This window comes from Oxyura jamaicensis, chromosome 1, assembly GCF_011077185.1.
Source record: "Oxyura jamaicensis isolate SHBP4307 breed ruddy duck chromosome 1, BPBGC_Ojam_1.0, whole genome shotgun sequence".
NCBI classification, from domain to species: domain Eukaryota; kingdom Metazoa; phylum Chordata; class Aves; order Anseriformes; family Anatidae; genus Oxyura; species Oxyura jamaicensis.
The window spans coordinates 172476980-172621158 of NC_048893.1; the positions used below are offsets into that span (position 1 = coordinate 172476980).

Here is a 144179-nt window from a genome sequence, read left to right on the forward strand (position 1 = left end):
CAGGGGAGATAATTTGTGTTAAACATGTGTTTATAAAAACAGCAGTTATGAATGCATTTGAGTAACTATTTAAAAAGCAAGCTTTTCTAGCAGAATATTTTTGTTTGTTTTTTGTTGTTGTTGTTGTTTGTTTGTTTTTTGCTTTTGTTTTCTACAAACTGTAACTTAATATGGAAGAACTGAATCTCCCAAGGAAAATGAGTTGAAGACATAAAAATATCTCTCTGACACTAAGTAGAGAAGGAAGTATTTCCTCTGAGCTAATTCAGGGTCACATTACCCTGACCAGCTCCTGCTGCTGTGTAGGAATGCATTCCATTAACTGGCGGTACCAAGTCCAGAGCAGAACCTTTCTTAATCACCAACTAGTCTAGGCCCTAAGATCTTTTACAGGAGCCACAGCCCATCTCAGCTTAAAGTCAGGTAGAAAAAGATGAGTCATTCGATGAAAGTCTGTTAAAAAGAAAGTGTAGGCTTATAAATATGTCTATCCTTTGACTTTTGTCTCTTCCACTTTAAATCAAGACTCTTTTTCTATGTAAATTTGGAGTCAAAGGCAAGATGCATTTCAGATGTGATAAAGCCAGCAGCAGCCCAGGCTCAAGAAGTTTCTCAGGTGAAGAAACCAAATCTGCTTATACAAAGAAAAAAAAGTCTTATCCTGCAGTGTCAGAGTAATATGTTCTTCAAGTCCTGACCATTATGCATTCCATTTATACCACTTCTTTAATCAAAGCTGAACCTGGTGAATTGCAAATAAGAACAAAAACATTAAATGTGAAAGGCCAACTCGCTCATCTATATTTTTTGTCAAAATGACAGTTTTAAAATTACAAAGGTAAAATACTTCACTAAATAGGGTTATAAATGTATAATTCATCATGGCAGAACATTTTTATGCGTTTTAAAACCACTCTTTTATTTTAAGAGGTGAGGATGCAAAATGGTAGGCTCATTCTTCATCTTTTCATTTTGCAGTTTATTTTTCACACAGCAAAGATGCAGCATGGTTAGAAAAGCTCTTGAAATGCCATTTGTACCCTTCTTTTTCTAAGTTGTTGTTTACTGGAGAGTATATTTCAAAGGTGAAGGTATGTTACCACCCTGTTTAGTGTATGTACATACATACCACAAGCCCTCTACTAAATAAAATCCTCATCACTTCACAGAGGTCATATATTGTTAAAATGGGGACACTCTGTTCCCTGTCCCCACACCGCCTAGTTCACTAATGAGGTACCATATATCTGAAGGAAGAGAATCAGATTTCTATTCCCCCTATTTATAAGAATTCCCGAGTAATCGGTCTGCAGCATAGTGTCAGGTGTACAGTTCCCCAGTGGCTATGGATTTGTTATCCTGCTGAACACAGATCACTGGGAAAACTTAGAGCAAAAAGTAAGCATTATAGCTGAAGAAATAAGGCATGTACTTTACTAGAAACTCCTATTGCTTCACTGTAATTTGCCTGAAATCCTCGTTCTTCATTGCAAGTGTGAATTCACATACTGAGATTGCAACAAAGGATTAAGATAAAACTCCTGGCACGGACTCGGGGAAGAATAACATCTTTGCAAGGTCATATAGAGAAGAAGATCACTGCATCCAGGTAGTCTGCTGCATATTATGTTTTTGAGAGGCTGGCAAGAATAGAGCTTGAGGCAGGATGAGGAACTGTCACAGAGAGAATGAAAGAAGAAAGGAAGATGTGATCTGACTCTTGTTACATCCTAGGGAGATCGTCTCCAAATTCCATGCTGATTGAGGGTCAACCCCCTCTACAAATTCCATGCTGATTGAGGGTCAAGCCCCCCCCCCAAAAAAAAATGACTCAAAATAATATACCTCAGGTCTAACATTAACCCCAGTGCCCTATGGGTCTTAGGTCAGAGCATTTCACTGATGTGATTACAAACATCTGTCAAAGAAGTAATATCTTCCTCCTATTAAGTTCCATGGGTGTGAGATCACGGCCACCATGCAGACCCATGGAAAAAAAAAAAAGAAAGAAAAAAAAAAAAAAAAAAAAAAAGCTAACCAACTGCTGCATTTTGATTTCAAGAGTTTACAGTTGCATATTCAGGCCCCAGAGAGGGAGGGGGGTGGAGACCACACTCTCAGGGGTCTAGAATTCAAGAAAAAATTCAAGTTACAGAAGACTAAATTTTTGTGCAACAGAAGCAAGACAATCTGTATTGCTTCTTTGAACCCTCTGAGCAAAGAAGATACAATGGCCATGTCTTTGAGGACCCTGCTTCTGTTCCTGATTCACCCAGTAGCTTGCTGGTGATGATGTGCTTTGTCTCAGTTTCCCCTTAGTCAGGATGTGATTACAGGAGAGGTTTCCGTTTCACTGGCAAAGAAACCTTAGGCTGGACAGTCTAAGGTGGGTAGGATTTTCACTGCAAGCAGCACGAGTTTTCAAAGTAAATGGGTTGACATCGCATGTTTTATTATGAAAGGAAAACAAAAATATTTTTTGTGTGTTTTCTGATGCTTTTTACCTACCTCTAGTAAAAAAAGCAAAACAAGCTGCAACGAAGGAGTTGCATAAACCCATAATTTGGCAGCCAATTAGTCTTTGATTTAGACAGTTGCTTTTTGAATATATTTTTTAATGTGATTCCTTGCAGCTGAGAAATTTACATTTTAAAAAGTGCTTAATGCCAAGGCAGTAAAGGAATCCCACATTTGTCAAAGAAGTAAACTGAGATGAAATCCAGTCCTTGTTAACATCCTAATCTGGGTCTGCTTTAATAGCAAATGAAGGAGAAGAGGAAAGGAATTTGTCCTCTGGGGATAGGGAGCTTGTGGAGACAAGCAGGGGAGCCAGACTCACTATTGCCTTTTTGCCCCAGCTAGGGCGGGGCATACACAAGGGGCACACAGCAGACAGAAATACCTTCCAAATATCCTCTAGGGCAACTGTGCAAATTTGTAACAAAAGATGGAGATTGGATGATCTAGAGCAGAACAACAAGGAGGACAGTGCAACTGTGACCTTCTGCTAGGGACCCTGTCCAGAGAGGCTGCAGATACAAGTGCAACACTTGAGCTGACACTTTACAAAATACCAACTTGGGCATCTTGTTTGCAGTCTGACTACAATCAGCTCTTCGGGCTGTGTATAGATCTGATGGCAAGAACAAACTGCAGCTTCTTTCATAAATGCAGATGCTGGAGTTTGCTTAATTTCAAACACAGTCATGTCAGAACCATGCTGCTTTGTACTGAATACAAAAAGAGAGAAACAATACACCCGTTCACTGTAATGAGACCAGTTGCAGGAAGAAACATCAGCCTTGCTGAACCACAGCAGAAATGCCAAGCATGTTGAACTCTTCTAGAAATGACAGTTTTTAAGCAACTGAGGCTATCCTGTGTCAAGAAAAATCATGGCAGTATTCATATGGGCATACAATTCACTTAACAATGGAATTTGGAGTCAGCTGATTTATAGTGGAGTTGGATTAGGCATTGATATCCCTTGAAGAGCTCACAAGGTACATTTCTACTTTCTTTTTGAGATTCTGAACTGTTTTAGAGGCCTGATACTAGAACACTCCCACAGCTTGTTCTTGCTCAAGGCCAAAGATGTGGTTCCTGGTAACTAGGGCACAAAGAAACAAGAGAGCAGCTGGCCTTCTTTTCCATGCCTGAACATTTGGGGCAGGAGAAAAAAAAAAAAAAAAAAAAAAAAAAAAAGGCTTACAAAACTAACATGAAATATCTTATAATTAGTTTGTCATCTTCTGCTCTTTCACAGTACCTCCATGAGACCAAGAGGGAGATTTGTGGACCTTACAAGTGGGGTTACTGGGAGTCCAGGCTTAAATGAGATCCTAATGGGGTGTGAGTGATATTTTGCAGGCTGATGTGTGAACACTAACCAATTTCTGCTCTGTTACAGCAAGTTCAGCAAAAGCCACCATGATGGTTGGGGCTGGGGCACTTGCCCCGTGAGGAGACCCCAAGGGAGTGGAGTTTGTTCAGCCTGGAAATGACAGAACCAGGCTGTTTGCAGCAGTGCATGACATCAGAGCAAGAATATCTGAGTAGGTATGAGGAAAATAATTTTCACCATTGCAAGTACATTAAGCAGTGGAGCAGGTTGCCCACTGCATGTTTTCAAAACCCACACAGATGAAGCCCTGAGCAATGTAGTCTGAGCCCACAGTTGTCCATGCTTTGAGCAGTATCTTGTTCCAAAGAACCTGGGAGGCTGATGCCAATGTGAACAACTTTATGACTCCGTAGCCATCCACCAAACTGCAGAAGGATTTGCTCTTGTGGGTAGCAGAGGACAGCACGAGAGAAATACTCATAAATCTGGAGTACAGCTATCATCTTGGGATTTTTTTCAGATTCATTCACAGAGGTATTCACCTCGCCTAGCAGTGAGACCCTCAAAGTTAGACTGCCAGTTCTGTGTGCCCCCTCCATAGTCAAGGAGAAGAATGGGAAATTCATCTTGTGTTAAAACAGGGTCTAAGACAGGAGAAGGAATAAGCACTATCACTTGGAAGTGATTTCTCTTGTTTAGAGAAAAGATGCTTAGAAGAATAGCTTGAGCATGTACTTTTTACACAGCTAAAGCTGAAAGAAATGACTTCTATCTTAAATCTAGGGGAGATGCTGGCTAATCTCATGCTTGCTTTAATCAGGGTACTGAACTGGCTTTGACAGGAAATGCAGGAGCTCAGAGCTGCTCTGAGACAGGGACAGTGTTTGCTGGAAGTTTAAAAAGCACAACATGTGAGGGCATGGCTCCTGCTATGATCCCCTCCAGCAACGGTGTGCAGAGCAATGCCCTGGTTAAGCCCCCAGAATTAGGCTTGAGAATGTGTCTGTGTGACAAGCAAAGGGAGAGCTAGAGAATGCAATTTCAGTGAATTGGCTGGGTTGGGATTTGCAGGATTAGCACAGCAGGTATAACTAATTGCGTTTATCCTACCCAGGCAGCAGGCATCAGTGTAATGTGCCTGGAGTTGTTGTGCACTGTGCATTTCTCATCCAGTTTTCCCCAATCCATCCTACACACACATCCCTAAGGGAGTATATCGGCTCTAGGTGCAATACACTGGTCTAATCTCTGCTGTCCTTCTGCCAGACTATTCGGCTCAGTGGAGTCTCCTGTATCTTTTTGAGCTTCCAAAGGTATAGGAGGGAATGAATTATGTCTGTTCTGTTCTGTTCAAGCGTATAGATCAATTTCTTCTGAGTTCTTTTGCTGGCCACTTAGGACACATCCAAAAGAGAGCTGCTGGGTATTCTCGAGGAGCAGAACATGGGCTGAAGAAATGAAACTTTTGTTCCAATGCTCCTGTTCCCAAAGATACCTACATACATTTTTACATCAAACTTCTGTCACTGCCTAAAGATCTTCTGGGTGTACACAGATAAACCTTCAGTTCTGACAGCACAGATGAGCTGCATTTCATGCCCATGTCCAATTAACATTCAGAAACCCACTCTAACTCCCCTTCAGCTTCATGTTTTTCACCTAACACACCTACACAATCAGGGCCTTTCTCAAACACTGTGGTTTTCATGGTTTTCTTTGAAAAGGCAACCAGAAGGGGAGGTTTCTGTCTCTGTCTTTGTGCAGTGACAACAGCAGGCCTACATCACAGAGGGGACCTGCATTCAATCCCCACCGTTGTCTGAGGGGGTTTCAAGACGACAGCTATCTCCCAAAAGAGGCTCCAGGTGAAAAAAAAAAAAAAAGAAAAAAAGAAAAAAAAAAAGAAAAAAAAAAAAGAGGCTTTTATGCTCAGATGTTTATATTCCTCAAACTATTACTGAAGGTTTTGCACTGCATAGGAAATAGTTAACTTTGTAGATGCTGGGAACAGAAAGAAAGTGAGATCAAGAAGCAGCATGATGGGGTAGCCTTGCATGCACCCCCTTGGAAGCAATAAAGAGCACCAGAACCCACATCCCTTAAGGGATGCACTCTTGTTTCTGCTCTAACCACAAAAATGTCTCTTCTGTGCACCATCAGCAGAACAAATAAGGGAGAGCTCCCACAATCAGGCACCCCACAGTCTGGTGTTTACAGTACATCCTAGGAGCTGTGAGACATGGATTGCAATCTCTCCAGGGAAAGGTGGGAGCTGAGAGAAGGCTGTTGCTTCTTGGGTGACTGCACTGGCCTGTTACATAAGAGAATGGCACAGTTTCAACAACATATCAGATTAAAGAAAGAGTCAGACACTGTACGCTACTTTAGGAGAAAAAGGTAAAAATACACTAAGTGTAAAATATGAAGTTCTCAGTTCCCAGTGGATGGAGGCATCTGATGCCGTAGCAGGGCATCAGAGTGATAGGGAGAGAAGATTGATTCCTGGCCTCAGATTGTCTCTGTTGTCTGGTTCACAGAGCACTTCTTGCAGAGATAAAAGCCCAGGTCCTGGGAGCAACATCACCACCAAACCCTTTGAAAGCTAATTTACCAGACAAAGCAACACATGAACTGTAGCCACGCTGCTGCTGTTTTGGAGCTAGCTCAGGTCTCTCTAGCTGGAACTGTACCTGTACCATGTAGATGTACTCTCCCAAGCAGCTCAACTTTGGATCTGATATTTAGGATTCTCAAGATAGCTAGGATGAAAACTGTTGCTCCATGAAAAAAAAACAGCTTTCATTTATTTCAGGGTTAGTCACATCTACTTCCTTGATTTCTTGCACTAGAGAGAACACAAAAATCCAAAAATGAAACCAGTATTGAGGTGATGACATTTTTGCATGCTTTCTTACTCCTCTCTGTAAATGTATCAAAAATGGCAAACAGCAACCTAAAAAATGATGGGTTTGAGATAGACTGAAAGTATCATAGAAGTGTAAAGTATCCCTGTCATATATTTCTAAACTGAGACATTTCTCTATTTTGCCTTTCATGTATTTGCATATCTTAGAATTTTTGTTTGATTACCACTGAAACTCTGACTGGAAATTGCTTTTAGAATTGTTCTCTTACTCATTTCTGTTTTGACTTCCTTTTTATTAATGGCTTTAATAGGTTCTTACTTTCTAGTATATTTCTGCTTGTAATTTGAAAAGATGAAACAAAGATTTTAAGTAACAGTCCTCTTTTATTCTGCTCATAATTTTTATTTTTTATTATTTTGTACATATAGAAGACTTGAGAAAAATAATGGACAATAGTTTTGCAAGAAACAAGAGAACATTAAACCACTGTTTTCTTTTCCATAGATAGCCCAAATCTGCCACCTACTGATATAAAGCAGAATTTAGTGGAACCAGCTGTTTCGATTTTCCTGTGGCAAAATCGTGCTTATTTTCCAGCTATGCAAAACCAGTGCCATCTAGTGGCTATTTCCAAGACTACGTTAAAAAAAAAAAAAAAAAAAAAAAAAAAAAAAAGGTCTTTCAAATATTTAACAAAATATCTATTGCTGCTGGCTGCACAACAAGCTACTTAGCCATTTTGGAATGGATTCAAGAGGTTTAGTGTCCTGTGCCTCCATACAAATCTTTGCAGCTGTCCTTTGAGGTGACATATAAACCTGGATGTTCAGTTGTTTATTTTAACAGCGTCAATAAACAAAAACACAGACACTTTTCAAATTGCTTTTGGGTCAAATGCACCCTTTACTCTTGCTTATTTTGTACCATTAATTTGTTCCTACTTTTACCAGTTCCCTACTGGAGCATCTAAACTTTCAGGGATTTTGAAAAGCTAAAAATGAAATAAAATAAAATGATTTTTCTTAAAGCTTGCTTTAAAGGAAGAGAAAGCTAACTTTTTTTTACAAAAGCAAATATATTTTGTGAAGTCAAATTATCTTATGCTTTGTAGTATCCCACAATAATAAAAAATATGATATATAATGTACCTACTGTTTTGCCTAATTTCATATTTCTTCCACTCTTTGATGAGTACTGTTTTCAAACCACAAATCCATCCTGTCAAGCTCTTTCTTTTTTTTTTCTTTTTTTTTTTCCTTTTTTTTTTCTTTTTTTTTCTTTTTTTTTCTTTTTTTTTTCTTTTTTTTTCTTTTTTTTTACGGAGAAGGCCCAAAGTTTCACATTCATTGTTAAAAATGGGAAAAACAGCACGATTGACAAGGACTAGATACCTAAAAACTTGAAGAATCAGATAGATAATCACTGGGATTTTCAGATACTCACCTTTAAAGTTGCTTTTAACGTTTAGGCCAACTAGCTTAAGGGCAAACAAATTCAGATTCACGTCTGATGATACAGGCCTTTTAAATGCACTTTGGAAATGCTTCCTCATGGAATTAAACTTGAAGACAGCTTTCTATACATCCATTGACTTAGAGTTATATGAAGAGTTCACATTATTTTCTGTAGTACTCCTATAAGAAAGAGAAGCTCTTTGCTCTCATTGCCCACAAAAGGATTGTGTGAACTCCATTTAAAATTTGAGACAATAGAGAGCCCTTCTTCACTGGGTTCAACTTCCTTAGCCTTAGACTTGCAAAAAGCCAGATGCCCACAGCTGATCCTGTCACTTCAGGGTTCTTCTTATAGTTAATGAAACTGGTGCTTTTGAGGCATTTTTTTCTTAGAATTTAGATACTATTTTTGTCCTTTAAGGTGAAGTGAATAGAGCCACAAAAGTGGCTAACCCTCATTAAAAACAAAGAGAAGCTAGAGGAAATACCTCAGAGGTAAACATATCTAGACAATCACAACTCATCAGGTAAGCTCTCCCTTTCTGGATACAGTCAGGCACTGTCTTCACTGTTGCCAGGAAGTAACAATTCTAATCTTGCTCTCATGAAGTTTTCAGCATGGGACTAGAGTGACTAGAGTAGTTTCACAACTCTTTCAATGTTGTACTTGGGGGACTGATGTGATGAGGTTCCTGGGAATGACTCTTTTGAGATAACCACTTCAGTTAGATGCTAGAAAGAAAAGCTGGAGTCTTAAATATCAACCTCAAATTGATTTTGGAATCAGCTTATCTGGATACAGGAAGTATAAAACATAATAGCTCCCTCAGTAGGAATCATCCAACACGCTGACAGTCCCTAGGACCTCATTGAGAAAGACAAAGAAACCTGATTTTTTTTTTTTCACCTTACCATTAAAGATTACTTTCATGGAACATAAAGCAAAAGTGCATCTTTAATCCGATCATCAAAAAGAAAGACATTACAAACTCACAGGGCTTGACAGAAATGTAATTTAAACAACCGTGACACCTAAATAACGCAGGGGTGGTAGATAAGAGGCAAGAGTTTATATGGCCTGCTGCCTCCACTCCCATGGAAAGCTCAACACTTTTTGCAGAATCCGAGCTGCAAAGGAATTAGTTTGCTCTGCCTCAATGCAGTAAAAGAAACCTTCCAAAGGTAACCTTGGTAGAAAACAATTCTGTACTGATCTCACACCAAAGAGCAGGCAGCCTACCACAACTGCAGTATATGGACTGAGGACTCTTCACCCTTCTTACCAGTCTTATTCCAGGAAATACTTTCACGCTGACTGACAGACACATGTTTGAAATTTGTCATGCATTTGCTGACATTGGTAACAGAGGAGAAAAAGAATCATTTAAAATGTGGTCTCCAAAAGGCACAGCACATTGGCAAAACTGTTCGTGGTGAACTAGTGGAACTTACTGGGGTAGAAATAAAAGAGGCAAACTTCACTAGAAGCTCATAGATTGAGAAGGAGGAATGTGTGTGTGTATAATAGAAAGTAATGCCAAAAATTTGAAGATAAAAAACATTAGTGATCCTGTACACTTCAAGTTCTCACACAGCCTTCCACCTGAAAATCATAGCCCAGTACCCATTCAACTTGGACACATTGAGTGAGTTGTGGTTCTGTCCAGTATCAGTTGCTGGATCCGTGGCCTAGAAGAGAGGTCTGAGAAGTTGATCCAGGTCTTCCAAAATGCTTGCTTCCTTCAGTAAACAGAGCAGTAACACACACCCTTTTGAGAGAAACATTCTGATAGCCAAGGCAATTCCTGCCCTTCTTCAGAGACCCTCTCAGACCGATTCATTTTTAAAACCAATGTGTTGACAGAAGCAGGTCACTGCACCGTATAGGAGGGAAATCACCCTCAGACTGGGGGATCTTAAACCCCTGCATCCTTTGAGATCTAGGCACTGTGATCTGCCTGGCAGTGAGAGCTGAGCACAAGGGATTCGCTTCCTTAAGCTGCACCACTGGGCAAAAATGCAAGTCTTAGGACCAGAAGGAGAAGAAAAAATGAAGAGCCTGTGTCTCATCTGAAACAGGGCATAACCTGAGTAAAGCAGTGTTTTTCATCCCTCAGTACTTTCTTTTTTACCAGCAACCACCACCATCCTGTTTGATGCTCAACCTCAGAGCTTCTACTGCAGTTTTTCTGCATTTTCTAGTAGAAACTGTCACACACTCATCTTTGCTCTCCCCCCATGACTGGGATACAATTCCCATAAACTTTAGTTCATCTTCAAGATTTCCTCAAGCTAATCTCATTGGTCTTCATACTTCCGTCTTGAATTTATCCAGCTTTGTTCTAATTTTTAGATAGAAAAATGTTTTTGGGAGGGTTGTGTTTGTATTCTATGCAGTACATGTGAATCCAAGTCCCTGAACAGAGCTTCCAGACATAGTGTTAAATAGGAATATTCAGCTGGGGAGCATTTGATGAATCAGTAGATATAAAATTGTCATTCTGGACATTATGGAAAGATGAGAATCATCCATATCTGTTGAATACTCTGAAATGAAAAGAAAGTTGCTACATAGCTAAAGATGCATAAAGTCTTCTTCCAAAAATGTCTGTCATCATGTCTCTTGTCTTCAAAATAGTTTTGTGTGAGATAGGGAGATGCAGCAATGGACTCCACAAAATTCTGCTCAGGGCAAGCATACAAAATAAAAAAGGTGAAGCATTACAAAGGCAAGCAACTCAGACTAAAGACAAATCGTTCCTGTGGTGAGTAGCTCCTTGCAGAATCAAAATTCATTTGGAAGCATCTTAGCATTGAGTTTTCAGGGCCCTGTACTGACAAATGAGACTACCACCAGCAGACCCAGGGCAGGAGTTTTATAAATGTTCACTGTTCCCTCTGTTTATTGAAGCTTTGCTCATGCATCTAAATGACAGAACTAGAACTTGCTTGCCATTTTAGGACATTGCTGCCTGCATTTCAAAAAGTACTTCTACAGTGACCTTGATCAATCAGTTTGCCACTACTCAGTGCTTTTATCTAATGATAAGTATTGCAGAGAAAATCTAATGGTACTGAATCAGTGACAAAATTCCCACTGCCTTGCAGTGACAGGATTTTTTTGCATGCCTCTGCTAAAATCACCAAGGAAAGTGCTACTGGAAAACAAAGGGTACTATGACTAGTTCAGTACTACCCAATCTGTTGTTTTTTCTCTGCATCAATATGTTGCACTAGTGTTTGCTACTTTCAACATATCAATAGTTACTGGAAAATCCTCCTTTTCCCGTTTTCTTAGCTGAAAACTATATTAGCATAGAAAGGAATACTTAAATAATACATGTACAAAATGTACTACATAGTTACAAATTGCAGTTGTGTGCTTCGAAATAAATTGTGCATGTCAAAGATTTCTAACTGTACTTTTTTTTTTTTTTTTTTTGGTGTAATAAGTTAGGTGTTGTACAATTCATCACTTTCCATGATTCACTGAGCTTATATAATATATCATTTTGCATAACACTGCTTATTTGAATACCAGTTCCACCCCCACAACAAAACCTGCAAATTTCAAAAACATTTGTTGTCACGCTCATTTTATATCAAATTCATCTGATGTAAGTAGAACTGTATGAAGGCTATGGCAGCCTAACAGAAACATTTATGAGAACTAGTGATCACAAAATAACAGCTAAAAGTGTGTTGAATTTTAATTTTGCTGAATCTTACAGTTCATGAAGATATACAGCTGAACTTCCTTCAAAATTTTTAATTCTAGCCATCTTCTTCACCAAGAGAAAAGTATGAAATTTATTTATTTTGCTTCACTTTGTAGGAAAAAAAAAAAAAAAAAAAAAAAAGTCTTAGTAGTAGAGAATCTATGATAAGTCTATGCTTAAAAGTAGAGAATACTGTGATAAGTCACGTCCAACTGAAAGCCCAGATAGACTATCGCTCTCAAAAAGCTATATTGAATTTGATAGTTGAGCGCGTATCTCTGTCCAACACTGATTTCCAGCCTTCAGGTACACCGGGCCATTTGAAGTTGTCCTAGAGAGCTCTACTTCTAAGTATCTTTTTCATCCTACCGATCCAGTGGGGGGAAAAAAAAAAAAAAAAAACGTGGACAGAAGTGGAAAAGTCCCCTGTAGAATTTGGACAATCCTGTCCAATTCAGGGCATCGCTAGGGGTGTCCTATCTGACCTGACATAGGTCCTATAGGTTCCTAGGAAATACACAATATGTGCTAAGGCATACAAATGTGTCGAAGTTTGAGCAACTCCATGGATGGTGACCAGCAAAAATTTACACAATACCAAATTTAGGCTGAGGAAGAAAAGATCTAAATTGTAGACTTAATCCCCTCTGTGAATCTAGCCCTATGCTTTCACACCACAAGAACTGTAACCTTCTTCCTGCTCTGCCTATTAAGATCCCTAATTATATTAAAGCCTATCATCACTTATTCATGAAAGCACCTCTTTAGCACATACAAAGTGACTGATCCCCAAGGTTAGAGTTCCAATGACAGAGAGGAACGTGAGTGTTTTCACAGAAGCACTTTTAAAATGAGTTTTCTTTTGCAACTTTTTTAGCAAGCAAGGTCAGTTCTATTGGTTTTGTTCAGCTGGAACTCTTTAACACTAGAAAATTAGATTGTGTTATCTATATGCTTTGCCACCTGATCTCCAACCTGGGTACACTACCTAGCTCCAGTGATTTTCTTTAATGAGGTAGAAATGTATATAACAGTTTTAAATATGAAGGCTAACATTTTCCTCCATCTATAACTATGTAAATCACTACATAGCTGTCTCTGAATTAGAGAAGTAATAACATCTTATAGAGACCCTGTTAAAACTCACTGAAATCATCTATACAGATGGATAAGATTTTATAGAAAATATAATACAGATACATTAATTAGTTACAAACCACCACTACCATCACCCAACAAGATATGTAACATGGGCTAAGGTGTGTGCTGTGAAATGATATAATTGTTTTGTTTGCATAGATAAGTGAAACACTCAAATAGTTAATAAGATCAAAAGTAACACAAAAAGTTCTCAGCTGTTATTATTTTTCAAGATGGAGGAGAAGTACTGTATATAGTTCACTTTTTAAGACAAGCAGTACCATATCCACCCTTTAGCATTTTGGGGAATGATTTGTTTTCTCCCCTCCTTTCTCCCCACCCTTTCATTCATCAACAGTGGTGGAGCTTATCAAATCCTTTCTTTTTAGCACACATCTGTAATGCCTCAACTGATAGCTGTTCATTCAGGTTTTGGCACAACCAGACACTGCATTGGCTGGGACTACTTATACTTTCCAAAAGAAACACACCACTAGAGGATGCAGTTTTGATACACCTATTTCTACCTACCAGTTTTGAGTGTTGATATGTAAACATCCCAAGCTCCCACACATGCACACATAAAAAAAAAAAAAAAAAAAAAAAAAAAAAAGTTACCCCTCTGTTAGGTAAATTTAATAAAAAATTTAATAAAATTAAAAATAAAATTAAAAATTTTAATAAAAAAATTACCCCTCTGAAGTCAATTTTATCTGAATAGCAAAATATTAGAAAGAAAATATTTACATTCATATTTAATAAACACTGATTCATAAAGGCATTCAGAATTTTTAAGTAGGTGTTACGACCTATTTCACCATACCCTCAGTAATTACAGTTCCTGCTTTACCCTTGAGAATATTCCTGATTTGAGAATACTCACACAATGGTTTCTAGGGAAAAAAAAAAAAAAAAAAAAAAAGGCAGATGACCTATGGTTTAGACCTCCCTACTACTCCACATCCCATCTGTGCACTCTCTCACCTAAGGCCATAAAAAAGGAGATGCAGCTTCTTCTTCATAAAGGCCTTTGCCTTATTTCTGTTATTAGATGATAAATTCACAGTTTTTTTCTAATCTCATGCCTTGGCCCCTTTCCCTATTACAAAAGTTGCATAAGTTTTATTCATTACCACACCACCCTACACAATTTAGACAGCTGTTCTTCCTCTACTTTTCCCCTTTTTTCCCATTTCAGGTTATTTTTTTCCTGTGTTTACCTCCTTTAGCCTTTCCCTAACCAGACTGGAGAACTGTAAGGGCACTTAATTTCACAGCTGCCTCCAAAAGAAGAGCTATTTAAATGAATATAACATGCCTATCCATGCGACAAACATTCACACAAGCACAAATACACATCAAGCATGCAAATGCCCTCAAAATGCATGCAAATAATTTATACATTGACTCAAATTTACCTGCACAGTTTTCACAGCCATTCAGCCAGCTCCAGGCTGTGAAGAAATCTGCATGCTTGGAAGGAGGGACATGCTCCTCACACACCCACCAATTCAATGGGATCATGAGCGTCTGGGAGCAGGCTGTTTCTGAGGATGAGATTCAAAAAGGAAAAGGAGACAATCTGCATGGCAGATGCCTGTCTCTTCTCTCCATGCCACCTAACAGAGACAGAATATTCAATGGATAAGAGTCTTGAATTTGAATCCCCTTGATTTCTACATTAACCTGGCAACGTAATCCACTTCTCTGGTCTACTAATATGTATATGTACATATGCATATATATATATATACAATTTGGGGGGAGTCCTCTCTTCAGGAAAACAAGAAAGAAAAAATCATGTCACACACCTATTAAAAAAGTGCAGATTTTTATCTCCAATTTATCTAATAGCCTCATCAGCCAGTCACATAACTGGGATGTGAAAAACACTCCAGAAAATAAAAATAAAAAAAATCATTCCAAGAAAAGACATTTCTGTTCAGTTTTTAAGGCACAAAATTTCATGGGACAGGAAAATCACTTCTCACAAAGATATGTTAAAACTGCCCTTTGTGGAGTGAAGAAAAATCCCAGAGGTCAAGTAGAAGAGAATATGCCTCTAGGTTCAAGAAAAAGCACAAACTTAATGGAGATCTATTGGAGGACACCAGAGTCTGTTTCAGAGAGAAAAAGGGTACAAAGAAAGAGCAATCTTTATAATGAGAAACCTCTGTTCATTCTCCAAGTGTCAGGGACTTTGTCACTGACATGCTATTTCTCTTCCCTCTGCTTATTCAGGCCAGCTCCATTGTGCTGCTGTTCACAGTTTTAATAGCTATCTGCTTTGGACATCATTAAAAGTGCTGTGGCTTGAGGCAGTAATAAGTCTGCGATCTGTTTATTAATGACAGCAATCCATAAACAAATATGTTACCTTTTGCTCAGAGCCTTGCTGTGGCTTAAAAGTGCATCCGAGAACCATTTCTGCTTTAAGTTTCTGATTGTACTGAGTCCCATTAAGGCACAGGGAAATATAACTTGCACATCGTGGTGGCTCTTCAGTGGTTAATGGGTCCCCCACTGTTCAAGAAAAGTCTCTCTGTAAGTGCCCTCTTCACTGTAAAACTTACAAATCTCCAAAGCTACTGATGCAGCCAGCTGAAGTAACAGGCTCCTGAAAACTGACAGATTTAAAGGAAGAAATATTGTGCAGTTTGCTAGAGGCAAGTTATTTTAATATAATGCAGCAATGACAGCTCTCTACATTTAATCATCAGGCTCCTGATTTTCTCCTCAGCACTTGAATTTCACATGATTTAGGGATTTGGGGAGATACTATTTTACATTCTCCCTCCCAGCTACTGAGACTTCCTGCCAGGTTCAAGTTGGGAGCCATGTTTGTAAATTTTCCAGTTATTTTAAACTGAAACCTAAATAATTGCATGCATGACATGCATGCATGAGACTCAAAGAGGAGCTGATACATGCTTTCCATGGAGATTTGGCTGCTCTGGTATTTTCAGAGTGGCTGAGACACAACAATTGCACATCCTTGCCTGTCCAATGCCTCATTTTAATTCTTTATATCTTTTTGGGATGCCTCTCAAATACAAATGCATCTTTTTGTGTAATTAATCATGCTGTGAGCAAAGGAACATAGGAGTCCAGGGCTCCTGTCTTTGAGTTTCCCAAAATGTATGTCCCGAATCACTGGACTTCAACATGATTTATTATGTTAAGCATAATACAAGAGTACCAGGGCTCACCTACCAGTGTATGTATGTTTGCAGATCTGTTAAGGTGGATGATCAGAGAGAAAATAGAATGTCTGAAGAAAAATACATTGTAAAAGACAGTATAGCTTTCTCCTGTTGACTTAAGAACAATTTTATTTATTTATTTGTTTGTTTGAGGTTACCCTACTTCACTGCATTCTTTGTTGTTCTGTCTCAGGCTCCAACTAGTCCAGAAGAATAAACCTAGAGTCATCTACAGAGCCTTACTAAGACAGAATAAAATAGTATGATATTTAAAAATCTGATGTGAATACATCTCAGAGCTGCAAATTCATGACAATGTCTTTGAGGCAGATCAATCAGCAAACCACAGAAGCCAGTACAGTGGTTAGTCTTCTTCTCTTCTGCGGACTACAGTGTCTGTGGATCATTTCTCAGTATGTGCAGAAGGAAGAAACTCTGCTACATGAGATTTCCTGGAACTCTGTCCCCGTTTTCTTACCTTTCTGGAAATGGAAGCTGCAACTCCACTAAGTTTTTGAAGGTACACACAGCAGGAAGCTCTAAAAACCACTGAGTTTTTAATCCACTCAATTCTCAGTTAAGTCATGAAAACATATGGCAGGACTTACAGTCTGTATTTTATCCCAGGCTTAGTCAAGAAGTAAATTGTCCAGCATTTATTAAGATGTAAACCCATTGCAATCATCTAATATAACATGATCACTTATGTTTTCTTGATCAATCATGCTTAAAGACAAGGGCATCTTATTTCCTTTAGGTTGATTATATCAATTCTTAGCTATTTAGCACTTCCAGACAAGAAATGAAGCTTGCTGTTCTCAGTAAATCGAACCTCCAGACTCCCACGTGCATTTGCTACCTGTCTGTGGTTACAAAGGAGGCAGCCGCTTATTCCAATATCATTTCAGAACCCAGTTTAACCACTTATTGCACTTTTCCTTACAAGAAGCATCACAAAATATTTATTAATTCTTTCCCTCACCTCTCTCATTAAAAAATAATAAATAAAATAAAATACTGATCATTCCTGGTGCCTTCCTTCTATATGCAATGCTGAAAGAGAAAAACAATGACTAATAAACCCTGAATGTTGCAGAAGTGTTATCTATAGAGCCAATCTTTACAGGTCTGCAGTACAGACCGGTTAATTCAAGCCTGTCACCCTAGGCCCTTTCAATATGAAAACTTTAATTACAATAAAAGATTCTTCTAACTCATTTTTACTATCAACTGTAAGATGAGATGCAGTCTGTATTTCTCTCCTTTGTCTTTAAAGGCCACAGAGCTGACTAGCTGCACTACCAACATGTACACAGTACAAGTCTACACTTGGATAGACAAAACCAAACTGGGTGATCAGAATGGCCAGGGTCAAATGTGAGCTTTAAATGGAAGCATAATCCTGGAAGCATAATTAATTCACTGGCTGGGGGACAGGCAACTAAGGAGAGGTACAACTCAAATGGATATAAGGGCATGTCATTACCAGTGAGGATGTGGAGCAGAGGATATAATGACAGACACAGCATGACTGGGAGAAATGAATGTGAGGTAATAAGAAAATTCAAATTTGAAGCTAAAAATTCACCCTTGTCCAAAAATTTAGAAGATGGGATGATTTCTTTCTCTAGGAATAAATAATAATCAAAAGTCAATAGAAGAATACAATATAATAACAATATGAATAGAAGACTTTTCTTCTTTATCTTTTATCAAGAAGCATGACTTCACTGTGTGGATGACAGAGCGCTTGAATAGGTTGCCCAAAGATGTTGTGGAGTCTCCCTCCTTGGAAATCTTCAAAATCTACCTGGACGTGGTCCTGGACAACCTGCTCTAGGTGCTCCTGCTTGAGCTGAAGGGTTGGACCAGATAATCTCCAGAGGTCCCTTCCAACCATAACCATTCTGTAGTTCTGTGATTTTTATTTTAATGAATTCTTGCAGGTTTTGAAGCTTGACTTTTGAATTATTATTCTTAATTTTTGAAGCTGATAATAGCAACATCTTTAATAGCAAACTTTATTCAGTTTAAATAAAACAATATGTTATTGGCAATTGCTGAGAAACAGGAAGGAAAATTAAAGCTTAAGGCAAAGTTAAAAAAAAATCCACAAGCTGAGACAGAAGATATGCAAAACATGACTTGCTTGTTAATGAGTTCAGATTGCAAAATGTCAGTGAAAGAGGCCAAAACTCTCTCTGCTCCTAGCCATCTATATTCCATCATATAACAGAGAAAGCTGTCCACATCTGAGCATGGGGTTCAGCATATTTGACATATAATCATGTAAGCTTGTATCTTCAGTTCCAGCTCAATAAAATATTCTTTTGCATTGGTGCCCTAAAATGGTGAAAGTACACAGATTACCATTTCCAGTCACTACAGTGTTTTTTAGTACATTTCAGGCACGTATAACTGTTGCCAAATCAATTTTAAGAACTAGAATAGGAGGGAGACTGTCTCTCAAATCTTGCTGTTCTGAAACCTGCAACAAGGAAAATATTTGTTCTTTCAGTCCTGCACTCTGTCTTCTTAAAACCAAGTTGCCCTACTACTCTTTTCCCTGTTCCTGAATGAGAATAATGGCAATAAAATCTGAATACAATAGGTTAACATCTTAGGTTAACTTTCAAATTAATACCCAGTAGAACAACAGCCCCCAGAAAGCTTTAATATTGTGAAAAAGAGGAAAAAATAAAATATATATATATAAAAAATAATAATCTAAATAACCAAACACCATCAATTTTCATGTCAATATTTTTCTTTCATTCATTACCTAATCTGATTCCTTTCCAGCCAAATAAACTGACACAGAAAGGGTCCATTCACTTATGTTACAGAAGGTCAATATTGCACATGGGACTCACCTCATCTGATATTAGCTATATAAAAGTCAGGCAACTGGTCTCAGATAGCTTCCTAAATTTCATCAGCTGAGGATCTGGAAAATTCATTTAATCTGTCTTCAACATTTATGCACCACGCTCTTGAAGTATCTCTGTTCTCCAGAGAAAGAGCATAAGTGATTAGCTAAAATTACACTAATCATAAGGTGGCTAATGTTACCTGAGATTAATCTCTCTGTACTTCACACAATTTGCCCAATACCTCTCAAATTACCTCATACCCATTCTCTCCCTTCAAACATAATGCAGCTTTGGACATTTTCAAAGCATGTCAGGGTTATGCAGTTGGTTTTACTTTACTAACAAATAAGAAATTAGATGACCTGAACTTCACCAGAAGTCTCTAGCCATATGTGTGCATGATCTTTCATTCATATTCTTTAATCATCTTGTTTGTGACAGTTATAGAGAGGATTGCCCCTCTTCTCTGTCATATCTAGTGACGGATGCTGGTTGGAACTGCAGTGCAAGTGTCAGCTGATGAGAGTGGGACAGTCTTTACTGATGACAAATGACAAGGTAAATCCCAAACCAATGATACTTCCTCAGAATGTTTGCTGGTACTTTCCATGCAGTTGGAAAAATTAGCCCTGTAGCTTTCTCTGTTCATACCACACACACACAGATTGCTAGCCGGCTGTTCTGTTTGTAGACCCCAAGATCTTGATTTAGTCACCTGAACATAGGAGCTGGTGTCATCTGGCATGCCTTAGCATATACACAGTATCCAGATGGATCTGGCAGGTTGACCCAGGACTTGTAGGAGACCCTGTGTCATCAATACAGGCAGCTGGATGACACGCAGAATATGTAATAACAAATCTAATACTATACACCTACATTTAGGCAATTGAATGTGCCTAAATTGAATGTTCCTAAAAATCCATCAAGTGTTGGATTATCTCACTTAAATGTAGATATCTAAATGTGACTTAGATGTCTAAGCTTCCATTGGAATCATACACCTGATTAGTTCATATTACTGAGGCAACAGAGATATGATTAACTTAGTCTTGTCTTAGAGTTCATAAACTGTGCTGCAGATAACAATATGAGCCAATGCTGATACTTTATTCAATAGGTTGGCTTTAGGAACTTCACCAGAGACTTGATTTTCATTAAATATGGTGGTAATCTAATTTATTTGAAGAAATTAGTATATTTCTTGAAACTGTCATCATACATCAAATAAAATTGAGTTTGACAGCTTTTTTTTTTTTTTTTTTTTTTTTTTTTAGCATTCCTAGCAGAAATGAAAAACAGTTATGGGAAGCTTTTTGTGCTGGCGTCATTTGTAGATAGTGTTGAAGCTTTTCTATATATTTTGATGTGTCTAATGTATATGATTCAGAGCACTGTTTTGGGAAGTCTTCACCAGTACATCATTACTGTGAAAAAATATGAGGAAACTATTTTTAATCCAAAAGATGCTTTGTAAACATATCCTTACCCCCAAATTACAGGCACTCATATTGAAATATGCAGTGACAAAATATAGTACTATACTTTAGTATTTTTATTCAGACTATGATAGTACTAGTAGTTTTTTCTTAGTTAAACTTTAAGTAGAATGAATGCTTTGGACAGTCTCTCATGGGCAATTTTCTTGAAGTGACTGAGGACAGCATAAAGAACAATGGGCAGGATTACTGTTACAGAAGGGAAAGAGGAAAAAGAGTAGAAAATTTACCTATAGGAAGAAGGTCAAGAAATGTTGATGTGGTACCAGTATTAAAAAGGAAAGAGGAAAAATTACAAGGGATAACTCTGATCTGTAATGGTGCAGATTCTAAAGTGATGTGGTGCTCATCTTTTTTTTTGCAAAATCTACTTTGACCTGAAACAGTGATTCAGTTTGCATTAAATTTTGATCTTTCAAAATTATTACCCTGAAGCAATTGCTGGAAGAGTAACACAGTTGCGAAGTAAAACAACAACAACAGTAAAACTTTCAAGACAATCTGATATATCTTAACAGGCTGGCCTGGGATGTGTGAGACAGAGATTCAGATTTTCACTCTGCCTACTTGAGGGCAGTTTTCACTGCAAACCACCCCAAACTGGAGGGGAGTTTAAGGAAAGGTTGGATGTGGTACTTAAGGATGTGATTTAGAATGTGATAGTGGTAGTAGGGGGATGGTTGGACCAGATGATCTTGGAGGTCTTTTCCAACCTTAATGAATCTATGATTCTATGATCTATGATTCTATGTTGGAAAAGATCTCTAAGATCATCTAGTCCAACACTTAACCTAGTACTGAAGTCCATAATTAAAACATGCTACTAAGTTCTACATCTACACGTTTCTTGAAGACCTCCAGGGATGGTGACTCAACCACTTCCCTGGGCAGCCTATTTTAATGTAGTGCAACCCTTTCAGAAAAAAAATAAATAAATATAGTCTCCTAATATCCCAACTAAACCTCCTCCCCTGGTGCAACTTGAGGCCATTTCCTCTAGCACTTGGTGCTTGGGATAAAAGCCAGATCCTCGCCATGTTACAACTTCCTTTAAGGTAATTGTAAAGTACAGTAGGTCTCCCTGAGCTTCCTTTTCTCCAAGCTAAAAAAAACCAGCTTCCTCAGCTGCTCCTCATAAGACTTGTTTTCTAGACCCTTCACTATCTTTGCTGCATTTATTTGGACACATTCCAGGGCCTTAATGTCCTTCTTGTAGTGAGGGGCCCAAAAGTGAACACAGTATTCAAGGTACTCACCAGAGCTGAGTACAGGGGAACAATCACTTCCCCCAGTCCTGCTGGCCACACTATTTCTGATACCAGCCAGGATGCTGTTGGCCTTCTTGGCCACTTGAGCACACTGCTGGCTCATGTTCAGATGGCTATCAACCTATACCCTCAGACAGGTTTCCAGCCAATCTTCCCACAGCTGGTAGTGCTGCATGGGGTTGTTGTGCCCCAAGTGCAGGACCTGCACAGCAAGGACTTAACCTTGCTGAACCTCATACAGTTGGCCTCAGCCCATCAGTCCAGCCCATCCAGATCCATCTGCAGAGACTTCCTACACTTGAGCAGATCGACACATGTACCTAACTTGGTGTTATCTGCCAGTTTAGTGAGGGTGCACTTGATCCTCTCATCCAGATTATTGATAAAGATATTGAAGAGAACTGGCCCCAGTACCAAGCCCTGGGGGGATACCACTAGTGACTGGCCTCCAGCTGGATTTAATTCCATTCACCATGACTCTTTGGGCCCAGTCACCCAACCAGTTTTTATCCAAACAAAGCATACACCTGTCCAAGTCTCAAGCAGTCAGCTTCTTCAGGAGAATACTGTGGGGAATGGTGTCAAAAGCCTTACTGAAGTCAAGGTGTATCACATCCACAGCCTTTCCCTCGTCCACTGAGCCTGTCACTTTGTTGTAGAAGGAGATCAGGTTCGTCAAGCAGGACCTGCCTTATATAAACCTGTGCTGACTGGGCCTGATCACTGGGTTGTTCTGTAAGTGCTGAATGATGGCACTCAAGATAATCTGCTGAGCTTCTTCAGCACCTAGGTCAGACCTGTAGTTTCCCAGGTCTTCCTTCCAGCCCTTCTTGTAGATGGGTGTCACATTTGCTAGCTGCCAGTCATGTGGGACCTCCCTTAATAGTCAGGAGTGCTGATAAATTATGGAAAGCAGTTTGCCAAGCATTTTCCCAGCTCCCTCAGTGACCTCAGGTGAATCCCAGATTTACACAAGTCTATGGGGCAAGATAAATAGAGTAGGAGGTTGATAACCATTTCCTTGTGGATTATAATGGCTTCATTTTGCTCCTTGTCCCTATATACCATGCTTAGAGGGATGAGTACCTGGAGAACAACTGGCCTTGTTGCTAAAGACTGAGGCAAAGAAGGCATTAAGTACCTCAGCCTTTTCCTTATCTTTTGTCACTGTGTTCCCCTTGACATCCAATAAAGGATGGAGATTCTCCTTCAGCCTCCTTTTCTATGTATTTATAAAAACATTTTTGTTGTCTTTAACAGTAATAGCCAGACTGAACTCCAGTTGGGCTTTGGCCCTTCTAGTTTTATCCCTCACAACATCTTTGTAATCTTCCTGAGTGGCCCGCCCCTTCTTCCAAAGGTCATAAACCCTCTTTTTCTTTCTGAGCTCTAGACACAGTTCTCAGTTCATTCAGGCCAGTCTTATTCTGCACTGGCTCATCTTTCATTATGTGGGAACGACTTGCTCCTGTGCCTTTAGAATTTTTCTCTTGAAAAGTGTCCAGTCTTTCTGGATTCCTTTGCCCTTCAGAACTGCCTCCAAATGGACTCCGCCAACCAGTCTCCTCAAGAGGCCAAAGTCTGCCCTCTGGAAGTCCAGGGGGACAGTTTTGCTAACCCTCCTCCTTGATTTTTCCAAGAAACAACAACTTTATTAATTTGTGATTGTTGTGCCTGAGATGGCCTCCAACCTCCACACTGAAGGCAATGGAGTCAGTATTCAGTAAATTCCAGAGAACTGGCATCTCACCCTGTTGTAGAAGGTGGAATTCAGTTGCCCCTACCCTCAAAAGGTATTTTTCCATTTCTGAAATCATATTTATTGTAAGAGCGTTTGTTAGGGTGTTTTGTGCATGTAAAATTTCCCTCTCAACCTTTGGAAGGCCTGAAATGCTTAGGAGGTCCAAAGCTCTGCAGTCTGTATAGATAACAGCAGTACAGCTGTAATAGTTGCAGTAAGTTGAGCATAAAGAGGTGATTTTTCAAGTGTTTTGAGTACAACTAGGATTGGCTCTTACCCTAAAGACAGTGCAATCCACTCTCACCAACTTTAGGATGTTGGACTAGAGACGTCCTGAGGTCACTCCCAAGCTAAATTATCCTGTGATCTGTGCTTTTATGACATGGGCAAATTATGAGCTCTTGGTCTTAGACCAAAGTTAACACCACACTTTGAAAAATCCTGTCTTTGACACCTCTCCCTTTTTGGGTTCATTTATATCAGTGGAATTAATAAATTTTTTCTACTTGTCAATACAGGGAGCAAACACTAAGAACTACTAAACCTTCAGAAAGTCAAGCTATGTATTTAAAATTTTCTTTCAAGCCCATGACTAACTGCATTCGTGTTCACTGTACTGCAGTTCAATATTCAACCAGCAGACTACCTCACCAAATGAACAATTGTAAGAGCTAATAACACATTTGAAACTTCCACACGCTTCCAAGAGAAAGTTATTTAGCACAGTTGTCACTGTAATTTTGATGCATTAGGAAAAGTCATTGTTCAGTGGAGCTCAGACTGTTGCCTTCACCTATGGAGAAAGATGGGCTCCTGCCAATTTCTGTCTGCTGCCTGTTGAATGATACAGAAAGACTGGCTGACTCACATTTTTTTCTTTTTTTTTTTTTAACCTTGCATTTTCTTCTTTATTTAGCTAAATGCTTTCTTTAATTGTTCCTTTTATTTGAAAATAAAGATAAAAAGGAGACTATCAAAGGCTCTCTACATGGCTAACTTTGTAAGAATGCACTGGGGCACATTCGTGGATTGCTTTAAATAAATTAATATATTCAGGCTGTGCATTCAACTCAACTAGGCATAGATTAATGCTATTTTATTCATACACTGTAGTGTCTCCCTGGAATTCTGAAACATTATTTAAATGTATATTGCTAAGTAGATGAGGTTTGTACATTTTCAGCTAAAGCTGTGCAATACACATTAATTATACAATTACTGTCTTGGGTCTGAATTTATATAGGCAATCAATTTACTTAGCTCTTTCTACCCCATTATTGACCAATACAACACAGATGTACATTACATGTGCATGTAAAATATTGTAGATACATTACCAACAGAGCCTACAGCATTTCTTATTTTGCTTGCACAATGTTTTTTGATATTAAAAGTTATTATTTTATTCAATTTGAAAGTTTTTGTTTAAAAGTTTATCATCTATCTTAGCACCAAATATTCCAGAAAATCTGGAGAGGAAAAAAAATAAAATAAAATAAAATCTCAGAACAAAAATAGGGAAAAACATGTATTTTTGTAGTCTAGGACAGCTCTAGTCTTCTAACAAGAGTCACTAGGATGTTATTTCATTCCTAGTTTTTATCCAAGATAATGGAGATTTATCTAGCTATTCTTCTCAACCCATAACCCTTTCAATGTGCACAGTTCCACAGCTACAACAAAAATACACAGAGACCCCAGTAACAGCCAGTGCTCCTCAATGCATTACAAAACCCGACTCTGCTCTATGATTTGACAAAGTGGCATTGGCTTCATTTCTTACTCCTTCTTTGTGTTGCATGAACATGCTGGGACATGTTTTCCTTCAAGTAAACCTACACACAATTCTTGTCTTTTATTCCAAACAAAAATCTGATCACCTTAATCCCAAGACCCTTAACCTTCTCTTATTCACTTCTACCCATCAACAAACAGCTCCTGCGACGTCACCTCAAGTATGCTGTGCAGTTCTGGGCACCACAGTACAAAAAGGACATTAAACTGTTGGAGAGTGTCCAGAGGAGGGCTATGAAGATGGTGAAGGGCCTAGAAGGGAAGATGTATGAGGAGCAGCTGAGGTCACTTGGCCTGTTCAGCCTAGAAAAGAGGAGGCTGAAGGGAGACCTCATCAAGGTCTACAGTTTCCTCACGAGGGGGAGTGGAGGGGCAGGTGTCGATCTGTTCTCTTTAGTGACCAGTGATAGGACCTGTGGGAATGGTGTTGCACATTGAACAGGCTCCCCTGGAAAAGTGGTCATGGCATCAAGCCTTTTGGAGTTTAAGAAGTATTTGGATTATGCACTTAGCCACATTTTTGGGTAGACCTGTGTGGTGCCAGGAGTTGGACTTGATGATCCTTATGGATCCCTTCCAACTTGGGATATTCTGTGATTCTATGAAACACTTTTATTTATTTATTTTTTAAGTCATATTAAATGATTAAATAGCAGGTTTCATTTCTTCCTAACAGAGCAATCACTGAACTCATTGGCATCCTATGATTGCCCTATGTTTACAGCTGAGATATGTTAGGTAATCTAAGAACACCACAAGATTAAGCTCTGGCTAGAAGCAAAAGGAGGGGATAAGGAAAATCCATCACTCTATCAGGTCTTGAATACTTCCATGTGAGTGTCTTCATTTGCTAATGTCAAATGCTGAGATGCCTTTGTAGTTTAGGCTCTTAGTCAGAAAGCACCTGAGAAGGTATTTAGAGAAAAGCAGTTCTCTTAAAGTGAGACACCTTGACTCAATCAACACCTTACTGTAGACATAAAGATACTTTTTGAATTCAGGTCTAGCTCTATGTGTGAATTTAACTCAAAAATCCACAAGATCTGGACCTTACATCTCCACCAATATTTGGCATTTCTGTACCTGGTTGAGGAAATATCTAAAAGGTAAAAAGCCACAGATATCAGGAAGAGGATGATCTGCACATAAGGGGCATTTTGGTTTGTTTCAGAGTAATCTAGTAATATATTGTAAGGACACGGAAAATAGTTTTTCAACACTCAGAAATCTTCTTTGCTTTATACTATCTAACTGTCAAACATAGGATGAAAGTTACCAGTGTTACAGAAAATATCTGAGATTCTGTGGCAACATCTAGAAATGAAAATTAAGTGTAGTTACATTCTCCCTGCACACCTACATGAAAACTATATCCAAGTGAACATATTTGTAAGAAATTAAAGCTGAGCTCTGTCTTTGTGCAAGATAAAATATCACAAATTTGTGTCCCATCATATGATAAAATTGTCCCAATAGAAAGAAACATTCTGGAATCTGCAATTTACTTCAGATCTCTTTCTCTCTCTTTCTTTTTTTTTTCTTTCAAATAAAAGGATCCAAACACCATGCAAGGTAAGCTCTATGGAGGAGCGGGGACATAGAAGGAGAACATGCAACACAGTGATCTAAAACTATAGCTACTCAGATGATTCTCTCCTGGGACTACAAAGGAAGCTTAAAGATCAGATGGATATGTCAACACAGCTGAGAGCTAGGTAGGGTTCAATTCACCCTAAGTCTAGGAAATTTTTAGTTCCTCACACATTGGCAATATATAACAGTTTAGAGGCCCCAGGGTATCACAGACAGTAACAAAGAGCTGGCAGACATGGGAAGAATGCAAGACATCTATGCAAGACACCTATACCCTGCTGGAGTGGCAGCTAGAAACCAGTTAAAGTACATAAGCTGTCTGAATTAGCTTTACAAGCCTTTACACAGTCAAATACACAGGCATTTGACACCGTTCCACACAGCATTCTCCTCAGGAAACTGGCTGCTCATGGCTTGGACTGGCATACACTTCGTTGGGTTAAGAGCTGGCTGGATGGCCGGGCCCAGAGAGTTGTGGTGAATGGAGTCAAATCCAGTTGGAGGCCGGTCACTAGTGGAGTCCCCCAGGGCTCGGTCCTGGGGCCAGTCCTCTTTAACATCTTCATCGATGATCTGGATGAGGGGATCGAGTGCACCCTCAGCAAGTTTGCAGACGACACCAAGTTAGGCGCGTGTGTCGATCTGCTCGAGGGTAGGAAGGCTCTGCAGGAGGATCTGGGCAGGCTGGACCGATGGGCCGAGGCCAACAGTATGAAGTTCAACATGGCCAAGTGCCGGGTCCTGCACCTGGGGCACAACAACCCCAAACAGCGCTACAGGCCGGGAGATGAGTGGTTAGAAAGCTGCCAGGCAGAGAAGGACCTGGGAGTATTGGTTGACAGTTGGCTGAATATGAGCCAGCAGTGTGCTCAGGTGGCCAAGAAGGCCAGCAGCATCCTGGCTCGTATAAGAAACAGCGTGGCCAGCAGGTCCAGGGAAGTGATTGTCCCCCTGTACTTGGCTCTGGTGAGGACGCACCTCGAGTACTGCGTTCAGTTTTGGGCCCCTTGCTACAAGAAGGACATTAAGGTGCTCGAGTGAGTCCAGAGAAGGGCAACGAAGCTGGTGAAGGGTCTGGAGAACAAGTCTTACGAGGAGTGGCTGAGGGAGCTGGGACTGTTTAGCCTGGAGAAGAGGAGGCTCAGGGGTGACCTTATTGCACTCTACGGGTACCTCAAGGGAGGCTGTATCGAGGTGGGGGTTGGTCTGTTCTCCCACGTGCCTGGTGACAAGACAAGGGGGAATGGACTAAAGTTGTGCCAGGGAAGGTTTAGGTTGGATATTAGGAAAAACCTCTTTACTGAATGGGTCACTAAACCTCTTTACTGAATGGGTGAATAGGCTGCCCAGGGAAGTGGTTGAGTCACCATCCATGGAGGTCTTGAAAATACATTTAGATGTAGAGCTTAGGGATATGGTTTAGTGGAAGATTTGTTAGCGTTAGGTCAGAGGTTGGACTTGGTGATCTTGGAGGTCTCTTCCAACCTAGACTATTCTGTGATTCTTCTGTGAAGTAAATCAACCTATGTGTTTTTTTTACATAGTTGTATACACACATGACAGGAATGTAAACTGTTCAATGTTAATAGATCTATAGCAAAATTCTAAAGTCAAATGTATGATCATTATAGTCAAGGGGTTTTGTAATCCTAGAGATGACCATTTCTCACTGATGCCACTTGGGCCAATCACAGACTGGGAGTGCTGCATGCCTACAGTCCTATGATCTACAGCCTTCTACAATTCACAGTCCACAGTTCTTCTCCTTTCCCAGTTTGGCACTCTCTCCTTTTCAAAGGCATAGACATATCAACAGGGATCAGTAGGCCTCTGGAAAACCTGTTAGAAAAGAGATGGGAAGACAGCTCATTTTAAAAGGGTGTGGTGAATTGGTGGAGTAGTATTTTTGAACAAATACTGCTACATTAAATTCATTCCTAGGAGAAAAAAAAAAAAAAAAAAAAAAAAAAGATCTAGAGATCAGGTGTTTTAGGACTAAGGTACTGTCTGCTTTTGCATCCTCATAAAAATTCTGAAAGAGGCCTGGATTCCAGACACGACAGCAGAAGAAGTGTTCTCAGAGAGACAGAGTCCTAGCACTGGCTTTGGATTTTAACTGAGCAAAGGACCCTAGGGGTAGGGGTACTGAGAGGCTGATAAAACCTTTTCAATGAACTTTTTAGAGTTCAATAATGAATTAAGGTGCTGACAGAGATAGCACCTTCCCCCCCCTAAGAGGGAAGGTGGAAAAAAATGCAACTAGAATTCTTTTTTTTTTTTTTTTTTAATGATATCTGAAAACTTCTAGTGTGAAATGCTAGTATGGTTTGCTTTATATTAAGATTACAATCAGGGTCTGAATACCTGATAATCATTAAAAACACAGAAAGTCTCTGCTAGACAGGAGCTTTGCCTCCTACTCAGCACATGGCATAATGAGGCCCTTTCTCACAGAACCACACTTCCTAAAACTAGATTACTTATAAAATCCAGTGCTGCCTCAGGTAAGGAAGTTTTTAAAGGTTTTGAAGTGGCAGAATTAGCCAAGCTATTTGGTAGTGTTTTTCCTCCTAGGAGACTTCTCTTCTCAGCTGTTACTTCAGCCTGGCAGCTCAGATGAAAGAACAGCCTAGGACAGAACAGATGAGGGACTCTGCAGGAAGGGGTAAAAAGATCATTTTCACACTATTCACAAGAATTGGATCCCTCCACTGCATGTGGAGCTAAAATTAGCCTTCTGTACAGGCATTCGACTTTTCAAACATTTCTAACATCTCAGAGTAGAATCACACTTTATGGAACTGCAAGAACCACCCTTACTGAAATTCTACTCAAGTTGCTAAAGAAAGGAGAAGTATGTAAGGGTGTTAACTTTTCCTCAGCTCCCCCTCCCCCCCTCTTTTTTTTCCTTTTTTTCTTTTTTTCCCTCCTTGAAGAAGTTCCGTCACAGTGAAGTAAAGCTTTGATTTTTCCCTCCCTCCCTGTTTCTCATTGTCCTGACTCACTGTCTCTCCACACATGTGAGATACCAAAAAAAGACGAAGACATGTTGGAGTAAGTTGTGATCAAACAACTGCATTTCAGATCTTGGCAAAGATGAACTGAATAACCCATTCAAAAAGGCATTTGCCCAGTCTTTGAAGAGCCTTAATGAGAAGTTCTACTAATCAACAGTTAACGAACATTATCATAAATATTTTTGACAAAATGTTCAGCATGAAAGTTCATCTGTTCTAGCAGCATAAGCAAAATCAGATTAAAACCTTAATTAAAATATGAAGAAGAGGCTTGTCATGATCTTCAACACAGTGGAAGATTCCTTTTTTGAAAATCAAGCTCTCTCTTGCTGTCATATTATACTATGTTGTTAATGAGCCCTTTCATTTCTCCATGCATAGCAATATATTTAATCTTAGCTGCATATTTTAAATGATTGATGTTCCCCTAATTACATTTTATGATATATTGTGCTGTGCCACCTCTAATGAGTGGCAAACATGGTATTACCTCACTAGTACTCAACCACAGAAATCAATAACTGACATTTATTCAATGAACTGCAAATTGTGATTCACTAGCTTCTCTTTGTGTTGAGTAAATTCAAACTGTAATTAATTTTCATGCATATCACAAATAGCAAATGTGTTCGTATGGGCTAACTTTAAAAGTGATTTGCTTCTTCTCTGTCTAATTACAACACAGCAAAACCTCTCAAGTCATCATTCAAAGGGCTGAGAAGAATCAATGGCTTGACAGAAACCATCTCCTTAGAAGGGCAGAGCACAACCACAGTTTACACTTTTGGGACTACTTCAAAGCCATTTCTTAATACATGAGGTTGTTTCTGTCTTATTGAATGAAGGTGGTAATACTCACAAGCAATCTCACCTACATATATTTGCTCATGCATGACAATGAGAACAAAACTCCTCTTATAAACTTTCCTGCCAGGTGTGTTTAAAAATATATCCTACTAAAAGAAATAACTGCCTTTTTCAAAAGATGGACTTTGTCGGATATCCAGAAATTGTAACAAGAGAACTGACTTATTATTGCTACTCAAAAGTGATGGTTTTGCTTGTAAGCCACATCAAAATTGACAAAACCACCATTAGTTGTTCCTTTCAAAACTTCTACTTGTCGCTTTAGCTAGCTTGTGATTTCTTTATTTTTTACTGAAAATTTCCACTCAAATCAGAGGACAGTACTGAGGATTCACAAATCAAACAAGTATTGGAGTTACAGCCCTCCAAAATTGATAGCAAAATTTTCTGAGTTGTTTTGGGATTGGTACAGTTCTTTGCACTATTACAGAGCACCATTTCAGGGATGGTTGTAGAGGTCAACATTGAAACTTGCAGTCCAATCCACTGAATTAAAAATGTCTAGGGCTGGTCTCAGGCACTAAGGCCAGGTAGTCTGAAAGGGCCTGTATCCACACAGCTTTGGTCTCCAAAAATATAATGCAACGTGTCTCTTAGAAGTGACCTCTGGCCTATGGTAACACCCAAACAGTCCCTAGGAATAACATGAGAGGATGCTGCTGGTCCTGGGCCAAAACTGTACCAGGGACCACTCTGATAATACAGACGGTCACGTGCCAAGCCCAAGAAAATGCCACAGCACCACCTAATTTACCAGTAAATAGGTATCCAATATTTCTCTTCTGCAGCCTAGTACAAATTTTGACTTTTTCTCTAAACAGGTCCCCTTTAAGGCATTCATTTTAAATCTCTCAGGTCAACATTCTGCAACAGAAATTATTTTCTAAAACACCCTTGGCAGGGTTCTGCATATATTACTTACATTGAATTTACTGATATGATTAACACAGAGTGAAAAAAGTGTAAGGGAATATGGTACATTAGTTTACATTTAGTTTTAAATCATAACCAAACTTTTGGCTTCTGGGATTACTGCCAGCTCTATCCAGGTGTCCCAGAAGATGACTACAGCAGATGATATCTGCTGAGAGGCAATATGCCCAATTTAAACATTTTATTCGCACCCTGACTGCAGGTGCTTAGTTAAGGAGTGTTCTAAACTTGTACCTAAGTTGCCTGTGTATTCAGCAGAGACAGACAGGTATCTTTGAAGACCTCCAGAGAGCCTGCCTGGCCGATTTAGGTGTCCACAATCACACAGATGAGAACTTTCTCTCTCTGAAGCTTCTCAGAGACAGCTGCCTCTCTTCCAGAACTGATCTTTACGGCAGTCAAAACAGATCTGAAAATTCAGTAACTCAGTCAGAGAGTCTATTTTCCCCAAAAGAAACACTATATATGTACCTGCAATGGTTGTCCAGATTGACTCTTCACCACTATGTTATCTACAAAGCAAGAGTAAAGACAATGAAAAGTACAGTGAGTAAAGAGAAGAGCTTTTTTTCTAAATAACAGAGGGAAGAAAAAAAAAAAAAAAAAAAGTTTATGCAAGTATTATTTTAATATTTATTTTAATGATCACTTGTAACAAGTAATAAGAATCTGACAATTTATTTTCTAGTTAAAAAGACAGCCCTCTTTTCTTTAATGAATTGAAAACTGCTCAGGCACATACTTGCAGGTAGACCTGTGTTTTCTTTCTCAGTTCATTTAGCACAGAGTTATTTTTACCTTTGAGAAGTACAGTCTTGGTTTCTTTTGCTATCCTTTGGAGAAAAAAAAAAAAAAAAAGGGCAGATAGAGACTAGAGAAGTGTCGAATTAATCATATAATCATAGAATATCCCAAGTTGGAAGGGACCCATAAGGATCATCAAGTCCAACTCTTGGCAACACACAGGTCTACCCAAAATTTAGACCATGTGACTAAGTAGTCCAATCTCTTCTCAAATTCAGACAGGCTCGGTGAAGTGACTACTTCACTGGAGAGCCTGTTCCAGTGTGCAGCCACCTTCTCAGTGAAGAACCTCCTCCTGAAGTCAAGCCTAAACTTCCCCTGCCTCAGCTTAACCCCGTTCCTGCAAGTTCTATCACTGGTGTTTATGGAGAATAGGTCACCCGCCTCTCCACTCCCCCTCACGAGGAAGTTGTAGACTGTGATGAGGTCCCCCTTCAGCCTCCTCTTCTCCAGGCTGAACAGGCCCAGTGACCTCAACCACTCCTCATATGTCTTCCCCTCCAGGTACTTCACCATCTTCATCACCCTCCTCTGGACACTCTCCAACAGTTTAATGTCCTTTTTGTACTGTGTTGCCCAGAACTGCACACAGTACTCGAGGTGAGGCCGCACCAGCGCAGAGTAGAGCAGGACAATCACTTCCCTCAACAGACTAGCAATGCCGTGCTTGATGCACGCCAGGATACGGTTGGCCATCCTGGCTGCCAGGGCACACTGCTGGCTCATATTTAACTTGCTGTCAACCACTACCCCCAGATCCCTCTCTGTGGGGCTGCTCTCTAGCATCTCGTCACCCAGTCCGTACGTATAGCCAGGGTTGCCCCATCCCAGGTGCAGGACCCAGCACTTGCTTTTGTTAAACTTCATGTGGTTGGTGACCACCCAGCTCTCCAACCTGTCCAGATCTCTCTGCAAGGCTTTTCCACCCTCATCCAAGTTTGGTGTCATCAGCAAATTTGCTCAAGACACCTTCTAGTCCTACATCCAAATCATTTATAAAAACATTGAAGAGAACTGGCCCTAAAATGGAGCCTTGAGGGACCCCACTAGTGACCATCCACCAGCCTGATGTGGCCCCATTTACCACAACCCTTTGAGCCCTGCCCTTCAGCCAATTGCTCACCCATCATATGATGATTTTGTCTAGTTGTATGCTGGACATTTTGTCCAGTAGGATCCTATGGGAAACTGTGTCAGAAGCCTTGCTGAAGTCCAAAAAAATTCACATCAGCTGGTTTCCCTTGGTCAACTAGCCGGGTGATCTTCTCATAAAAGGAAATCAAATTTGTTAGGCAGGACCTACCCTTCATGAACCCACGTTGACTGGGACCAATGACTGCATTGTCCCTGAGGTACACTTCAATAACTTCAAGAATTATTATCATGATTTTAAACTAGTTTAAGTTTTCCTTCAGTCTTACCTCCATTTTATTTCTATTATAAGTGTCTGAAAAACAAAGATGCTTTAGGATTGGGTTGAGAGTAAACGTATCAGAAACCAATTCTAGATCTGAGAAAAAAACAGAAGAGCGATCTCAGACATATTTTCAGACAGTCATTGGAATTTCAGCCAATTTTTCAAACAGTGCACACACACACACACACACACACACACACACACACAAAAAGTTTGACCTCATTTTCAACACACTAATTAAGCCACAGTAAAGTTCCTTGCTAGCCTCCTAAAGCCTGATTGAGCTCTGATAGGAGAGAGGTCATAAATAAAGGTATTCCCAAAGATTCTTTGGGACTGTGAAGGTATGGAATTAATTTAACCTACAGTGGATGAATGTAGGTCTCCATAAGCCTTGAATGATTAATCTATAGACGAGCCTGTTAATGGGTCTGTTATCCCACTGAGGTTAATGAGCCCTTGAGCATCTGTTGAAGGCACAGTCACTTAGCAATTAGTGTCTTGTATTCAAACCAGCTGACAGGCTAGGCAGCAGTTGATACCCAGTTTTCATTGTACTGTTCTCATAGTATCTAACATGCCCACTCTAAGCCCTCCTGCACTGGTTAGTTAACTGTTAAGAACAGATTTCTCCACTATTATATGAGCTCAATGATATGGCCTTTATGGAGTGGATTTGATCCAGAAAATTTTCTTTCAGGTTTTTATGGTTCCTATGCATGGTCAACAAATATCTGAAATAAACTTTTCATCTGCAGAGATCAGTTTAGTTCAGCCATAAAGGTCAAACAGGATAGTTGGCCTATCGGTATAATAATAGGAAGTGGAAAAATTTTTCTATTCCATGACGACAAAGCTGAGAAATACAAAGTTATGAACACCAGAACATTATTCCTTCCCAGCATACTTTTCTCATAGGATGTGTTGGCTCTTAGAGAATAGAGTACATATGGGAAATGCAGGATTTTAAATTGCCTTTGTGCCTTTGAAGGAAGTTGTACCTGAAACACCATGCATTTGCAATGAAAGTGTGAGGGAGGAAAGAAAAGAGAAGTAAAGAAAAACTATTATTCCCCTTTAATGAATAAAGAAAATGAGGCACAGAAGGAGGTAACCACATCATCCATTTTCAGCTACTTCAGTTGCATGCTCTGAATTGCCCCTTGGAGGATCCTACTTCTTGTCATTGGATGTACGTGGAAATTCCCAGCCTTACTTATTACCTTACGTCTCTGAATTGTAGCTAAGATAAATTACTACAGCAGCCTAAAGTAAATGTTATGTATATACTTCAAACAAGCCAAGGGTTCTGTTCCAGAGTGACAGCTGCTTCCCCTGGGATGACTCTAGTGGCTCTTAATCCTAGTTATTCACCCAACATTCTCTCAGTGAATGAATGTCTCAGCTGGGACTTTGCAACTGCAAATGAGGCAGCAACTAACCTGTCATACTTTACACAGTGGCTTGTGCAGGTAAACTGACTTACCTTAATAAACTAGGCTGTCACCTGTGACAATCAAATGCTATTTAAGATTAATATTGTGGTAGAACACACATAATAACCAAGCCACATTTTCCTTGCCCTGGTCTCAGCTGTACATGTATATACAGTTGGAAGAAGACAAAAAGCACTAAAAAATTAGTCCATTTAACAGCAAACTACTTTTCACAGTGACTGTGGAAAGCTATGTTCAGTGGGGGATGTGGACCAAACTTCTGACTCCAGACTAAGATTTATACATGTATGTATTTTCCCTGAAAAGTAGACTTCAAACTGTCTTGGCCTTTGGGGAAGTTTTGATTAGTAGCTGAATCTCAGAACTTCTGAAATTGTATATCTCCCTACCAAGCACATCTGAAACTAAGAGCTATCTTTTGAATCTATGGTTTAAATTCAAGAATCATCTCAATTTTCAAAAGAGTAAGTGTAAAGTGCCTGCTTCAAGGAAGTACACATAATGTAACTAAAAGCTGAAAAAGAATATAATTTAGAAAAATTTGCAGTCAAAATGTAGTTGCCTCCCAGAGTGCTTTGAGCTATCCTAGTAGTGTATAAAGAGCATCCTAACTCATCCACTAAAATAACTTCCTGGTCTCAGATCGTTGATCATTTATATTATACTTCGGATATTTTTCTCCTTTTTTGTTGTTGTGAAGTGCTTGAATTATGTCTTTCTGCTGTGAAAAGCAATTCCTTATAAAATGATACAGGAGAGAGTGTGCATTTTTAAACAGAAAATATTTGCTCTAATCCTTCATATTTAAACTGTATAAATCATTGGGATCCCCATGCCTGTTCTCAAATTATCTTCACCTGGGTCAGCAGCCCTAATAACAGCAGTTTTTCGCACAGTACCCAATTTTAATTAATCTTCTTTAACTAAAGTCACTATTAAATAGCTCTCAAATTTTACTTTTCATAGGAAATTGAATTAACATTATCTGAAATCACTGAAGGTTTATTCCTTCAGTGTTTTTTGAGAGATTGGACTTCCCCTTCATTCAGCTACACCTTCCTTCAACTGCCTCTCCTCACCCACATTCAGGAGGTGTCTTTTGAGGATTTAATATCACCATAATGGTAAATTCCAAGACCAATGACGTTTCATCTTTTTCCTTTATTTGTACATATTACTCTTTCAAGAGTCCATTACTTGATAAGATTATTTTTAGGCTGAACTACAGTGTTAATCATAATTCCTAAAAATAAGACCTGTGTCATCATGCACAAAACTCCTACTGGTCAATGTGGTGGGTAGACCCCAACCAACAGCCAGGCACCCACACAGCTGCTCATTCACTTCCCTATCCCCAGTGAAACAGAGGAGAGAATAGGATATGCAAAAGCAAGAAGAATTGTAGGTCAAGATAGAGACAGCTTAATAGATGAAAGAAAGAAGAAAAAGAAAACAAGCAAAGACAATCACTCGCCACCTTCTCACAAGCAGACCAATGTCTAGCCAGTCTCCGAGCAATGGCCACCTTGAAAGCAAATCCCACTTGCATTTCTTACCATACCTCCAGTTTTTTTTACAGTGTACATTATAGTGTACAGAAGATCACTCTGGCCAATTCAGGTCAGCTATTCCAGCTGCATCCCCTCCCAGCATCTTGCCCATTCATGGTTTACTTACTCTGGGGGCAAAGGGAAAAAAATAAAATAAAATAAATAATTAAAAAAAAATCACAGAATCACAGAATAGTCTAGGTTGGAAGAGACCTCCAAGATCACCAAGTCCAACCTCTGACCTAACACTAACAAATCTTCCACTAAACCATAACCCTAAGCTCTACATCTAAATGTATTTTCAAGACCTCCATGGATGGTGACTCAACCACTTCCCTGGGCAGCCTATTCCAGTGACTAACAACCCACTCAGTAAAGAAGTTCTTCCTAATATCCAACCTAAAACTCCCCTGGCGCAACTTTAGTCCATTCCCCCTCGTCCTGTCACCAGGCACGTGGGAGAACAGACCAACCCCCACCTCGATACAGCCTCCCTTGAGGTACCCGTAGAGTGCAATAAGGTCACCCCTGAGCCTCCTCTTCTCCAGGCTAAACAGTCCCAGCTCCCTCAGCCACTCCTCGTAAGACTTGTTCTCCAGACCCTTCACCAGCTTCGTTGCCCTTCTCTGGACTCACTCGAGCACCTTAATGTCCTTCTTGTAGCAAGGGGCCCAAAACTGAACGCAGTACTCGAGGTGCGTCCTCACCAGAGCCAAGTACAGGGGGACAATCACTTCCCTGGACCTGCTGGCCACGCTGTTTCTTATACGAGCCAGGATGCTGCTGGCCTTCTTGGCCACCTGAGCACACTGCTGGCTCATATTCAGCCAACTGTCAACCAATACTCCCAGGTCCTTCTCTGCCTGGCAGCTTTCTAACCACTCATCTCCCGGCCTGTAGCGCTGTTTGGGGTTGTTGTGCCCCAGGTGCAGGACCCGGCACTTGGCCATGTTGAACTTCATACTGTTGGCCTCGGCCCATCGGTCCAGCCTGCCCAGATCCTCCTGCAGAGCCTTTCTACCCTCGAGCAGATCGACACACGCGCCTAACTTGGTGTCGTCTGCAAACTTGCTGAGGGTGCACTCAATCCCCTCATCCAGATCATCGATGAAGATGTTAAAGAGGACTGGCCCCAGGACCGAGCCCTGGGGGACTCCACTAGTGACCAGCCTCCAACTGGATTTGACTCCATTCACCACAACTCTCTGGGCCCGGCCATCCAGCCAGCTCTTAACCCAACGAAGTGTATGCCAGTCCAAGCCATGAGCAGCCAGTTTCCTGAGGAGAATGCTGTGTGGAACAGTGTCAAATGCCTTACTGAAGTCAAGGTAGACCACGTCCACAGCCTTTCCCTCATCCACTAAGCATGTCACCTTGTCATAGAAAGAGATCAGGTTTGTCAAGCAGGACCTGCCCTTCATAAACCCATGCTGACTAGGCCTGATCGCCTGCTTGCCCTGCAACTGCTGCGTGATGACACCCAAGATAATCTGCTCCATGAGCTTCCCTGGCACTGATGTTAAACTAACAGGCCTATAGTTCCCCAGGTCTACCCTCCGGCCCTTCTTGTAGATGGGCGTCACTTTTGCTAGCCGCCAGTCAAGTGGGACCTCCCCCGATAGCCAGGACTGCCAATAAATGATGGAAAGCGGCTTGGCCAGCTCCTCCACCACTTCTCTCAGTACCCTCGGGTGGATCCCATCCAGCCCCACTGACTTGCGAAAAAGAAAAAGAAAAAGCTTTGACACTGTGCCATCCTTATTCATCAATAGACAAAACATCAGTGTGTTATCAACACTGTCTTAGTCACAAATCCAAAACACAGGACCATACAGGCTGCTGGGAAGAATGTTAACTCCATCCCAGCCAGAATGAGTACAATTGTTAAAGGAAATATTGAAAAGGAAAGGTTTTATCTATATGTATATAGAGATACCTGTGTATAAGTATGTGTTTGTAATAGTCACCTAAATAAACTGCATTCTTCATCCCTTTGGTACAGATATTTTTATGATTTTCTTAGAGTCCTAATACAGGAGCTTTTACAGAGTCATAGAGAGATTGGAAGGGACCCCTCAAGATCATCTAGTCCAACCCACCCACTCAAGCAGGGTCACCTAGAGCACATTGCATAGGATTGTGTATGGGCAGGTTTTGAATATCTCCAGAGGAGAATCTTCAACCTCTCTAGACAATGTGTTCCAGTGCTCTGAAATGCATTCTTACAGTAAAATTTTGCCTCATATTCAGATGGAACTTCCTGTGTTTCAGTTTGTGCCCATTGCCTTATTATCCTGTTGCTGATCACCACTGAAATGATTCTGGCCCCATCCTCTTGGTGCCATCCTTTAAGACATTTGTATACATTGATAAGATCCCCTCTCAGTCTTCTCCAGGCTAAACAGGCCCAGCTCTCTCAGCTTTCCTCACAAGAGAGATGCTCCTGTCCGCTAATCATCTCCATAGCCCTCTGCTAGACTGTCTCCAGTGGCTACAGGTCTCTCTGGTATTGGGGAGCCCAGAACTGGACCCAGGACTCCAGGTGTGGCCTCACACAGAGTGATGAACAGAGTGTGAGGATCACCTCCCTTGACCTGATGGTCAATGCCGCCAAGAATACCACTGACCTTCTTGGCCACAAGGGCACATTTTTGGCTCATGGTTAACCTCTTGTCCACCAGGACTCCCAAGTCCTTCTCCTCAGAGCTGCGTTCCAACAGTTCAGCCCCCAACCCATACTGGTGTATGGAGTTATTCCTCCCTCAGTGCAACCACTTGTCCCAGTTTTGTATCAACAGCATACCTGTTGAGGCTGCACTCTGTCCTTTCATTCACATCACTGATAAGTTGAGCAAGACTGGACCCAATATTGATCTCTAGGGGACACTGCTAGCTACAGACCTGCATTCAGACTGCACATCTGATCAGAACCCTCTGAGCTCTACCAGTCAGCAAGTTCTGGTTCTATTTATACAAAACCACAGAACTCACCTAGCCATGTGGGCTTAAAAGTCTGACTGTACTGTTTCAGATACAGGACTGAGGCCAGTTTTATATTATTCTTAAAATGAAAAAAAAAAAAAAAAAAAAATAGACCGTCTGATTTATTGGGCATCTATTGGTATTTCTTAAGAAACAGAATCAACACAGAGTATGTTTAACAGTTGATTTACACTTAGGTCTTTTTATTTATATATATAATCATTTCAGAATAAAGATACACCTTATATTCATTTATTTTTTAATTACTAGGAGCATTAATTACATGCCTTTCCACTTAGAAATTACAGGATAACTTTTAAAAGGCGATTTGTCTATAGATTGATGGCTTTTGCCGTAATTTAAAGTAACATTTGATTTTGCTGGAATTTTACTTATACATCTCAGTTGGCAATGCTTTCTCATAAACATGGACAAAAGTACCCAGTACATTTTTATGATACTCTGTGATATCTTTTCATCACTCTTTCAGAATGATGTTCATATTTCAGAGGCAGTTAGGGTGATTTCAGAGGTGAAGGGTGATTTAATCCTCTGTCCTTTCCTGACAAGCTAGTTCCTGGCTTGTTGGTGTGCCCATGATTTAGAAACCTTTCATATAAACCTAGCAGTCTTTCAGTTTTAGGAATATTCACTTGATAAAAACATTAATTCAGCTTTGGCTGCTGCTAGGGATGAAAATTAGACTTTCCAAACTGAGGTATGTGCTGATAAATTGGTACTGTAGAATATGTAATTATATAACCATTTTTGTAATGCAGGGAAAGTGTTTTGCTTGTTTTCAACTGTTGGGCTTAAGAACTGTGATAGCTCTCTGCATCCGTGTGTTTTTTCCTCTACAGAGTATATAGCACCAGGAAGGGCAGTGATATTGGAAGTCTTTTAAATTAATGAAATATTTCTCTAGAATGCAACAATCTGATATGTTTTACTAAATTTAAAATAATATGTTCCCATAGTAATGGCTGTTTTTAAGCAATTTTATGCTTGGATCAGCAGTATCACAGTCACTGTTAGAAGACCTTAGGTGTGCTTACTCTACGACACAGCACTTTATTATATCTACAAATAAGTATACCAATATTTATTTGTGCTAATTTTGTGGGAAATAAGACCATATCCTAAAATTATGCTTGGACAATACAAACACCTCTATGAAGTGAGCTGTAATAAATACATACCTGTGTAAAACATATGATTCAACACTCAGCAGTTCAATTGTTCATATAATTTATTTTTATTTTTTAACAGTGCATGCATATGAGTGGCCCTTTGCAATACCCACAGACATACATAGGCCAAATATTTCAGGAGAACTTGATGATTTTAATGCCTGTGTTTTTGCTGCTCAGCTTCCAGATTCCTTAATAAAGCAATGCTCAGCACTTGTTCACTTTCAGGACTCTCTCTGGTGTATGACTCTGCATCATCCATGTAGCCCTGACTATATGTACAGGCAGTGAGACAAGAGGGTAAAGAGAAGATGCATGGAAAGGAATCTGGTGTTCTTGGTCAATGGCAAGTTGAACACAAGCCAGCAGTTTGCCCTGGGGTTTGCCCTGGCCTCCAAAAGGGCCAACTGTACCCTGGGGTGCATCAGGCACAGCACTGCCAGCCAGGCAAGGGAAAGGATTGTCCTGCTCTGCTCTGCACTGTGTGGCCTCATGTGGAATATTGTGTGCAGTTTTGGGTGCCACAATATAAGTAGTACTTAAAATTATTAAAAAGTGTCCAAAGGAGGGCTACAAAGATGGTGAAGTGTCTAGAGGGCAAGATGTATGAGAAGCAGATGAGGTCCCATGATTTGTTCAGTCCAGAGCAGAGCAGGCTGAGGGGAGGCCTCATGGTGGCCTGCAGCTCCCTAACAAGGGGAGTGGAGGGGCAGGAGCTGAGCTCTGCTCTCTGGGGACAGCAACAGGACTCGAGGGAATGGCATGGAGCTTGGACAGGGGAGGGTCAGGCTCGGTGTTAGGAAATGGTTCTTCACTCAGAGGGTGGTCGGGCACCGGGAGAGGCTCCCCAGGGAAGTGGTCATGACACCAAGATTGACAGAGTTCAAGCAGCATTTGGACACACTCTCAATATGGTTTGTTTTTTGGGTGGTCCATGGTGGAGGCAGAAGTTGGACTTGATGATGCAACTCAGAATATTCAGTGATTCTAATATATTTTCTGCTGTGTCAAACTGAGCATACAAAAATGAAGCACTTAGAAACAAGTCACTGTGGGATGTGACAGTGTTCAACATAGGACTGAACCACCTCCATGGCTTCATGCTTGTGTAACATCACTGAGATATTTCACTGATGAGTCAGGGATGCTAGGAACTAAGGGGTCAGACACCCCTGTTTTTCAGTCTACTCCTATCTTTCTTCAGCCAGGGGCTTTGCAAAGCCGACCAAGGTTTGTTTCAGCTCTTTGCCTTCATTTATGTCTTGCACTTCAAAACTGAGATGTTAGTTTTATACTTTCCAGCCTGGTTTTCCATGGTCTCTGAAGGTGGCTTCTTTAGCCTTTTCCAATGATATCAGACTCACAGTCATTAAATTCACTGTCTCCTCTCCCACTGTCCTTCACACTCAATTGATTCAAAGCTGAATGGGCACTAAAAACAAAAGGAGACCATTAAGGTTTTCTTTTCCAGGCACCACAAGAATACAAAGTACAGTATTTCCAAATGTTAATTTGGAGAAATAAGCATATTTACCTTAAATTGGAAGCAAACTTTTCCACCAGCTGAAGAGATGAAGGATGGAAAAAGAAATAACTTGACATCGTTAGATGAGAAAAATATCATTTCTTATTCTTTTATATAGATTTAAATATCAGTGTGGCATAAACAAGTATATCAGATTTTTTTTTTAAAAAAAAAGGCTACAGTACAAGAAATAAAGAAAAGTTCAGTAGTAAATGTAAACATGGCACAAATATATGCATAATACTCAGCTGCAGTATAACCTGCATATATACAGGATGAACAAATCCATTTCTCATTTTACAAGTACAGAAACTGAAACACAGAACAATCAGTCATTCAGATACTCAGATGGGGCCAGGGGAGTGGGAATCATGACCCAGAGTCGATCAAGAAGGATCAGTCCTTTATGAGCCACTGTCTTCTACTCCTGACATACCCAGAGCAGAATGTACCAGTCAGGTGTTCAAAGCAAAGAGGGAACAAATGACCAACCCTTCTCTTTGCCCTCTGCTTTACTGATCTGTGAGAATCTCTTGGGTAAAACTTGGAAGATTAAAAAATATTAATTAGTACTGCCAGTTAAGGATGCATGTGGAAGAGGTTTGCAGAGATATCAAAGAGGAGAAGTTAAAGGCTATGTTATGAAGTCCTTTCTTTTCCTTCCCCTTAGAAAGCAATATAAAGTCAAATATATATATATATATATATATAAAGATAAATAAAAGGATTGTATTAAAAGCTAGTGGCTCTCTCAGAGGTTGTGCAGCCACCACGCACCCAAATGACATGTTGCAGTCCTGCTTCTGAGGTCACCACTCAATTTTGGCAAAGTGGCAAAATATAAGGCCCACAGAAGCAGCACAAAAACTGCAGACAAGCTTTCAGCCTACCCTGATTTCAAAGAGAGCTCTCCTTTGGTTTGAACTGAAATACAAACAACCTATAACCAATGGGACTGAAGAGACCAGTCAAAGCCAGAAAGTGGCAGAAAATTTGCTTTATGAAGTGAGGCTAAAAGGAGTTTTTCAGCCCCTCCATATTTGTCTGCCTAGTTGTGAGTCAGTCTGATTTTATGCACTAGTGCTCTTACTGGGAAGCAGTTGCTCTGCTCCACTTGCCGGTCTCTGGTCCTAGCAACAGTGGCAAAATTATCTTTGAACAAATCCTTTTTATAGGAATCATGAATATTTCTTTATCCTATAAGCTCTGTACAGAAAATCTCCCATCTGTGAATGATTTGATTTTCCAATATGTCTTTTTTACTCGACAGAGGCAGGAAGGTTCTTTCTAGCCCACCAGGGATGACAACTACTGTAGCATTTCAAGATATGCTTTTGACAATGATGTTTTAGCAATTAGAGGCCAACAGTGCATGACTTATCTCTTGGTCTTACTTTTTCATAAACTAAAGGCATCAAGCCTGAGGTAACAATGTTTGCTGTTAACAGTTCTGGTAATTTCTTTGATTCTGTCCAGGATCACGTGTGCTCTGAGCATCATGCAAGAACCCCAAAAGGGCTGTAGGTGCATGGTCATCCTGTCATTTTCTTGCATGTGCTGTGACCCACCATCTCAGAACAGAGCAGCGTATGCTAATGAAGGACATTCAGAGTTAAAGAAATACATTTTCTGAGGCAAGATCAATGTTGTACCCATGAAATGACAGGCAGGCTAGCACAGACACTGTAAATGTGTCCCCTGGGGCATCTGACATTGGCTTGATGTGGTTCACACACCCTACAGCTTGCTAGGCCTGCTTTATGCTCCAGAGTGGAACTCCCCATCACAGTCCTGGACAAGACAGATCTGCTGCCTCTCCCCATGGGGTCATCGGGGAGCTTCCCTGCCAGTTGTTGTCCATCTTGCGGGAGGGGTGTTGGTTCAGCTGGGCAGAAACAAGGCATGCACACACACACAAATAAAAATAAAAATTAAAAATAAAACAAAAAATATATAAAATATAAATACAAATACAAATATAAATACAAATACAAATACAAATACAAATATAAATATAAACAACCACACGAGATGCGATGGGAGCAGGGGACAGGGCGATGGATGCCCCCTCAGACCGACCCCTCTCCAGCCCCCGCGGCAGCCTGCCCTCCCTCCTCTTCAGACGAAGCAGCTCCTGGAGCTGTTTCTATTTCCCGGCTTGAACTACAGAGGGAGCCCGGGGCTCTGCTTTTGGAGGGAGAGGAGGCGACGTGAGGTGGGTACCGAGGAGGGCGTCCAGGAGCGGCCGTGAGCTCTGCTCAGCCCCCGGGGATGCGAGAGAGGCTTCACTGGTGCCAAAACCGGGGCACCTGCAGGAACCAGCGGCCAAAAGCCCGGCCCAGGTGGGACTTAACCCTCGGGAACTCAAGCTGCCTTCTTCTCCTCTCCGTTGAAAATCAATAAATAATAGTAATAATGATAATAAGGCGGAGGCGGAGGCGACATGGCTCCCTAGACACACCCTGCGAGACTCCCTGTGCAGACCCTGTGAGAGGCAGGAGGGAGTTGTGATTTATTGTTGATCTGCTGCAGATTAAGTTGCCTCCTCAAGTCTTCTCCAGATCTCATTTTACATGTTTCATAATTGCTACGTCTAATCGTGAAGCCATCATTAGCATACCTTGCGAACAAATGAAACCACAGGGAGGCTGCTTCAGACTCCCCAAATGTGATGCAGTGAGTGGTGAGGACGTTTGTTTTAATGGGAGCATAAACTTTTACAAGACCTTGAAAACTTCTTCTATTTCTCTCTTTTGTTTTCCCTATGAGGTAAACAATTTCTGTTTGATTTCATCCCTGTTGCAGACTCCTGTAAAGCCTGAAAACAATCTGCATTTCTCAACTGTCTGCATATTTTGTAGATTTTATGGCAGTGTGTTATCATGTGCAATAGCTTCAAGATTTAAACACGAGAAAATTGAACCATTGAGAAGGCACTGATATATTTGAGAAATAAATCTGAAGGGTAGATTTTTGTGGGGTTTTGTTTTAATTTTATAATTGCTCCTTGAAACAGAACCCAAGTTAATAATCTAATCCAAAAGCATACAAATGAGATATGTCTTAATGTCATGTTATCTCATATTTTTATTAAACTCTTGGATATTACATTCTTTTGTGATTAGGACCAGAGGGTTCTGACTGCTGAAATGAAAGATATCAGTAAAAATACTCATCTCTTAATAAAATATATTACAAGAACATAATTCAGGATCACACAGAGCTAAACATGCCACACAGTCAGTACCCTAGTGGCAGGTTAAAATATAGTTGAGATTACTGAAGTGCAGCAGAGTAGAAACAAATCATCTTTATCAATTCAAAGCCATATTTTCCTTAGCCTTGTGGAAATTAAAGAAGAATCAGAATTAATTGATTTCTGGACTAGATGCAGAAGACTATTTATTGAATTACATCACCTTCCTCTTATCTTTAATCTTTTAAGCCGTTTTTACCCAAAGCACCTTCTCAGACACATGTTAAACCAATAGCACTATAAGACTGCAACAAGACAATATTTGTTATTCAAATGATTTATAACCAAATACTTTTCTTATTAGCAAAGGCTAATACTGGATCCATCAGTCTGGACACAAGTAAATTAGCCATTAACTTCCTGACACCTAGCATAAAACAACCAGTTAGGTCTGGCCATCTAAGTAATTAAAGTTCTCTTTGTGGACACCATGGGGATTATAAGGTGGGCTGAAACTACTCAAGTATCTCAGTTGACTAATTTATATTAAATGCCTGTTATTTAGAGTACTGAAGCTAGGGAAAATTAACTCCCCATCATTATAGCATAATTACAGTAGTAGCCAGTTCCACGGATGTAGGTACATGTCTACCTCCCACTGGTTTAAGTGGGAAGCTAGAAAGTTCCTACAAGCTCCTACATAACACTTTTCATCTTTCAGTTGTAAAATATTTTACAAAGCATGGACTTTATTTACATATGGAGAAACTGAGGTACAAAGAGAAATGAAATCTTCAGAATCCTGGGAAAGTGAATAGGAATTGATTGCTTTCCCTTCCAGGACAGCAACTGAAGGGTATCCAGGGGAACTGTCATGTCAGAGGTCCAAAACAGACTGAGGGGGATGCTGCCAGGGTGCAGCAAGGGCTGCTGCAAAGGTGAAGGGGAGGTGGAAGTGGAGGGTTGCAGTGAGGTAGGCAGGGGCAGTGTTCTCGTTGTCAAAGGCACAGTCCCTCGACACCCAAGCAAGGCCAACAGAGGAGATCTAGGGACCAAGGCAGAACCAAGTACCCAGTGACCACCAGATAGGTTTGCATTTTGAGGTCCAAGATAAATCTGGAAATCCAAGGCAGCAAGCCAGGATCAGGGAAGAAGTTCTGGTCTTGCACTGTTAAACACAGCACTCCCACCTTCAGTGCACAAAGTCCTGGCAGTTTGAATTGGTGCAACCTGAGTCAATTCATTTGGGAAGATGAGTTGCTTACTCATCTTAATACTATAATTTTCCCTAGACCCCTGCCATCAGCTAATCTCGGCAACATGCTGCTGAACCAGTTTGACTGGGCAGAGCCATGACATTGTATGGCCAGGTGTATGTTCTTTGCACACCTTAGAGGTGGTTGTGTCCTGACTCATGGACCATTATATTCGTCTTCTCTTAAAGAGAAATACATCAACAATCTGCAATTGGGCTTTAATCTTTGTGTTTGCAGGATTTCATCTACTGTACATGAATAACTATAGTAATAAAGAGGTAACCATAAGTTTATTGGTAAGTATAGTACTCAGGTACTTGAATACTTAATATGGATCATTTCTGCCCATATGACAACAGCTCCACTGAAATAATATTGAGTGTGTTTCTGTTTTTTGTTTGGTTTGATTTAGTTTACAGGTTTTGTTTTGTTTTGTTTTGTTTTTGTTTTTTGGTGTTGAAGACTGTTCTGCATGCCTCGGGTGATGGCAATTGCACAAACAAATTGCAAGGCCAATATATCTAGAAAAAGAAAGTATGTGTATCTTTTTTTTTTTTTAACCTAAATAAACCAAGTCTTTTTATAATTATGTTCCAATAATACTATCTGTCCATGTAAATACATGTAAGCTGATCATGGGTGTAGCCTGTCTTTTTGCATTTATTTTATATATATATATATATTAGTGTGTGTTTTCTGCCCTTTTCCATTCCCTTCCAAATCCATTCATCGGTTACAACTATATCTGCGAGTCAACAGACATTACATTCTTACAACAAATAGCGTCTAGAAGGACAACTTGAAAGCAGGGTAAAGGCTGCAGTACGGGCATATACACTATTGCACACTAGAGAATAGACCTGGGAGAGCACCATTATGAATGTTCCAGCTGCTGGAGAAGCTTCAGTTGGTGCTCACTCATTAAATGCCAGAGAATACAACTTCATGGAACAAATCCTTAGGAAAACAAGCTTCATTTTCTCTGTTGCTCATGAATTGTCCTTCGTTGTTTTAAGCCACCAGACAATAATCAAAAGTTTGCCTTTGCAGCTTGCTAAATCAAACATCAGTTAGTGTAATCAGCTGAACATCAATGGCTGTAGCAGAGTCATAATCCAGTTGGCTCATCCATCAATGTTCACAGGGTTTTGGTGCCGGTATACAGGGCCATAAGGCAATGGGAGAGAAGAAGGACTTTGTCTTCCTTACTGCTGATTGCCCCATTGCTTCTCTGGTGGCTCTACATTGCCATGAATTTTTGTCATCTAGCAAGTGTAATCAGGGTGTGGTTTAGGTTTTGGTGGTTTTTTTTTTGGTTGGTTGGTTGGTTGGTTGTTGTTTTTTTTGTTTGTTTGGTTGGTTGGTTGGTTTTTTTGTCATTTGTTTTTTCATAGCTTGCCTGATCAAAGGAAATTCTGTGTTAGTAAATAGACATGGAGATTGTAGAGATTGTTTGTAAATGGAGATTCTGCTTCACTTCTTCCCCACTCACACTAATTTGAAAAAAGGTCAAAGCTGTCTCCCTCAAGAGAGACATAATTAACAGAAATCTAACATATTTAAGTGTTTTATGTATTGTTTATTTCTGAAATCAGAAGAAGAGCTGTTAAAAGATACTAAGGTGCTCTCATCCATTTTGCTGCCAAGGCAAGTTTATTTCCACCATATATTTGCTAGTACAGTGGTACTCAAATGACAGTGCTTGGAGCTGCTTCTGTCACAACCAGGAAGCATCAGTCAGTCTTTCAACAATGACACCTTCTGCTCCTTATAGCCCAGAACAAGGCTCTTTCAGGTTTCCCAATGGCTATTTTAACCAAGTAAAATCAAAATAAGTATTTGTCTGCAACACGCGCAGCTGCTTCTTGTCTTTTTCTGGTGTTTTTTTTTGTTTGTTTGTTTTGTTTGAATGATTTTTATTTTCTGGTGGTTGTTTTTTTCTTCTGTTTTGATTTGTTTTGATGGTTTGGATGGTTGTTTGGTTGATTTGGTTTGTGGATTTGTTTGTTTATTTTTGGGGGGCGAAGAGGTTGGTTTGGGTTTCTTTGAGGTTATAGCTCCAGCCATGATCAAAACTGGGGATTAACATACATTCTGCAAGACCAAAATTCAGAATGGCCCCAAAAGAGTACACCAAAAAGTATGCAGGCCTTAGAGAGAAACAAAATGTTAATAAAATCCTACACCTGGAAAGCAAGCATATCGAACATGGAACAACAAACTACTTAAGTGCTATCCCAGAGTTCCTTTTGTATGTAGAAATGGCAGTATGAATGTTTAAGAATAATACCTAGAGAACACACATTTAATAAATGAACATATTAATCTAGTCATGCTCATACTCATAGTGTTGGTTACCTATGTGTCTTTGAATACTTGCTGGTTTACTTAGAAAATGTTTCTGAGTTCTGAACTTCACATTATTCTTGTTTCTCATTATCAGTTAATTGCCATCATTAATCATTGTTTTCTTGATTAAAAAGTAGCAGTCAGTTCAATACCATGTGATACGGATGACTAATCACAACTCAGGAGTAATAAAGAGTTGAAATAAATGTTCATGAACAAGTTGTCATCTGTAATTTGTCCTCATAAACTAGTTGGCAAATACTTATGTGCAATGAATACTTCCATACAAATTAAGATGAGCTTGAAAATGATTCATATACAGGGAAAAATGGTTGAACTCATCTCCTATTTTGTTTGCAATAAATAATTTGGACAAATACAGTTATCCGAAGGGGGGGAGCAGAAGACCTTTATGTAAATTGGGTATCTACAATGCAAATGAGTTGAAAATCATCGTTACTATTGCTTTCTGCTCTCAAAATTTTAAAGTGCCAGGTGCTGATGTGATTTCACTCAGAATACTGTTCCATAATCCTAAAATCATCCCCTCTTCAGAAAGTTTTATCGGAATTTTCATTTCCTTAATTATTTAATTTCTCCTTATACAACTCTATCTTTCTCTCATAATAGGGTGGTAGATGCAGACCATACTGTTTGTTGTTTCTACATTCTTGATTCCATCAACCTTAAACACATTTTGAGTAGCATTGTCATCTATATGAAACCATCATCCATGACAATTTAGGTCACCCAAAGATACCTGGGATACTCAGATAGGGAAGACAGAAGTAACACAGAACCTGAAGAGAACTCATTGCCTTTTGGAGATCTTCTTTGTTACAAATCTCAGGCAGCCTCACCTGCATGCAGAAGCTGTACTTATAAACCTAGAATTTGGTGTTTTAATCTAGAGATGAAACTAACCAAATTAAATGACATGAAACTCATCCAGAGACTGTTTTCTCCATGCCATAGCCATTATTCACATGCAAAATACATAAATAAATAAATAAATTATTCAATCTTTGCACTCTATTATCAATATCAGCCAAGTATTCTCAAGATTATTTGTTGCACCTAAATTAGTCATCTAAGTGCATCAACTACATGACTTTTTATTTTGCCTTGAACTAATCACTCTGTTCCATTTTGTCTTTTTCTTGCCTGTACTCTCATTTTTCCCTCTATCCACATTCCCTCTGACCACATTTCCTTTCCCATGCTGGCATCACAAGGAACTGTGGAAAGAGACTCTTTATGTAGTCTTAGAAAACTAATGAAGCTATTAAATAGGAGTACTGATAACAGTGAACCAGATGATGCATGGTGTACATCTCTGAATTAGAAAAGAAATCTCGTGAAAGCTTTTCCAATATAATATTCTACAGTGAACAAAATAAAATGATTTTGTTGTATAGAACCATGGAAGGTTCCATAGCAAGTCAAGGACCCACCTCAGTATTATGATTTTGTAATAGGAAGTGATTTAATCCCATCTGACTTGGATGTCTCATTTGTACTTATATTTTAATCTTCAGGTGAAGTAGGTTTTTTTTCTTTTTTTTTTTTTCTTTTTTCTTTTTTTTTTTTCCCATGGGAAGTTTCTATATTCCCCAGAGAAAGTGCCAGTTAAGACCTCTGGAGGGATAGCCTGCTTTCTTCCATGTAGGCAATTCATTTGGCTGGATTGGTTCTGCCCCTTGAAACCTTCAGAGATGCTTACTTCTGTCCCTGGAATACACACAAGTCTATGGAAATATACTGCACCACAACTGAAATAATCACCTAAAAAATGTGTGTTGAATTAGTGCATAAATCATGCAATTTCTGTCCCACCTTTCAGCTGTGTCTCACAGAGCTTATTTGTATTTAGAGTGGGCTGTTACTATCCAGAGAGCAATGGACTGATTTCTCTGAATACATTGGTTTCATTATTTTCACCATTGATACATTTACCATCACAAAAGTCAAAAAGTTATGTGATATGCAGCTTTGACTTGTTCTTCTCTATAGCATTTGCATTTTCACAAATATAATTTTGCTATTATGAGAGGAAAATTTATGCACATGAATGTGGGCACAAGTGAGAGTGTGTGAGCATATCTGTGTAATTTGTCTAGTTACAAACACCCTGTGCAAAGCTACCCACAGCACCAGATATTACAAATACAATCCAAAGCATAAATCAAGAGATACAAATAGATAGACACTATCTTGCCCACTTTGAATAGGTGCTATAGATGATCTTTTTGTCAGCCTACAAATTACTCAAGTATCCCTAAGGGGATGAGATATATCATCTTTTACTATTAGCTATTATTGTTACATGCCTGAAGTGATGGAGTAGTGTGCTTCTATTTCAATTACAAGGTTTCTTTACTGGATATGGATTGAGCTGATTTTACCCTATAAGAACAAATGCTGTTATTACATTTAATGATTAAAATCCTTTTTGCACTCAGCTAAAATATAAATCAGTAGTTTGGAAGAACAGGCTTCAAGCTAAACGAAATTGCTTTGGGAGACCAAATAACTCAGGGAATTACAAATGGGCTATTCAGGTTTTCACCTCTATAGCAGGTCACTAATTGGATCTAGACCAGGTTCATAGTAGTGACCTGAATTTGGAACCAAAATTATTATGTTTGCTGTGCAGCCTTCAGTGCCTCGTGTCTCCATCCAATTCCTAGAAAGTATCTGTACAGAGATGGACATGACATGAAATGAGTCACGCAGCCATGTTAGTTACTGTAGTAGGAGATGTGTCACATTTATGTGTCTATTTCACTCCACTAAATAGGGAAAGTATCTATATTACTAGCCCATAGTTAAACAATTTATTTTCAGATAATTGAAATTAGGGAAAGGTACAGAGCAGTTTGGTTGATGAGGGAAATTTTGTTACAGTTATATGAAGAAACTGGCTAAACATACTTTTCTTGGATTTCTAGAGATCACAATTCAGAAACTCTTCACAATATGGAGAAAATGACTGTATGTACAAAACCAGTAATACTGATGTTCTCCTTGTCTCCACAGAAAAATAAATAAATAAATAAATAGATAAATCTGATTCAAAGCCTTTGGATACTACTAGAATGATAATATTATCAGACAACCTTTGGTTTTCATTTTACTTTTAGGCTACATTAAAAAAAAAAAAAAAAAAAAAAAAAAAAAGAAATTGATTTGGGGTAGAGATGAGGGCAAAACATGCCCCTTCAATATTAGAAACACATTTACAGCAGGAGGCAGGTTAGTCCATAATACTAGAAGCTTATTACTTCTTTATCTCTGTTTTATCAGAAGATATAGCCTATTTTCCTCCTTCAACTCAATACAAACTCATGAGTCAGGAAGAGCCCTGCAGGACTATTTTATCCCAGGGGATTGCCAGGATTTCATATCATATCTCTTCAAGCTCCTTTTGATTATAATTGCTTTGTGATTTCATGCAAAATTTCAGCTCTAATTCGGTATTGTTCATCATATGAACTTTCATTGGATCTAACCAAATGTATTGTTGTTTGTTTGTTGTTGTTGGGGCTTTTGCTTTTTAACTATCAAATATCAACAGCTTTCCTTGGAGGTCTGCATCTTGGATACATGTACATTTCATACTGTGGCAAAAAGGTTCACTGGGTAATCTGAGCTCACAGGGTGAGAAGGGGGCAAATATCATCTGAGAGATACTTAAGTGGGAAACATTTGGTCAATGGCTTGTTTCCTCTCCACAGTTTAAGTCTGCTACTTTTTCCTGCCAGATGGTGTGTGAGATTTATTTCTGAGCTTCTAGACAGAGATGAGGCGTTTGAGCTGCTTTGAGGCTGCATCTCTTCTCCAACACTCCTAAACGAGGATTTCAGAAGTCTCTGTTGTAAATTTTGAAGTGGAAGTTTTTCAGAATTCAGTTTGCTCCATGCTCACAGAGCATTTTTTTAATCGTCATCCCAACCAAAATAACTTACATTCACAAACACATAAAAAGTACACTGCACAGTGTAAACAAGCACAAGTGCACAATTTCCATGCACATACCCAAAACTCAGTAGCTAGATTGCAGACAGACATTAACTTCTGAGTGAAGAGGTCCAGCTATAGACAGCATCCTGTTCCAAATAAATACAGCAGTACTGTGCAGCTCTATACAAACATGCCAAACTTTCCTCAGGACTTCTGACAGCAGGGAGCCAATTACTTTGAAAAGAATGGGTTCTGTCTCATGACTGAAGCAACACAAATGCATCTCCCTTGATCCCAACATCAAGGTAGAGCTTTGCATTTCCGATATTTTAATTCAATACAAAGCAGCATTTTCAATGTTATTTATTTATTTATGGTGGGTGGCAGCTTGTTGGGTTTTTCTGCAGTCAGATGTAGCAGCAGCAGGGCTAAAAGAGGCATATAAATAATAGATGGTTTCTCTCACTTAAAGAGGGATCTGTCAATTCTTGCCCTCCTTTTAATTTGGGAAGGGGATATCATTTAAGAGATGACAGATTCTTTCCCATCAAATTAGAAAAGGATGAGGCCTCCAAAAGAACAATGGCTGATGCCACAGCATGACTATCTGACAGGCTTGAAAAGTGACTATAAAGTTGCCAACACAACAAGCCTTTTATCTTTGATGATAGTATTTGAAGCTTGTGATTTTCATCCAAGGAATAGGAGGTATATGATGTCCTCCCACTACTTCTTTTCATACTGTTTTAATTACCATTATTTAAAATATATAAATATTCACCAAATAGACATCCCTTTTTAAAGAAAAAAAAAGGAAAAAAAAAAAAAGAAAAAAAAAAGAAAAAAAAAAAGCCTTTAAGTGAGTAACAGGAATATCTTCACTATGTTACTGAACTTGGCTTTATTCCTTACATAAAACTACATAGCTCTTTTTAAATTTATTTGCCTTTATGTTCATTTTATGGGTAAATAGGTAGCCTTACACCAATTAAATTTGTTTGGAAGCTTAGGTGCAAGCACATGTAATTACTGGGAAGACTATTTTCATGTTTCCAATACACTTCAGTTTTTGCTATGTAAGATGGCAACCATGGGGGTTTTTCTAAGCAGACTGTAGCCTTCAGCTCTCCAGGGGTTACACTCCAGACCCAATTAAAACCTGCATTTGGGTGTTACAGTAGCTGGAATCCTGACTCATCAGCTGGAGAATTTAGAGGTTAATTCAAATTCTTCCATTCTTTCTGCATGAGAAACAGACCCATGTTGGAACACTGTACACGTGTGCATCAGTCTGAGGCAGTTTCTATTTGTTCCAGGAAGAGGTCCCTCACAGGAAGCATTGGTAGGGAAAGGCTGATGAGCCACTCTCCAGTCAGATGCATCAGGTGCTTAAATTCCTTCCAAGTAAAGCAAGAGGTAATTTGGTTCCTGCACTGCAGCCAGCTGTGACAGACAAAGCTAAAGGGAGGGATGGATACATTTGAAACATTGCCCCTTGCTTAGACTAGAGCACTTATCTCAGACACTGCTGTGAGCATGCAATTCAGAGCCTGAAACTTGATCCTGGTTTAAGCATTTGGATTTCCCTTGAGGAGAAGGCTGACAAGGCAGCACAACATCTCTTTTGCACATCCCATTCAGCAAGTGGTAAAGCAGAGTTCAGCATCTTCCTCAAACAAATGTGGTTTGAATATATGCCTCCCCGAAGTACCAGAGGGTGCATGAACTGCCATCTGTAGGCTCAAGGGTAGAAAGATGCCTCCACATCTGTTCAAACTGAGTTATTGTGCAGCCAGGCATGCAGAACTTATGGCACCCAAAAGAAGATCAGCAAAAGAGCCTGAACCTGTACCTGAGAATAGGGACAACAGTATGTATGGCCTTAGTTACAGGACACAGCATGTGCATCCTGCACATCAGCACTGGAGGGAAAAAAATCACACAAGGACAAACAAATAAGCTTTTCTGCTCCCTGCTGAGGCTCCTGATGTCTAAGCTGGAGATATACCATATCTCACCCTCTTCTGACTCTGTAAATGCTTCACCTCTGCCTTAAACAGGAAGGATGTAGGGGATCTTCTTAAGGATAAGTCCTTGACTTGTAGCAAGGATATCCTTCTCAGAGGTACAATCCTCTGCCTTAATCTGAACAATGAAAACATTAATTTAAATCCTTGGCCTTCCATTTCATGACCATGTGCTCCACACAGTATGTACGCTATAAATGACCATTAACCCCACAAGTTCTTAACTGAAATCAATGTCATTAAAAAAACGAACTTAGACCAAACATGCTTTGTAATTAGATCTTAGGACAGATTGTGTATATGCTTTCTCAAGTGGTCTACACCAATAGGAAGCCTTGTTGCTCTCAGAAAAAGCAGGTTTATCTCATGCTCCACATTTCTGCCCATTAGCACTCAGCTATATGGTTATCATCTTGCTGATCCAGCTACCGTACAGCCACATAGATGCTTGTGCTTGCCTAGGGATGTCATGGGACCATGTGCTCAGGATTGGAGTGGGTAGGAGTAGGAACAGACTTCCTCTCATGTCACTCAGATTAGTTTAAATTGCCCATGGCCAGTCATTTACTGTAAGACACCAATTGTAACTGCCAGACCTCCAATGTAAGAGGTAAACCCCTAGAGAGTTTTCTACAAAGTATCAGTGACACTCTGGGGACATATGCAGGAACTTTTCAATCAACCTCAAGCAGCTTAGAAGCGGTTTTCTCTGACTGCTCTCCTGTATTTAGGCTTCCTACATGATATTTTAAGTGCCTGGAGCTGTTGTCTTGAATTTGATCCCTCTGTGGAGTAAGAAGAGCTAGATGGGATTATTAGCACACATGGCAGTATGCTGTACTATGTGGTAGCAAGAAAAATATATAAAATCTTCCTTCTCCAGTATTAAAAATAACAATTCTCAGGATTAGCTATGGTTTTGGTTAATGACATAAGAAGAGTGTCACTGAGTTAGACCAAAGGTGCATCTAATCTAGTTTTTGTTTTTGAAAACAGCCAATAGCAGAGGCTTTGCAAAAGGCATTAGAAAGAGAGAAGTGCATCAACAGCAAACCTTTCCTGATCCCTGCTATCAGCAGTTTAGGGTCTTCTTCAGCCACGGGTTATACCAGATCCTCGCATTTAATAGGTTTTTCTATTAGAGCCTGAGTAATCTGTAATAGATAATTTTCCCATGAGCCTGCCCCCCACCCAAATCTTACTTAAATCTGGGCTCTCAGAGTATCCAGCAACAATGAGTTCCACAATTTATTGATGTGAAAAGTACTTAATGTGCTTGCTATAAGTTCTCCAGACAACTTCACTGGATACTCCTCCACCTGTGTTATACTAAGTAATTATTGTTTATTCACTTTTTCCATTGTTTATGTTTTACTACATCCCTTTTGCCAGCCAGACTGAAGTATCTCGTTCTACAAAACAGACTGGACAGACCTTTTGTTACCGCTGTCACTCCTGTGAATGTTTTCTACTCTCAACCTTTTTTGCCAAGGGCTGATCATAGTCATTATGCATGAGGAAGGAGCACCATAAACTGTCTATAAGTGAAGCCTCACAATCAAGAGTCCTACCTATCAAAACACAAACTCAGGCTTTCTTTTCTTTTCTTTTCTTTTCTTTTCTTTTCTTTTCTTTTCTTTTCTTTTCTTTTCTTTTCTTTTCTTTTTTCTTTTCTTTTTTCTTTTCTTTTCTTTTTTCTTTTCTTTTTTCTTTTCTTTTCTCTTCTCTTCTCTTCTCTTCTCTTCTCTTCTCTTCTCTTCTCTTCTCTTTTCTCTTTCTCAACCCATGGCTCTTGGATACAAATGTTATAAATGCCAGAGAATTTCCCTCTTCATTTCTCTCCCAAGGCCCTGACTGTCTACTTGTAGAATTTAGGGGGACCCTCCTTCGGAGTGAAACATCTTGTTTGCTCTTAAACAGCCTGATGAAGACCTCAGGAATGCTATGGGTCAGGGTACATCAAGTTCAGTGCTCCTGGACTGCCTTAGGTAGATGAAAGTATCTCCAGCTCCTTATTTTAAATACTTGGAGTATGAGGCTACAGTGAGACAAGAAGAGCCTGAAGGCCAGCACAGAGGGCATCAGCCCTGAGCAATATGAGTCCAGGACACTCATGCTGGATTTGACTGCAAGCAGTCCTGCGTATAGATGTTGTTGTGGCCTTGGTTCAGTAGAAAGAGCACTCCAGGAGTGCTAACTGTTTCTTTTTGTCTGTGAAGCAGCATAGATGTTAATCTCCTGAAATAAAAGACTGAATCCAAGCCTAACAATTCTGAAATTAGTGCTCCAATGTCAAGGTTATTTCTACCACTTTGAGGGCTATATTTTGTCTGAAACCCATCCTGTTGGACAGCTGGCTTAGATCATGTCTGCCAGATCAGACACAGGATGCAACTTCATTCAAAATCCTAGATAGACTGAGGAATAAGATGGGCATGTGGAGCCTTTTGGCATCTGTGTTATCAGAATTTAAAGCACTGAGGAACACAGGAAAGCCTGCAGCTCCTTAGAGAGCTAAACAAACCAAGAAGGAGATTGAGGGGTGGTTGAAGATCTCTATCAAAAGTTCAGTGTTAATAGTCTAAGTGGACTTTTAGGTGTCTTACTGCTATTTATGTCTTAGAAACCGTAGAAGTCATTTTTAATTTATGTTTGTACTTACATAAAGGGGAGGGAAGCATGTATGTGTATACTAAGTTACTATGCATGTTGAACTTTGAAATATTGAATAAATATTCTGTATTTGTGTGCATGTGATGTATATACATACATAAATATATATGTGTATGCATACAGATATATTAATGTGGTATGTGTGCATACATATGTGAACATACATGTACATGAATAGAATATATTTGCTTGTTCTCACTTGGGTATCTAAGGATTTCCTGAAATAAAATGAAGTGCCAGAATCCCACTAAGTTGCCTGTATCCCTTCTTTTGACTTTGAAAACTCAAGGCTCTGCTAGCAAATGTGTTCAAAAATCCCTCTATATTACATTCCCAGCACCTCCAGTCACATCTCTCTGAAATTATCAGTAACCTTTTAACTTTTTGTTCTTTAATTTTCTCTTCTATTTGCTAAATTTTTATTGATTTTTTTTTCTACAGATTATTTAGTAAGATATTAGTACTCCTCATTTCTTATCTAGATTATTCTTCATATTCTTCCCCAGAACACTTGCATTCATGGCCCTGATTTCCACACAGCAGTGGCAGTTTGGGTGTAAACACTGAAAGAACAATCAGAGAGAGAAAAAGATTGCACAAATGAGAGGAGATATCTACATCATCTGAGCTGGGGATCTCACTCCAGTTGTCTAAGTTATGGACTTCATCTCCTCAAGCCCTGGAATCAGTGGAAAGCAGTAAATCCCTGCCTGAGGGAATTTGGGACATTTGCTCTCGAAAAGCCTACCTATTTTCTATTCAGATATACCTGATTATCAGAGCCAACAACAGAGCCCTTAGACACCTATGGTGGGATGCCTAAAGCAGAGTTTGAACCCCCTAGACTGACATTTTTTAGCTGTCTTGATGACAGTAATTTTTATTCTGAACTGAAAATCCTAGACTGAAAACAGGTTTAATTAAAACAGTGCAAGCTTGTGTGTAAACCAGCCCTTAGGCACCTTCACAGAGTCATTTAAATCAGAAGCGTATAAGACATGTTACGGTCCTGAATGCATCTGCCTGTCAGAGTGAGCCCACCCATGCAGGATATATTGTAACATTTTTATTCAGCCTAGTTTTAAAAGCCCAAATCATTCCGCCATTTATTCCATCTTGCACAATACACTCAGAGCAAATGCCCTGACTACTTAGGGTCATTTAAAAACCCTACAACACTTTACACAAAAATTGCTACCAGCAGTGTCCTGTTCAATTTACAAATGAGATAATTGCAACACTATCTAAATTCTCTTTACAGTTTCATCTGGGTGCAGTGCTTTCTTTATTACTGGTGCTAACATTTTGTAATAACAGTTGGAATTTAGGTTCTGCTGTTCATCACAGAAATCTAAATATTTTGCATAGGAAAGTAGGTAGCATCTCTCCTTTGTTGAGTGGAGCACTGCTGCCATGTCAGCACTGAATGAGAAATATCAACACAGCAGTACAGTTAGGATGGAGTGTGTTATACCTGGACTCCAAGACTCAGCCTAGACCATTTGTGATGGACATTATGAAGCAGCAGCCATGATAGCATAGAGCCATGAATAAGCTAAACCATCCATGCAGGAATACTAGTAACATGGAACAAGTGGGAGAGATGTTTCCTTTAAATTCTTCTCTCAGGGAAACACAGACCCAACAGCTGACTGCCTCCCAGGAGATCTGCCAGAGGCTGGAGCCATCTGACCTGTGGATTTAGAGTCCTCTGCAGCTCCCTGAGCTCTCTCGTCTTTCTCCAGGTCATTGCTACTTAAACACAGAGGGGGAATAAGGAAAAAAAAAAAATGCACAGAAACCAAAAAAGGTAGAAATGCCATAAAATACCTAATCAGGCACAAGTTCCACAGGATGGAAAGGCTTTGTGCTCAGACACTGGTGTAAGCTGAGGCAACTTATGCCATCAGTCTGCTTGGATTTCTATACATCCCCTTTTCTGGTACAGAACCTAACCCCAAATATTTTACTAGTGGGCATACCAAACTGGAACATACCATATTACTTATCTCACAAAAGCACAACAAGATTCAACTATTTTCCATTTGTAAAAGCAAACTGGGAAAAGCACTGGGGAAAAAAAAAAAAAAAAAAAAAAAAAAAAAAAAGTGCTGTTACCATTAGAAAAGATTGCACTGAGGAAAGACGGATGTGAGAAGAGCTGTTTCCAGCAATTGTGTAGTGCCTCTGCCATTTATACTCTTCTCTGTCTTCCTCTCTTTCAAGAGGCAGGTGCCCAAATAGATTTGCTCATGCATTCAGATTCCACATTTCTTTTCAAAATGCTCATCATCTGGCACACACTCACACACACACACACACAAGGGGGAGGAAGGGGGGGGAGAAGGAGAGGGAGAGAAGAAGAGAAAGAGGGAGAAAGGAGAGAAACTGCACCTAGATTTGCACTCACAAAAGGGTTTTCTTTGATAGATAGAGAGGGGATGCTGGAGGGGTGTATTTTTTGAAAAGATAGGATATACTTCACAGTAGGGTTCACAATAAAAATGGAGGCAGCAAAGTCAGAAAGGGAAGAGGAGGCTGTCATGTTGGTGCATCCTACTGCACTGAACTGACACAGAAGCTGTCTCCCTTGCAAGCACTCAGAGAGGAAATCATTCTTGAAAATAATGTCTCTGAGCCATGATTTAAGACAGCATGTAAGAACGCATATGTTAGAGTGCAGTCACTCCAGATTTTGCTGTATTTGCATTTTAGCATATTGTGACCTATATTAAATGGTTTCCGTGCACTGACCACAAAACAAGCAGGCTCAAATGACACAGCTCCACATGCAGAGAGCTCAGCTTTGTTGCAAGTGTAGAGCAAAATCATACAGCTTTGCTATTTGCCATTTTAGAGCAGTGGTATACACCTGCCATGGTACAGACACTCCTGGATGTTATTAGCTGTTGGCTGCAGAAACATGAAGGGGATTGGAGCTCTGTGCTCATTGCTAAAGTCCCAGTCTCAGCTAACTGCCATCCCAAAAATGATACAGTGCCTCATAATGCCATGTAGCATATCAGATGCCAGTGCCCTGCTTAAGTGTCTCAGCACCCTTTCTCCAGCATACCTGAGCCTATATGGTCCTACATGTACTATAGTCACACATACAAAGTGCTGCTCAGGAGGCAATAAACCTCTGTACCTAAGTTGGCTTTCATAGACCCAGCTCAGAAATGTCTGGGCAAACAAACTAGTAAACCCTTCAAATGATAGCAGAGAGCACATAGCAGTAACAACAACCTCCAGATACTGCTATACACATTTTTTTCCATAGAAGGACTGTGAAGACCTGAATCGTAAATCCCTGTTTTACAGAAAAGGAACTGAGAGGGCCAAAGCTAATTGATTTTCCTGCACTGTAGCATGGATATACAAAAAATGAAATATAGTTCTTATTATGTTTTTATAATTAAAAAAAAAAGGATGTGGACATGAAGATATACAGAATAAACTGCATATTTATCTTAAAGGCACACACAAGCACATGGGTTGAAAATAAGCTTGTATAAAAGAAATGACTGTGTAAATTTAGAAAATGTCAGGTCTAAAATTCCTCCTGTGACCTTCTAGCACTCTTCTTAGGATACAGTCTTCCATTGCAACAGAAAATGCTGGATTTTTCTCAGATGTTAATAAATATTATAACTAGGGGTAAATGTAGATATAAATACCAGATACGTGCAATGGGACAGAAATGATATTACAAGAATAAGCTTAATAATAATGCTTGCTATTTCTAAATGCTGACCTTTCAGTCTTTTTGTTCTTTAAATGTGTGTGTTAAATATAAAAAGGACCACTTTCTGTATTACATGGATGTACTTGACACTCTTCTAAGATAAGTATTTTTGGGGATAGATTGGAAATACGAGGTCACTAGCAGCTATGTGATACAAAGAAAATCATTCAGCTGTGTTATTTATCTAAGTATAGATCCAAAATTGCCTAAATGTGGTCTGTGGGAGACTTTGGGTCACTTTCATTATCCAAATGGTCCATCTGACATGCTCTCATCACTCAGGATACCGTATGCCAGGACATGCTTTGAGCACTTGGATCAGATGCTATCAAGCCCTCATGTTCAGTTTGCTTCTGCAAGGTAAAAACAAACACCAGCATGTCAATTTGGACTAAGCTGTGGTATTTCCATTTACCACATTGAAGCCAGACAGCCATCATAATTAGCATCCTCATGAAGTTTGCACAGCATTTGGCTTCCTCCTGCCTGTATGCCTCTGAGCAAATGGAAGGGCATTTGGTGTGACCAAAGCAGACGGGAAGCAGCTGGGAGAGGTGACTGCATTAACACCTTAACACATAGGCTCAAAGCTGCCTTTCTCCATCCCACCAGCTCAGTTTACATGATGACACTGGACCAGATATAGGATGTTTGTGTGAATACTACAGCCTTAACCACCTCCTCTCCTCTCTGCAGTATCCGGTCTCATGCACTACCATGCTCTGGACATTGTCTGCAACATCAGACATTTGCATTTACAAGTTTGCTATTTTTTTATTTTTTTACTTTTATCTTCAAAAAAGATTGGTTAGAAATCATTGTAATACTGGGGAAATTCCCTCCTTTCTGATGATGTTTTTCATTAGCCTTCTTAGATGAGTAGCTGAGATCTGGCATCTTAGTGTTGTCCTCCAGACAAGGAAAATGAGAAAAGTATTAATAAACCCCCCATATAAACAAAGCATCTTGAGACAGACTCTTCTGCTTCAATGGGCTAGTCTTTGCTATTTTTCATAGCAAACAATTGTTCTCCTTGTCCACCAAGGAAAGAATAAAAAGAAAGGATTTTCATTTGCAGAAAAGTTGGTTTAATTTAGCTGTTTAATAATGCAATAAAACTGAAAGACTAGTTCCACATCAGAGTTTGCTGCATGAGGTGGTTGTAAAATCTAGGGTTTAAAACCTAAATCTAGGGTTTAAAACAGCTGAGCAATTAAGGGTTTATAAAGCTGAGTAGACATTGCTCCTTCACCAAAGGTTTAGGTACACCTCATTCTGCCTTACTGCAGTGAATGGTAATTAGCAATCTCTTGAGAACCTTTCTAGCCAAATATATCTATCATTTTATCATTTTCCTATCTGTGATCTTTGTCTGCTTAGCTGAATTTGTCATGAAATTTCTACTCTGACACCACCCACCCCTTGTTCCATAGTACATTTTAGAACAGAACCCAACACAGTTCAAAGTCACCACTAAAATAAAGCAACTATCTCCTACACAACGTCAATGTGAGGAGAAGAAATTCCTAATGAATGCCTCCAAACCCTCCAGGGATGTAAGAAACAACAACATTAGCCCACTTTCCTTGCAAACCCACATAAAACATAGAGGCTATGGCTCTGCAGGGAAGTAGAATGGATAGATCTGTCTAACAAGGACAGGCAGACAGTAGAAGGTAGAAGTAGGGAACAAGATATGCTAGCGGCAATGCAATTCGTGAGAAGTCTGTGCTGTCAAGAGCTTGAAGAACAACATATGGGGACAGCTTCTCCATGATGCTCTGAGAACTGGAGGGTTAATCAGAAGATTCAATGCAGCTGGTCAGCTAATCACTGAGTATTGCATGCACGGGAGTTTGGGACAGCTTTTCTGATTACAAAAGCCACTGTTAATTTTCAGCAGATAATTTTACAGTAGCTTCCCAAATACCACATGGAACAAATCCAGCAAAACCATACCAAAATATTTTGTCACATAGAAAGCCTCCATCTCATATTTTTTCCTGCCACAACCTGCAATTCCTGGATGCAGAAGCAACTGCAGTCAACAGTCTGTAGATATATTTTACCTTATTTAGCACAACATACTCAAGGATGAACACCTTTGCTAGGTCCTTGACCTTGAACAGCAAAGAAAATGTAATGTTGGAATATTTTACTATTTACATAGAAAATTACTGGCTAAGATGAGAATAACATTCAGACTGTATGCCTTCTGTCATCAGCAGTAACAGGAGAAGCTGGATAATCCTGCAACATATCTTCAAGGTGAACAAAGGATTTTAAATCTAACGGTTGTGTATTATTGCTTATATAAACCACAGGAGTAAATAAAGCAGACCTCTTTCCCTTCTTATCTGAAAAGCCAAACTATTTGCCAATACAACTATCCTACCACTTATACATATACCTAATGCAGAAGAATTCAATAAGAAGTTAAGACTGGAGGCAGTCTGGGATGCAGTGACCACACCTGCTTGAGTTTGTGATCTTGAGAAATATGGGCCTGGCAAAGAGAAAAGTCAGGACCCTGAACTTCCAAAGACTGAACTTCCAGCTGTTTGAAGACCTAGTGGATGAGATCCCCTGCAACACTGTCCTTAGGGACAGAGGACCTGAGCAGAGCTGGCAGCTGTTTAAGGATGTTTTCCTTAGAGCACAAGAACTCTCCATCCCATGTGAGAAAGCAGGCAGGGACGGCAGGTAACTGGGATGGCTGAGCAAGGAGCTACTGGTCAGATTGAGGCACAAGAAGGAAATGCACAGGCAGAGGAAGCAGGGACACATGGCAAGAGCACGGGGATGCTGTCTGGGTGTGCAGGGATGGGGGCAGGAAAGCCAAGGCACAGATGGAACTGAGCTTGGAAAGGGATGCAAAAATAAGAAGGAGGGATTATTTAGGTACATTGACCAGAAAAGAAAGGCCGAGGAAGGTGTGTCCCATCTGATAAATGAGAGCTGGTAACAACAGACATAGAGAAGGCTGAGGTACTCAGCAACTTCTTGGCCTCAGTCTTCACTGCCAGTCAGCTTTCCCACATCTCTAGAGTCCCTGAATCTCTGAGCGAGATTTGGCTGGGGGAGCAAAATCCCTGCCACTGCAATTAAAGGGCAGGTTTGAGACTACCTGATGGAACTGAACAGGTACAAGTCTATGGAGCACGATGCTGTGCATCCCAGCATCCTGCGGGAACGGGATGATGAGGTTGGCCTCTCTCCATCCTATTTGAAAAGTTCTGGTAGTCAGGTGAAGTCCCCGGTGACTGGAAAAAGGAAATATCACTCCAATTTTTAAAAAGGGAAGAAAGGGAATTTGGGGAAATACAGACTGGTGAGCCTCACATCTGTGCCTGGGAAGATCATGGAAAAGACACTCCTCGAAGCAGTGTTGGGGCATGTGCAGGACAAGGAGGGGATCCATGACAGCCAGCATGGCTTCACTAAGGCAAAATTATGCCTGACCCATCCGGTGGCTGTTTATGATGGAGTGACTGCATCAGTTGACAAAGGAAGACTGACTGATGTCATCTACTGGGATTTCTGTAAGGCCTTTGATATGGTCCCACATGACATCCTGATCTCCAAATTGGAGAGAGATAAGTATTTGTAGGGTGGACTGTACAGTGGATAAGGAATTGGCTTGAAGGCTGCACCAAGAGTGGTGGTCAATGACTCCATGTCCAGGTGGAGTCCGGTGACAAATGCTGTCCCTCAGAGATCTGTCTTGGGACCGATGTTGTTTAATATCTTTATCAGTGGCATAAACGGTGAGAACAAGTGCACCCTCAGCAAGTTTGCAAATGACACCAAGCTGAGTGGTGCAGGCATATGCCAGAAGGAAGGGATGCCATCCAAGGGGACCTGAACAAACTAGATAAGTTGGCCCATATGAACATAAAATTCAACAAGGCCAAGTGCAAGGTGCTGCACCTGGGTAGGGGAAATCCAAGACATGAGCACAGACTGGAAGAGCTCACTGAGAGCAGCCCCACAGAGAGGGACTTGGGGTTCTGGTGGACAAAAATCTTGACATGAGCCAGCAGTGTGTGCTCGCAGCCCAGCTGGCCAACTGCATCCTGGGCTGCACTGCCAGAGGGGTGGGCAGCAGGGGGGGGAGGGGATTATCCCCATCTGCTCTACCCTCGTGAGGCCCCCCCTGGAGTGCTGCGTCCAGGGCTGGGCCCAGCACAAGAACAAGGACATGTCAGGACAGGTCCTGAGAAAGGCCATGAACATAATAAGAGGGCTGGAGCACCTCTCCTATGAAGACAAGCTGAGAGAGCTGGCAATGTTCAGCGTGGAGAAGAGGAGGCTCTGACAAGAACTCATGATGGCCTTTCAATACTTAAAGGGGGCTTATAAAAAGATGCAGAGCAGCTATTTACTTGGGCAGGTAATAATAGGACAAGGGGAAATGATATTAAACTAAAGTAGGGCACATTTAGATTAGATGTTAGGAGGACATTCTTCACTCGGAGGGTGGTGAGGCACTGGAACAGGTTGCCCAGACAAGCTATGGATGCCCCATCTCTGGAGGTGTACAAGACCCTGGCCAACCTGATCTAGTGGGTGGCATTCCTGCCTATGGCAGCGGGGTTGGAACTAGGTGATCTCTAAGATTCCTTCCAACCCAAGCCATTCTATGATTCTATGAAATTCCTTGTAAATCGTATACACCCTCCAACTTCAGACTCTATTCTACCACTCTGTGGTTCAATCAATCTGTGATTCACCATCCAGCAGCAGAGTCCCGTGGTACCCAAGAAGAACAAAGATGAACTGGTGACAGTAGCCTGTTCTGGGTTTCGGGATTGCACATCAAGCCTATAAAGTTGAGTCCAAGGTCAAGCCAGGAAGTCAACCAGCAACATGAGGCTGGAAGTGGCAAGATCAGAAATCAACAAAATATATGGACTACTATTTAGCTCAGACAAAGATACAAGGCAAGGACTGAGGCTGAATCATAGGTTCACAGGATAATTCAGTTTAGGAGAGACTTCAGGAGGTTGTTAGTCCAACTTATTGCTCCAAGCAGTGTCAGCTGTGGGGTCAGAGCAGGTTGCTCAAGACTGTATCCAGTCATATCTTGAAAACTTCTAGGGATGGAAATTTTAGTCTCTCATCCAGCCTCTGCCACTGCTGGACTGTCACGCAGAAAATAATTTCTATTTATATCCAGTCTGAACCTATCTTGTTTCACCATATGTCTCTTGTATCTCATCATGTTCCAACACACCACTGTGAAGAGCCTGGCTCTGTCTTCACGATGACCTCCCCATAGGCCCTACTATGACATCCTCCCTCAGCCACCTCTCCTTCAGGCTGAACAAGCCCCTATCCCTCAGCCTCTCCCCACAGATTAAGTGCGTCACCACCAACCATTGTGGTGGTCCTGATGAACTTGCTCCAGCTTGTCAATAATCTTCTCATACTAGGGACCCCAGACTGGTTGCTGTATCTAGATGGGGTCTGATGAATGCTGAGTAGGTGAGGATGACTACTTCCCTCCATTTATTGGCTGTGTGCTTAGTCATACAGCCTTGGTGGCTTTTTCCATTTTTGCCACAGGGCTCTTGTGCAACTTGCTGTCTACCAAGTCTTCCTGGTCATCTCCACAGAGCTTCCCCAGACCTGATAGTACCCAGCTTGCATCTCTGCAAGGATTTTTTTTTATTTGTTCATTGGTTTTCATGGTTGTTGTTGTTGTTTGTTTGTTTGTTTTTTCAAGTGCAGGGCTTTGTGTTTGTCTCATTCAAATTTCATGATTTTTTTCAGCCAATTCCTCGAGACGGTCTGGGTCTATCTGGTTGACAGCTCTGCCCTTGACTGTGCTTACTGGTTCCCCCCAGTCTGGTGTCATCTGCAGATTTTATGAGTTCATCACCTCCTCTAGGTCACTGATAAAGACGTTACACAGGTCAGGTCTCAGGAAGAGGATTGATCTCACTGCAGATCTGGTGGTGCAGAGAAGAGCCACACAAGTCAAGGTTTTAGATGATCCACAGCCTGGAGAGTTCAGAAACTGACTGACAATCAAATTACAGCAAAGGAATTAAAACATGGAAAAAGAAAACAAATAAGCAAAAAAGTATAAGGAAATGAAAGAAAAAGAAAAAAAAAAAAAAAAGGAAAAAGAAAATGCAAAGAAGGAACAGAGCAGTCAAGAGCAAAGAGGTTAAACTTAAAAGTGATAAGAGGTCATAAATAAAGCAGCAGAGTACTTGAAGAGATAGTCAGCCAGGACAAAGAAAACCACTCAGCTTGCCCAGGGCTTTTTGCACTGTACCTGATTCAGTTTGCTTTAACTGAGCTCACATTTGTCCATCACCATTGCTTAAAGGTAGATAAAAATGCAAAGCAGAATTTCTTAAATATTCCTGAAAACTGTAGATTTTCATTTGAAGGTCACCATCTGAATATACAGAAAGTAGTGTAACAGTAAAAGATTTCTAAAGATAAAATTATTTTTAATATACCACTGCATGTATGCACGTAGAGGCTGACAGAAGAGTAGGAGAAAAGTCTCCACTGGTCCCAGGTCCATATGAGCCTTTATTTCATTGACTTTATATAAGTCTAAGTTGGGGTAAGCTCATCATTTGTGACTCCTTTTACAGTCAATAGACAGGAATCAGTACATCCTGAGAGTGATTTATTAGAGCAGTCTTAAATGATGAATCTCCTTGGAGACTTCAATTTCTCTTCATTGACTATAAAGGGAAGGTCATGTGTCTAGCTTAGACTTAGATGCCTAACTCATGGCAGAAAGCAGTAATCCTTCCTCCTGTAATTACACAGACCACTGGGGACACCACCTGAATCTTGCTCAGAACTGTTGATCCTTGTGGGAACAAGAATTTTATTGCATAAGACTGTAATAGGATCTAAATCTTCCTGACTGCTTTTTCTCATTGCCTTTGGTTGACAGACACTGTTTTAAAAGATTAAGCCTTAGAGACAGTGGAAAAGAGCTTGAGGGGAGATGTTGCTGTGCAAGCAGTGAATTTAGAAAATTAGCAACACAGATCTCACTAAGGCGAAAAAAAAAAAAGAAAAAAAAAAATGTATCTGTTTCTTCATACCACTGCACTAACCTGCTTCAGTCACAAGTTGCATCCTGTGGCTGTGGAGCATGCAGGAAGGCATAAACACTGAAATGACTTTAGAGCTGCTCCAACATGGTTCTCACTTGGTTTTGATTCTGTGTTGGAAGCACCAGAGCACAGACCATAGCATGGAGGAGCTGTAAGGAAACAATGCACTGCCTCCTTGGGGAGCAATATGGTTCCCAGGGGTCTGTGAAGGGCATGTGCCCAGGAGATCAAGAATGATCCAAATGTGGCATTAATTCCCAGTCTTACAGCAAGGTTTGACTGCCTAAACAGAAGTGTCTAAACACCATAAAAGATGTCACAGTACTTCCAGCTGCTCCAGAACATGCATCAGGGCAGCCCCATATGGGCACCTCAAGTAGCATTAGATACCTCTGTTTCGTAAATTAAGGATTTTGTTCAAACCAACAGAATAATTTCCAGACCCAGATTACACATCAGCAAAGTGCCAATTCTGGTGTGCATCCCTCAGCACGTGACACATGCTATGTGAACAGCCTGGCACTTCTTCTTGAATGTGCACAAAGATTAATTATTTTTACAGTGAGAGGCAACAGCAGCAGTGGTTGCACTCTGGCAAGATCACTTTATGTACTCTACACTAGGTGCTCTTTGCACTTCCACATGCAGTATCACATGGGAGAGGAAGCATTTGTCCCATGCCATTTCAGAAAACACCAGTACCAATATGATAAAAATATAAATTGTTCACTGGAGAGAAATTGATATTATTTGGGCACAGTTTAGCTGACACATTTTAAATATATTCTTTAAAATGACATCATGCGAACATCAATCAAGATCCACTCCCACCATTACAGAACACCAGGTAAGAATCTCAGCAGGAAGACTGCCAAGTACATTGTCCATCTCTTGTGGAAATTGATAAAGTTGCTCAGAGAAACTCAGTTTGGAAAGGCTTTAACAGATAATCTTGACTATACTTCTGCCACTGCTGGATTCTCCTACAAAGCAGGTCTGTCTGACTCTGTCTCATTGAAATGTCTTTACTCAGGTTTTTCAAGTAACACAGTATGAGGATGACAGCTTTTGATGAAGTAATTTGAGAGACAGTAAGATGTGTAATATGCATATGTGTGAACCTGTGCATGTGTCTTCCCGACCACGTCACAATCCTGCCCCATCACTTTGCAATGGTCCCAAGTTACAGGATTTTCATCATTTCCATAGGAAAACTATCCTAACATTTATTACTTTAAAAGTTCAATCAATAGTTATTGTGTACCTAGCCTATGTTTTATTTCCGTGAGAAATGAAGATGTATCAGAAGCCAACACTAAAAAGAGAGGAAAGAAAAAAAAAAAAAAAAAAAAAAAAAAAAAAAAAAAAAAAAAAAAAAAAAAAAAAAGGCAAAAATGTGTAGAGGCATACAAGAAAGAAATAGCTTATGGCATATGCATGAGCTTAAAACTTCAAGAAAAAAAAGTTAAATTAATGAAGGTAGTTCACAGTTTAAAATTAATTATTTTTGCATTTCTTTTTCTCAGAGGTTCCTCTTCAATATTCCAAATATAAATGGTGGTGGGATTATTTAGAAGTGGAGTACATTATAACTAAGGCCTATAGCAACCTCACTCAGCAGTGAAATTTGTTGTCTCCCTCTGATCCTCAGATTATGGAGATGAGGGGAGGAATGTACATCAGTAAGATTCCCTACCGAGATAGCTTTTCACTCTTTTCAGTAAGAAAAAGATCAAAGGCAAAATAGCTAATTAACATACCAAAGAAGACAAAACCCCTAGAGCTTTATCGTTGTTGCAATCCAATAATAAACAGCCAAGTACAAAAAAGATTATTTGATAGTGACACACAGAATTGAAAGCCTTTGAAATGTCAGCTTCTCAAAAAAAAAATATTTTTGGAAGGAAAAAATATCCATAATTATACAGAATAGTGCCTAAACATTCGGGAGTAACTCTTCATTCCTATGAGAGCTTGCTTGTAAAACTACTTTGCTTAAGAACAACAGCTTGGTTTGCCTTTATCTAAAATAAAATGGAAAGAAAAAGAAAAGAAAAAAAAATACAAAAGGCTTCACATCCCTTCCTGAATAAACAGTTGATTCTTTTATAAATTAAAAATTAAGTACTGTTGTTCTTGTTCTATGAGAAAATATCGTCAGTCCCCATTCCCAGACCAGCTTCCAGCTTTAACAGACTTGGGGACAGTGGGAGACCAAGGTTTTAAACTATGCCTGTCTGTGCTGGCTAACTTCTATGCCATGTTACAAGTTCTGGGTGCTTTTGTAAACCCAGGTACAAAAAGTCAAAACTGTGTAGCAGTAACTCTTCTGTGGGGAAAGCAACTGTTCAGACAACACAGATACATCAATATCAGTAAAAGAAAGTGGACTGGGGTAATGAGCCCAAGCATATTAAACTGTATAAGCATTTTCTCTGGCACACTTTTGGCTCAGAGCAGCTTTTGTTTCACAGCACTGTTAAGAGATTAACACCACTCTGAGGCCATTCCCAACAGATAGCTGGCACAGCCGGCCTGGTTTCAAGGGTAGTTGTATGTGTACAAACTGTGACATTCACAGAGCCAAAGGATGGTCACTGTTCTGTTCCATTTACAAGTGCATACGTAACCAATCACTCTGTGTTAGAGAAGTATTTACTTCCTGGCACATCAGAGTTTTGAGTAAGGGAAGCTTGGAAACGTGGTAGTGAATAGCTCCTTGGCAAACAGCACAAAACATTGCACTTTTATTCTACCAGAGGCAGGTTTACATATTTGAAAGTTGTTGCATAGTTGAGATGATTTAGAAGAAAGACTAGTTCTTGCATGGATACTAGTAAAGAATATTCAGGAATCTGTTTGAAAATGTCCCATGGGTTAAGGCATTAAAGGGAAAAGACATACAAGAAAGCTGGTTGCTATTCAAGAATCACATCCTCCAATCTCAAGAGCAGTCTATCCCAAGAAGTTCAGTGAGGATGAAAAGGGAGCTCCTAGCAAAATTCAAGCATAAAAAAGCAAGTATACAGAAAGTAAAAGCAGGAATGGGAGAAATACTGAGACACTGCCCAAGTCTGCAGTTAGGAAAGCCAAAGCCCAAATGGAATTGAATCTGGTGAGGTATGCCAGAGACTACAAGAAGAACATAAATTGACAAAAGGGAGAGTACACAAAACGTGGGCATGCTGCTGAATGAGGCAAGGACCTTGGTGACATAGGACATAGAAAAGACTGAGGTACCGAATGCCTTATTTTACTCTCTCTTTACTAGCAAGACTGACCTTAAAGAATGACAGGTCCCAGACATGAGGGGGAAAGGCTACAGCAAGGAAGAGATACACTTCATGGAAGAGTCAGGGAATGTTAAAGCAAGTTGGACATACATTCCATGTGCAGTAATGGGATTCACCCATGAATACTGGAGGAGCTGGCTGATGTCATTTCGAGGTCACACTCAATTATCTTTAAATGATTATGGCAACTGGAAGAGTTGCCTGAGGACTAGAAGAAAGCATATGTCATTTCTATCTCCAAAAAGAGCAAGAAAGATCGTCCAGTGAACTGCAAGCAGTCAGCTTCACCTCGATCCCTGGGAAGGTGATGAAACAACTAATCCTGGAAACCATTTCCAGGCACATGAATGAGAGGAAGAGGATCAGGAGTAGCTATCATGGGTTCACCAAAGGGAAGGCATGTTTAACCAGCCTGATAATCTTCTATGATGAAGTGACTGGCCTGGTTAGACAGTGGAAAAGCAATGGACATTGTCCACCTAGACTTCAGTAAGGTTTTTGACAATGTGTGTCATAAGATTCTCACAGAGAAGCTGAGGATGTATGGGGTGGATGAGCATACAGTGAGGTGGATTGGAAACTGGCTAAATGGCCAGGCCCAGAAGGTGGTGATCAGTGTCACAAAATCTAGTCAGTAACTAGTGGCGTGCTTCAGAGTCAGTACTGGATCCAGTCTTGTTCAACATATTCATTAATGATCCATGGATGTTGGGGCAGAGTGTACCCTCAGCCAGTTAGGAGATGACACAAAGCTGGTTGTTATATCAGAGGGCTGTGGACCTGGACAGGCCAGAGAAACTGGCTGACAGGAAGCTCATGGAGTTTAACAAAGGGAAAGTCCTGCACCTGGAGAGGAACAACCCCAGGCACCAGTACATGCTGGGGGCCACCCAGCTGGAAAGCACAAGGTCCTGTTTCAACCAAACTGAACATGAACCAGCAATGTGCCCTTGCCACAGTGAAGGCTAATGGTATCCTAGGATGCATTAGGAAAAGCATTGCCAGTAGATCAAGAGAGGTGATCCTTTCCCTCTGCTCAGCTCTGGTGAGGCCACATCTGAAAGTACCGTGTCCAGTTCTGGGCTCCCTAGTACAAGAGGGACATTGAACCACTGGAGAGTTCAAAAGGTTCCTGGACATGGTCCTAGGCAACAGTGTCTAGATGTCCCTGCTTGAGCAGCAGGCTTCAACTAGATAACTTCCTGAGGTTCCTGACAACCTCAACCATTCTGTTACATCTTTTCACATCAAAAGTATTATTCCTTTGTTAGGGCTATCGTTACTCTAGGAGAAAATTGAATTTCTGTTGCTTTTACTCCACCTACTCTCTGAATAAAGATAAAGTGTCAGTTTCCACTGGAACCTGTTATTACAATAGAATAATACTCTGCACATTTCAGTTCATTAGTTTGTTCATCATATTTGTGATTTGGTGCTTAAATGTTAATTTGTACTTCTCAAGAACATAAAACCAATGAGCCCAGTTCTTGAACCCTGTTTATGCAAACCAGGAATGCAAAAGAGATGAGAGGCAACACAATGCACTGCCTGACTCAGCCTTTGCAAACACAATCCATGGGTGTTAATATAAAATATAAAAAACATGGACATTGTATGTCCCAAATAAGCATATCCATACTAGCACTAGAGGATCAGGAAGCAAGTATGAATGGAGAACCCTGTCTTTTTGATAGAGCCTTGCTCAGATCGGTGTTGTTCCAAAACCAAATCTGTTAGAGATGGGCTCCTCCCACGTGAACACAAACCACTTGGTGTCACACAAACTACAGGCCATAGATTGGTCTCTAGCTGTCTTTCAAAAGACAGCAAAGCAGACATAGTCATAAACGGTCCTTTTGGATGAAAAAAATTGACATCTTTATTCTCAGTTTAAACACCCCAGCCATATACTCAGATGATCCTCTAAATTAAATGAGCTGGACCCAAAACTAAACAAAAAGACACTTTCAGAGGCTCACTCTTCCACTTCTGCTGTGCCAAGCTTATCACACCAGCTAATACATATTGCAATAGCTTTCCATTCCAAAGACACAATTATGTCCAATAAATCCCTAAAAGATGTTTAGGACATGGCAATTCATGGAATACATTGTGGTTTAGAAAGACCTGAGCGGTTCCTCAGTGCAGGGCATTCTGGCCTGAAGAACCATCAGTAACCACATAAAGATACAGTCAGCAGGACTGATGCTGTTGCTATTCTGATTTACATGTCAAAAGGGTCCAAAGTACACACCACTGAGCTTGTCCTGACAGGTCTGAAAGCAAAAGACTTTGCTGCTTTTTTCCCTACTAATGGCAAATACAAGCATGTAGCATAATTTTCCCAGAAATTCCAAAACTACTAGAAATCCATTCTATTCTTCAGCAAGTAAAACTTCTTTATGTAATCAATGTGACTGATAAACCCAAACTGACCCATAACTACAATCTGGGTCTCACAACTACCCTCCAGGTATGGCTGAGTGGTAATCCCCTTTACAAAGTCAGTCAAGAAAGAACTGAGGAGAAATCTTGTACTCACCTAATAAAAAAAAATATGTCTATGAATTCCTTGTAGAATCTGTGCTTTGGACAGACTGTGGACTTGTCTGCTCTTCCAGAGTTAGTCTTTTTAGTGTGAGTGAGAAAAAACAAGTATCCAAATTTAGTCTCTGTTGTTCTTCTGTTTCAAAAGAAATTCAAAAGACTCAAAACACCTGCAGGACAGCAAAAAAAAAAAAAAAAATCATAACAATATTGGGTCAGGTGTCTCCAGTCACACAAATGTCACATTTAAAAGCACTTTTGCTACAGGGGGAACAAACATATATTGTAGACTGGAAGAAATATTGTGCCACACTGACTCCTTGGCAAGCTACCAAAAGATAAAAGTCTTCCAATGAATCAATATAGAAAGTATTTTATAAAGCATAATATTTGCTTTAGCTACAAGACACAATTTTTATGTCCTTTATCTTTTCACTCTAAACCATTAGAGAATTTAGCAATATCATGCTTGTGTTTTCTTGTCTGACTAGTCTCATCCCTTGTCTCATATTTCCCTAAATGTAATTCTTTTCTCAGTCATTAATCACTAGTACTAGGCTACTATTTAAGAAAAAAAAAAAAAAAATATTGTAGATGGTTAAATGAATTCACTTTAGTTCCTGTTGTGTTCCCTTTCTCTGATTACTATAAAGAAAATGTTTCCAGGAAAGGGAGAGAAGGGAGAAATGTTAAGAGAGGCAGCTATCTGTGAGTATCAGAAAAACAATCAGAGAAATCAAATTAGAACAGAATATAGACGAATATGTTGTGACACATTGGTACAAATATTCATCTATATTCTGTTCTAATTTGATTTCTCTGATTGTTTTCTGATATTCATAGATCAGTCAAAACTATTCACATTATGAATAACAAACACACAAAGACTTGCTTATGAAATGGAGAATTATTTCCATAAATTAATTGGGAACAGATTTCCTCAACAGATTTCCTCACGTCTATTCACACACAGCAGCAGCTTGTTCCATAGACAGGTTTTTCTTGCTTCACTATGAGTAACCGGGAAAGAATTTGACCCTTGACAAATGATTTTGAATAACGAATATGTTTTTAAAATATTTCAGTCTGCTCCTGGGAAAATTCATCAGCAGAGCAGCAGGCAAAATTTGCTGTCTTTATTACTTTTTATTATTTAGCCATCTACTCTAGCTGTTTCTCCAGACCTCACCCTTTAAATGCCCCCACCCTCTCCTTCTTTAATTTTAGCTGTTGTAGTAAACGTTTTTGTGAAAACCTCCTGTTGGTAACATTCATTAAATATTAGTCTGCAAAGTTATGAAGTAAAGAATGCTTGGAATGAAAAGGAGGAAAATAATTCCTACAGAGGAAATGCAATGGTAATAATTATCAACTACGCTTAGTTTTCACTGTTTGATTATGATTCTCAGCCAGCTCCCATAATTTCTTATTCAGAGACAATTGTGGCAGCGGAAAAAGGAATAGGCTTTTTAAGGTCTTTGTGAGGCTCACTCAGTTCATTTTTATGTTAGACTTATCCACACAAAAAGATACACTAAAAGAATATTGCTCAGATTGCAAAGTCAAGCACTCCAGTACTAGTAAATGCCAAAATTAAGATTTCCTGAAAACATTAATTCAGTCCCTTATGCATATGCATTGTGCCACAGTCTTTAATTACTTGATGACATACTATTTTTCCACCCAGTTCTTGCCTCATTCTGTGTTCATGTTGGATGGTGCTCGCTTAATGAGTAAGCTATTCAGCATTTTCTTTTATCCTCCACGTTCAGTGTGTGGCCCCAATGCTTTATTTACGGTACACTATTCAAACCCTGCTATGAAGACAGAATTAATTTTCTCATGGGCTTCTCTATGGCTGTCGTCACTATCATATCTTAAATATTCATTAGGCCAGAGAGACAGAAATGTTGTAGCTTGGTGGTTGGAAGACTCACCTGGGAGGCTTGCTCTGATGTAACCTCTGCTCCAATGAATACTTAAATAGCCTGTATCAAACAGAGCAGCTTTGAGAGAGAAGACGCTAACCGGCCAGTACCTACAGACTCCTGATTACAACATTCATCAGAGAGGTGGGTAACTTAGGTTGAAGACTTCACAGATCAGGCAAAATCTGGCCCTTGACCTCTAGATGATTAACTATCATGTATCAGACTGCTGCTTTCTTTTCCAATGAAATGCTACTGGGGATAAGGGGCTTAGCTATAGGAGGTGGTTTATTACTGTGTGATGGAGAGAAAAATTGGCTTCCCTCCATTTGGAAACACCTCCTAATGGTTCTCTTACGGAGCTTCTCGCCAAACTTTCTGACTTCTTCAGATTCCTTTCTTGGGTATCCATTTTTTTCCATGCTCTGTGTTGGTGCCCAAAATATAAGGCTGTAAGTCAAAACCACATTGCCCAACAAAGGATCTAAGCACATCCTAGTCCATAAGGAACCTAAAACAGGCTAATTCTTCTTTTGCCTCACGTTTCCTAGTAGTCTTCTGATATGGTGTTCCACCAGTACCTGTGGCAGAAAAGCTCTGCTCCAAGCAGCTCTGCACCCATCTCTTTCTAAAAGTAGAGAAGCTGGAGTTTGAAGCCCAGGCTTCAGAAAGCAAGGAACCAAAGTAGGCTCTAGCATCCCACAGCTACCTACCTTCTTTGCTTAATCACACCTCTGCAGAATCAATGGCAGAGTTTTGAAAGGAGGAATGAATAATGTCACTCAAAAGCACTTAATCTGGCTAGGGTAACTTCCTGCTAAGTTTAGTACTGGGTCACAAGCTGCAGGGCTTTTTTAGCTGGGAGGTATATTCGCAACTTGTTAGATGGTCTGTGGTTGAAGGCAGCTGTCTTTGACTTTGAAATTTATTCTCAGCTGTGACAGCAGTAAACATCAGTTTTTGCAAAACAAGAGTCAACCTCCACCCACTTTAATTTAATTTCTTTCTAACTCAGACAAAAGTTGATTTTATAATGATTGCCTTCTTCAAAATTTCTTGCTTTTTTGAGTACTTGGTTTCTTAATTGATGGGGGTTCAAATATTAAAAGTATTTTTTTTCTGCTGCCAAAAATTTCTCATAAGCAGGTTTCCATTAGTTGTTTGTTCTTTTTGTAAAAAGCCTCCTATATCTGTTTGCACTCTGTATAAAACATTCTTGTGGATTTCAGAGGAATTTTCATAGGATTTTCCCCTTTCCTATTACATCATCTGCTTCAGAATCTCAACTTCTTTTTTAATCATTGGAAGACATATAATTTGTCATAGAAATACAAGCTTTCTCACATACAATACACTCCAATCTGAATTTAAATGAACATTGATGGAGACAAAAATGATCTAAAATTCCATCTTTCTGCTGGGAATGTATTTGAAAGATTACAAACATCTGAAACAAACAAACAAACAAACAACGACAACAAAAAACCTTCTCCAAAATTAGCTATAAACACAAAAACAATTATTGACTCATTTCACATTAGCCTCCCAGGTAGCAATCAGGTGATAATAATATCTAATCACCATTGCCTAAGGTCAGATTTTAACTGATGTCCTTAACCCTTCAAAGTTTATACTAATCCTTTGAACTAGCTAGATGGTTTAATAGGCTTTTTTATTTACTCATGTCTAATTACTTGTCTCACATAAATATTTGGTTTTGATTCATTAGAACACTTACTCTGTGTTCATGAAGCACTAGTCAATGCATAAAACCCTTAGTGAGGATTAGAATCATTAAATAATCTCTTGCAACCTCAACCTATTTTTCGTTTGTGGGTCTTGTTTCCTTCAACAGGCCAAGGGCCAGCATCAGTGAAGGATGAAGTTACAGACTACACAGACCTGAAAACCAGAAAGCCCAATTATTGTAACTGTGCTACTGAAGGGCATCTGGGAATTGCTACTGATTAGTAGCTAGACAATAGCTTAACAAGCAGTATGTCTGCATTTCATCAGAGGGCTCCAGAAAACATACATGGTATTGTATAAATAGTGTGTAGGGACCAGAAAACAACCAAATATAGCACTCAAAGATACATAGCTTGAACTAAACATATGGTGATGGTAATGATTGGCACCCAAGTGCATGCTGAGCACAGGGCTAAAGTAATGAACCAATTACAAAAATCATGATAGAGGCATGGGAAAAGATCATTAGGAAAACAGGTCACGATGTATAATGAAGTAATTACTTGTATACAAAAGTAAGTTGTGTCTGATTTTTGGATGCATACTGTGGGATCCATTGTGTGCTGCTCCACCAAGGGGAGAAAGTGTTGTGCTTCCTACTTGCCCCATGACCTCAATAAATGGACCTGTGTTACCTCTTCAGTGCTACGTCAAACTGCACCAGAGTCTTCATGGTAACTGCTGAAAATACCAAGGTTGGAACAGGTGAATGTGGCCTGTGGATAAGACTGTTTACTCTGAACAGCCTCCATTGTCTTGGGGTCTCTGAATTGAATGCCTGAAGCGTATGAGCATATGAAGCATAGAAGAGCCAGCTGGAGCCAGACCAAAAAAAAAAAAAAAAAAAACAAAAGGGGGGGGGGGCAAGATGATAAGGAAAGCAGCCTCCTAAACAGTAAACAGTCTAATTTATCTTTGTTTCCCCCATCCATGGCTGTGCTGAGAATGAAAACCATGAGGTTGTTCTAAGTCATGCTTATTGTCACTATGCCTTATTCTTAGTTACTGGAAGAATAGAAACCATTTCATTATGGGCCTAAGGACATCTGAAGTATCTACATGAAAACTGCAATCAGAAAAATAACTTAAAAAATAACCAAAAAATTTATACTTTCATTTACAAAGTCCCTGGAGTTAGACAACAGCTACATGCAGCTGATGGGTACCTCTCCTTCCATCCACATCTTCCTTTCATCACTAGCATCCACAGACATCTTCTGCACAGCCCTGCCCAACCCTCATCATCATGTCCTCCAGTCCTGCTGCCATCACCATGAGGCAGCTGGGTCTGCACACATGAGCAGTGAGGAACAAGAAAGGCTGTGTAGAGAGACAGGAAAAAAATGAATCCCTTCACTAGCTTCTTGGACAGCAGCAACAGTCAATAGGAAATGATGATTTGTCTCCCCTCCATCTTCTCAAAGACTGGTTACCTGCTCATGTCACCCTCATATCTCTAGCAAGACTCACACTGGGATGCAGAGCGAGGATGGGGGTGACACCTGGAACCTTTTCCAGTTGCCTCCTCTTGTGCTCTGGTGAAGTACAAGTACCCGAGAGGCCAGCATGGAAAAAACCCTTCAGGGGATTTCATAAGGCAAAGAATTCAGCATAGACATTAATGTCAGTACTTCATCTCCTGCCATCCTTAGAATGCCCCAGCTCTGGAATACAGACTTGTCAGGGTGCTGGTTAGGTGTCACAGAGAGAGGGATTTCTTCACCGTGCAGAGTTCAGAAAGAAATAAAATCTTTATGCAGGATAGAGGAGTGGAAGAGGGAAGAAAACAAGACACGAACTCTGTAACCAAGCTGGTAGGTAGCTCACCTGCATCCAGAAGCAGTTCTGGGTTATGGCCTGTTCTCAGGACTATTTTCTTCTTCATTTACATCCAGAGTATGGTTAAATGGTGTTTATTCACAAACATCATCAGACATTATTCATTATAATCAGAAACTCAGGTTACACTTTCCAGATCAGTGGAAGATGTGTGTTGGACTCCTTCACATAGAGGTGAGCTCTCAAAATGTCCCTTTCTCAAACTGAGTAATCTAACAGCCACATTATTATGTAGAAAATTGGCAGAAACGGTGCATCTTCTGACTGTGGTTTTGTTTTTTTTTTCTCTCTCAACACAAGAATGAGGTTTTTATAGCTATAGCAATTCCAGCTCACTTCACAGCAAAGTGAGCACAGGGTAATTTCCTGGAATCTGCAGCTCTGCTGTGGGAGCATGGGGAAATGCACAAGTTCATTCATTTGCTCAGAGTTTCCCTACTCAGTCCATGGGCAGGTTTGGACTCCAGCCTGAGGCACTTTGCTTCACTCACACACAGAGAAGGGAGCTTATGTACCCACCTGGGTTCTGTAAAGTACAGAATAAGGGACAAACACTTAATACCTAATAGCATCTGGCTTCTCCTGTTTCAGCTGTAGTCTTTCACCATCTGATACTGGATCATCCAGACTCCTTAAATATGGAAAATAATTGCGATCATATCTGTCTACCTTTGGGGTCATGATTAGTAATGTTGCTATTTTTATTCCTTTACTGATGTACATGCAGATATTTCACAGACACCTTTAACTTACTTTGTCAATAGCCTGTCTCATTTGCTAATTTATGTATATATGGCTATGAACTTCTCTATTTTCCTTTCATTTTTATAACATCTAAACTATACTTATGTCTTCTTTTTCCATCTAGCAGAGCTTCTTTCTTGATATTGGAGGGTATTAGGTGGGAAGAGGGAAACATCTACAGAAGTACTTAAAAATTTGCATTTTTCCTGTACAACTTTACACTGTAGATATGCTTGTGCCAAACCTTGCACCTTGTTGAGCCTGACCTTCTGACTTGACTTCCTGTCTTGGCCTTGGTGCTGACTCATCACTGCAGGTATGTCTGGTGGTCCCTGGGCTCACAGACAACCATTGATCTCTGTCTCTACTCTGCTAGCCTGAGTGAGGGAACATGGGACTGTGCTTTTGTCAAAGAGGACACCCTGCCAGCCTCCATCCTTGCTTCTCTTCCCTGCCAAGCATCTCTGGTTGCTCCCTCACACCAACACATTTGTAAAGCCTTTGTGCACTAGCACGTTATTGTCTGTAACATTCAGATCCTTTGATCTGTCTTCATTTAGTAAACCTCAACATGGGTCCATGCAGCAGGATTGCACAGAGAGCGTCCCACAGTCCTGTGTGAATAAATGCTTCACGAAGGAAATGCAGAGATGCTTCTGCCCTCAGGCACAGTGGGATTTTCACAGTAGTCAATGTGTTCTAGGATGTCAGTGACTTTTCTTCAGTGGGACTTCACAGCAAGGTCTGCTGTACTGCCAAGAGCTAGGGCTGCACCCAGAGCAGGCAGTGTGAGTAATTGATTTCTCAGGTCACTCAGCAAAGAAAACAGAACAAAAAAAGACCTAATTTCCAACTGTTTGGAATGTCTTTCAGTTCTTCACCCCAAAAGGAACTAAAAATGAAATGAAAAATGCTTTTTCAGTGCATAGTATTCCACTCAACAGAGAATAAGAGTGCTTTGGACACACAAAATGAGTAAGAAACCCTCAGCCACTGAAGGGAGAGAGACAAATTCACAAAATTGCCATGTGTCATGGACTTTCCTCTTACCCATTAGCACAAAGGCCTGAAGGCAGGATTTGGATAAGAGTCTTCTATTGCTAGTAGTAGTTGAAGCCACATCTCCTAGACCCACAGCCTGGATCGAGTTAGGATTTAGCGGTCCATTGTAACATTGCTCCATGTGTTAGCAGGACACAATCTTAATGTCTACTTCATATAGTGGAACAGTTCTAGGAAGGATACTAAACTACTCTTCCTTCCCCAAAACACTGCTGGTGAGGGCTGTCTAACCAGCAAAACAGTCAAGATCAGGGCCATCTTCTGACTGATTTATCATGGCCAAACAATCCAGGACTGTCTGTGTCATCAATGTGTGTCATTTGTGTCATCTCCTTATCACCAAGTGTCAGAGTCTCCTGCAATGAGACTCTTAAATGCTGGGACTATGGTATAAAAAATGTCACATTATCTACAGAAGACAAGAACACCCAGCCCAGCCCCAAGTAGCTTACCAGGAGGGACCTTCCCTGTCTGCATAAGGAGAAATTAAAATTGTTTTAGTACAGCTCAGGTGTTCAGTCCTATATCTCCCAGAAACTGAGCAAATGCTACATGACTATATTGCTGAGGAAAAGTTGTTTCTCTATTCTGCCTGATTGTCACTCTTGACCCAAATTTATGCTAACTTTAGGACAACTATCACCATATTTTCCAAAGAATTTAACTGGTAACAAAAAATAATTACCGGTTATCACCTATGATTTCTACTTTTTCCATTTAAGCAAATTATTTCAATTCTACTCCACACTTTTCCACTTTTTATGCAAACTCATACTAGTCCATGTAAAACAGATTGTAGAGATTGTTTAAAACCAGTCCACCAACCCAAATCATTTTGACAAATTCAAAGCCAGTATTAAATATTAATAATCTGAATTAATAATATTTTGTAACTTTGTAAGTGGAATATGGATTACAGGAGAAAGACTTATCAGACATTTATCTCAGTAAAACTGTCTAGATGAGAAAATACTCACCACCCTATTCTCTCTTTTTTTTGTCATCTCTTTCAGTCACCAGCGTTATCACAAGCCATCTCTTCATATTTCCCTAATACAATGATCTCTACATCTATCTGTCATCCAGCCTTGAGTGAAGTGGCTGTTTCACTCATCTGACAGAAGTAGAGTTGGTTTGCCAAATTTCCATCACTATCACTGCATGGCACAACTCTGGGATATTAATAAATAATTTCTTACCTAGGGCCACCCAGCATGGATTACTTTGGAGGCATCTCTTATCTTAGTGCAACAATTATATCATTTAATAGGTTCAGGGATACAGCGTATGTAAGATTTCAGGAAATCCCTTCACAAGATTTTCATTCCTTAGTTGAGATGCAGGGCACAACTATTTAAAGATTAGCTCTTCCCTCTCCCAACACATGCCTCTTTGATGATACCACATCCTTCTAGCTTCTTCTGTAGAACAGAAATGGAGAATAGACATGCTGGGGGAATTGTTAGGCTCAGGGTCTTTTACACCTTTAAGGCAATTACATTCCAAGACAAGAGTATCTAATGTGCAGCACTTTCAGCATGTGTAATGGGTATTTTTATGAAGTCACGAAAACCTCCAGATATATTCCCTTTTTAAAAACTGTCATATGTTATAAACCTTAAGCCAGGTTTAATGCAAGTGTGTAGGGTTTTTTATGTTTTCAAAGTGGAAAATGTTTTCTCATAAAATATATGGGCACTTTTAACTCTGTAAAGAACTCTGTGAACTTTTTTTTCCCCCATGGTGAGGAATTAAGACAGAATTTGCTAACAACCAAAGATAATTAATTTGCTTACTTGTGTGTTTTAACATACATTGAAACAGACACTCAGCACCATACTATCTGAACGTAATATTTCTGCAATGGAGAAGCATACAAAACAGTTTCCAGAGAGTGTCAACTGCCAGAGCAGTACTTCAAAGAACGAATACTATATACAAGCATCCTTTGCATAGTACCCTGGACTGAACAGATGATATTTGTGTCATAGGGAGGGTAACTTCTTCCAGAGATGTTCCAGTGAAATTAATTCCACATGATTCATAATCAAAATGTATGGAGGAAAGCAGTTCACATATTTCTGAGCAGACGTCTCTGGCATCACTGACTACAGAAGTAGAAGGCTAGGCATAATAACAGGCACAGAAGGTGTTGATGTTCCTCTCTCTTAAATTAACCAGGCAGAGCTTGTTGAAAATATCCTATCAAAATGAGTTTTTGAAGGAAAAGGTTGTGTCAGATAGACAAAAGAAAATCTATGTCTATACACTTTTCTGCTTCTGTAGGCCAGATTTTTGACTGTACAGCTTCACATCTGCTCAGAACTGCACATTTCTCTCTCATAGGTAGAGTTTCTCAGGTTCACACCTCCAGTGCCACAACCAAATTTCCTCTTACTTGGCACCTTAAGTATGAAGCTAAGCTTCTCACTTCCTTTATCACTTCACAAATTGTTTGTTTTTTTTTGTTTGTTTGTTTTTGTCCAGTGTTGTTCTGCCTTTACTGGCAGTCATTCAAGTTTGATATATCTCTGTTGTTAATCCAGCTCTAGGAATTTCCCTGTCACCACCTCTGAACTTAATTCTAATAGTGAGAAGAAGGCAAGTCAGAGATGAGAACAAAACCATACCCCCAAAACATTTTGTAGCTGAATACTTGTACACATAAGAAATTCCTGGTGTCAAGCTGACTGCATTTGCATGTAGGCAGGATGACCTCACTGTCACAAAAGCTGTTTCTGTGTAAAATTATCCCTCCCTGTTTTACATGCCCCATCAGCACACACACACACACACACAGACACACAATAAAAAAATTTCATTTCCCTCCTCAAATCTGTTCTTGGTTGCAATTTTATTTTCTATCAGGATTTTTCACAGGAAAAGGACTTCTCTCTTGAGCTGTTGTATACACAGGTCCTGCAAAGTCATAAATAACTCTGGTTCACATGGTGTTAAACTGGAAATCAGAGTGAAATGCTGGAAGGGTGATGTTGGAATAATATTTAGTGACCACCCCAAAAAAGATGAGTTACTGACATTCTTTTCTAGCAGACATTTATAAATCTCTTAAAAGCAGAACATGTTGCAGAAATCTTGCTTGGAATGACAAAGACATGAGTAAGTGTGACAAGCCCCTCATCAAAGAAAAAATGTTTCAGTCCTCTGTCCAAATAGATTTCAAAAGACACAATGAGCTACCAGTTTTGTCTGTAAATGGACACAGAGTGACAGATCAAGTATGGCTTTTAACTGATGATCATATAGTAAATAAGAAGAGAATGCCTCCACAGATAATTCAGGCACTGTTATTATCCAACTGTCCTGATACTTTCATAACCATTTCTATCCTACCTACTTTGCTCGCCCCACTCAACCAGGCTCAGGAAAAAAAAAAAAAAAAAAAAAAAAAAAATCATCAAAGGAATAAAAGTACATGTAGCACTTCTATTTTCACTGCTGACAACCCTTATGGTTCATTACCTAACCTGGTGGACCATTTCAGACTGTGAATGGAATGAAACACATCTAACCTCCCCAAGTCTAAGCAGCAGAATACTCCCTTCCGAGTGAAGCAGGTGACCCAAATAAAGCACCCATACACACACACACATCTACAAAGTCCACACTGGCAGACTTTCATAGGACTACAACCACTCTGGCTCTGCCTGGAACGTGGGGAGTATGCACATCTAATCCTGCTTGCTTGGAAGCCATCCTGGCAGTACCCAGCAATGTAGCACTATTCTTATTTTCTTATTGCATGGTAAAATCTCTACCTTTTTCCAGCCCCTGATGGAGCAAGAATGAGAAGAGAATTAGCTGAGTAAAGCATGGGAGAAATGGGAAGAAATGGCAGTGAAACAGAGAGTAAGTTCTGGAGATAATGAAGCCACTATTAACTTCTCCTGAGAACCCTGTTTCTTGTTACTAAAGGCTCAATTCAGTCACCTGAACATAAGTTTATAGTGTCACATTAGACCTTGAGGGTATCTATCTCTCCAGCTGCCACTCCAAAAACACTCACATCTATAAATCTTGTGGAATACGTGTTATACCTCTGCAGATGTCAGGGTTACCCTAGGGTACCTAACATAGAAGAAAACTTGTGTTTAAGGTAACTGTATCATTCCTTTGTGGTATGACTCAACCTGAGACTAAGACATCTAAATTTAGGAGCAGGATGCAGTTGACTAAACAAAAGCACACAGTGACATTTGCAGCAACCTACAGTATTCAGGACAGTCAGGTCCTGGATCCTAACACATCTCAAATGGCAGTAGACTCAAATGTTTAGGTACCTAGATGTCTGCCTGTGACCTGTATATATCAGTTTCACATATGGTCAGTGGAGATCTTGACTTATTTCAGTTATGCATATACAAGGAGTTATGTTTAAGATGCCCTGTAGTGTGGAAGACACATGGAGATAACAGAGGACATATAATAGAGCAATAACTTTCCACAGTAGTACATGAAAAACCAAGGAAGATATTTTGGGGAATCTAAAACATCAGTGAGTCAATGTGTGGGCACTTGAATTCACTTCCCAGCCATTGAATTCAGTGGTGCCTAGAAAGTGCCTCAGATAGTGCTGAAGTAAACACCTGCAATAGGCCTATAATAAGAGTATAGTTGATACTTTCATTTAGACACATACAGTTAGTCATCTTTAGCTGGAGCTGAATCCCATCTTACTGATCAGATAGATGTAGCCAGAACAGACACAGGATCAAATCCACCCACCATTCAACAGCAGGTCTGCACACCTTAGTTCAGAATGGCATGAGACATTGGTCAGCTAGACTTTAAGATGTCTTTGTAAAGGAACAAATAGGACAAGGATCTAGGATCGGCTCTGTCAGAGTGGTATAGATACAGCCGCTGAAGGCCCAGTTGCTTAAATAGCTCTATACAGAACTACTAATCTAGATCACATTAGGGACTGCATAGTGATGAACACTTACATGGTCACATGGCTGACCACAGCATGCTAAGAGTTGTTAAAAGCAACTAATGAAGCAAATCATCCCATTGCTCAGTAAAAGTGACAGGTTCACCCTAATTTTTCATCTTGAACTGATTAAACAGGATTGTGCGCCTTCACTCTTTCCAAACAACCCTAAGCGTAATTCTAATTTGAACACTAAGCTGAACCCTAAGTAGGACCCTAGAAAATGCATATGGCGCCACTTTATCCCATCAAAAAGTGCTCCCAGCAGAAGCATTTGAGTACAACTGAATTCCCTTTGGGAGTCTTTACGCAACCCCACACACAACAGGACTCTGCGCCTTCGCTCTTTCCAAACAACCCTAAATGTATCTCTAATTGGAATAATGAGCAGAACCCTAAGTAAGACCCTAGAAAACACATATGGCGCCTCTTTCTCCCATCAGAAAGTGCTCCCAGCAGAAGCATTTGGATACACTTAAATTCCCTTTAGTTTTAATCACTAATTCTCAAAATCATAAGCATGAAAAATAAATATGCATATTTCCATATTACAGTAATGGTTAGAAAGAAAGAAAGAAAGAAAGAAAGAAAGAAAGAAAGAAAGAAAGAAAAAAAGTTAACCTCTGCCTATTACTACACAGTAAAAAATAAAAACATAAAAAAAATCAATTAAATCATGTCAAATCTTCTGAAAATCCTGAAACACAGATAGTGTCATGGTAGTAGACATTTTTACTCCATACTCATTATAAAGTGAATATATTTATTGTTTATGAAAAGAGATTATCTACCTTACTGCTTAGGCATTTTAGGATCTTCCCAGCTAATTTAATATCTTTCAGGTCTAACCTTGATTTTTTTATTCAGTAGGTCTTTAAGACTTGTGGTTTTGCAATCACTGTGAAAGGCCATTAAAAAGAGATGGTTAAACACAGGTTAACTAATGGGATACAGAATTTTAATACTCAAGGTGGACAAGCACTGCTTTGCATAAAATCACAGTTCAGCAGTGATTAGCTGGCACACTCTTAAACACAGCAGTGCTCATCTAAAATAAACAAGAGACATTATGTTAGATAGCAGGAAAAAAACACTTACATGATACAGGAGCCAAAGACCTACTCAAAGGACTCATGAAAGTGTTACCCCCCTTGTTGTGTGCCAATCCCAACAAGCTTTTGGTCAGATTGCCAACCAGACAAAAGCCATTCGTCCACGACTTGGGCCGGCAAGACCAGGAAGGAGCCCCGTTGTTTCACACAGGATTACAAACAGCCAGTAGATGGTAGCAACTGTCGGTCACTCGTAACCTGAGCTGGATTCCTGCCGACAACCTAGATATAAAAAACTCAGCATTTCATTACCAACTGCATGAGCCTGCCATGAGAAAACTTCATTAGCCTTTGCAACTGCTAATTTTAGCTGACAGATGAGAGTGTTGTCAGAAATAACACTATAATGCACTATAATACACTATAACTCCTATATGTGGATTTCTTAAGCTACACAGTCCATTTCAGGCAACATACAGGGGAAGAGTAACACCAGGGCAGAACTGCATCTGCAGGGTCTGTGAAAATGGTCTGAACAGATGGAAGGGTAAGGAGAGAAAGGCTGTCTTATCTATCCATAAGGCTCTGGTTTTGGAAGGAGGAAAGTTAATTAAACAGAATAGAATAAAGAACAAAGGAGTTATTATATGTATGCAAAACTTTCAAGACTAAAATCTACATCTCCATGTTTTCCAAAAACTGTCAAGTGTCTTAAATGTTAAACATCCTCCTTTGTGTGGAGGATATCAAAAATGCAATCATCATGCTTATGAGAAATACATGAAAGAAGCAAATGCCTCACTGTTAGAAAAAAAGAATGCAGAGATTTCTTATTAGAGGAATACTCTCCGGCCCATGGTAACAGTTACTGACAGAAAATTATTAGCTTGAAACTATAGGATGTGTCCTATAAAAAGAATTTGTAAATTAAATAACATAATTTCTGCATAAATTAAAATATTTTAATAGAATGTACTTGCTAAATAGTTGAAAAAAATGCTAATTGAGGGAAACATCTGCTCTGAACAAGAGCATTTACCACAGGCAAAGTGCTTGTCTGCAGTGGTAGTTTGCATGAGGAATAACAGGATGCAAAGCCTCAAACTATATTTTTACTCTGACAGAGAGTTTAAGGACATGGCATGTTGAGTTTGACATTCGTTGTGTCCCTGATTTCCATACCATGCTTGCTCATTTTTCACAGGAAAATTGGAAGGTGGTGGGAGGAGGTGGGGAGGAGACATTGCAAATGATAAGAGATGACAATGAAATGCTTAAACTGGGATGTTTGTGTTAAACTGTACTTTTCTGGGGCTCTCTTTTATTTGTTACCACCACTAATAAAGGATCTCACAGTTGTGTCTCCCAGTTTTCCTCAGAAACATCGCTGTGATGCTCACCTGCAGACTGCGAAGAAAGTACAACCTGCTTAGTGGGCCTGCAACCAGATTTGCACCCAAAAAACTGGCATGTGATGCAAATGCAACATAAAGGGCCTCTGTCAGCCTTCCCAGGCTGGGCTGGTTTTACAGAACTGCCAAGTAACAGTGGTTTGGGACCTTTTTTCTTTTTTTTTTTTTTCTTTTTTTTTTTTTTTCTTTTCCTTTCAGAAAATCAGCATCTCTGTCCCTGAATAGACCCAGAGAGAAGAGCTGCTGAGTAAGAGGGCAGAGAGCTGGTGCAGATAATAGCAAAACTCTGCCTGCCATTTTCACATCCCTGCTAAGCAGTCTTTAATAAGCATTACAATTAGCTTCTGATAGCTGCTCAGAGGCCTACACTAAGCAGGCTGGTTGTCTGAGTATGGGTCTTATTACAGAGTTGTCTCCTCACAAAACTGCCTTCACAAGTGACACCCTTCTCAGCGGTCTCCACAGAAGCCCAGCATTGAACCCATTCAGAGACTGAACAGCTCGCAAAGCCCATTCCCTAAAGGACACAATAACAGGAAAATAATATAAAGAAGAACAAAGGCACAAGAACAGGACGAAACAGAAGACCTTATGCTGATGCTAAATTGAACTTATTTGTCATAGAGGGTTTTTCGACCTCTGAACTATCAACCCAATCGTTTTCTCTCAGACTAAATATACTCATAGCTAGTTTTGGCAATAAGCAATTCCACACCAGCATATGCAGCTTTTAGATACAAAGGAATAGCCTCCCTTTAAAACTCGAATTTATTTTCCACACTAAAATAAAATTACGGTGTAGCTGAAAATAACAGCAGCCCACAGTTTTCAAATACCCAGTAGAAACAATCTGGCTGGCTGACCCCTTGTCTGAGTTTCGTGATTGTAGTGTCACAAAAATCCAGTTATAATGATATTTTCTTTATTAAATTATGTGCTTCTGGCAGGTATGCTTTCTTTTGTAAAGGACAAAGAGTATAATGCATGACCTCAATACAGTTAAATATCTAAGATGTCTTTAAAATATATTTTGTGTAAAACAGAAAAAATACCAAAATGAAAAATATACCTGCACTGAATCAACTAAGTTTAAAGCAGTTTTTTTGTTGTTGTTGTTGTTGTTTTGTTTTTACTATTATTATTTAATTTCTCTTTTCATTATTATGTTATGCTGTATGCTACATTATTCCAGACATCATCAAGGACTCAACACAAAATTCTGCATTTATAGAATCACTTTTTTCTAAACTCCAGCTGAGAAAATACGTTTTAGTTAAGTTTAAATCTGATCATTATTTTCCTTCCTGTTCTGCATGTGCACATCTCGACACAAAGTCTCATAACATAGAAGTGAATATATAGGTAATTGCAGAATTTAGTTTGGAGGCTTATGGTACATAATTCAAGGTTTAATTCTACAAAATGGCAAAACTGACCAATTTCCATTCCTTTACACACATAAAAACCAGCCTTGTTCTCCATACATAATCTCTGTCATAGAAGTATCTAGCTCAATATGAGTTTTTTCCTACAAAGGTCATGTATTTTTTAACATTTTTTATAGATTTACATATACAGATGTAGAAATATAGCTAGACTTCTAACCATTGCAAATGCTTGAAGTGCCATTGTTTTCAGCAAAGTTAAGAGGGATACATCAGCTAAGATCCTGACCTGTAGTTTTGTGTAATGCAAATTCAATACTCTGAAAATGCAATGATGCAGGCACTTCTAATAGGAAATAATTACATCGTCAGGCCTGCTCTGAATGGTAATGCAATAATAGTCTCATTCTGAGCTCTGTGAGAACAGTCCTTAGGGAAGGATCAAGGATTCACAGCAGCACAGACAAAATCAAATTTTTCTGTCCTAGGAATAAGGACAAAGTCTTGCACTCTCACTCCTGGATGTACAGAAATGCAGTTTCTCAGTAGCTTTCTGGTGCTCAAACCCTGCCACCCTATTTTTGAGGATGCCTTCCCACAGCAAAGTGCTTGATGCAGCAAAAAGTTTATGGTAGGGATAGCCATGCAGAGAGTAGGACTGGTAGGGACACAGAGGTCCACCAGCCATGGCTTCCCCAGTTGCTCAGAAAGGACTATACCTAGGGGAAACATTTTTGCTGCCTTGGGTGAGCCAGTATAAACCAAGGTCAGAACTGCAGTAACAACTGTGATGCTAAGAACATCCCTCTCTTGCTTTTCTTTGCTTTCCTGGCATGTTTTTTCTGCTGCCATCCCTTTCCCAGCCATGGTTGATCATGATGAGAAGTGCCCCAGAGCAGATCTGTAGAGCAGTTATATAGCAAACTAAAATATCTTGATTAAGAGTAGAGTAAACTTAATTTCAAATGAGAGCAAAGTGTGTAAGTTTGAAGCTTTACCAGCCACGTAAGACAAGTAGGCAATGCCATCTGACAGAAGTGGCCAAAACCCAAAGTAAACATGAACCCTGGAGGGATTTATTTCTGCCTTGAATCATCTCAGTTTCTTATCTCCAACAATGACATAAACCAGAGCCGTGAAAACAAGCCTTCCCAGGCCTTCAGAAATGTTTGAATCTCAGGGTTTCAGTTCAGTCTGACCCTCAGTGAAATCTTGACATCTGCAAATACAAGCTTTTCACATGCAAATAGAGGGGTGTAAATAGGGAGCACAGGCATTTTGGAAATGCTTTGACATACAGGACTGTTGGACTAATATTGCCCTTGGTCAGTTTTTTCCCTGTATCTTTGAAAAGTTAAGATATATGCCATGCAATATTGTCAGGACTTCTTCCCCTCCTCACCCATGTGCCTAAAGATTTAGATTAAAACATGTTCAAAAGGGTAATTTAGTAATTTCCCTACAGGCTTAAATATTTTGAACACAGTGTCTATGGATGCTAGAACAGGAGTGGTACTCTACCTGTCCCTTTTCACCATACAAATCATCCACATGGAGAGTGTGTGGAAAAGAAAAGAAAGAAAGAAAAATAATTAAAAAAAAAAAAAAAACTAAAGTGATACATAGACATATCTGACATTATTGTAAGGCTTCAGTGCTCACATCCTGTATTGGGAAGGGGATCCACTTAAATTCTCCCATGGTGATAAGGAGATTCGCTTGTACATGCAGCACATTTCCAGAGCCTATGCCTCTGTAGCAGCAATTTCACTCCTTGACCAAACAATGCAGGTTTCCCCTGCACAAAATGCTTAGCTACAGTGCACAATATCCTCAGCTACATCCCACTCTCTCTCCAGGTGATACACTGAATGCTAGCATGACCATAGCCTCTTTCTATGCTGCTTTTATCTTTATGGTTTGGGATGGAAGGGACTTTAGAGATCATCTAATTCCAACCCCCTGCCATGGGCAAGGACACCTCCCACCAGACCAGGTTGTCCAAAGCCCCATCCAGCCTGGCCCTGAATACTTCCAGGGATGAGGCATCCACAGCTTCTCTGGGCAACCTGTTCCAGGGCCTCACCACCCTCTGAGTGAAGAATTTCCTCCTCATATCTAACCTAAACATACTTTCTTTTAGTTTAAAACCATCACTCCTTGTCCTATCACTCCAATCCCTGACCAAGTGTCCATTCCCAGCTTTCCTGTAGCCCCCCCTTTAGGCACTGGAAGGCCACTGTAAGGTCTCCCTTGAGCCTTCTCTTCTCCAGGATGAACCCCAATCTTTACCATTTTAAAACTGAAATTTCCAAGGAGCAGGTCCCAAATGCTTCTGGGGCCTTACCATAATCTTAGGATCTGTTATGATTAGTTCAAACAACCTAATTAACTCATAAGTGGTTTATCTTTGGAATGTTGGTTTATGTTGCTGTTAATCTCACTTCCAGCTGGATTCCTTGGTGAACACATGGATCCAGTTCTTCACTAACTCTTACCATCTTGTTAATTGTATTACCATCTTGTTAATAGGATTGAAATGATGTTTTTAGCACTGAAAACACCATGGACTCTGATTTTTAGCTAGATTCTAATTTCCTCTTTTATGCAACTCACAGCAAGTGCAATTTCAACAGTTGAAGGAGCAAGTCAGTTTATTTTTGGGCTTTTGATAGTATCAGATTTATAGTCAGGTCACTAAGGATTTAAATGACTACAAGGTCTTCTCTGGGGAAAGTCTATCAGTAAGAAAGATATTCTTGGAAGTGTTTTAACCTTTCCTAACCACAAAGGCATTGTAACATTCCATCTTAAGGCACTGTGGGACTGACAATTTTTCCATTTTATTGCAATAATCTTTCAGCCTTGCTTTACTATACATCTTAATCTTCCACTTTCTTCTGCACTATTGGATTGAGATCACCAGCATCAATAAAGAAGCAGCAACAGCATCTACTTATATTTATCAGGAGGAAAGAATTTCAGCTGACAGTGATGGAGAAGGATTAAATTCTTGTTCACTTTCAGCCTGGTTCCTGGGGATTTTCTGATGTATTTTAATCCAATGGATTTTCCAGAACCTATAAACAAACTAAACTAAAAATCAAAACAAAACAGAATGAAAAACTACTTAACAAAGTTTTAGTTGTTTTTTGTTTTTTTTTTTTTTTTTTTTCCCATATATTTGTGGTGTACATCTTCCTCACATGCTTTTCCTTCCTCTGTCCTTTCCAGTTTATAAACCAGTATCTGTATTCCAGAAGCTAACATTTTTAAACAACCCTGTAAAATATGGATATGGCCTACTCACTTATTGTGTGCACGTAGTGATAAGTGACCTAGTCTTTTATTACTGTTTAAATTGGCAGAGAAAACTATAACATATCCATGCAAAGGGAATTATTTTGGTTTTGATTTAGCAGAGGAAGGAAGCAAAGAAGGAAGGAAGGGAGGAATTTGCAAACATGCCTATGTCTCAAAAAGGTTTAAATCTGGCTTATTCTCACTATGAAAACAGGTCAAGAGTCCAAGGAAGAACTAGAAAACATCAGCTGCTGTTCCTTCTGTACAAACCATTTACTGGATATGGAAACTGTGAGTGCTTTGGGGGGATGTATACCTTTGTTGGCAAGTCCTGACCAACCCTCTCTTCCTCCTGCCACCTCTACTGTGACTTTGTAGAGGTGGTCAAAATGTAGGAACATTCTGATAACAGCCATTTCTAAAGATTTCATTATGAATTCCTAAAAACTTTCTGTTTGCTTGTTATTCTTTCTTCTTTCTTTCTCTATGTGTCCACATTTTCATTCTCTGCGGAAAGTCTTTGTTCCCTTCCAAGTTGCTTTTCCTTTTGGAATACCAAGGTAGTCAAGACATCCTGTCAAACTCTGGATGTATTCCCAGAGGGATGATATCTCCCTGGTGCACATAATCCCAAAAGGATGGACTGTCCTGATAATTTTATGTTCTCATGTTACAGAGAGCTTACCACTGAGGTAAATCAGGCACACAAAGTACAGAGGAAGTACAGTTTTACTGTTTCAGTTTTACAGATGGGGAATATAAGCCAATTATAAAGGCCATCTTGGAATATCAGACTCTTGAAATAGCCTGGAGATTCATGCAATAACTGGCTTCACAGTCAAGCCCTAATAAACAGCAATATTTCTGTTGGTTTCACTGGGCAATGAGCAACTACTTGACTGAATTCAATGGAGTTAACTGAGTTTGGGGGAAATAGTCTGGAGACTCAATGGGAAACCAGACCTTAGCTTATCACTACTTGCTGTATCAGGACAACCATTTTGATTTCTAAAGGTTTTCATGTAAATAGTAACAAGTGACAGTCAAATATTCCGATCTGGAAACATTTTGCAATTGAGTTATCTAAGTGCCAATGTCCTGATTTGGGTGAGGATAAAGTTATTTTTCTTCATAGTAGCTGGCATGGTGCTGTGTTTTGGATTTATGATGAAAACAGTGCTGATAACACACCAATGTTTTAGTTGTTGCTGAGCAGTGTTTACACAGAGCCATGGGTTTTTCTGCTTGTGCTGCCCTGCCAGTGATCAGGCAGGGGGTGCACCAGGAGCTGGGAGGGGACACAACAAGGACAGCTGGCCAAAGGGATGTCCCATACCATGTGGCATCATGCTCAGCAGTGAAATCTGGGGTAAAGAGGCTGGGGAGAGGGAGGACATGCTCAGAGTGACGGCATTTGTCTTCCCAAGAAACAGTTACATGTGATGAGCCTTGCTTTCCTGGAAGTGGCTGAACATGTACCTGCGAATAGAAAATAGCAAATGAAAGCCTTATTCTTTGCTTGCATGTACAATTTTTGCTTGCCTTATTAAACTGTCTTTATCTCAACCCACAAACTCTCGCACTTTACATTTCTGATTCTCTGCCCAAAACCATTGCACTGCTTACCATGTTAAACCACAGCAGCAGACAGAGGTGAATGTGGTTCCCTCATGGCCAGAGCTTGTGTCAGGGGTCTGAGGATCTGTCCAGATCCTTTAGCAGGCAGTTTTGACCACTAAAAGTCCTTAGTATTTTGTGCAGACATTCTGACATCCCAGTAAACACATTTCCAAAAATTTCATTACATAATAGTTCTAGTCTGGTCTTATGGACTGAATTCCCAGCTGCAGTGCAGTAGGTGAGCTCCTCAACCACCTCTTCCAGTTTAGTTGCAACCTGCAATACTCTGGTTCATGAATGCTGGGAGCACTTCACGGCACAAATCAAAGCACAGCAATTGGGAAAGAGTCAGCTGCTGTAGAAAGACCTCAAGTGACTTCAGGAAGAGCTGTAGCAGATCCTCCAGCTATATGCTTCCAGCTAGACTTAGATTCTGACAAGGTTAAGGAAACTAGGTGGAGATTCATAAAGCAGTAGAAACACATCCAACTTGTTCATTCCAGTGATGGACTTAGAGTAGATAATGTCTATCACACCAATGGTTCATTCAGTGGTATTAATTTGAACTTATTATGCATGCGTTCATTATGCCCATTCCTCCAGATCTGGGTGAGTTCTGTTTGATTAAGAACCCAAGGACAGCTCAATTTCCCTTGCATTTTCTGTTCCTTGTATTTTGCATTTCAGCCTCTGACATAATTAGATTCCCTGTTGGGAACTGCTGTATCAGTCAGATTGCTGCAACTCCTTTTCCTTTAGGAAAAATGATTTGGGGGTAAGCCTGGTTCTGCTCCAACCAGAGTTACCTCCCAGTTTGGTAACCGCATTGCAGCAGGATCTGTTCTATAGCACATTTCCAGGTTTTCATACTAATATGTCAGTTGCTGTTGTTCTGTTTTGTTTATCAGTACACATCAGCAGAAGTCATTAGGCTTGTGCTGATCATTCCAGATGAAATCTGGCAACATTTGAAGTTCTAGCCTTCACTTTTTTCCTACAACTTGATAAATGGTTCGATTTTATGTGAAACTCTCCCCTCCTACTTTTTTTTTTTTTTTTTTTTTTAAGCAATTGCTGTATTCTATGCATCAGATGATTTTTACAAGAGCATAAAGATGTAGCTGTAACAGAAAAATTGCTTAGGAAGTTCAGAGCATCTGAAATCAGAGGATGAGAAAAGAAACCATTCTGCAGACTTAATTAAGGCTTTTGCTAGCAGCAAAAACTATAATGCAACATGACAGTTATTTGAATGATTTTTCTTAAGATGACTATTGCTTTTCATTATCTAATTTGACATTAAGGTTGGTGCTGTTTGTCTAGCCTGCAAAACAAAAATAAAAGTTAATAAAACACATGCTAGAAATAGAATACAAGTTTAGAGGGAATGCTCTGAGGGTTAGGCCTTTCTCACGCTGTGGGGAGAAATATACTACCATACCCTTGTCCTAATTTCTTTGCTGTAGTTTAGAAAAGGCCTTATGGCTAATATGTCACATCTAATATAATTTGCTGGTTCTGCCTCGCGTTTTATTGAACCTTCCTTTTCTTGTTATAAGCATTCTGCTAGAATTGCTATAGATAAAGTTGTGTCAGCATTTCATTATTAACCTTTTTCTTTTTAGTGTTTTTCAAATCAGACATTAAAACAATTATTATCCCTGGCTATAGACAAGTAGACATTTCCACTTTAGGTGGGAATCATTGGGAATATTTTGAAAAGAAATAATCTGGTCTACTTGTTATCTGAAGATCCATTTTTTTTCCTGAACAGGAAAATGAACCCAGATTTCTATTGAGGGCCTGGGCTTAAACTGCAGCCCAGGTAATTTCTCCAGGTTGTGCACACTTCTCCTCCTCTCTTTTTCCAAAATGTGTCAGAAGACTAATAAATGGTAAAGTCTATCCTTTGTAGGTGCTGAGTGCTTCCACTTTAGGCAACCTGAGAATTTAGTGGGCTACTCAAACATGAGTGTGCCAAATTTGGACAGGGAAGTGGGTCTACAAAACCATTAGATCAACACAACTGCTAGTGCAGTATAATCAGCTCTGGGCTTGAAATCAGAGATTAAAGGCAATGGTGTATTTTGTGACAATGTTTTTAAATGCACTTATTCTTGAACTTGTGAAGGAAAAAAGGAAGGAAAGAAGGAGCAAATTATTTAACTCACCACGGGTTTCAACTGCATAGGAATACATGACCAAATCTCCTGGGAGCTTTACAACACAGCAAAATAAATAAATAAATACAGTAATTCACCCTTGAATTATTGAACAATAGAATTGGTTAATGGCCTCAATGCCAGCTTCAGAAAGGAAATAAATAAGAAAGAATGTTTAATGAAAAAAACTTTCATCTCAACTGTGTGTCCTTCTCTTGAGCAATGTAGATGCTGAGCTGGAATATTGATTGATAGGTAATTAACAAAACATCTAATTTATCTGATGATTAAAGATCTAAGTATCTCTTTCAAGTGGATTAAAAGGAATTAAGATATAAGTATTTCATTTGTGAAACTGTATTGCTTAAGTAATTTTGTATTAATTACTTGCAAATGAGGTATTTTTGTTTCATATGTCTTAAACCTCAACAAATACTCTTAATGAATTAACTGATAATGAGTGTCTTTTTAAAGTAGATCAGATACTAATTTGAAGTAGCTTAATAGGTTCTTACTGCTGATACTGTCATTACCTATTGCAAGCATCAGCAAAATAAATTATTCTTTTTTTTTTGTGATCTGTTCTTTTTTTTTTTTACTTCTTTCTTCCAGTGTAATAATATTAAGCTTATGCTAAAAATGACTATTTTCTTATTTCATGTCTCCAGTATCAATTTTTACTGGATAATAGCAGAATGTATTTGTGCACCCAGTAGCAATGGAAAGGAATTATGCTATCTGTTGATCTCCAAAATAAAGAAAAATTATTATGTTTCCATGACTGAAAGTTGGAAAATAGTCACAAAGTAATAGGGCAGCTGAGGTTGGAACTCTGAAGTTCTCTAGTCTGACATCCTGCTAAAAATGAATGTTTGGACCAGATGATCTTGGAGGCCTTTTCCAGCCTTAATGATTCTATGGTTCTATTTTCTCTGTCTTCCTTTTATGGTTTCCTCTAGCCACCTTGCACCTTCTGATGAAGACACAGAGTTTTTGTATTCCGTGTCTAGACTCTTCAGATGATCCTATCAAGAGCACTTCCACTTATCCCCTCCAGTTTCACCTTTCCCTCAGTGTAGCCCTCAGTATCACCCCCTCCAAATTTCACTTACTTTCTGTATCTGTAATGGATGGACACTACTGCAATGTTCTTAACTAGAAGGAACATTTTTCTACCATATATTACAATGCTTAGGCCAAGGTCAGAATACCAGTACTTTAACTTTCTAATGGCTCAGTCACATTTTTCACTAGAGTTCTCTTTTGGTGTTAAATTATCATGCATTTGTAGTACAATTTCTTACTCTTAAAGTTACATTATAATTTGTAATTAGATCTTGACATAAAATGCCTGCAATGTTATGAAAAATAAAACATAAAAATTAACCTTCTCACCAAAAATGAAAATCTGAAAATTTCAAACCAAAAGAGTAAATATTTTTGATGAAACACAAAGATGCTGGCACACAGAAGTTGAAAATCAGGTGTCATATTTTCCAGTTCATGATCATAATCTACTTCCCATTAGATGAATATCTAGTCTATGACAGTTATTTAGTCAACCTTGATAGCTGGTAGAAATGTATAAATGCCTTAGAGATAAGTTCATCCACCTTATCATGATGCCTGTCCCAAAATGGGATGAAACTCCTAATGTATATGCTTCTCTATCCTTGTCTTCAGACATGGAAATCTACATCATGTCCAATATTCTGCTCTTTGGTGTGAGGTTTTACAGTTAATGACTTCCAAGGGCTTTAGAGGATAGTTTTGACAGAAGATATCATATATTACCAAGTCTCTAGGACGATGTTGTTGGCTATTGTTCGTAGACAAATGTAAATGCAATTTGTGAATCAGGCTTGGCAGTGCAAATATATATGAATGAAGACTGAAAATTCTTTATGCACGGTCAGTGAAAGATAGATAACACAGATGCAGGACTGAGAAAGGAAGGGGAGGAAAGGAAGGAAAGGAGGGAAAGAAAAGGTAAAAATGCTAAAGGAGAAAAAGGAAGACAGCAGATGCAGAGAAGTATGGATTAGGCAAAGGATGACATGAGAGCAAACAAGTTTGGGGTGTGCAGAATGGCTTTAGATATAGAGAGAATAAAACAAGATTCATCCACAGATGACATTGCAACTGGGCATGCAGAGAAGGATGGGTAGCCAAAACAACAAATAATTTAAGCTGAATCATCTAATAGATCTCTCTAATACATTATCTGAGAGAGATGCATGTATATAGGTGCACTTACCTAATACATCCTATGATATTTATCATTATGTCTCTCCTAAGGGCACCATTACACACAAACAAGCAATAAATAGTTTAGTAAAAAGGGAAAGAAATGAAACAAAACAGTTCGTAATTGATCCCATAAATATAAATTTAGCATATTTCAACATGTGTCCACCAATAGACTGTCTCTGAGGAAAGACTCAGCCAGGCAAGATGCACTGGCTGGAGATAAAAATAGGATGACACATCCAAGAGCACCACCCTCCTTCCACTAGAAAGTAAATATAGATCTACAGACAATAGATTGTTTCTCTTAGTCATCTTTCATGACTTCTTTTACAGACAGGATATAGACTTTGAGGGATCTGTGACTCAAAGCTACACATTAGAGAGAATACCTTTATCAGGCAACCTGTGGAGAGCATCATCTTACTGTGTGGTACAGAGAGAGAGGGCAGAACAAACTACCGACTAATTTTCAGTCTCTCTTCACCCTTGAATTTGCCCCAAGGTGATGAACCGTCCCATTTGCATGCAGTTCACACTCTGAAGGACAGGGCTGTATCCTTATACGACTCACTGAAAGCTGGGCTAGGAAACGGGGTAGGAGGGAAAGAAAGCATTCTGTTCCCTCTTCATTAAAAAATGATATTAGAAAAACATAGCCTAATGTGCACATTCTCTGTTAAGTATTTACTATCTGTGACCTGCATGGGAGGAGAAGATTCCATCCCAGAAAGTTGTCAAGCTAGAGATGTGATATTTTTAAAGGGGAGATTTTAACAGCATTTCTGATAAGAACACCTTCAAAACTGATCTTCCTAAGATTTTCATTAATGCCTAGAGTATTTTATTTGAAATGTTAGACATCCTGTAGAAAGAACTATGAGGTTTGTTTTTTAGCAAGACTATCATGGTTTTATGCTTTTAATCACCATCTGTTGTTCAATAAATGTCAAATTGTTCCTAATGCTATCTCCTAGCATACGTTTTTTTAATTTGATTTTGTACTCTGTGTTCATTACTGGCAATTGAGGGCTTGTCGTATAAGATTTTCATTTCTTATACTCTCTTGATTTCTGTTGGAAACAAATATACATATGCATTGATACACAGGCAGACAAACAAAGGATGTGCAAACTTTTCAAAACTGTAGAGGAATACAGAAAGCATATTCAAATGCTCTTTAAAATACTCTCTCAGTGGTCACATTGATTGTAGTGCCCACAAAGCATACAAAAAGGAAAAGATAACAGATCTCTGGAGGACTGCTAAGAATCGTTAGGATTGTCACACTTCATCTTTCAATAAGAAAGATCAAAAGACATTCTGACTGAACATACTCTGTAAGTTAGAGAGAGGTTCAAGGTTCAAACAGGAGGACTCTGTCTGAGCCACTAACAAGAATAAATCAGCTGTTGACTCAGAAGGTAGTTTGGACACGACAGCAGAGTCAATACACCCTAAAACACTAGGCAAATCCAAACTGGTTGGACTGAGGGATTATATATGAGAATGTTTTCTTCTAATCACAACACAGAAATCAGATGAGAAAATGAACTGTCCTTTGATGAGCTTCTGCAAATGTCAGCAGAAGAAGCAGAAATTCTATCCTGCTCTCTGATCTTGGATAACAGGTCATCTGCCAGCAATAGGTTAAATAACAGGAACATATTTCTTTACTAAAGAGTTTTACAAATGCTTCATGAATCATTTTCTGAAGAATTTTCTTTGCAGTCATCAAGGAGAGATGAAAAACTTTTCAGTTGTCAATGAGCTGTTAACAATCTGAGCTCTACATGACATATCTGTCTGCTTGGGTCAGTTTTGAAATACTCTCCAAAGCCTTGGGAAACCATATTGTAAACCTAAGTGGGACAGATTAAATATTTAAGGTTAGAAATACAGAAAATCAAGGCAGGTTACTGTAAAAAGCATCCTAACTAGTCAGTCTGCTACTGTTTAGAACCTCGAGAGGTATAAAGAGATAGAAAAAAAAAAAAAAAAAAAAAAGGCAAGATGCCTTGAGACTACATATAACAAGAGGTTAAGCAGCCACAAGCAAAACTCAGTAATGAAGCTCCTAAATCAATATCAAGTCTAATTCACAAATTTGAAGTCAATCCTGTAAGTCAAAATAGCAAAAACTTACTGCTGAGCCACCAGACTGGAGATGGACATACAAACAGCATGTAAACAGCTGCAGAGCTGCAGACTCCAAGTGTGGCCAAAACTGCACTGAAAATTTGGCCCCAGATTCCAGCCCAGCACCACTTTTACATTAAACTTCAAGAAATATTCTTGATGTGGCTAAACACAGTGGTAGTTTGTGAATGAGAGGTCATAAGGGCCTATCTAGGCACAAGAAGGACAAGGAAGTACTAGAATAAGTCCAGAGGAGGGCACGAGGATGATCAGAGGGCTGGAGCACCTCTCCTACAAAGACAGGGTGAGAGAATTGGGGTTGTTCAGCCTGGAGAAGAGAAGGCTCCAGGGAGACCTTACAGCAGCCTTCCAGTGCCTAAAGGGAGCCTGCAGGAAACCTGGGGAGGGACTGTTTTTCAGGGATTGGAGTGCTACAAAAAGGGGTAATGGTTTTAAACTAAAAGAGGGTAGGTTTAGATTAAGTATAAAGAAGAAATTATTTACTCTTATATGTAACTGTGTGCTGAGATGCAGAATGAGTAGAGAGTAAGTAGATTAAATGAGTGGTGTAGTTGATAAGATAGAAGGAAGGGATGTCATCCAGAGAGACCTGGAAAGACCTGAGAGCTGGGCCTGTGCAAACCTCATGAAGTTCATCAAGGCAGGAGTAATTGTTTTAAAATGGAACATGGATTTAGGTTACATATAAGGAAGAAATTCTTCACTCAGAGGGTGGTGAGGCACCGGCACAGACTGCCCAGAGAAGCTGTGGATGCCCCATCCCTGGAGGTGTTCAAGGCCAGGCTGGATGGGGCTTTGGGCAACCTGGTCTGATGGGAGGTGTCCCTGCCCATGGCAGGGGGTTGGAATTAGATGATCTCTAAAGTCCCTTCCAGCCCAAACCATCCTGTGATTCTGTGAAATAACTGTGTGTGTGTGTACGTGTATGAGTGCATGTGGGGGGAAGAGGGGGAGGGGAGAGGTGAGAGGAGCAGTATAGCAATATTTTATTGAAAGAAACAGAAAGATTTTGACATGTTTGATATATGGGATTTGGAGAAATGATTCAGGTGAGAAAAAGAAAAAAAAAAAGGTTGTTTGATGCTTAGTGGCAGAGGAAAGGAAGAGGGCTTCGGGGGGGCGGCGCTACTAAGATCTCCATTTTGTCTGCATTAAGCTTATGCTGATGGTTTCAAAAGCATAATTGCTTCTAAAATAGTCAAATTATGCATTATGAATTCATTATCTCATGCATTCAGCCCTCTTTTTCTGCTGACAAATAATTCACAAAACAATTCTGATTTCTGCAAATGTATCCACTTGAAGCTCAAAAATCAGTCTAAAAACAGATCTTTACAACACTGAGACAAACACCTCATCTAGTTCAACTATATTATTAGGTCAGATAGACCTTCCATTAGACAGCCTTTCTCTCTCACACGCACATATATACACACACAAGTCAGTACATACTATGCAGTCTCTATATTATGGCAGCCTACTGAATGTTTCCCAGCTTACAAGAGCAATTGCCATGGAAATGTTGTGACAATCCCCTTGAGGCAAATGAGTGGTCTACACAACAGCATTTCTGAGCTCAAGAGGTCCCTTTTCAAGGGTATATTGAATTGAGTAAGTCACACCATTACTGAGGCAGTTCAAGACTGGCAGTGCAAAACTATACAGTGATTTGCCAGCCTTAATCGCCTTTCAGCTCTATGCAGCAGCCTTCTGGAAGTCCTGAGACATGCTTTTCCAACACTTGCGCAGTATAACTGAAGCATCCATTGTTAACAGGCTGTTTTCAATTTTTCTTAGCAGTCCCTTTTGTAGCAGGGTCAGCTTTTTAAGGAGGGTTAACACTCCTTCAGTGTCAAAAGGACCCCAGTTTTCAAGAAAAAGATCCCACAAAATAAAAAGAATTAAATGGGCTATTTAAATAAAGTAATACCATATTATCATAACTCATTATTTCTGTCCTTGTTCAGGACAGCTAAACTCCTTCTCTCCCACTTCATAAAGCTTTCAGGTATGAACCTTTTAGGATTTAGGGATTCACTTTATCTTTTCCATTCTTTAGCTCCACACATCTTTTCTCCTCCCAGGGTTTCTCTCTCTCTTGTCATTTGTTTGATATACAGATATTAAAAAATAGTGCACAGCATGACCTGCTGTGTATCATCATCCTCCCACCGTACTAGGACTGATATAATCTACCCCGCTTCAGAATATTGTCTTATATGCATGCATTTTATATTGAAGAGACTTAAGCTTTCAGTTATTGATTCTGAGCAATACACCTAGCAGACCAAAGTTCAGGAGCATTTCAACAGAGGAAGGGGAGCTCACTGGTTATGCAGACTGCCTGCAAACTCGAAGTTCATGTTCACTTACACTCCTATCCGTCTCCCAGAATGGAGAATAGTCTACATCTGGGGTTTGGTTCAGTGACATCTCTCTCCGTAAGGGGATTAACTGCCTATAAAAAGTGTGAGAATGACAATCTGGGAATATAGGAGAATTGCTCAGGGACAGAAATTGCATAGCATAAGTAAGAATGTGACAAGGACTTCAGTTCACAGCATGCAACAGTGCTAAGTTGGAGGGGTCATGCCTGTAGGAATTATACACATTCACTCTGCCCTGACATCTTTGCCGATGTGACTAACAGTGCTGAGCATTATGGTGACAACAGTGATGTGGTGATAACTGCTCCTCTAAGAATTCATTTCCTATAAGCTGCCAAATGGCCATTCCCACAGTCACAGCCCTTGTCATTTGCATGGAGGTCTTCATATTCAAAATGCATTTGCAAACAACTTCCTGCTCATCCCTGTTAGGAAATGATATATACTGGCCTCACTTTAAAGAGAGGAAAAACAGTGACTACCAATGTGAACAACCTGCCCACAAGGGGTTCTCATAACTCACTCTCAGTGTGTACCTTCTGTGTTGTCATTGGAGCAGTTCCTCCTTACCAAGTGACAATGAGTTCCAACATTATGGCCCAAGCAAGAGCTCAGTACCCCTTCCCACTCAGCAGAGCTATGCTTGCCCCTCTGGCACCTAACAAGGCCTTGTTCGGCATAACCCTGAGGTGATCAGACCTGAAACAGTCAGGGCAAGTTTCACAATCCATGTGCAAAGTATTTTCCTTGCTTGACTAAATCTGATATTGTTCTTCTTGAGAGACTCATCGCTAATATTATAATCCACGCTGGCAAATAAATGTACAAATCTCATTGATTACTAGAATGACTGCAGTGAAATTTCTTCCTCAAAGTCTTTCCATCGTCTTTCTTAGCTCTGCACATGTAATTTTCCACTCTATTGTACTTGCTCTGAACTCCGCTTTGAAGAGCTTTTCCATTTACTGAAATACTAAACAGTCACAACAATTTATTTGCACTTCTATTGTGCCTGCCTTCCCTCAGAGAATATCAACACAAATTACAAACATCAATGATTTTAGCCTCCATTCACTCCAGCAATATAATCCCCAGCCTGCAGATGAGGAAGCTAAACCATGGCTTGTCCAAAGTCATATAGAAAACTCACTCCAGAAATCAGTAGTGTCTTAAGGATGCTGGAGGCCATGGGTACCATGAGCACGTGCAGCAGAAAAACTCCCTGTACACGCAGTGAGACCAGCTTCCTGAGAAAGGGGTGAGGATTTACTCCATCTGAGTCTCCAAATGTACACAGCCACTGCCCAGAAACCTATTTGGCTGGAGGGCTGCTTTTGAAGGAACAACCCAGAACCTGGGCCTCGTGGTGCCATACATTAAGACAGCACTGCCAAAAGTAAAAGGCTAATTCCTGAGCTCTACACTCAGTCCCTGCCTGCAGAAATTTTAGGCTAAAATAAAGAAAGCAATGTGCACATCGCCAGAAACTTTTCATTTCAGTTTGTCTTCCTCCTCATGTCAGCATCATTCCATGATGTAAACAAGACACCTGTACCATGCAAAACCTGTTAATGATCCTCTAAAATAGATCCCATAAATGAATGTTACACTTCTGTGGTTTGGGGGTTGTGTATATATATATATACATAATCTTTTAAAACAGGGAGAAAAAGGGACTACAAGACTCATGGGACACTTAGCTGCCATTACAGGAACACACATAATGTAGGCGTCTATATTCTTTCTACCCCTAACTCTCACCAGCTGTCTGGAAACAATGTCATAGGCATCATTAGAACTGAATCCAGCTTGCTGATACTGAACCCTAATTTAAACTTTAAATATTGGGCTTATGATGAAGCAGTCGTCCTAAATTGTTTATGTCCATACATAGCAACTATAGAAACTGGAAGACTTTGAAAGGGAGATTATCTGTCCAACTCAAATACCCAAATGTAGACTGACTGCATAACTTTTCAGAGGTTTAACAGAAACACCTATAACTCCCAAATACTTACACAGAGAATATCCTTATTAAATAATAATAATTTTTAAAAAGTTACTTACTATAAAAGGATTGCTTTACACACAGTTTGAAATTTAAGCTGATGTTAAATACATAAATTAGGAGGACTAGATTTTATCTTTATATAATATGCTGAGTTAAGTTTCTTTTTACTTTTATTTCAAGCAAAAACATAGTCCAAAATTGTTTCTGTATAAGTGAAATTTGAGTTTCTGTTCAGTCTATTCAGTAAAAATGATTATGTAGCCAACATTTTAAGCATGAATACTGTGGGAGCTGAATTTTCAGTCTTTCTTTTACAATGTTAAGAGTTACAGAGAATAAAGTGTCTTCTTCTTATAGCTGAATTCACACTGTGCTAGTTATATAAGTTGTCTACTCACACATCAGAAATAGAGCTACCCTGAAAATGTAGGTGAATAATAGATTTGATAAAATATGTTGTTTTCACATGATAGAAAGTATGTAAATTTGATTTTCATTTATTTGACATTTCATCTTAAAAAACAGGAATGAAATTTTCCAAATGGCACAACATTTCATTTCAACATTTTCAAAAGGAATCTTTTGCATTTTTTATCTTGAAAGGGCTTTTTCATATCAAAATTGACCTCATTTAAAAAATAAGGAAATTCAACCGTATATGGAACATGTGGTTTAGTTGGCTACACATTTTAGTTATGCCAATATGGAGCAAATCACATCATTTGTGGGTCTCTGCTTCTCCTCCCCCACCCACCCCCACCCCATCCACCCTCCAATAAAAGAGAGGAGAGGCACTCCACTTTCATGTGAGTTGAGCTATTTTTTTTCCTTGTGATTTTATGACTCAGCCCTCAAACTGTTAATTCTGTTAATTGTTCTTTTCTCATAAGAAACAAAACTTTTGGGTCAGATTCATCTAATCTAAATTAAGTCCCTCTGAATGGAAACAGTAGAATTCAGACATTTACATTTAGGTGTCCAACATGCAGGTCTCTACACACAAGGTGGGATCCCAAGAGGCCAACTGAATACAACTAATGAAGTCCAGCGAGGTACTAAACAACCTGGAGTAAACACATGCACCTGATCAGCTAAAGAAATCCCAAGTTTTACTGACCATGATGCCTAAGGACCACACAGTCAAGGATTCACTTGCCCACCATATAAGCACCTAAGGCCATTTGAGATGCCCTAGAAGAGATACATATGATACAGGGGTTACAGGAAAAGTGCCTCACTGAACAGGTGGTGGCAAAACAGGATACTGATGGCCCTAGAGATATCAGGAAGAGCAACAGAATGAAGCTCTCCATGTTTAATCCAATCCATTTAACACCCCATAATACTCCATAGCATTATCCAACCTACTTATTATTTCATGTTTTTCCTTAAGGAGCAGATGAGTCATGGTTAGACAGTCCCTAAGTCTAGTGCCTATACATCTAGCTTAGACTAAATACATCCTCTAAATTGATAAAGATGCATAAAACAAATTCTATTCCAACTGATTAATGTGGCTGACAGTACAATAATAAGTGTCAACTTTGCATATTTACAGCAAACTCATCACGCTGAAAGAACTACGAATGAAACACAGCCAGTGCTTCATGAGCTTGTGCTAACATTTCACAAAAAAATAAAAATCAGTTTAGTTCTGTAATTGAAGTAGCCATGCCAAATTATTTGTTCTGTTAAAATAAAACAACTCATTATAGCATCATAGACAGCACTTAGTTTCACTTATGGAAGCCCAGGCAGTGATCTGACTAGTACCTGGGAGATTCACGTTTTCAGCTTTAGGCATCCCAGTTGATGTGCCTGAATTAGGAAGCCAATTTCCCCAGACTCCCTGCACAATCCACAGAGAAAGAACAGAAGGAACCAGTCTCCCTACATGCCACCTAAATCTCAGGAAACTATCCATTCCACAGACTTAAGAGCCCTTCCAATCCTACAGACGCTTAAAATCACTAATAAATTAATTCAGTTGCTCTCACATGGGTAATTAGGGCACAATGCCCTCGGGTATTGTGGCTATCAAATAGGAAGGAAACCCTCACCTGTCTGAAACTGCTGTAGGGCAAGGCACCTCTTATGCACCTCAGACATCTCTAGACCTAAGAAACATTATGGTCTATGTAACATCCAGCTTCACCCCAAAATTCCCTGAAATTTAATTACCCATGTATGCTGAAAAGAACCTCTGTTTTGAAGCTAAGCATTTATTGTCTGCCCAAAGCTGTATTTCCATTCAGGATTAGGCAGACAGGTGACGTTCAGAAGACTAAGTCTCTTGGAAAAGCTCATTTTTTTCTCTGGCCTGGCAGAAATTCCATGGGAAGCCAAACGTCCCTCTTGCTGAAAAGACTTTTTGATGGTAGCAGAAAAAGGTAATGTAACGATTTAACGGTAATATTTGAAATTCACTTCACTGTGTTGGGACCTGTTTCCCCCAACAATTGCCTCCCCCTTGTCTGGACTGAACAATCCCCCTGATGTAACTATGGAGGTCCTTGAGATGTGCAACATATTTGGGACAAAATAACGCTATTATCATACAAATGATGCTGAAGAGCTGCCTCTGTTGTGCAGGCTACACTAAAAAAAAAAAAAAAAATGAATGAAAAAAAGATTAGATTCTGTGAGATCCTTCCTTGCAGGAACAATGTATTGTAAAGCAGATTTGCTTCATTTCCTTCAAAATCCCTCAGATAATGCAGGACAATGCTTTTCAATGTTTCCCCACTATATGCACTGCGTGTCTAAGTAAATGGGAACATGGTACACTTCAGAAATCATTGTAAAGAATTACTGTTTATCTGGATAAGGAAGGGTAGTCTTGGGACCTGATTATGCCTCCTGATCCAAATGCAATGAAAACTCTGTTCTCATTTTCACATTCCTCAAGTAGCAAAACTTGACATCTGTGCAAAAACTGTCCTGCTGAACAAAAAATATGGCTGCTGGTGCAACTAAAAGGGCTGAAGTTTGTTGTTAATGAAACTTTCACCACATTTTTATCTTTCTTTCAGAGGAGTTTGTGGTTATTGTTTTTTTAAAGTTCCCACAGGAAAACTCAGTGGTTTTATCTGCACTTTAAGGGTCATGTAAAAGGTTGGGGCATGTTTGAATGCTAAAGAAATTATTCAGAATGCAGATTTGTAAACGAGAGCGATTATTTACTCAGAACAATTGAGCCTGGGCGTAAAAGCCAGGAAGCACAAATACAGAGAGAGGGCTAGATGCCAGCTCTACGTGCTCGCTGCCTATCTGGGTTTCTGATCGTATCTCTTGGCCAGTGACATTAATGAGGGATGAGGATTTTCATCATCTCACAGGCTCTGACCGCTGCAGGGCTGTTTGCAACAACTGTCCTGGGGTCTGCATGCTTGCCATACTTCATGGAAATATGGCAGCAGGGATATATCACCTTGCACCTGGACCTCTGCTCTAGCCTGAGATGTGTGGTACTGGTTCTGATTGCTGTTATATCTCTTTAACACTAGAGCTGCCACAGTCACAGTTATCTTGTATGACTTGACGGTATCCTGGCAACAATCTTCGTTAAAGGACGATAACACCGAATTTTCCTAAACAGCCTTCTCATCCTGTATAACCTCAAACACATGCACAGAACACGTCTGCTATCTCCCTGCAAGATTTGTATCTGTTTCGTGTAGAGAAATGCTGAAGTCAATCATTTGGTCATTTGTGTAGTGAAATCAGTTGTCAGCTGTAGTGCAGAGCAGGCTGCAAGCTGTGCTGATACCATTATGCACAAAGAGCAGGTATTGAAACGATGGAGAATTCAGCTCTGCCTCCTAGAGATTCCCCACTGCACAAAGCGGTGTAACATAATTGTTAAGAATGGAGGGGTACATTTTCAGAGTGCTTGGCTCAGCAGTTTTTTTCCCTGACTCTGATTAAAGTTAATGGGAGTTGTGCAGCTGAAACCCGTGGATTGCAAATGGTTTGATGACACAATACAGCTGCAAACGAATGCAGGACTCTGAAGAGTCAGGTACAAAATGGCAATTTTTGCTCCGTTTAACCATCCTCTCTTTTTCAGCTCTCAGCACATTAACCACTTTTCTGCTGATCATGCCTGCAATGTCTAAAAGGAAGTGGTGCTCTTTGCAGAAGCCTGTTTCAACAGTAAATACAGTAGTAGGTTTTACAGTCTGAGCTAATGAAGGATGGTTTTCATCCTGTTGTAGAATACAGGATAAAATAATTCTTCAACTAAAATAATTCCTCAATGAGATACATGAAGTATTAGCGCCTGGGAAGGGAATGTTCCAGAAGTGTTACCATTAAACCCTATTCAGTGCGTTGTTGAATTAACAACATTTTTCACCACATGAAACTTCCATGGTTTATGGGCACACAATACTGTTTGGCCAAAAGTACTTCACAAAATTATTTTACATGTTGTAAACACATACTATTTATTTAAAGGGAAAATGTGCTAAAAGCTTACTTAATAAAGTGCTTAAGTGCCAGGAAAATTTGGTCAAGCATTATTTCTTTTGATGACTATGAGTCCAGAAGCCCTGCAGTCTGTCCACGTCCCAGTTAACAGTTCATCCCCAACTTCTTTCAAAGCCAAGCCACTCAAGCACATCTTTCTGTTTTGGTAACATCCCTGTATTTACAGCTGTCACTTTTATCCTGTTAATGTCAATCTTCAGACTGCCTTGGATACACAGATTAGGACAGCCTGTCCAATGCCTCACCATGAGCTGGCAGTGGAAAAACTTGTAGCTCATGCTCTCCAGATACATTTCACACGCAACTCAGTTTCCCAGGCTATGAAACAGTATATCCATGAGCTGCTTGTGTGTCACAGAAATCCCAGTGCTGGAAGCTGAAGCTAAACACTAAAAGATCTATGCTACTAAATAACAGAGGATGAGGAACCAAGTTGGACTGCTGACCATCGACATGGTATTTTCTCACTCCCAGGATCTGCTCTGAACCTCTCCAGGTAGATTTCTTCACAACTCAGCTATAGAAGAGATGGGGAAGTTCTCACCAGTATGGACCAGTGTCAGTCTTTGCCACCTGAACTCAATTTATTTCCCTTGCAATCTAGACAGAGATAGATTTTTTTTATTATTATTATTATTTTCTGAGGATTGAAAAACACATTTTTGTGATCTGATTAAGAATCCTCAAATCCATATCCATATTCCATATCCAGTCCATATCTGTGGACTTTAAAAGCCATTGATTTATAAATCTAACTGCATTAAAATGCTTGTTGGAAATCTGCTTTGCAGGAGAAAGAAGTTCCATGCTCATGTTTCTCCATACAGAAAAAGAAAGAGGTAACACTGGATAAAACTAAAAATCAACAGAAGATCTTCCTTGTGTCTCAAGGTTCTTGTGCTGTGACCATTGTCCCAGATTCTGGACACAATTCCAGAAGAACAGAACAACAAAATAATAATTGCCATCCTCCCTGAGCCTGATTCTGTGCCTGCAGAGGTACCTTTGAATCTCTAGGCCGCTTCTCTTGCTGGTATTACAAAGGAAAAAGCAGAAATTAGTATGAGCTAGGGGAAAGAGAAAATTCTCCTATCTCCCACAGAGAACAGACACACAGTTAAAGCCCCGAGGCCCTTGATAAGAAGACATCAAAGAATCACTTCCAAAACATAATCCGGTTCCCAAAGATTTGCACTAAGAAATCCCTGCAGGAGCTGGTGATGCCAGAAGCAGGACCAACTCCCATTCCAGTTCCTGTCCTGTGTGGCAGGGCACAGTGTGAAGCTGCACAGGCTGCACCCCAAAGTTTCTAAGGGAGTCATGTTGCTTGAAGGGAAAACACCACAGCAGTTTCCTCAAGGGGAGGAAAGCTGTGAAAGAAGTGCTTTGCAGATAAAGAGATCTTTCACAACTTCCAGCTGACTTTCTCTCCTTTCCCATTTACAAAGGCACAGAATTTAGCATTAATATGAGGGGTACTATTATATCTTCCCCTTCCTCACATCGAGGTTTCCATGCTAAATTATTGTTAGAGAAAGCCTCTGTGATCCACACATAAAAGACACTATATGAAGAGTTAATCATTATTATTTCCACTTAAAAGAGCCAAACAAATCTCTTCACCCTTGAAAACATACCTAAAAGGGAGACACAGGAAATGTTAAACCAAGGTGCATTTGATCACTCCAAACTTTTCTGAGTTCCAAAGAGCCAGCATCTTTAACGTCACTGTTTCTTGGGGGTATTTTTCATCACAATAAAACGATTCAGCAGAGAATGTTTCCATTCAAAATGTTTCAAATTGCTTTCCTGACAAATGTATAAAATGTCCTGCATTATGCATAAGAAGGATTTGTACCTCAGCTTTGCTAACATAAACAGTATTTCCAGCATAGGCAACCGATAGAACAGGTTAATGCTCTGGGGTTTGTTCATAATACAGATGGTAATGATTTGTGCTGCCTGTGTATGTGCTTCCCACATAAACATCAAGACCTGAGTTCTTTTATGCCTATCTTTTGAATGCTGATCTTCCCTCACATAAGCAATGGCAGCAACCCTACACAGCCTCCGTTTTTCCAGAGACTTCTTTGGCCCATCCTGATTACAGATCAGGAGATAAATAATTGAGTCATGTGTATGCATGTAAAATTAGCCAAGAACCAAGCAGGTTATCAAAGCTGGAGACCACTGGGTAGAGCTACAGAAAGAATTCCCATCTCTGGTTGCAGGGTACCCAGCACAGAGGAAAGTGCCTGTTGATGTACCCACATCATGCTGAGCATGCCATGGAGGGGGCTGTCAGGTATTTCTAAGCAAGCTGGGCCATCTGCTTGGCACAGTGCTTGTGCTCAGGAAGCAAGTAGTCACATTAGCATAGCCTGCAAGCCAGGTGCTCATGTTAGCATCATGCTAAAAGAGCTATCTTTTTTTTTTTCTTTTTTCTTTTTTTTTTTTTCAGCCTAAAGAAGCTATCTAGTCTGCCAAATGAAAGCGGGTGAAGAGATCTTTGCCTTTGGTCCAAGAGGCACCTGCAGCTTTACTTCCTCTCAGCTTAGGGCCAAGTGTCACTGTAAGGAGTTGCATCACAGGACACAGACACACCCATGGTTTCCCATGCAATCCTGAGCTTATAAAAGGAGGATGAAGAACAACTGACATGCTCAGACAGCCAGAAAGAAATGACAAAGACTAAAATCCTCTACTCAGTTGTTTCTACAATACTAGGAGCCACAGCCAAACCCTGTACAACAGAGCACATGCCCCTTGGCTCCCAAGACAGCACCAGCAGGAAATAACACAGGAGATGGGTGCAGGGCTTAGCTGCAGATTCCCCACCCCTCCTCTGAAAAGGAGGGCTACGAAGATGATTAGGGGACTGGAGCACCTGTCATACGAGGACAGGCTGAGAGAATTGGGCCTGTTTAGACAGGAAATGAAAAGATTGAGGTGAGACCTCATCAATGTGTATAAATATCTGAGGGGAGGGTGTCAAGAGGATGGAGCCAGTCTCTTTTCAGTTGTGCCCAGCAACAGAATGAGAGGCAATAGGCACAAACTGAAGCAAAGGAGATTCCAGCTCAATATGAGAGGGCACTTTATTATGAGGGTGAAAGAGCACTGGGACAGTTTGCCCAGAGAAGCTGTGGAGTCTCCTTCTCTGGAGATATTCAAAACCCACCTGGATGCCACCTTGTGCAATGCTCTAGGTGATCCTGCTCAGCAGGGGGGTTGGACCAGATGATCTGAGGTCCCTTCCAACCTTGGCCATTCTGTGATTCTGCAAAAATTGTATGACCACAAAGGCAGGAATGCAATATTTCTGAAGCCTGAGCAATAAAGTGGCAACCTACTTCTGCTGAGTCTCTCTGATGAAAAGAAAATCCCAGGTCTTTCTGTTGTACCTTAGGCAGATTATGTTTATTTCATGCATACCATTCATGAACATTAGGTACACCAGGCAAACCATGGGACTGTCCATGCTTAGCGGAATGGCTTGAACTAGAACATTAGCCTCCTTTTTGCTTCTTCCCCTATTTTGTCCATAGTGCTTTCTTTCAAACCAGATAGGGCCCAGCCCAAACAGCAGTACAAAAGATGGCCCCAGTTCAATATGTTCTGCATAAGACTTGCAGGTAACTGGTACATTCGTCTTAATGAAGATGAAAAGAATTGCAGGTTGACTGAAAGACCAACACAAATTTTATAGGGTTTAGAAATCATGACCTAGAATAAAGGGGTGGGAAACTGGGATTTCTTCTCTTTATGTAGAACAGAGAAAATACCATAGAATACCAAAATTCCACTATGTAAATGGTTCTTATCCAGATAAGAGTTAACTATGCTTTGAATCTGTTGCAGACAGAACACAAAAACATTACCAAGCTTTAGGTTAAGAAAGTCCAGAGGAAGGATTATCACCAGCACACTTTTCTGAAGCCTCTGCTATTGGCCAATGTTATGTGCAGGATGCTGGGCAGCTGAGCCTATGGTCTGAGCAACAGCCATTCTTGTCTTTTTAAATCTGCTTAATCTGCAGCAGATAAGATTTATGAAAGATTTCCTAGTTTTGAGGATAGTTAAGGGCTTAAAGAGGCCACCTAGGGAGACGGTTAAATCTCCATCGTTAGAGGTTTTAGAGAACAGATTACACAAACATCTGTCAGGGGTTCAGATGTATGAGATCCTGCTTTCAAACAGAAGGGTGGGCAAGATCTCCTGGGATCTCTGTCTAGGATTCTGCCTCTCTTCCACACAGCTCCAGCTACAAGCTTTGTACCTGAGTATCTTCCTGAAGAGACACTTCTGCCATGGGTGGATTCACTAGTTATATAGCTGCATTGTCCATCTCTTTCCTTCTCCAGAATAGTACAAGTAACAAAGGCAGAGATGTATGTGGGATAAGGCTGGATCCCACTACTGCTCAGGAATCACAGAAGTTAAGTTTGGGAGCTGCTGTGCTGAGGACTGGCTCCATTGCTGAGAAGGAGAAATGGTTTAAAGCCAGATTTGCCCTCATCTGTGGCCAAATGCCAAGCACAGCCCAACTGGCCTGGAGAATGTAAGCCAATGGCAGGAGCCATTCCCTGAAGACTCACACAAACAGTTGCCCATGTAGCTTCCCTCACTCCATTTGCTCCCCTGTACATGGCTAACAGCTTGCAAACTGGCAGCAACCCAGGAAGCAGAGGGGAAGACAGGATTCCTGCTAGACACACACATTTGGCCTCACATGTTCTCACTTTTACAAAATGTAGCATTGTGACTCCTCAGTTCTGTTCTCCCCAAACCCAGCTCAGCCACTAGCAAGAATTTTGTTCTGTTAGGAGAACTCCTGGTCCTGCAAAGTCACAGGTGTTTGGCAGTATGAAAAGGATCGTGGCTGCAAGCTCTGCATGCGGTGCACCCTTGTGCTGTTGGTGTCTGGCTCTCAGAGAGCAACCATCGTGCAGTCACAAAAATGCAAAGAAAGAAAGGAAAGCAATCTAATATTTACAGGCAAAGTTATCCTACCCCACAACATACAAATTTAGGGAAGCATTGTAGCTACATTATGTGCACATAGCTATTGAAACACAGTTTCCAGCAGAATGTTTACACAGTTGTCGGCAAGCATATTGTTTGCCTACTTTTCAAGGACAATTTATATGCAGCGCACGTAGCAGCATCCATGAAAATTCAGACAAAAACACAGATGTATGCAACAAGCCCTGGCCAGCTATTGCTTCTGTTTATTGTTTGTTGCTCAGAAGTGCCTGTGAGAGAGAAGGAAGGCAGTAGCCCACTGTGCTAGGTGCTGTACCACCTCAAACTAAGACAGGTTTTCCCTCGAGGAACATACAGTCTCCATTTAAGACAAGATATGAGTGTAACAGAGAGTGAGGGAGTGACATACGGGAATGAATAATAAGAGATTTTATATGTGCCAACTTTATGCTTGCATGTGCCAGCTAATTGAATACATGATGCAAATAAATATCCGTCTGCTACTGGAGGCAACAAGTTAGCTGTAGTCAGCTGACAGTTTATCAGGAGCTTCACAGAAGAAGTTGGCCTTGGTGAGAAATTTGGAGCAGCCCAGGAAAGCTGATAGATTTGTTTGGAGAGGGCATTGCAGAGAAAAGTTTCGATGTGGGTGAAAGGAAAGGGTGTGTGACAAGGGAACAAGTGGATGAAGGATGTTGGTTTTGTTTAGGCAGCAAAGCAGGGAGTGCCCAGGTAATCAGGTGGCTGGGAGGGAAGGATGTGAAATTCATGGAGTAAAGAAGAGTTTTCAACTAAACGGGGGGGAAGGAGAGAGGGGTGGGGAGGTGGGGAAGGGAGGACTGCAAAAGGCAAAAGAAGATGAATTTATCCCTGCCCTTTGAATGAACCTGAAGGGAATGAGGCCAGTGGGTGACAGGAAAGCCTGAGTGAAAAGGATCAGAGTGAAACTTCTGCCACTGCAACCAAAAATGATGCCTAAGAAATGGTATGAAGTCACCAAATCAGTAGCAAGCAGTGCTGGGAAATAAGAGATGAGGACTTCTCCACGTTGAAGGAGGAAAGAGAGAAGGAAACACCTCCAGACAAAGCAGGAATTATGCTATCTACAGGAGAAGCAGCACCTGAGACAGAGAGTGAAATGTGCCCAAGGTCACACGTAATGGCCAGTTCAAGAACATACTTCAATTTTAACAGCTAGCTGTATTGAACCACCTTCACCCAGGGTTCGAAAGGACAAGTCTAAGGGAAGAAGTGAAAAGATGTATTACTCCCTTTTCATGAAGGGCTCTGAATGGTTTTGCAGAAGGCACCTCTCTCCCTGCATGTGCTTGTTGCACAGACCACAGCCTTGTCCCTTGACTTAGGGGCCGAGAGTCAGGCGGTGTGAAAACCACTCATCAACAAAATTACACTGAAGTCCCTGTACTGTAGTTGTCCATATCACTGTGCAGACAGATATCCTCTCCTCCAAACTCTCTGGCAGGTACTATTTATGTTCAATATTGTTTATATTCCCCAAAACCTCCACAGAGAGATGCCAAATCAATAGACTAAGAGCTGGAATACAGTCATTTCATGCCTGTATTTTTCTATTTTTAAAATGACAGTGGTATTTCTACAATTGCAAAGAAGCACTGCCACCTGCTAGGGCCATGGGACCACTAACAGCCCTGACTGTCCCTTCCCAAATCCGTAGGGCTTCCCACACCCTGCCCAGCCACATTGGGTTTACATGGCAAGGTTTTGGTAGCTGGAGGCTGAAGGGGTGGCTTCTGTGAGCACAGCCCAGCAGCTGCCCCATGTTAAATAAGGGCCAATATCAGATGGCTTCAAAGGGACCTGTTCTCTGTGAGAACATATTTAAGAAAGGGAAAAGAACGCCGCACAACAGCAGCTGGGAGAGAGGAGTGGGAACCAGCCCTGCAGCCCGCAGGTGAGTGCAGAAGGGGGGCAGGAGGTGCTCCAGGCAGGCAGCAGCAGTTCCCCTGTGGCCTGTGGAGAGGCCCCTGGTGGAGCAGGCTGTCCCCCTGCAGCCCATGGGTCCCACATGGAGCAGATCTCCACGCTGCAGCCCATGGAGGAGTCCCCAGTGGAGCAGGTGGATGTGGCCTGGAGGAGGCTGGGGCCCATGGAGCAGGAGCAGGCCCCGGGCTGGAGCTGCAGCCCATGGAGAGGAGTCCACGCAGGAGCATGGGGTCTGGGGGGAGCTGCCATGAGATGCCCACTGCCTGGAGCTGGTGTCCTACTCCTGGCTGTGGTGGTGGGAGGGATCCTGCCCCCCTTAATGTCCTTACGGCGAGCGCCCAGAGTGCCCAGTCCCAGGGAGGCCCTGACACATCCTGGAGCCAGCAGCCTGAGAAATACTGGGACAGGACAAAATCAAAGCATGAGCTCAGCCTTGCCCACCCTGAGCCAGCCCCTCCACACAATATATTTTAAGGTTTTCTAAGTGCAAGGATATTTCTGTTTTCCTTCTAGTCCTGAGCTACCAATGTCTAATGTGATCGTGTCTCATCTTCTCTGCAACAACATTACATGGTACCCTGAAGAGACAGCTGTCACCACCAACTTCCCACCTCTGGGCCACCTAATACAAACTCCAGCTGGAGCCCAGTGCCAGGTCACACTGGGTCTGGGCCACACCACAACAGAGTATGACAGGCATCCCCAGCATCCCCACCTCCATTGCCGCCACACAGACATCTGGCCCAGACACACTGCTTTTTGCAAAAAGGACCATCCATGGCAAGGACTGTGGGAATGGCAATTCATTGCCAGAATTAGTCACACCAGATCACTCCCTAAAAGGTGGTGAGTCAAGGAGCCTCAGGGTCTGTGCCTATGGCATTTCTTGATAATGAGTGGAAAGCTGCTCACCGTTCAAGACACACAGATGTAGAGGGAAAAAAATATTTTTTTTCAGCATTTTTTACTTTCTTTTTCAGCCAAACCTTTACTGGAACTGTTATGGAGTATTCACACAGCAGCACTGCCTGTGCTGCCTGGTCTGATTACTGCACCAATGCCTCCATGGCTTTCAAATTCATTTCACAGGTTTCCAAGAAACAGATGCTGATACCTGATAACTGGCAGCACCTGGCTTCAAAACATGTCATCAGTTCATCAGCCTCTAATGTCTCGAGTAACATCGCAGCTTGGTGGAGAAATGTTACCATAACCAGCTAACATATTTCAGTGTCGGGAAATAAAGCTCCTCTTATGTACTTGTTGACATACTGATTCACACCTTGGTGCTGTTGCTTGAGCTATTTAAGTACATGAAGCCTAAGTGAATACAATGATCCTGCTTCAAACATTAGGTGAGTCTGGCTTCCTATTGCATCCCCAGTTACCTACTTGTCACAAGCAGCTTCACATGACTCTAAAACACAGCTGAAATTCTTTGAAATATTTTTTTAATTAAAAGAAAACTAATCATTTGCATAAGTATTTTTATTATCAGAAGGCACAAACACGATTAATAGGTAATAGAAGAAAAAAAAACACATGAACTACTTTCTTCATTATAGAGCTCTGAATTTCAGTATTTCAGCGTGTTTTCTAACATGAGGAAGGTAAGACATCGATACAGTACACACACTCAAAAATTATTATACATTAGCCATTTAAAAAACAAACACCTATCCAACTAGTTTTACCAGAGTTCTGTTTTCCACAAGACCATTTGCCTTGCTGTAAGACAGAATGATGCAGGGAATTAACAGGACCCTACGCTAACAAGGCTCTCAGGAATCTAATTGCAGAATGGCAAAAATGTTCAATAGAGGCACATTAAAAAAATAATAATAAAATAAAAAAAGCCTTCTTTTCACTTCCCATGGCAGGACTTCAAAGAGCAAAGTGCATTTTTAACCCCTCTCCGGAAGCTTTGAGCCAGCTTCTGCTGCATCCACCTAACAAATAGGTTGCTGTCTTCAGACCAAGTCCCATTTCCTATATTATTTTAAGGCTTCTATTAGTTTCACTGAGGTTTCATTTTACTCTCATGAAGATCAGTGAAAATTCATTCTCAGTTTCTGAGTGCCTTGTCTGTGTTACAGCTGTGCATATCAGTGGTTAATTAGCTTCTCAGTCAGTGGATAGGCTGTATCCATGAACTTCTGTGAACAAAATGCACTAAATCTATGCAGTAAATCTACCCTTAGGCAGGACAGTTTTAAAGCACCAAGCACCAATAAACACCAATCAAAACCTGAAGAACCCAGTATTGCCAAACATTGCTGCCAGTAATACAACTAATTGGAGCAGGAAATTTTTAAGGACAGTAATTAAAGTAATATATGTAACACCCACAAATACAGTATCTCAGACTAGATGAACCATAAAGTGGTGATAACATTGTCTAAAGGTATATCAGATCTCTTCTTTTAGTTGCTGCCAGTTCTATCAAATGCTTCTGTCATTGACATACTAATGCTGAAAAGTTATGTCATATCTTAGAAGGTAACCATCATTGTAAACATACAGTTTCTGATCTGTGGGGCTATAAGAAATACCCTGGATTGTATCTAACTTTTTATCCATGATGATACTAACACGACCTTCTTGGCCAGTACTTGTGTCATACATGTAGAAGATTTCCTCTTTCCTAGTGTTCATTGTCCTTGTGGCATACAGAACACCACATAGCATGAAAGCATTAGAAACAGATGGCTTGTACTGTCTTGTCTGCCAAGTGTTTATCACATCAAGTGTGGTCTCATTGAGTTTGCTAATCACAATGTTGCCCATGTTATTTTCTGTTGAATATAATACCCATAACCCATTTTCATCTACAGCAAAATCCATGTCTTGCCATGATACACCTGCATATGAGAAACGGTTATCAGTAGCGACATTTGGAAGTGCCTTGCTCAAAACTATTCTGTTTGTTGTTATATCGTACTTCGCTATGTTTTTTGAAGAATAAGCATGATAGTACATAAAATTATTATAAAGAGCAGCACCACTTCCTTGTCCATACGTTATTCTTCTTTCGTACAAGGGTTTAAACAGCAGCAAATCATCAAAGGTGTTATAAATTCTAAAATATTCTAAGTATCTTCCATCCGTATTCAATGGTGCAACCCAATAGACTTCCTTCTCTGGTTCAGAGGGAGAGTAATCTCTACCCCAGGAACCATATTTGTAGGAAAATCCTCTCCAGTTCAGCTTTACTACATAGGGCTGGCTAACATTCAGCAGTCCACCATGAATGCAGCTACCTGCAATCAAAGAGAAAAAAGAAGAGGTTTTCCAAATGTCATCATTAAGAGAGAGGTTTTGCATAGTGTAGCCTCTACAGTGTGCTTACAAGGGATTAGCTTTGTGGCAAAGCACAGACATAAATTCAGAGCTTTGTGTGTAAAAAGCCTCATTTTGGACCATGGACATCAACTGGATGTCACTAAGTGTTTCAAGTTGACTTAGAAAGTTGTTAAAAGATATATATATAAAATTACAGAAAAATTTGTGGAAAAAAAAAAAAAAATCGATAGGGACATCCATCCTCAGGATTAATTTATTAATTTGCAGAAAGTAAGAGCTCACAGCACCTTTCCAGACAAGGGACAGATTTTTACCCATTTGCTGCATGGTACACTTGGAAATCCCTTGCTAAATACAATTTGAGAAGCATTTTAGGTTATTTTCTACTTCAGTGGAACTGAGGTTATTGGAGATAGGAAAGAGGAGCATCTGATTTCTGTGTATTTTGCTGAGGAAGGGAAGAAATGAGAAACAGCAGCAGTAATTCCAGAGCCACATTTCAGATTAGCATTCTGCTGTCAGAATCGCAGTTTTGCAACAGTGCATCACAGCCACATGGTGCCTTCCACCTCAGGCCCTCAAAGAAATCTGCAAACAGTAACAATCACAGCCTAGGAAATATAGATAGATATTACTCCAAGTTTTCATTTGAAGCAGCTCTTAGAGAATGTAATTTCAAGCTGAACTAGAACAGTTTTGTTTTCCATACATCAACCATAAAGCCATTTTCAGGATCATGGAAATATTCTTTTTTCTTTTTCTTTTTCTTTTTTTTCCATTTTGCTACCCAAAATGTTCGACATTTTGCACCTAAGGAATATTTTCCGTGATGTGCTACTGAACTGGGTAGAATTTGTTTTTCCTAGATTTACTAGGAAAAAAACAACAAAGTGGAATGAACATTCAATGATGATGAACAGTTTTTGGAACAAAAATGTCCAAATGATATTATACACAAGAAACGCTTTCCCTTTACTCATAGTGAACATCAGTGACATTGGTTTCCTGAAAAATTCTAACCACCATAAGTCACTGGTGGAAAAAATCCTCCAGACAGAAATGCCCATGCACCTCTAATGAGTCTGAAGCTTCCACTGGCAAAAACAATACACTTTTCTTCAAATGTAAAAGCATTAGCTTTTGGTATGACTGCCACATAAGGGTCCCAGACTTTTCATTGTAAGGATGTGTCCACCTGTGGTAATGGAGGTGGAGATATCAAGTGACTGGCATTAGCTCACAAGCTTAGTGGTACTCTGAGGTTTCCAAATTCAGTGACATGCTCCAGCCACCCAACTGCCTTCCTTCTTAAAAATGAAGTATAACGTGAAAAGACCCACGTCTCACATGTCAATTAACTAACAAATTAACAGCAACAACGTTTTGGTGTTAATAACGCCTCACAGCACAGGAACTCCATGTACCACCAGCTGTGGTGTCAGTGACAAAAGTCAAACCTAACTTTAGAGGTTTTAATACTTTTTGTCGTTAACATCATGATTATTTACTATCTGTATGAGAAGACCAGATGGCCATAAACTCAGTCTTATGAAGGAATATCTAGCATATAAATAAGCCATGTCTTAGCACAAAGAAGATAGAGAAATAACAGGGAGAAAATTTACCTTTTGCCATCAAAGCTGCCCATCCCTAAGAAAGGCTGGAGTATACTCATGGAAATTAATTAAAAAACACTTAAAGACACTGCTAGGAAAAACCTAGGAGGTATCTTGTGTTCAAAGACATCCTAGTCTTATCCCACAAGTAGAAAAGTGGAGAGACCAATCTGAGACACTCTCCTTTGGAAAACACTGGGAAAGAAGATATTTTGTGCAGACTGTTGCAAATGCAATAATAATAATAATAAAATAAAAATAAAAATCTTTTTAAGAGGTAGGGAAAGGTGCCTACCTCTGGGACAAGAAAACTTGTGGTCTGAACATTAGAAACATCCAAGATAGAGGGTAATATTTGTGTCAATGTGTAAAATCATTTTGGTCAGTGTCTTCTCCTTTCTCAAAATGTGGTATTTATCTCCTTCCACTACGTAACATCCTCACCCCTCAGAGTCTTGTACTCTCTTGTGCTAATAACCTAGGGGAAATGTGATTCACCTGCAGCCTCCTCTCAGCCTCTCTGAGGAAGGTGGGGAACATCTTTATATTAAATACTAATCACTGTGCAGAACTAAACCCCTGCATCTCCAGGCCCCATTGGCAACACTCTTGGGGTCAGTAATCCCTATGGGAGCAGCTCTGCATGACTGAGTGCCCACCTAATGCCAGAGAGGGTGACACAAGTCGTGAACAACCCTGTGTCCTCACCCAGCCCATTTTTTGTCCTGAGATTCTCTCAACTGAAATGTGTGACGGCCCCTGTTGAGCATTTCTTCCCTTCATGCCACCAAGAATCACAGCAAGTCATCCTTCCTGGCCCTGAGAAGATGAGCATTTAAGCATGCACTTAAGTGCTTCACAAAGGATGAGGGTCCAGAGCAGAGAGCTCTTTCCAAACACAGCACATGAGGAAGGCACTGCTGTATGGATAGCCGGGCTGCATCTTTGGAAACGGCACATGGCATGGCTAGCAACATGGCCTCAGCACTTGGCACACACACTAATGTTTGGAGGTGCTCATACCTCAGCTCATGAAAGAGCAGAAAACTAAGGCAGACAGTGCAAAATGGCTTGCAGTCTGCCAGCTCCATAAATCAAACTGGACTGTGTTTTTCTTATATCTCTATTATGTATTGTTACCTCTGGCATGAAGGCTTCTTTTAAGCTGGTGACATATTGAATATATTACTGTGCTTAAATCACAATAAACTTATATCAGAATTAAATGGTTATTAAATGCTCAAAAACTCTTGATTTGTTTAGAAAAATATAGCACCAGAGCTTGCAGGTAGTGAAGCACAGCTAAGCTCATCTATATGCGACCTCAAATAATTTTTCATGTCATTAAGCAGAACACAATTCCAGATTTATTTTAATAATTCATACATTGTTTCATAAATAAAAAACAAACGTGTGTTCAGCAGAGAGATCTTTTTTTACAAAAGAAATAGTAAAGTATTATTTCTTCCCTTAAAGAGATCTCTCTGCTGAACACTTGTTTGGTTTTTATTTATGAAACAATGAATTATTAAAATAAAGTTAAAAGTGTGTTCTGTTTTAATGACATCAAAAATTGTCTGAGGTTTCTATACGGTATATGCTTGATTTTGAAAACTCTCCCAGAATTATTTTTTTAACATAAAACTCTGTGGTAGTCAAGGGGTGATCTGTCTTCTGCACAAGTTCAGAAGAACTCGTTGTTTATTTAATCTAAACTTGCCTCTGTCTGGATCTTGTGGGGAACAAGATGCACAAAGGAAAAAATGTCATGTAATTTTGTAAATATTAGAAGGTACTTGAAATATATTCATATACATTATTCAAACTTTCAAGTTTTTAATGCCCTTTTCCACTGTTTTGGGCCACTGATCAATTAAGTCCTGGTATTTTTGCCTTCCCTTGTTTCATGCTTTTGTAGCAAATAGGAGAGAGAAGGACTAACATAGATACATAGAAACACTGGTCTCTTCTTCTCCCTGCATAAAGCACCTATATCTCAGCTCTGTTGTTTATTAATCCTTCTGATCCATCAGAAAAGAGCTGGCACTCTGGTGTCACAACTGAAAAGAGTCTGACTTCCCTGGCTGACGGGCTGGAGAACTGAGCATGAGATGCATCCCGTTAGCTCTCACTTCACCTGTTTCACTCTGAAGCAATCACCAAGCACATCAGCTTCTCACTCCACAATACAGGTGCCAAAAAAATCCAGCAAGTAGCTGTATCTGATTTCAGAAGAGAAGGGACCGCAGTTCACCTTTGCAGGTGAAGATCACAAACAAGGTAGCACCCACATTAAAGGGAGCTCCCACAAGGGGCACAGAAACCAATAGCAGGCTGGTGCTGCATGTTCACATGCACCCTGCTGCATCCAGATGTGCACCCTCCTCTCCCAGCTGCATCCAGATGTCCTAGCTATTACCAGCCTTGCTATGGCTTAAGACACAAAAGACAGAACTGCACAGGGAAAAACTTATCTTTGCTCCTACCATCTCACTAACAGGAAGACCCACACAGTCCTCAGTCTCCTCCAGTATCACTGGGTATGGGCACAGACTGATGGAGCTGCGATCAGGGTAGGTTTATGTCTGCAACATCTAAAAGGGGATGGGCTGGAAGGCTTAATTCATCTGACTTGCCTTCAGGCAGCTAAAAATGTAAAGTGCCTTTATAACCAACAGAGAAATGCATGTGTCTCCGGGGGCAGTTCAGGCTGTCTTGGAGAGGGAGCACTGGCCAACTCCCTTCAGGTGCCTGTAGACATCTCTCTCTTTCTGTATGGACATATCCATTTCAGAACACAATCCAAGACACCCCCAAAAAACAGACATCTTGAATAGGTAGGAGGTAAAGTTTAAGGTAAAAGTGAAATTGTTGTAAGACTCCGCTCCAGTATGTGTCTGAGTTTCATTCAGCATTAGGCTACATCAAGTCTTCCTCCTGCTGAGACCTATTCACCAGTAACTTGAAATTATTAATTTCTAAATGTACAAAAACTGAAAAAAAAATCTTTACTCTTTTTCTACCTTTTTTTTTGTATGTGTGTGTGTGTGCGCCTTTGAGAGTTTCATCTGACTCCTTGCTGCCTCTCTCAGATCATTTCAGTGAGATGTGACAAAGAATCTGCTGCTGAATCCTCAAAGAACCATCATGGGGTCCTTTTCTCTCTACACTTGTCCTGATGCAGCGAGATGAAATCATTACAAAAGAAAAACAATATATTCCTTCCTACTTGAGTGGTGAGGAAAGAGATTATGGGAGGTGCTGCAAATAAGAAAGTTGATGATGAGGATGAGTAACTATTATTTGCTGACTCCATCTCAGTCACACAGACACCCATTTCTCCAGTTGGAGGGCGCAGCAAATGGAGACCAGCGATTTTCAGATACACTGTTTGAGAAAAGGGACCTGTACTGAGAATACAGCAGCAAAAGTCTTAGGGAACAGAGTCAGAGGGGCTGCATAGTACAGCACTGTGAAGCAAGAAGCTTTAATTAAACTTGCCTTTAGACTCATGGTCTTAGACAGCTTGGGGATTATCCAGGCTCTCTCTAATTCATATTGCCTACCCAAAATATGCAGGAGAGAGGAAGAAGGAAGAAAGAAAATGCAGTCTGAAAACAGGACAAAGAGGCAGTTTAATACAAACATTATAAATATAATATGAACTAAAAGCAGTGCAAGGCCAAATGGTTTGGCAAGAATTCAAGGCATTCAAGCTTGCAAAGAAAACATATGGAAAATGTGTTCAAATGCACAAATGAGCAGAGAGGCCTAGGTGTGAGCATCCATGCAAAGCCTCCAAAATGACCATCTAGAAAATATAGCTCTCCCACATACTTACTCCATCTCCCCAGGCAATAACATTGTCCTACTACTTTTTTTTTCAGACAGTCTGCAGTACGCGTAATTGCTCTACAAAGTTCTCTGCCCAGAGAAGGATATTTGCTCCCCATCAGGCACAGGAAGTCACAGTGTGCCAGTCCCGCAAGGATCAGCAGGCATCTGAACCTACATAACACCCAGATTATCTGTATAACTGGCTTCTCCAACTGTCAGGAAACTTGCCAGCCCTCCACAAATGCTCTGCCAGTCCCTTGTGCCAGCCTTAGGGATGACCATCACCCCAGAGGTGACCATGACAATACACCTACATCCATCTTCCAAGCCCTCTAGGCCTCCTGTTGCTGGAGGCATGGGATAAACTCACAGACAACACTGGAAGATGTCTTCAGATGATGTCGGTTGTGATAATTCACAGGAAGGCAATAGAGGTAGTTCATACCACCCAGGGTTTTGCCTTCTAGTTTATTTTGTGCTCTGTGGTTCCCACACAATGCTGAGCTGTACCTGAGCTAGCTGACACACCAGTCAAGAACAAGGCAATGCTCAAGCAATACAAATCTGATCTCACATAAACTCTGTCCCTCTCATCACCATGCCCTGACAAGCAATGCTAAATAATTCTATTACAGTCACAACCCTGTGCAGTTACATTTACCCCATCCCAGAGATATTGTCCTGCTCTAGGCATGACTTGCCTATCCCCACATGGAGCTGCACCATGAAGGGCAGACCTCCTTCCTCCACTCTGTGAAAGCTCCTATGTTCCACAGACTCTCTCATCAACCACCCAGGTATGAAAGCAGCTCCTTCCTCCATCACTCATAGAAGGACACAGCATTCTTGTTCCAGAGCTCTGTACTTTCCCACCAAAACAAAGACTTGCTGTAGGCTTGAAGAGAAAGAAGTTGTTTCTTTCCACACACCATTACTCTCAATAAATGAGATGTCCTTCAAATACTTTTAAAACATTGTGGGTTTTTTTGCTTTTTTTTATTATTATTATTGTTATTATATTATTAATTGAAGCATTTTGAACCTTTCTTGAGGAGCTGAGAAGGGCCTTGAAATTTTGCAATGCAGGTTTTTGTTTCAGCTTTTTCTCCCACCTGATCCCTAGACAAGGTGTTGCTTGCACATCCTGTCAGAGCAGTGCAGCAGCTGTCTGCACCATCATGAAGCCCTGAGGAGATCAAAATAGGAACGGCTGCTAACCCAAGGAAAGCTTGTCTTTGTACCAGTCCTTGCCTCTCAAATTTTCAGTGAGACACCTGAACTAAGCTGACCCAAAGATGATGAGACGTAAATGCTGGTAGGTGTAAATCTGTGCTCCATGGAAGCCAGACAGCATGCCTTGGTTTTTTATGGGTTCCTTTACACTTAGTCTTGCTAATTACTAGCCAGCTTATGTGAAAAAGCAGGATTCTTCCCCTGACTACTGTATACAATAGAGTTCTTCCTTTTTTATAATGCTCTGTCAAAAGGAACCCCCTGTGTATAAATTACTCAAGGGTTCAACTTTGTCGATAAATCCTACCATCTGTTAGCAAGTGGGAAGCTTGACCCAGCATAACTAAACTAGTGTTTCCTAAACATTTTCTTCTAGTTTATCATCCCCGACACAAAATTTTTCTGACTACAATTCATTTGCAACAAGATTTATCAAACTGAGCACACCATCAAGAGAAAAATTAATCCAGTTATAAACTAATTGCCACATGACCTGTAACAACTGCTACTTTCATTATGAACTGCACTCCGGGAACCACAGATCTAAGCTCCAGGACATAACCTTTCCTATTTTGAAAATGTGTAAAATCCTAGTTCTACAGAAATCTTTAATAAAGCTCCCATTTATTTCCCTGGGACCATAATTTCCCCCCAACGTTCTTGACCTTCTCATTTAGAAGAATCTTTTGCCTGCGAGGCCAAAGTAATCATCATGCAAAGCTACCTTCCTGAGTTTGCATACCAACAGCTTTAGTACATCAGTTGTTGCTCATACATTTCTCAAGCAGTATTAGAGTAAAATTGTCGTGACATAGGTCACTTTGACAGGAACTATTAAAAATCAAAATTGGACTGAAAAAAAAATTCCCATGTCAAAAAAAAAAAATGTTTGGAAAAAAAAGAGAAGGTGGGGGAGAGACTCATGTTTCATACTTCAGGTGAGAGGAAGTTTACAACTTTTTCTAGTTGAAAACAGCTAATGTTTCTGGAAGAGTTTGTTTCCTGACCTCGTTTTCCTTTTGAACCTGTTGAAGAAACATTAGTAGCTGTCTGCTTGATTTTTCAAAACTAGGTAGTATCATTACAATCGTTTTTAGTACCCATGTATTATATTATTTCTCACCTGATATACAAGAGAAATGCTTACCTGGTGGGAAATAAGGGGGTACTGTCGTTTGGTTTCTGCTCTCCTCACACTCCTTCAATCGATTTTGAAGAGACACAATTTGTTGACGAATTGCAAGGATATTGTTTTTGTCCAATGATTCTAATTCATTTACTAGTATAGTCAGATTTCTGATCTAGGGTGAAAAGAAAAAAAAAAAAAAAGAAAAAAAAAAAAAGAAAAAAAAAAAAAAGAATGAAAGAAAAAAAAAAAGTTTAAATTCCTGTTAACTTTATTTTACAGATATTTGCAGGCAGATTCAATCATATCATGGAAGATGCTACAGAACAAGTTTTAAGAAATATCCCTAAGAATAGGCCTTTTTCTGCTAGCTTTACATTTCCAGTAGAGCTATGTGATCACAGGGAGCTGTTTTAACACTCAGTTCTGTACCATAATGCAAAATATAGGGTTATTTTATATGTAGTGTAAAAATATCCAATAAGTCTTAAGCAAGTGCAAGCTATTATATATAAGAAAGTAATTTTTCCAGTCTTGCAAAAGTATCTTCAAATTTTATTTGCAAAGATAATGTTTTCAATCACCTACTTGATGATTTAGAGGACAATGGAGAAATTAATGATATTTCACTTTTCATATGAAGTAATTATTCTCTCTAGGTGAGTGATTAATTATAATTTTGAAAATGTGATTTATAGTCTGCTGGGAAGGTGATAGTCTTTCCCACTTCTTGATTTCATATTGATTGGGCCACTGCCCCAGCAACCAGAAGTTAATTTTTTAATTATCTAAGTTAAAGCACAGAGGCTTTCAAGCATAGGGGTCTATAAATTAATATTTAAATTAAATATAATAATTTAATAAGTTCATGTGCTTAATGATATGCAAAAGCATTTGCTTTCAGGCAGATAGTTGGCAAAAAAATAAAGAAGACCCCATTTGGTGTTTTGTTTTTTTTTTGGTTGGTTGGTTGTTTTTTGTTGTTTTTTTTTCTGTGCCCTGTTTCAAGGAAAAGGATGTTAATACATTTAAAGTCAAGCTTTCCTTTCATTTATGCTGATAAAATGCTAAAATAGTTCCACTGGCTGCAGCAGAGAGGGGCTACATTTCCTCAACCTAAACACGAAGGAGAGAATATACTGTGTATGTTGACCCCTTTTTGGCTAATTAAGAGTCTAGCAGTACCTCCAAATATATTTGATCAACGATGACATTGCTTCCAACAACAGTGGATTTCAGCTGAGTGACCAGTCTGTCTAGGTCACTTATTTCCACTTTCAGTAACTGGAAGTCCAGTTCTGTGTAAGATACACTTGTCTTTTCCATGTGCTCCACTCTGATGGTTAGATTAAGAATTTTCTGTTGATACAGTTCAATCCTTTTTGAGTACTCTTTAACCTTAAAGGGAAAAAAAAAAAAAAAAATACATATTAAAGTCCAGGTTAGCAAATAAAACAAGCCTGCTTGACATCTTTATCATATTTCTGAATATCCTATACATAATTTCCCCATGCTTGATATATTTATTCTTTACATAAACTGCATTAATGAAATTCTCATCACGTACATAAAAAATATAAAAGTTAACCCTCATTTATTGTTGGCAGTTCCACAGAGTCCCCTCAGGAAAGCCTGGAGATAACTGAAGGCAGAATTTTACTCAGAGTCTTCCATTTTTGTAATTTCTTGCCAATATTGTATCTGTGAGTTAATTTTATCCTCAGTATTCCAACAACATTGGCAAATTTTTTATTAGGAAATCTGCAATGTTTTATCTCATGAAAGCAATCCAAGGAGGCTGGAAAACGCAATAAAGGATTCCCAAGTTTTTCAACTTTATTTCCTATTAATTCAGAATCCAAATAGGATTTTAACCTGTGTATATTTGTATTGTGTCAAAACTTTGCAGAATTGGTTTGTGGTTTATCTTTCGGGGGGAGGGGGGGCAAATAATTTAACACAGTGTTAAAATCAAATCTGGTTTAAATGAAAGTGAAAAAATTATTGCAGGCTTTAGCTAAACTAATTTACATGGCAGCCTCTTCAGCCTCTGAACCATTAAATAGTTGTCTGGATAAATATATTTTCACATATGTATCTGCTGAGGTAAAGGTCACAGCATAAGCACTGCGATGCAGAATGCTAAGAATATTATATGGGCTTGGAATGTCCCTTGGAAAATTTTAGTTCCTTTAAATCCAACACTTTGGGAAATTTCTCTCCCATATGCTTCACAGAAATCACATCTGTTTTCCCTTAAGCCAATGTAATTATATCACAAGAGGTAAGTAGGAATAAATATTATTAGTTTGTTGCACCAGTAACTCCATATTTATACTCTCAGATAGTATTTGTATTAGTCCCTCTATCTGTAGCACTACAACTTCTGTAGCTATTACTTCTTCAACTGAAATATTTTTAGTCTGCTTCCTGTCAGTCATTCTTATGTTATCTTAACGTAAACCAAAAGTCAGTATTTTTCCCCAATGGCTCTGGAATAGCCTCCAAAATCTCATCAGGGAATGAAGATCGTGGAATCCCTGTTCTCCTTTTCTGGCAGCAGCCCCTGGGACTGGGAGACCAGCAAGAACACTTGTCAAATAATTCCTTGTAATTTTTCCTGAATCCCCTGCGGACTGAAGAACATGTATGGGAGCTCATAATGTGAAAATTCATGAAAGGCAGAAAAGATGTGTTAAGATCACATAGTACCTAGTGATTTGGTTTAAGAAAGAGAACCCTAAGTGAGAAGGCCTTGCTACATGGTACTACATATATCATAGAGGTATTTGGAAATCTATCTAGGTATTACCAGTTCTTCTCACAGTAACAATAATAATAATAATTCCACAGTGCAGCTCAAGTCTTCAAACCACTGAAATGGACCACTGGAATTAGTGATAGCTACTTGATGGCTGCAGGACACTGACCAGAAGTTCTCCTCCCACATCAGATGATTTTCACTCAGTCAACTACTTAGGTCATTTAAGAACATGTCAACACCATCCAGTGGACTATAGCTGAGAAATACCTTTAAGTTAAGCCTGAAATAGCCCCAGCACTCCACAGTGCTCTAAACAGCTCAAGTCACCTTAGCTCATGGATCCTCTGGCTAATTATTAGGCAAATATTATTTTATCAGCAGTGCTGCTCTTAAGGGTCTATACTGCTTTTATAGACAAATCCAGCAGATACACCAAGCAAGTCCACTGAGTGGACGTTCCAGCCTCCTCAGATCTGGCTCAGGAGTTTCTGTAGTTTAGAAATATCAGTTGAAAAAGGAACATGGTGTTGCTCTGTTGCTTGGCAGATAGATTTAAGCAGCTTGCAATCTCTGCTTTTCTACTGTATCTACTTGATAGGGACTGGCTTGTGTCTCTTGATAGACTGGCACAGAAAATGTGTATGTGGCCCATAGTTAGGGACACAGACCAGCACTTGGGACTGATTGGTGCCACATTTGTCATAAAAGTCTTAAGTAGGGTATGATGAATGCATATGGCTTGTATTAGTCCTTTATAGGTAGAGAATGCAACCATGTAAAGTACATGTCGGGGGGAAAATAATAATAATAATAATAATAATAATCCTAGTTCCATTTTTTCCTTCTTTCCAAGCATTATCATCCTCATGGAATGAAAAGGGCAGGAAAAATCTTCAATGCTCATATACTGTGTCATTTACCTGCAATTGGTATTTATCAACATGGGTTTTGCAGCATGCAAACAGACACTTCTCCAGCATGTATATGGAGAACACAGAAGGGGGAACAAAAGTGCAAGATGAAGACGTAAAAGAAAGAAGTGGAAAGATGTGCAGATAAGAAAGAAGCAACAAAACCAGCAAACTTATAAAGTCACCTGGCCCAGGACACTGGCTTCAGGCAGGTGTGACCTCCACAGACCCATAAGGAGTACAGCTGGCAAGCAGTCTGTGAGCTGACACCAAGAAGAATTCCACTCCAGGCTAATCTGTTTTGAAAACAGCTGTTCCTGGTGGAGGGCAGGAGTGCTTTCTGCTCCTGTTTTAGTTATGTGAGGATGTTGTTGCTGTTATGAACTAAGTTCTGAAAGATACTTTCTCTCCTTGGGATGAAGTGCAGATCCATCCCTGTTACTGGTGTCCTTTCCCCTTTCTTATTGAAAGGAGCAGCCAATTCCTGCTTTGCTCTGAAAGGTTAATTTTCTTCTGTAATCATAATTACGTTGGCAAAGGTTGATGTGACAGAGGAAAAATTAGTCTGGTATTTTCAGCCTACGGTTTGCACTCATTTGGCACATGAGAGCATCTCTTTATCTGCAAGCTTCCTTGCCTGCTGATTCTATAAAAGGACCCCCTTGCTTTTTGAATTAGCCTACAATCAGGCAAAAGGTTAACGATTCAATCAGGTTGTTTATCTGGGACTTCTAGCACATGGAAAGCATCCTTAAGAGGGTCCAATCCTGCAGCTCTTACCCAGGAAAAGCTCCCATGAGCTTCAATGGGTGTTTTAGAAGAAAGAATAAGGCAGGGATTCTCAGAGTCAGAAAAAGCAAGCACTTAGTAGAAATTCCCACCCCTGCGGTGAAACTAGGTTAGGTTTGAGATAAAAAGGCAGTTTGGGATATGAATTTCCTGCTAAATTGCAGATGACAGAATGATTCCCTAAGATTTTGCTTGGGATCATATCTGATAATGATTAATGAGAACAAGGCTTTCCTGATTCATTATTTCCTTCTTTCTTTCCTTAAGTATTATCATGACAACCATAACATATGGGACTGCATAAGGAGGGCTTTTTCCACAGCTGGAAAGGTGAAGAACTTGTGTGCACGGAGACTTATGCACCACAATATCTTAGATTACTTAAGTTCAGATATCAGTAGGGCAACGTTCAACAGCTTTCTTCTTTCTACAGAAAAACAATTTCATAACTGAGAAAACTTACATATACACAGTTACACTGAAATACAATCTGTTCATTTTCATTTCTGACCCAAAGTGTCTCTTTGCCTGGATCATAGTGAAATGTATGTCACACTTCATCTAACTAGATGTATTGTAACACTGCTGGGCTGATTGCTCTCGACAGGATGAAATTCAGTGAAGCCTGAGTGAGGTCAAGAATTTTCACTGTCTGCAGCTGGAATTGAAAGCCAAGGTCAGTGGCAACACTGCAGTACACTGCTGGGCACCTGAAGACAATACAGTTGCACCAGTTGATAGCACCTGGCAAACTAGACATTAAAGTCCACGGCAGGGATTCAGCTTGTCTTGACGTTAAAGGTGAGCTTCAGATACAAATTTAGACACTTAATTTCAGGTATCTATAGTAACCTGTGTCTTTGCAGGAGCAAGATGCCTGAACTACCATTACAGTCAATGAAGGTATGAGGTTGTCCACACAGAGAGGTCAAGCAGTGCTTGAGATGCTCTGCGGATATGCAAGGGTCTGTTAGATATGGCACACATCCTAAAGAAAACATGAACCATACTGAGGAGAGTACTGGTAAGAGGCTGGTTACACCACAGCCAACACCTGGAAAAGGTGGTACCCAAACACCTTGAAGAATCACATCAAGTTTCTGGCTGGGAATCCTGGCTCTGATCCTGTCCTGGTGCAATAAGTTTAAAGTTCTGGCAGTGACCACAGTGGGAACAGTATGAGGATCTGAAACCTCAGTGATTGTCATGAATCATTAACCGAGCTACACCTCCTTCCTGCAACTGATCAGGTAATTTCTGTGCTTGGAGGCAGTGGGACTTCTGTCAGCTGGACCTTCACATCCCTGTTGACAGCTGAATGCATTTCATCATCAGCTCCAGTTCTTTCAAAACAAATGATTTCAGCTGAAAGATGTTTCCCTATGATCCTCTGCCTGTTGTGGGTTTTTATGCCTAACTTCTTATCTGTTCTTGATTATACCAGAGGAGGTTTATGAATATTTATGGTTAGAATTTATAATTTAATGCTGTGCATTTTCTGCTGATTAATTCAAGGACACTTCATTTCTTAAGATGCCTAGTTCCTGAAGGAAACACTTTCTGCTGGACACCTAATCTGAATCCTGAATATTTATCCACTATCAGAAGTCAAAGGCAGAATTCTGCCTTCACAGGCAGTTTCACCCAGTGCACTGTAGCATGTGTGGGTTTGCCCGAGTTCCTCAAAAAATGGATCTGAATTCATGCAACAAGCAGCTGAAGTAGCATAAGGTGTGTTTGTCTTCAACAACAATGTATAATTCAGCACTCTCACTGCCACAGCTTCAGATGTTGACACAGATGTTTGCTTGTTTGTTTTTTAATCCATGAAATTGAAAAGAGTGAGGGGACAAATATTCACCTTCTTCACTCTGGGCTATGTTGACCTTTCTCCTCTTTCCCTTCATTTCCCTCTTACAATCTGGCAGTACTGATACAAATAATAACACATGAAAGAGCAGGAGGCTTGGCTTCCTATAGCTCTGTGTAGCAATCACAAACCAATAAAACCAAGCCAAAAGAGGAAAAATATAAATCTTCTTCCAAAAATACCATATGCCTCTAGCTGAAAAGGCCTAGAAAAGAAACCTAAGGGTATTCAAATGTTTGACATGCTATAACATCAAAGATTTGAGATTTAATCACCCTTCTTCTTGTTCTTACAGGGACCTTTTTTCTCTGCTGCCTGAAAGACAGGTCACAGAAAAGTGCTGACTGCTGTACTCTTCCACAGGAAACTACTTTTCAGTAAAGATACAATTATTGTATTTATAAGAAAAGAACACCTTACCTGAGAAAGCTCTCTCTCAAATTTCTCCACAAGCGTTGTGGCTATCACTTGCAATTGCTCAGCCTTCTGCACGGGAAAGGTGGTATCCGGCAAGTACACAGAGCACTGACAGTTTCCACGGTCATCCAGAGAGCCAGACACATTGGCAAAGAGCTGTAATAATAAATCAATGAGGAAAAAAGTGTTAACATTCTTATCTAGAATCAGTAGCTAATGTCTGACAATAATCTGAGCTGTGACAATCATAGGATCAACAACTTTGCTGCTAGACATCTTTCACATTTTTATTCCAAGGAATTCATAATATCTGGTAATTATTTTTTTTGACTCAGCCTTACAAATCTTTCCAAAAACAGTTAAATACTGCTGTAAAGATTTTACCATTGGAAAAACAGAAGTACATAATTGTCCTTACTTTCCTAACCTTGTGGACAATGGTCCTAAGATAATGAAGTAAGTTTTCCAGGAGATGGAAAAGCACACAACAGCAAGAAAATAATAACTTAGCAACTTACTGTCTTACTGCTCTGTTATTATGAATTGAATCAATCAGATCATCTAGTCATTTCCATCCATAGAGCTCAAAGCACCAAGATAGAACTAGTAGCAGGAAAAGTTTTGAAAAGAAACATGCTTCATTTGAAAATTCTCAGCCAGCCCCAGCAAACAGACGTACGAATTTAATTATTCATCACTGAAAGGTGAAGAATTAAATGTGCAGGCTCAACCTAACGTAGAGATAACTCTTTTTCTACAGTTTTCCACATCATGCCTACACCTCACAGCCTGCTCATCCTCAGCTGTGGATGGTCTACAAATCTATCACCCATGCCATTGGCACGAATCACCTCATCCTGACTGTCTGCACGCTCAGAGCATCATCACTGGAGCAATGGGTATGGTATATGGAAAGGTCAGGGCTGGCAATTCATGGTCTTGACATAATTTACTGCCAGATCACATAATTTCCTATAAACACTAGGCTGAATGCAGAGTGTGTTTGGGGCAGTGATGTATTTGGGTTTTCCTTGTACACAAAACATTTACCAGTTCATAAATCCATCACAAATTTATTAATAAAGATATTTGATGTGCTTTAAAATATTCTGGTACATACTTCAATGCAGCTGCATATTATAAAGCTATAGGCTTGCTCTTCAAATACATTTCTTACTATAATCTCTCCTCCTGTCTTGCAGAAATCCCAGTGTTATTCATGCATTTTCTCTTTCTTTCTCCCTCTTAAAAATAAAGGGGCAAATAAAACTATTAACCAAAAGCTGAAATTTCAGCACTTCTCTTGCTTTTTCACAGTGATTTCAACTAACTTTTTCACTGCTGAACCAGCCCAGAAAACAGAGTGATGGCCAGCAGCAAAGCTCTCTTGCTCTGCAAGCCCAAGAAAAGAACCATTGGCATGCAGGAGTTCACACTTTTGGAAACTTCTTTTCCACAGCCATAACAAACAACGTGCATCTCATTTTGAAAGAAATCATGAAAAGACAGCTTATCTGTGTTCTTCAAGTACCATGGGCCTTAAAACTTCACTCCAGGCCAGACTGCTAAAGACATTTAACATGAAAAGAAGCAGAGAAGTATCTCAGAGGATTCCAGAGAGTCCCAGCATTGATTTCCCTGCCAGGTAGGTTACCAAAGCACTTCTGAAAATCCCACTGAGAACACACTGCAAACTATTTCTAAGTTTCTCAGCCTGTTAAAGATACATTTATCAACACCTCAACTGGTATGAAAAATAGTTTCCCAAGTCACTTAGGTCCTTTTGCACCTCTGAGTCCTCTGTGTGTGAGCATGACTGGGACAGCACATTTCTCGGAAATAACAGGAAAATAAACAGATAGCTAGTAAAGGAAGGGAGGGAGGGAGGAAGGGAGGAAGGGAGGAAGGGAGGAAGGGAGGGAAGGAAAAAAGGAAGGAAGGAAGGAGGGAGGGAAGGAGAGAAGGAGAGAAGGAAGGAAGGAGGAAAAGAGGGAAGGAGGGAAGGACAGAATATGGCTTAGTGACTATATGGGATTTTCTATAAGACTGTAATTTGCACTGGCATACTGTTTTTTGTATGGAAGGTATAGTATTCCATCCCTTCTGTGTATAACACAGATATATATGTACATACTTAAGTGCATGTTTTAACCAGTTTGCTATCCACAGAACAGCATAACATGTACTACACATATGCATGTGTTTCCACATATAGGATAGTGTGATCCACACATGGTATACTCAAACATAAACTACAGTCTTGATTACATAGAGCTATCGGCTTTTCTAGAGGTACCATGCTTATTCCATATGTTAAATAAGCCCTTCATAAATGTATTTAAATGTTCAACCAAAATGATCCTCCCCAAAAATAACTCCAAGTTGTACATTTAAATTCCCTATGAGAAACAATAATTATATTTTAATATTGGTGTTAAAAGAGAGCCTAGATTCGAAGGCAGAGCTTCAGTTCAGTAAGTGATATTTATATGCATGCCAAGAGATGGTTTCCCCAAAGGAGCAGGCAGCCTGGGCAGGCAGAACTGCTTCCACTCTTCCATTGACATTACTAACACCAGCATCACTATGTTGATGAGACCAAGAAGCACTGTTTAGTTAAGGTTCTCCTGGATCATCAAGTGTTTCAATCAAAATATAATACCAGTCAAATGATAACCATATAACAAAACTGTCTTTCCTCATCCTGTGGAAAAATGCAAAAGACAGGCTGTTACTTTTGATGGAGTTCTATGTTTTTTAAAGTTTAATAATTTACACTGAATCTTTAAAAGAGAGCAAACTGTCCTAGCCTACAGCAAGGACTTGACAGCAGTATTCACTCTGTAAAATTAAGTTGTTAAATATACTTAGCTGAAGCTATGAGAAATGTTCCTTTCTCACATCTCTTCAATTTAAGAAGGAGAGTAAGAACCAGCAGGTACCTGATCTGCTGAAAACTGGGAAATTTATTCATCTGCTTAAATGTGGACTTAGGGTTACAGCCTCAAAACTGCCTAGCCATTTCAGTGCTTAACATCCAGCTACACTGCAGTCCAGCAGCATTCACAGATTATAATTCTGAAGTAGCTGCTTCCTCTTCCTAAGAAAAAGGATGGGATCCACAGAAACCACATGGCAGGGACAGAAAACATCTCAGCTGGACAAGGAAAAGGAGGGGGTTTGGGTCCTGCTACTGAGTCTCAGAGAGAGATTCCTAACTCCATTCAACTTTCCAGAGGGACCTGCATTGGCTCTAGAGGTGGGTGTGTGCAAACCTCATGGAAGTCAACAGGACCAACTGCAAGGTCCTGCATCTGGGCTGGGGCAATGCCAAGACTAAATACAGGCAGGGCAGAGAATGAATTGAGAGTGGCCCTCAGAAGAAGAACCTTGGGGTGCTGGTTGATGAGAAGTTCACCATGAGCCAGCAATGTGTGCTTGAAGCCCAGAAACCAACCGTATCCTGGGCTGCATCAGAAGTGTGGCCAGAAGGGTGAGGGAGATAATTGTCCCCCTCTGCTCTGCTCTCATGAGACCCCACCTGGAATGCTGTGTTCAGCTCTGGGGCCCTCAGCACAAGAAGGACATGGACCTATTAGAACAAGTCCAGAGGAGGACATGAGGATGATCAGAGGACTGAAGTATATCCCCTGTGAAGACAGGCTGAGGGAGCTGGGGTTGTTCAGCCTGGAGAAGAGAAGACCCCAGGCAGATGTTATAGCAGCCTTCCAATATCTAAAGGTGGGCCCACAGAAAAGCTGGGGAGGGACTCTGTTAGGGATTGGAGTGATAGGATAAGGGGGAATAACTTTAGACTAAAAGAGGGTAGGTTTAGATTAGATATGGGAAGAAATTCTTCACTCAGAGGGTGGTGAGGCACTGGAACAGGTTGCCCAGAGAAGCTGTGGATGCCCCATCCCTGGAAGTGTTCAGGGCCAGGCTGGATGGGGCTTTGGGCATCCTGATCTAGTGGGAGGTGTCTTCTTCCAACCCAAACTATTTTGATTCTGTGATTCTAAACTCTCTGCTGGAGGCATAGATTTAATGCTCTCTCACAAGAGGTCCTTCCACAAATTCCAGATGCCATTCTGGGCTAATTTGGGTGATGAAGTCCTGCTGTCAAGCTACGTCTTTGGCCTGATCTGGAGCGGTGCATTTTGGATAAACACTGTTCTTGACAATTGGGTTGCAGGCCCATTCAGAGCAAGTGTGTTCTGTTGAATCACCTCCAAAGGAAACATGCTATTGAGCTGTCACTGACAAAGAGAGGGAAAGAAACCAACTCCTGAAATCCACAGGTCTTGGAGTTGAGCACTGTACAAGAAGGCACAAAAATCAGATCGAAGCCCTCTAACAGGAAAGAGAATACAATTTCAGCCAAGTAGAATGAGGAGAATCGTGATTTTCTCAGCCCCAGCAACCACCAATGAACACTTTTCATAGGTGACAGAATGTAGCTTCAAGGCCCTAGTCTAGTTTAGACAGGGAAGACAGAGTTGACAAGCACCCTTCACCTTCCTCCCGGGAGACCATAACCACCAAAGTGTTTGGCATATTACCCCACGGCACCAGCTGTTTCATGTTTGGGGTCCCATTCAGAAGTCATGAGGACAATCTGAAATCTTTATATATGACCAAAGCACTGAATGACACAGAAGCATTACTAATGACTTTGGGAACTCAACATTGCCTAAGTCATAGATATAAAATACCTACAAGCCTATTCCTGGGCAGCCCGACTTACCTACATAAGGGTTAAACCTCCAAGTGAGTGCATAACATTTAAAAAATAGGACACAATTTCTTAATTATGCTTTTTTCTGGACTTTATTGAACAGTAAGTAATTGTCATACCTCTGGGGTCATGCGCAGGTGGCTGGCAGTTGTCTCCCTAGGCTGACTCAGATACTGAAGAGTTGTATCGATAAGAGGAGTCTAAAAAGGAAAGAAAAGCTTTTTTAAGTGTGAATTCCTGCATTTGGCACCATCCTTTCCCCACCAGCTAGCCCCTATCCTGCAGCTCCAAAGCACTTTGTTTTGATTATGGGAGCCATCCCCAGCAACTGTAAAATTAATTGGCTTTCCTAAGCAGCAGCTAATGAGACTAGCATTTCCCACAGCATAGTGTCACTTCGTGGACACCTCTTCTCAAAGAAATGCTAAGTGTGACCAGCGGAAGGCAGGGGATGCTCAGCCTGCCCAAAAGGTGTGAGCTGGGGCTCTGACAGACATATCACCAAGAGCCTACCATGGCTCTACACAGCACGCTGAGGATGGTATATCATGGTGATGCAGCACACTGTGACCCATCAGAGAGCCTCACCAAAACCTGTGGCAAGATGGGAGCTGTGGTGAGGCACCCTCAACGTCAAATGGCATGACAGACTGGGCCCCAAATGGGCTTCCCCCACAAGAGAACACCCACTGCTCTGTCTTTCTGCATTTCCCATACCCCAGCTGGAGCTCCATTCCTGAGGAATGGTGGGGAGCTCCAAGTGGCTGGCAAAGAGACGGTCTATTAAAGAGTACAGCATAAACAAGCTTTTGTGGGACAGTTTGTCAAAGAAACCCATTTGAACAACCATTTGTGTGTTCAGACGACCACAGTGGAAATGGTGGTAACAGCCAGTAACAATTAACAGTGGCAGGACAGAGAGCACCATAAATTGTGTAAATTACACACATTCAGAACTAACTCAAGCAGGAGGAGGAGAAATTTCTCCCATATTAAGTTTCCTCTCATCAGCATATATTTAAACCTCTGTCTTAACTTTTGCAGCTTTCTGTTCCTTACCCAGGTAAATGCACCTTCCCAGGAGATGCTGACTTCACTGACTGTATCCACAGCACTCCCAAACTTCAAAAAAAGTAACTAGGGGAATGTAAGATTTTTCTGGCTGGTGACTAAACCAGACAAATCAGTCATTGGGAACCACAGTGGGAGTCTTCTTAATGTTAACTCAAAACGAACAAACAAACAAACAAAAAAAAAAACATAAAGCAGTCATTTGGGGTCAACCTAAAACAAAATATTTTGTTCCATTTGGGAATGCTTTAAAGCTATTTGCAAAACTTTTCCTCTGACAATTTGACTAGTTTTAAATTAAAAAAAAAAAAAAAAAAGGCAGTACAAAAAAATAAATCACTGATAATTTTTATTTTTCAAAATATTTTCAAAGTTTTCTCTTCTCCCCTCTTCCATTATTTTTCTTTTTCTTTTCTTTTTTTTTTATTTCTGATTGATGGCTTTGATTTGAACTTCTCTATTGCCCAGCCAGACACAGTTTTAGGGCAAAGAGGGAAAGCACCTCACAAAGAACACCCAGCATGGCTTTCATGTGCCTGGACATTGATTATGACAACAATGATGCATCTGGTAAAGCCCCCACCTCCCAACTCCTTCCACATCAAAGATGTGGATCCTTCCCTGTTATAATTAGCCTTTGCTAATTAATTAGAAGCTACACAGAACATTAATATCCACTCAGATCCTCAGTGGGAGTTGCACTCATCTAACCAAAGGCAGAATTTGACTCTGATTTTAAACCCATGCCTCATTTTTATATTTATTACCCAGTCCCTATACATTATCTTGGGGGAGGATGTAGGAATACCTTAAGGTTTCTCCATGCAAAGATCTCAAATTTGCTTAATAACTTCTCAGCAACCTGGAAAGATTTTACACCAACCTAAATGGCATGAGAAGAAATGAAGGCACCAATGCTTATGTTATCAGACCCCCATCTTACCATGTTTGTCGTTGCCACTGTGCTTGAAGCCTGTGTGATCATGCTCAGCATGAGGAGCAGCAGAGCCACCTGTATGTGCTTCATCTTCTCAGCCAGCAGATGTGATAGCCAGGGGACAAGGGAGCTCTTTTATTGTAGACTCTGGGGATTTCCCCAGCCAAATCTTAAGGAACTTGCATGATATTTTTTAAGTTTTTTGGGGAAGCAATGTCATGAAGTCATATAATAATAGGTGTCAAATGACTAATGCACAAAGAACATACAAGTTATGCACTGTCGGAAATTAACTGTCGTCCAATTACTTAACAAGAAAGCCTTCCCATATGGTGCAGTATCTAATCTTAATCTAGGTTACGCAGGATACCAAGTGCTTATTTGCTACAGTGGGTAGATAGACTTTTCCTCATAATGTGACTCAGACACAAAACTTCTTATAGACCCATTCTGAGGTATGCAGACAATACAGGTCAGAACAGCAGGTCAGGTTAGACTTTTCACACACCAGGAACACCCTTCCTGTATTTCAAAGGCCAACAAACCTTTTACGATCAGTAAAATGTGGGGTCTCAACTCTCACATAGCACAGGTGGGACACAGTCAGACTTCCTCCTCCCATTTCCCTTCTAGTAGTTATATCTTGTACGTTAACACAGTGTATCCATTAGTGTTTACCCATACTTTAACTCTGTGTACCCACTAATGCTACTCAATTGTTCTCCTTCTACAGAGCTGCATGCCAGCTGACCACAATAATTCACTGTCCTGTCTCTGAAGCTCTGATCTGTAAAGCAATAAAAAAAAGCTGTAGACAATGTGTAGTGTAGCCCCACGCTCCCCATCTGCAGCTTGGAGTTAGAGCCCTTTTTCACCCTCATGGTAATCCCAAGCTCAGCTCTGTGGCCTGGGACAGGCCATCACACCACCAGGGATGATGGAAGAATATGGAGAGACATGGGTTTGGTCTACGGGTAATTTCAGCCACTGCAAACCCATGCAATAGCATTAAGGATGTTAACATTAACCTCAACCCTACACCTTCCTCCCTAAAACTATTCCCTGCTTCCTGAAGGGCAGAGAGGGATCACACTACAGTATGACTGGCAGTATTTGCCTGCAGTTCCCAAGGCATTCAAACCACAAAGTGAAATCCCCACTTCCAGAAAGCTACAAGCTACCACCCTTGTGGAGTCAGCTGCGAGCCCTCAAGCTCTCATCCAGCAAAAAAAG

The 144179-nt window shown here is 40.1% G+C and overlaps 1 protein-coding gene and 2 long non-coding RNA genes across 9 annotated transcripts in view; all 3 read right to left on the bottom strand.

The window, feature by feature from the left end:
- Nucleotides 1-29286: 29286 nt before the first annotated feature.
- Nucleotides 29287-34472, bottom strand: LOC118164433. Its single transcript, XR_004749499.1, has 3 exons — nt 34400-34472; nt 32284-32324; nt 29287-29624 (listed from the first exon to the last, which is right to left on the bottom strand). It is a non-coding gene; the product is annotated as an uncharacterized LOC118164433 (long non-coding RNA).
- Nucleotides 34473-45840: 11368 nt separating this feature from the next.
- On the bottom strand, nt 45841-88411 carry LOC118164419. Of its 5 annotated transcripts, none has more exons than XR_004749490.1 (6): nt 88255-88411; nt 79724-79877; nt 78628-78710; nt 74876-75050; nt 69041-69147; nt 67641-67972 (listed from the first exon to the last, which is right to left on the bottom strand). It is a non-coding gene; the product is annotated as an uncharacterized LOC118164419 (long non-coding RNA). The 5 variants fall into 5 exon arrangements; XR_004749497.1 differs by lacking the exon at nt 67641-67972 and adding an exon at nt 86504-86607 and having other exon boundaries at nt 68090-69147; XR_004749493.1 differs by lacking the exons at nt 67641-67972; nt 69041-69147 and adding an exon at nt 45841-46078.
- Nucleotides 88412-120198: 31787 nt separating this feature from the next.
- Nucleotides 120199-144179, bottom strand: part of OLFM4 (olfactomedin 4) — a 49352-nt gene continuing 25371 nt past the window's right edge. For 2 of the 3 annotated variants that reach the window (XM_035313025.1, XM_035313017.1), the window contains 5 exons: nt 141058-141138; nt 136207-136359; nt 130638-130850; nt 129474-129627; nt 120199-121597 (listed from right to left, as the gene is read on the bottom strand). In XM_035313025.1, coding sequence (XP_035168916.1) covers nt 120804-121597; nt 129474-129627; nt 130638-130850; nt 136207-136359; nt 141058-141069 — 1326 coding nt within the window. In that variant the 5' untranslated portion in view covers nt 141070-141138 and the 3' untranslated portion in view covers nt 120199-120803. Of the gene's footprint in view, nt 121598-129473; nt 129628-130637; nt 130851-136206; nt 136360-141057; nt 141139-142952; nt 143049-144179 lie in introns of those variants that run through there. The other variant, XM_035313010.1, reaches the window with a different exon arrangement.